The following is a 120,623-nucleotide window of genomic DNA, read 5'->3' on the forward strand; positions in this document are numbered from 1 at the left end:
TAAGGATATGTCATAATGTTTGACTTTCAACTTAGATAAAAATTTAGGCCATGGTTTTATACTTTATAATTTTGATATTATTACATTACAAATAAATTCTTCTCCAATGATTCTAACATCAACATTGAATTCTATATGATACAATTCTTGAAGAAATTGGACTTGGTATGAAACAAAGAGTCAATTTCTTATGCATTTTTATAATATTGACTTGTTATTTTCTTGTTTTTTCATTATAGAGAAATATTTATATAATTATTATGTGTTGAAATATAAAATATCATATGAGCTAGATTTTTAGTCCACAAGTCACTATGCCACCTCACTTAAAGGCCTGTTTAGAAAGAAAATAATAAAATAAATAAGGTAATCACCAAAAATTTTCATACAAACTCAAAATAGTAATTCTAAGTAAAATTTATAAGAAGAATTGGATCCCACCAAGTTCTAAACTTCTTATACATTTTCTAAGAAAAGAAAATAAGAATAATATAGAAGAAGTATGATTGTAATAAACTTCTTATATGATTTCTTGCCTTTCTATTTTATTTCATTTTTAAATAATTTAAATGTCAATACACAAATATATCTTTGGTTGCCTACTTTCTTCTCAAAAGAAAAAAATTAAAATTAAATTTAAAAATTGAAGAAATTAATTAAATTTTAATTCTTCAAAAAAAAATGTGAAAGAAAATATTTACTTATTTAGTGCTTTGTTTTTTTTTTTAAATAAATGATTATGACAGCTCACTTGAAGTTAATATATATGATTTTTTAAAAGAGAAATAAATAAAATCTCAACTATGAACTTATGACATCACTATGCTAAGATTTATATATATTTTAAAAGGAAACAAAATTATAATTAATAATTATGAAAAAAAAAACATTAAAAAAATATCTTAGTTTGTGTTCATGTTGAAAAGTTAATAATGTGCAAAATAATTTATTCTCTATTTCATGCAAAATAATTTTAAAAATTGGTATTAAATATTTAAAAATATCGATCTGTTTCAAACAAAATTTAATATTACTTAGCCCCTATTTTAAATATCAATCATATCTGCGATAGTTTATCGTTCATAATTTTTAAAAAGAAAATTTTTATTATATTGTTTCATCAAAATATTTTAGCTATTTAAGTTAATGATATTTTAAATAATAATATGTTTGGTGAGATGTCATTTAGGTTTTAATTGGGGCTGCTAAAGCTTTTCTATTTTTGCTTTAAGAAACTCTTTTTTTCAGCTTTATTTGTGATATTTTTTTATTAATTTTTAAAACAGTTTTCTAGTACAGAACTTTTCAGTTATAAAATTTTTTATACTAATAAGCTGCTTCATAAAACAGTAACAAATATGTTCAAACGAATCCTAAGGCTTTGCTCTGAATAGCTTATTGATTGTTTTTGAGGTAAAAAAATGGTTAGTGAAAAAAATAATGTATTTTGAAGATAAATTTTTAATTAAATTTTCAAGTTTTTAAACTTAAAAAATTATGATTCATAAAGGAGCTTTAAAAAGATAAAAATAGAAAATCTTAAGCTGCCTCAAATAAAGTCTTAGTCACCATTTTAAAAATACTTGTAAAAATAATTTTTTAAAGACAAAAAATTGAAATATTAATGAAAAAATATCTTTTAAATACACAATATTTTTATTATCACGAAAACAGTCAAAATATTTCTATAAACATTCCCTGATTGGTTAATATTCATATGTCAAATCCTTATTGACTCACTAATCATTCAAAATTTTACTACTCTATGAATAGGAGAATTGAACCAAATTTAAATTAAAATATTATCAAATTAATATTTATTTTTATTTATTTTTAAATGATAAAATCCAATTAACTCCAGCACTACACATAAAATACTATAATAATGAGATTATAAACCAAAAATCATATGAATTATTCCATTTTAAAAGTTTCCAAATTAAATAAATCCAATTTTGCATTCTCAGATTTCACTTAAGGGCTTATTTTTTGATGGTGACCTCATAGATAAGCACCCAAAAATAAATAAATAAATAAATAATGATAATCATGAGAGTCACATGAAAAGGAATGGCTTCAATGAATTCATCAGTACCATTCACTCTCAGTGGCCGGCCACCCACCCAAATATGTAATAAAGAATTCCCCAGTGGTCCCTTTTGGGGTGTGTAAATGAGTCGACCCGACTCAAGTCGAGTCGAGTCGAATCTAATCGTATCTACTTTGAGCTTGAATTTGAGCTTGAGCTTGATTTATTAATGCAATTTGAGCTCAAACTTAGAATTTGATTCTACAAGTTCAAGCTGCTCGAGAGAGCAGCTCGTTTACAATGAAAAAAGAGAAAATAATTATAATTAAAAAATTGTTATAATAAACTTATAAGAAAAAGAAAAATTAGAAGATAAATAATAATGAATCTAACTCAAATAAGAATGTGAGATATATTTTAAATATTTTTAATAGCTTTATACTTAAACTCTTGAATTCGAATGTATTTTAAGGTAGGTTTGGGACGGCTTTAATATTATTTTTATAAAAAATCTTTTTAATATAAAAATTTTTTAAACTAAAAATTTGTGCACTAGAAAGTAGTTTTAAAAACCAATAAAAAGGTGCCTCAAACAAAACATAAGTATATTTTGTAGTAATAATTTTTAAGCAAAACGGTTCGTGAGCTAATTAGTCGAGCCAATGTTGACTCAAATTTAACTCGTTAGCTCATCAAACAATTTATCAAGCCGAGCTCGAGCTGATTAATAAGTGGCATTAATAGGCTCAACTCACTCCCCTCTCTCTTTTGACTTTGTCTAAGATCTTTAAATTTTTCCAAAAAAAAAATTGTTAAAATATTTTCAATTCTGTGACACATTCAGTTATTAATTATTTATTATTATTATTATTATTATTATTTATTTTTTGTTCTTTAGCTTTGTATGTGTCTCGTTGTCAATCAGTCAATTTATTCATATAGTATAAATAACTATAATTCCCCAAAAAAAATAAAAAAAAAACTATAACGGAGCTCTGTAAAAAAAAATAAAAATAAATAAATAACTGACAGCGTTCACCATTTTTTAATCTTTGACGTGCAATATTTTAAATAAATATTTATGTATTGGAAATCAAAATCATCTTTACATAGAAATTATCAATTGAATAAAGTTTGATGGTAAAAACCATAATTAAATACTTAATAGTCATAATCTCATGAGAATGAGCTGTTAGAATTGGGTAAATTAGTTGTATATACCCTTCCCTTGTGCTTAATTTGTATTCATTTAGGTGCTGGTTTGATGTTAAGTATTTTAAAAATAATGTTTTTTGGTTTGAGATTTTTATTTTTATTTGTTAAACTTAATAAAAATTAGAATTAAGGGAAAAAAACTAACATAGGAGAGAGGAAATTATGACGGGAGATCGTCGGGAACTCGGGATAGATGTTGATGTGATTGGTGGTGTTTGAAGGTGAAGAGGACTTCGTGATGAGAGCTTGCTTGCTATGGCATGCATCGGTAGGCTTGAGAGCCTTTGAACGGAAGGAGAGGTCAAGTCAGGGAAAAGATATTACGTCCGGACAAAAAATCAGAAATCCGGACAAATACCGGCGATACTGACCGAGCGCCTAAATGACGCGGCGCTTTGTTATTGGTCTCTGGGCGTATTCGGTGTCCGGACACAATAATTACTCCGGTCAGGAACTCCTTGAATGATTTCAAAATATGAAAAAATAAGAAAGATAAATATCAAATTTCTCAAAAAAAAAAAATAGATTTTATTTTAGTCAATCAAACAAATGAAATTTCAAAGAAAAAATTTTTGTCATTATGGAACTCGAAGCCCTTAAATATATTTTAAGATTAATGTAAAATGAATTAATTGTATATTGCATTCAACTTAAAGTATATGTAAGGGGTTTAGAGCCCATAATCATGAACAAACTTTTAGTTTGAATTTCTCTATAGTTTTTATTATTATTATTATTGTGAATAAATTAATTAAGGCTTCGTTTGTGACGATTTTTTTACTGCTTCTTAAAACTACTTTCTAGTACAAAAATTTTAATTTTTGTACTAAAATGCAGCTTTAAGAAGTAGGAAGAAAATTATTATAAATGAAGCCTAAATCACAAACTTATACGCATCTCATATGTTGGCCTATAAGCTGAGGCATTTTGCTTAGTAAGCTAAGATCTCAACCAACATACTAAAGTGGACTAAATTCATATTATTAACAAAATCTTACATTTGAAATACAAATAGACCTAAAATTTCTTCAATCAAGCTCCTCTTAAGAATAAATAATGAAAGGAGAATAGTTATTATACTCACAGGGCTAATTCACATTATTAATTATTCTTATAATTAATATATAAGCATGCTATTTTATGTTTCAACACATAATAATTATATAAATATATTTCAATCGTAATGAGAAATCTATCAAAATTAATATGATAATAATAACAATAATAATAATGTACTAAAAATTAATATGATAACCCATAAATATAAAATTCCTTAGAAACAAGTCATGTAACTCACTTCAATATGACTTTAAAAAATCTAATATTACTTATAACAACAACAACAATAATAATAATAATATAAGACTAAAGCCATTATGAATATAACTCAATGTAATTAAAATAACTGCTGAAAAATTCAATTTATTTGAATTGAATAAACACTAAGTAAATAATTATCATTTAAACAAATATTTTGAATATATATATATTGGAATTTTAATTCAATTGCGTCTCTAATTTCCTTAAATCAAAAAGTTTTTTTCTTTTCTAATCGTGCATGGTGCCCTTAGGGCATCTCCAACCGAAAACTTCATTTTTCACGGCAAAGTAACGCAAAAACTCCAAAATGGCGCGGGATGCTCCAATCGAACGCCATTTTAGGTGTTTTTGAGAAGGTAACGATCGCTCTCCCTTTCGCGCGTTTTTCGGGTTGAGAGAAAAAATGGCGTGAGTGAACAGTGCGACGCAATATTGGCGTCGCACTGTTCACCTGCGATTAAATGGCGAAAATTTTGGAGTTCGGTTGGAGCGAGGGAACGACTCCATACAGTCGTTTAGCGTTCGGTTGGAGATGCCCTTAGCCATACTGATAGTGATATGCATATGCACGAGAATCAATATTATCTTTGCTTTATACTTTTTCATCAATATCTTCGCTTTATTATCAATCCACAAAGCGTATGTTATACAGAATGGGTGCTTTTTGCAGACTTTAATAAAAATTTATTAGAATACTTTTAAATAAATTATTTAATAATGTATTTATAAATTATTAAATTTATTTGATATTATTATATATATAAATTATTTAACATATGATATTAATTAAAAGTAAATTTAATACTTTTTAAATACTTTATGATATAATTTTATAATGGAATATCCTCAGCATTATACAAGTGTCTTCCAGTTCTTGGTTGTGAAAATCTAATTAAATGGGTCAGGTTGCACATCATAATCAAGCTTTCAAAACTTATACAAAATGACTGATTCCGATGAAATTTTCCACTATAGAATTAGCAAATATCTGTCAAAAAAAAATATTTCCGGTCAATTTTTGATGCGAAAATTTTTCGCCGGTAAAACATTGGGTTTAGAAAATATATCAATCTGGCGAAAAAAGTTTTAATTTCTAAAATCATGTTGCTAAATTTTAAAATAAAAATTTTTGCATGAACAACAAAGAAAATAAAATCCTACTTTTATTACTTTGTTGAAACTTTGCACTTCTTACAATAAAGAGGAATTTCCTACTCTTGCATTTAAAAAATCAGCTAGCATGAGTTCCACATTTAAATTGTCATCGGATTAACTTCTTACCGATAGAATTTTTGGCGAAAAATTTATGCTAGAATTTTCCAGCATAAATTTACCAATAAAATTGTCGAATTTTTGGCGAAAATTTTCCACAGTAAATTTCCAACTAATTACCATTTTTCCTTAGTGTCAGCCATTATTAAAAAGAATTGCTTTATGCACCATCTAATATAACGGCGCATTCGATCGCTATGTATTGATTGGTTTGACATCTTATATTTCTCACCCCTCATGAGACTATATGTGCCCGCGCAAGAGCTCACATCCCATGATTATCTTAAGCCTAAATTTAAAAACTAACCATATGGTACAACACACACTGAATAGTGCACTTAAATTCATAGATATTAATTTTGAAAGCCCATAATTAATATAATTTATTTATACCATATTTCTAAATTTATATCAATATAGTATAGTACGATTGGCTTCTTATAGTGTGATTGCTATGATCAATTTGTATTAATAAAACTTAAAATATATTATATTATATATATATATATATATATATATATATATATATATATATATATATATATATATATATATATATATATATATATATATTTTATTTAATTATATATGTTTGTAATATGAAAATATCACTCTAATTTTGACTCATATAGCCCTCAATCCAAATTTCTTCTAGTCGCCTTGAAACTATAAGTCTATAACTAAGTGAATTTTGAGCTTCTTTTTTTTTTTAATCCACAATTTCTTTTAACATATCCAAAAGTACATAATAAATGAAAAAAAAAAAAAAAAAAACATGACGCAACAACTACTCGCCATTTTAACATATCCAAAAGGAAATAAAGTACATAAAAAAAGAAAAAGAAAATATAAATGTAAGACACGAAGAGACCCACATTCATCAAAGGGCTTTGATTTGGTGTGTGAGAGAAAGTGTGATCAAGTTATTTATGATAGATGATTTTTTAATAGATTAATTCTATGGTTGCGAATAGAAGTTCATGCATACATATCCTTAATTACTTGAGCATAAGCATTATTAACCCTTTCTTTCTAAAACTCTTTGTAGCGCTTCTCTTGAGACTTTATCATAAGCTCTGTCTAATCAATAAATATCATATGTAGATCATCCTTATTCTCTCCATATATCGCCATCAAACCTCTCAAATAAATTTAAAGCTTCTATAGTATAGACCTTACTCTATATAAATCCAAATTTATTTTGGAGATATTAGTATCTGCATATTGTAACTTATGTCACAATAATTTTCTATAAGCTGTTTTAAAGTGTTACACATTAATTAAATTCCTCTATAATTTGCTCACTCTTGTGCATCATCTTTATTCTTAAATTAGGAAGCAACACCTCTTCTCTACTCATCTAGTATCTTTTAGTCTTTAAATAATGTTGAAAATTTTCGTAAGCAAAAAATTCATTTATCTTCTTAAACATTTCCAACCTTTATTAAGAATATTATCACGTCCAACAGTTTTTCCCAACTTCATTTTCTTTAAAGTTTCTCTACGCTTCCGTTTTATTAATATACTGACAAAAATAAAATTTTTATTTTCGTTTAGGATGTTAAGGATACTAAAGTCAAATTGTATGCTAACATCTTCATTGAAATGCTTATCAAATAACTCTTCCATATTTGTTGAATATCCTCTTCTAATAAAAGTAATTTTTTTTATTTCAGATTTTAATACACTCCACTTGATTAAATCCTTACTTCCACTATCAACTTTGATTGGCTAAGTTATACATTCATCTTCCGCTCTCATTAAGTATTTATATCTATTACATAATTATTAAAAGTTAAATTCTTTGCATCGCCTATTACTTTTCTTAGACTCTTAAAATAGTTATAGATCTCTATATATCTTTCATAATTTTTTGAGTTTTTACACCAAACTCATTTTTTAAATACACGTTTCTTTTTCTTCTTCTTCTTTCTAGAATATTTTTGATTCTACCACCAATTATTTTCTATTATTAGAAATTTTTTATATTATACTCTAAGCATATCATTTGCCAATAGTGCTTAATATTATTAGCTACTTATTTTCTCACAATAATATTAGCTTCCTCTTATACAATCAGAATATTAAGATTTTGAATCTACTCTAAAAATAATAATTGTGCTTTTTAAATGTCCCCCATCCTAATTCTAGATTTTTTTTTTCATATTTTGTCCATTCATTTTGAAGTTCAAAACTAATAAATGATGGTGGTCACTAAACTTTCACTCGAAAAATCCTTTTATACTTTTGTAATCTAAACGATCTATTTTTCTTTTAATAAAACAATTAATATGAGTTTTATTATATCCATTCTTATAAGTAATAGATATTTTCCTTTTTATTAAATAAGATGTTAGCAATTATAAAATAATAAGCTAAAGCTAGAAAAAAAATAATATGATCCTACACCCCTCATTAGTAGTTTCAAAACAGAACCATCATTAATGCTTTTAAAATTCTTTTCCTCTCTACTAATATGTTCATTTAAATCTTGTCAAATAAAAATTATTTCTTCATGAGGTAATCTTTTGTATGAATTTTTTTTTTAAATCATTCAAAATTTAATTTTGAAATATATTCAAGCATAAAGATTTATAATATTAATTATCTTAGCATCAATATTAATAAATCTTTAAAGTTATAACTATATCTTCAACTTCTATGAATTTCTACAACATCATCCTTCAAACACTAATCTAAAATCACAATACACCATTTCTTATATGACTCATATCATAAATATCATAGTTTAAATCAATAACTATCCATCTCCATCAGTGGGCGGAGCCAGGATTATTTATATGCGGGGGCACAATTTTTTAATTTGAAAATACTGTCAAGTTTTTTTATTTGAGCTTGAAATGTATATTAGAATTTCAATTTTTTTAATATTCTAACTTAGGTTTCATGTCTAATTTAAATAAAAAAAATAATTAAAAAATATGAGTAATAAAATATAAAAAAGCTGCATCTTATTAATATATTTTTTATAAATTAAGTATATTTTAAGCTACTGGATTTAAATTTAAATATTGTAATTCTTTCTCTAGTGTAATTTGTTTTACTTTAATTACTTTTTTTCTATAAAGAGAATTTGGAGATTTTAAATTAATTTAAAAAATATGAATTTTTTTATTTAAAAAAACTAGTAATGTGAAGAAAAATATTAAAATGAAAAAATATATAAATAAAGAGATAAATATAAATGAAAGAAAATTAAGATGGTCTAACAAAAATAAAAAATAAATAGCTAAGATAGATAGAGAGAGAGAGAGAGAGAGAGAGAGGAAGGAACAGGTTCAAGTACAAAAGTTGCCACTTTAATAGGAAAAAATGGTAAATGGGGAGAGAGAGAGAGGGGAGAGAGAGAGAGAGAGAGAGAGAGTGGAGAGAGGGAGAGCAAACAAAAAGTCATTTCAGCCACTAGGGGGAGGGGAAGGGGGGGCACATGCCCCGCCCCTAGTAGGGCTGCAAATGAACGAGCCGAGCAGAGTATGTGAGTGTTTCATGTTGTGTTCATTTAATACCAGCTTGTTCATGTTTGGTTCATGTTTGTTCGGGCTTAGCATTTGTGTTCATGTTTGGTTCATTTTAAATTAAGGAGTGTTCATGTTCGGTTCTGTTCAGTTTCATGTTTACGTGTCGTTAGGTTTTCGAGCTTGTTCGCGAACATATTAACTAATTTTTTTAACTATCAAACAAACACGTTCATAAACATATCTATGAACAAACACATTTATAATAAAAGCAAATTGTCTATGTAACATAAGGTAATATATATTTATTATTTATTAATTTTAGTCAAATATTAATTTTTATCATTCAGGCTTATTCCACGAGTTTCAAAATTGCGAACAACGAGATCGAGCTGTTGTTTATCGAGCTTAATGTCGAGCTTGTTCACCGAACCTTCAAATGCTGTTGTTCGCGGCATAAAATGAGGTGCCCGAACGCATTATAAGTGTTCAAATTTTGTTTATTTTAAGAAAATCGTAGTATTTTCAAAATTATTGTTTCAAGTTTGTTTGTTTAGTTTTAATTTAAACGATCGCAAACAAGCCCTTAATCGAACCGACAACGAGTAGCTCGATCGAACGTTTATTTGGTTTCGCTTGCAGCCCCCCTAGGCCCCCCCTTAAATCCGCCAATGATCTCCATAGCCTTCTCTCGAACTCATTTAGTTTCCTAAATGCAAAGTATATTTACCATTCTATAAATCATAAGATCTATTAATTATATTAATTTATATGTAAGAGAACTTATATTTCAATATCATATCCTAATTCTAGTTTTATGGAATAACTTATTTGCCCACTTCCATTCATAATATAGGAACCATTGTCTATTTAACACGGTACCCGGGTGCAAGTGCAACAGCCATTGCACACTTTTCACTGTATGCAAGCCATACAATACATCGATTTCAGGTAACGCCCAAGCATTAACACATTTTATTAAAAGATTCATATCATGTTTAGTCAAAAAGTTTAATAATGACAGTTGACTAACTAATGCAACCCTCCATCGTTGTAGTATAAAATTTCATAAATTTAAAACATTCACTATATCACAACTCCTTAGACATGTTTAAAAAAATGTTAAAAAAAGTTTTTTTTTTTTTTTTTTAGAAAATGTTTTTTCTATCAAATAAAGGGTAGAAGAGATTAAATTTTTTTTCCTTAGGTGCTAAGACAAATCTTGAGAACCCAATATTTCAGGATCCAAAGAATTGTACAATAGCTCAGTACTAGAAAAAGGCTATGGTGATGTTTTAAGAATACCAATTCTCCTATGTATGAGAACCGGGACGGCATACATATGCAAATTAGAATTCGTCAGCCATCCAGTACACAACACCGATACACAATAAAAAAGTAATGTGGCGCATCCTGATTCGTCTATAAACGTGTCTGATGTCCATACAGAATAATTTTTTCAATAGTTGGGATGGCATAATGCTACTACAATGGTTATGAACTTATGATTATACTATTTATATTTAAATCCAAGTCTCCAAGTGTTTAAGTTTCCATAACTCTTGTAGTTATTCAGTGCTTGCCAAATTATATTGTTGGAATTTGTTGTTGGATTCTATTGTGCTCGTACTAAATTAATTTTCTTATCTTTTTGTTGACAGGCCGGTTTGCCGGACAGACCGGTTCGTCAGTCAAATCAGAGGTTTGAACCGGTTTAGATTGGTTCCTTGTGAAATCGATTTTGAGAATGAATCAGACTGTTTGGCAGATCAATTCACGGTTCAACCTATTGAACTGACCTATCATATCCGATTTTTAAAATATTGATTATTATTGGATTCTTATTGCATTGTTTTCCTTTTTATTTTCATGTTAACTTGTTGTGCTCTTACTGTTGCTGCCTTGCTGGTGTTCAGCTTGTTTTTTGGACACTTGTTTTATTGTTCAATTGTTCCTATTGAGAGGAAGTAAATGTTGCTTGTTGGATAGTTGCTTTAATGGTTATTTAAGGTCAACTTTGGCTTTATTTGAGATCATTTCTTACTATTTTTTAAAATAATTTTTAGTTAAAAAAATTTTAGTTCAAAATAATTTTCTTACTGATTTTCAAAGTGTGTAATAATCATAAATTGGATTATTTCTCATTTTTTTAACAATTTATTAAATCTTTGGGTTCATTTGGGACAGCTTCTTACTGCTTTTTAATGTAGTTTTTGGATATAAATTTTTTTCCAACTAAATTTTTTTTTTACTAAAAAAGTTGTTTAGAAAGCATTGAAAAAGCTATGAATCTTTATTTCAGATAAATAATTCTGATTTTGTAAATATGGTTCATGTTTGGTTTGCATAAAGAGGTCTAGAGAAGCATGTCTACTGAGATTGGACAATTAAAGAATAGAGTTGTAGATTAAAGTGTTCAGATTTTATATAAATTAGGTTGTAGTTTGTAATATATTTATTATTTGGATTTTTGAATTGATTGTAATAAATTTATTTGTTGGGTTGTAAATCATCATTTGAAATTAGGGCTTCTTTGGGACAGTTTTCTTACTGGTTCTTAAAGTAAATTTTTAGTACTGATATATCGTCAAAAAATATCTTGATCGAGCATGAATCTTGAGGCAAAAGTCAAGTTGAAAACTTCAAAAATTAAATATGGGATCATCTGAACTCCGATTTTAGCAAACTTATAGTCAAACTGAGCGTCTCGGAAATATGAACCCAACAACACCAAATTCGACTCAATTCGAGCCCAAATGAGTCCAAATCAAGGACTCGAAGCGCTGTTGGAACGTTTGAACCATAATTTGAGTTACCAAACGGTTTCAAAACATCGAGTTCTTATAGTCGAATCGAGCGGCTCGATGAGAAAAATATAACGAGCCCAAGATTGCCAAATTTTGATATCATTAAAACCTTCAAATGTCAAATGAACGGTCCACAATCAAGGGATTCAATATCAGATGTCCGTCCATTCCACTTCACCTTTGCCCTTGATCCTCCTCCTATTTACGAGTCATGCAATCCTAAAAAAACTATAAATAGCCCATCATTTCTCTTGAGAGGAGGCAAGCAAGAAGGAGAAGAGAAGGGAAGGAGGATAGGAGGGAAGAAACTCCTTCTCGACCACCGCCACCGGAATTTTTCCCAAGTGAGGCCGGAATTTTGCCCGACTTCCATGAGACGCCAGAATTCTGCCCAAATGACGCCAAAATTCTGCCCGACTTCCAAATGAAGCCGGAATTCCGCTCGACCTTCCAAGTGATGTTGAAATTCTGCCCGACCTTCAAGTGACGCCGGAACTTCACCCGACCTCCAAGTGATGTTGGGGTTTCTCCTCGGCCGCTAACTGACGTCGGACTTCTACCCGACATCAGACCTCCACTCGTCGCCAGATTTCTACCCGACGCCAGACTTCTGTCCGTCGTCAGATTTTCGTCTATCCAATGTTGGATTTTTGTCCATTATTGGACTTCTACATGACACGGTCCTTCCGACCTCCGTCACCAGACAATGATTTTTATAACCTTCGACGCCCGCTGACTACGGTTCTTCTGACTTACGTTGCCCGTCGACTACAATCCTTCCAATCTCTGTCGCCCGCCGACTACGGGTCCTGCTGACTTACATCACCCACTGACTACAAATCCTTCTGACTTTTATCGCCCGCCGACTACGGTCCTGCCGACTTACGTCGCCCACCGACTACAGCCCTTTCAACCTATGTCGCCCGCCGACTAGGCCTTGTCGACTTACGTCGCCCACCGACTATAGTCCTTTCAACCTATGTCGCCCGCCGAGTTACATCGCCCACCAACTACGATCCTACCGACCTCCGTCGCCTACCGAATACGGTCCTTTCAACTTACGCCGCCCATAGACTACGGTCCTTCCGACCAAACGAACACGTCAAACAATGACTCTTTGTATTCTCACTATGTAGTGTACTATATAAGATGTAAATCAAGCTAAGGTCTTCTCCCAAAGAAGGGCATCATTTGTAATCAACTGCAAATACTAGTGGATTCATTCAAACTGGGCTAGGCCCCGTGGTTTTTTCCCCTTTTTAGGGGTTTTCCACATAAAAATATTGGTGTCTCATATAAATGATACACTCTCTCTTATTTGATTGCGTGCCGGATTTTCGTACAATGCTAAGATGTTAAACTTTATATTTCTCTACCGCCACGAATACTCATGGACGCAACCTGTACAAAGATTATAATTTTTATACTAAAAGCTACTTTAAGAAACAGTAAAAAATTCGTCCCAAAATAAAGCCTTGGTATTGTAACCAGAAATGTCTATTTTTTACTATTTCTTAAAGTAGCTTTTAGTATAAATTTACTTACTCGTGACATTGCTAACTGTAGCCTAAGTTTACTTACTCGTGAATGCAATAGCCTAGAATCAATAGTAGATTGACTCGATTACATTGCTAACACAATGTGCATTAATTATTCTGTGTGGATGTCGAACGCCGTCTGGAGACCAACCAGAATGTGTCATGTCACCCTTTCGCTCGGTACTGCTCGATATCGCAGATGTGACGCATTATGATTGGTCTAAGGATGACATTCTACATCTGATCTCCATACAATAATTTCTCATAAATTTGAGTTGACCAAATAGCCCAACTGACTCAATGGCGCTACTAATATAATAAACATGGGTAGACCAAACAGACCAAATGGATCAAAGCCCAAATTAGAGCTGAAATTTTTGTTCTAACATGAGTGTGTCATCCTCACATTTCACCAACTATAATGTTTTTTTTTTAATTAAAATAGCTAAAATTATATTTTAAATATATATACGTGAGTTAAACTATGGGTTTATTTGGGATAGCTTTTTTACTATTTTTTAAATTAATTTTTTAATATAAAAATTTTTGAAATAAATTTTTGATATTAAAAAACTGCTTTAGAAAGTAATAAGAAAGTTGTCTAAAATTAAGTCTAAAATTTATTCACATATATTTATTTCTATGATATTCACCAAAAGAAATTGTTGGACCATGCAAAATATATAAACTTTGTTTCATAAAATCAAAATCATCAATAAAAACTAGTATTTGCATTTGATGATCAGAAAAACTGCTTAATTATTGCCTTATTTTTTTTCTTTTTGATCATATCAATTGCTTGGCTTTTTCTTTTGGGGGTCCTAATCACACTACTCTATATAACTGTTCTTTCCTACATGAAGCTTACCATTCGTCCAGACGAGCAAAAGAAAAGCTAGAACAGACGGATGGCCGAGAAAGCTGAGGAGATCGCCGGCGGCGACGCAGAAAAGAAGGTAATGTTGGTGGGGTTCGACGATAGCGGGGCAAGAAAAATGATTATCCAGTCGACTCTCGACTGAATTATAAATTGATGCCTAAATGAGATGAGCTCGAGTTAGCTCGATGTATGAGTGGCTTGTTTCATTCATCAGATTAGAATCCAATGGTTGATAGTTCACTAAGATATTAAGCTAACATTTTAGATATATATATAAAATAATTATATTTATATATATAATACCAAAATTTTATATTTATTTATATAATATTTTAGTGCTTAAAGATGTATTTCATTTAAAAAAAATGAATATGATGATATTTTTTATGATATATAAAGATTTAGATTCTATTTTAATAAAAATCGATATTTAAGTGTTACATATATAAATTCATAATAATTTTATAATATGCATATAAACACCATATTAATATATTTAGGGGATGCTTAATCAAAAAATTTATTGATGGGAGTTTTATCTATCAAACCCACTAAAGTGATTTGTTGTTGCCCTATTCAGACAATATGATTTTTTTTTTAATACTTAAAATAAGATTTAAATATAATTTTTAAATTTTTTATTATTAGAAGAAGAAATCAAAACCAAAATACTAAGGCTTAGTTTGGAACTGTTTTTTACTTCTTTTTACGCTAATTTTTTTAGCATAAAATTTTGTTGAAAGCACTGGCTAAAAACTATCCCAAAAGAAGCGTGGAACAACTCTTATCTGCTTTCTAAAATAATTTTTAGTACAAAAATATTTTAAAAACATTGAAAAAATAATGATCAGAAGTTGTCGGCTTTGCTTGGGATGACTTTCTTGCCACTTTTTAATTAAAAAATCACTTAAAAATAGAGAAAAATGGTGATCTAAAACTATCTCGAAACGAAGCCTAAATCACGATTAGATTTCAACAAAACAAAGCGACTTTTAATTTTGATTTTTTCTTTTTCCTGAAATGAAAATTTTATATTTAAGAGGATTTTTTTTTTGTGTGCATGAATGCAGGAGCTGCTGCTGTTCTTCCCAAAGTAGAATCAGAATTAATGAGAATTTCCAATGAAGTGATTGACAAGGCTAAGGAGATCTGTGTTGCTAATTCGGTAAGTCTATGAATTTCTTAAGTTCATCATGTTTAGTATATTATGATGAATTGATAAATCTCTTTAAGCAGATCTGAATATGCTCAACTACATAGTTAATAATATGGTGCTTACTTTGCTAATATAATATAAGCAAGGAGTTGTTAATGAATAGTTAATGCATGGGAAAGGTGCTAAAATATATTTATATATGCTTTTGTTATCTATGTAATTAAGTGATTCTAATCAAGTGTTTCATAAAGCATTTTTGTGCAATAGGGTAGTCGGTTGATTTAGACATTCAGTTTATAGGCGGGCGATAATAGTAGTGGTCATTGGAGTGGCGGACGATGGCGGCAGTAGCAAACCTGGTAGTAGTTGTCAATAATTACAAGCGATGGACGGTAGCGATGGCTGGTAGAGGTGCAAGCAATGACAGGACGCGGCTGGTGACGGCAACTCACTAGCCAAGTTGATTTTCATTTTCAAAAAATGAAAAAAAAAAAAAAAAAAAAAAAAACATATGAAAAAACACCTAAAAGTTACTTTAAGGGGTTGTTTGGTAGCACCCAAGATTTGACTTAAGTAGGATTTCATAAATCTGCTAAATTCGGATTTTAGAAATCCTGAGGGGCCTAAATCCTGAAAACTGTTTGGTAACATTCATGATAAATCCTATTAAATCCCGTGTAACAGTTTGACTATAGAACGGATTTGATGAGCAGACCCTTCCTCTCCAGCTAACGGATTTCGTAAATCCGGCAAAAAGCAGGATTTCGGAAATCCATGATTTAGCGCGAAAAGGCAGAATTTTTCGTCTACGGCGGCTTTCATTTGCTGCGATATTTGGTTTTGCATTTTAGGCCATTTGGCTGGTTTTCTCTCAAATCCGTCTCAGATCCAGCCTAAATCCTGCAACCAAAAAGCCCCCAAGTGTTTCTGAAAGAAAGAAATATTTTTTTTTCTAAAATAAAACAATATTAGTTTAAAAACACAAACTAAACATGTTTTTAAAGACATAAAACTTTCCCAAAATGATTTATTAGCAATACATTTAATGACTCAATAAGCACTCAACAAAAATCAATAGAAAATGAGAATTGATAAAGTTAATTACAATTAATTGAGACAAAGATAATAATGATGATGATGTAGATTTGCAAAGGATTAGCCAATCTTACGCTATTTTGTAGTCATTGCTCATTCATGGGTTTCTAAATATTATGATTACTCAAATTAACGCTTCGTTTGGGATGACTATCTTATCTCTTTCAAAAACATTTTTTTTAAAAAAAATTGATTAAAAACAGTGAAAACTCAATAGTAAAAAACTGTCCAAAATGAAACCTGAAACTTTGAATCTAAGGGCGCAATAGGTTCTAAAATTTGGTTCATATGCATAAGATACTAGCAACAGATTATATGGATTGTTCTATAAATTATTCTTTGTTTGCAATCAGATTATTGTTTAGGGTTTAGATTTTAAGGTTTAGAATTTATTATTTAGGGTTTAGAATTTAGTAGTGATAATTTAATATAGTTAAGTTGGTACAGTGAAAATATGGAGAGAAGTTTGAAGTGAGAAATAGTTTTACTTAGCGTTCATTTGATTGCTTGAAATTAGAAAACATGATTTAAAAAATGATGAAAGTGCTAATTGTATTATTAGAATGAATGTAGTTAGAAATCAACATTAATTTTAAACCCTACAAAAGCCTTCAAATTCTCTAATTATTGATTCTTACTGCTTCTTAAAACAACTTTTTAATTTTTGTATTAAAAAACTGCTTTAAGAAGTATAAGAAAACTACCTCAAACGAAGGCTAAGACTTCGTTTGGGACGGATTTCTTACTGCTTCTTAAGGCGGCTTTCTAGTGCAAAAATTTTAACTTTTTAACTAGAAAGCCGTTTTAAGAAGCAGGAAGAAAGCCGTCCCAAACGAAGCCTAAGACTTTGTTTGGGACGGCTTTCTTACTGCTTCTAAAAGCTGCTTTTCAATACAAAATTAAAAATTTTGTACTAAAAAGTTGTTTTAAGAAGCAGCAAGAAAGTCATCCCAAACAAAGCTTAAGTGTGACAAAGGGAAGAGAGTGAATTCCTTCTTAGATGATCTGTTCTCCTTTTGGTAAAAATTGAATGATGAGACAGCTCTGTTTGATATTGATGCATATATATTTAGCATGTTTATGTGGAGATGTATATGCATACATGGAATGTATATGTATGTATGGTTGCCTGTTTATGTATGTAGATGGATAGAAAGATAAATAGGTAATTTAGATGGCACATGAAGACTTCTTTTTCGCTTTGAGCTCAGCAACAAAACATTCATAATACAGAATGCCTATGTCAGTGTTATTTGTGTTATTAAAGCCATTAATTTTCTTTCATTACTAACTCTGTCAATGTATTGATCATGAAAAGGTGATTGATGTTGCTTACGAGGTAGTGCAAGGGGATCCAAGGAATGTTCTCTGTGATGCTGTGGAAAGATATCATGCAGATGTGCTTGTTGTGGGAAGCCATGGCTATGGAGTTGTAAAAAGGTATAAAAGTTCTTATGCAAATATTTACTACAAAACAATAACAACAACAACATCAAATCTTTGTCCCATTACGTTGGGTCAGCTACATGAATTCTTTTTCGTCATTGTGTCATGTTAAAAACCAAATTCTCATTTAAATCTAATAGAAAAAGATCATTTCTATATTTTCTAACCAAGTCTTTTTATGTCTACCTCTACCTTTCTTAAAATAAGTCAAATTTAATACCTCAACTTTTCTAACCGGGTCATCGGAAGACCTCCGTTTAATGTGACCAAACCATCTAAGGCGACTCTCTCTAATCTTATCTTCCACTGTAGCTGCTCCAACCTTTTCATGTATATGCACATTTCGTATCCTGTATCTAAGGGTAAAGCCGCTCATCCACCTAAGCATCCTCATCTCTGCAACACTTAGCTTAGCATTACGCTTCTCTTTTGAAGACCAACATTCAGCACCATAAAGCATTGCAGGTCTCACCACCATCTTATAAAATTTTCCCTTAAGTTTGACGGGGACTTTTCTATCGCACAAGAAGCCCGATGCAAATCTTTACTACAAAACCATGAAGAAAAAACTTGGATTCTATCACTCATTTGATACATCAACGCAAAATTTTCAAGTATCAAAGAATTAATATGTTAACATCATGGAATGAGCCTTGAAGCTGACCTCATTTGACTTGACTAATTCATCTTGTATGGCAACTCTGGCATTTCTGTACAGGACTGTGCTAGGAAGTGTGAGCGACTACTGTGCTCACCATGCACACTGCACTGTGATGATAATGAAGAAACCCAAGCACAAGAACTGATCTTTTTCATAGTGATGATGAACTGAGTTCCTACAATTTTAACTGATTGTTCTACTTGAAGAATACTTGAAGAATATAGAAACTATCTTGTTTTCAAATAATGTAAATCTAGTTTCTCCAGTATCTTATGTTATATCAAAATAATATGAAATGCTTGGATTTATCCAAGCATTTCTGCATGGAATGTTTAGGGTATGTTTGTTACTTAAATTTTAGTTGTGTTTAAGTTGTTTTCATTGTGCTATGTGAAATAAAATCATCATAATGCTTCATAATTTAATTCTTATATGCTCATTAAGTAAAGATTATGTGCCAGTGATATGTAGGTACCAAAATGATAAAATTTTAAGCATACTTTTAGCAAAAATTATAGCTTTTCGAAAAAAAATAAAGTTGAAGAAAGAAAGAATCAAATGCTGATAGCAAACTTTTTTTTTTTTTTTCCGAAAAAAGAGTAGGTTATCATGTTGACAAAGTTAACTCCATCTGAAAGTAGTAATAGGATTGCTTTTGAGAAATCTGAATAAAGGGAAATAAGGGAGAAGAACCATCAACATCAAGTCAGCACCCATTATAAAAAACCTTTGAAACCCTTCCACTATTTAAAATTTGTAATAAAAAGTAAGATCTTTCGCCATTATCAAAAGCATGTTGTATATAGTCATGTGTGGGCTCCGAAACGCTCCCCGGATTCCTTCTTTTGGGGGAGTGTTAACGAATTAAGTTCCAGGATAAATTTTCAGAAGATAGATTGGACTTGAAATAAGACGCTGCCAAGAGATTTCATCCTCATTTTGCGAGGATTTTATGATCTGAGTTTTGGTTTCCTAATAGACGCAAGCCCCTATAGTTAATCACCCCTCTCGATAACGAGAGATAACTTTCGAGTAAGGCTAATCGTCAAACATATACGTAGAGAAACACTGTATCTGGTGTATAGTAGCAGCATGGGTTGATATTTGAAATTTTGAAATTTTACCATCTTGCACTTAAAACAGATGGTGGGGGAATGATGATGGACCCGATCAAAATCTCATGATTCTGTCATCCCGGGTCATCATGGTCCCTAGTCTACTTAGTCAGAGGAGGTAGTTGAACCAACCTGATCGGAGGATCCTTGTCAGCAGCCATAAATTGTTTCATCCAAGGGTACCTTGTATACATGGGGTGAATATTTATCTACGAAGATAAATTTGAATCCACCTTAGCTAACATAAGGTTTTGTGCCCTGTCGATTATATCCTATTGATTAATATCTCAAGGATTTAGTAATTAGTATCATTGGGGAGCATGCAGGATCTAGCCATGACCGTAATTAGTGACATCATTTAGCAGCAAACCACCCGATTCAAAGGGCCTTAGTCATAACCGATTACTTGCGGTGCCATTTGATGGCAAAACCACCGGTTAGAGGACATTTGCCACATCCTTGCTATCAGGAGACTATTTGAGAATGAATACTAGTGATATCCTCGATCAGATATTACTCTTTGTGAGCTGAAGTGATATTTAAATTTGTCCATTTCAACAAACTATCGCGGAGGGTAGATGATGCTTTAAGTATTTGATAGTTGAATTAGTTGAATTTTGATTTTAATTATAATGAATTTTAGAATTTTGAATCTTCATAGGTATTTGGGAAGCATTTTAAGTGTTTGAGGACCCCTCCAACTGAGATCTACGTTCAACACGGCCATCATCGAGGTATTTATGGGTTATTTCATTCATGGATTGAACTCTGTCGACTCTATCGATTTGCTGACATATGATCGAGTTCATAGTAGGCTTGTACTTTTATTGGTAAATTTCCATTTATTATAGGTCTTAATATGGATGTATTAAAACAAATATCTCAGTCGACGCCACGATCGTGTACTTGTTTGATAGTTTGAGCCGTGTTGCCTCCTATCTACTCAAATAGAAGGATCGGGCTCGAACTTGGGTTTATCATTTGACCCGCGCATGATAGTGGCCGCTTCTCTTTGTTTTGGAAACCCTGGTGTGCTGGAAAAGGATTAGTTGGGCTATACCCTGAGTAATATGCTAACATTAACTCTCATTTGGAAGTCTTTCTTTCTAAATTTATTGGAAATGGTAAGTTGGTGAACTTGGATGGCTTTCCAGCTCACGTCTAATGCTATAAAGGAGGTGAAAATCTTTGTTGATATTCAAATGATGGCATTTTTTGGCTTGGTCTCTCTAAACCAAGGCTCAAAAATTTCATCTGAGTTTTATTATAACTCTGAATCGGTTAATTGGAGGTATTTTATTTGGCCTAAGAAGTTTTCATTCACATTGATGAGCTTCAAGATATGGATAAAATCATAAAAAGCAACAGAATTTCTTCTTCCTCTTAGTTTGATGTATGGTTTACTATATTTGGCTTGAAAGGAATGCTATGAAATTTGGGAATAATGTTAACTATCAAACCACTTTGTCTTGAAATCTCACTAATGCTATCCAGCTCAAATCTGCTCTTTGGTTGGTTTATTAGCATGTGTAGAAGGCACTCTTTCTTAAGATCGATTTCTTTGCTGGGCTTGAATGATGGAATATCTCTTTTTGGAATTGGCTTTGGCCGCTGGACAATGATAAATGGGATCTCTCCCCACCTATCATTTTATAGCCTTTGGAAAGCCCTCCGGCAACCGAGTATTATTCTTGCAGCAACTTTTTTTTTTCTTTTTTTTTTTTTTTGACACGAGGAAACACTGTCCAAAAGCCAATTAAAATCTCGGTCTACCTTGACAAACCACGCCAATTTACCCAAGCCGACAATTAAGGCTGGCACTACCGTCGAGAGGATTCGAACCCGGCACCTGGGCTTTGCCCAGCAATTCTCCACCACATGGACTAAGCAGCGGTGGGTCTTGCAGCAACCTCCTATATCTCATGGATGGTCTCCAGAGACCATCCAAGCAAGGCTGTTTTTGGGATGCCTTTCTTAATTTGTCCAACTTCTATGTTGAAGTATCGTTTTTATACATTCTCAGTTCAGCCCTTTTTTTCTCTTTTGATGTTCATATGATAATATAATCATATTCTTGTAGTAATGAATGGTCTGCCCTTAATTTATCCACAAAGAAGTAACTTCTCCTGGAGGAACGCTCACTTTTGAGTAAAAATATTTTGTATTAATATAGTATGAGTAGAATCTTAGGTGGGCCTGATTATTCGTATAGACTGGCCTTTCCTGGATAGAATTAAAGTAGCAATTTCACGATGAACTAAAGCCAACCCATTATGGGATCTTAAAGATCTTAAAAGTTTCTAATAAATACTGCCGCAAAATTTAAACGAAACAAAATTTTAAAAATTCAAGAGAACCACATTTCTTACTTTGAGCTTTCACGATATGCTAAACTTTAAAAATGATAAAAAAAAAGTACTCTTCTGATTTAAATATTTTAAATTTATTTAAATCTTATAATAATTAGAAACCAAAGAAAATCAAATTAATTTTCGATTTCATTTAGGACTAGAGCACAATAATCAATATATATATAATGCATTGTACAAATTACTATCATCACTATAAAAAATAACTAAATAAACATATCAAAATTTTAAGAAAACTTCATCAAAAACAGGAACTCTATCAGTACTTCGAAGTTTCGTAGAAAATCTTCACATTATCGGCTAGTAATTTGCGTGCAAATGCTCTTGGTGTTAATAACCTCTGTCGCTAAATAAGGCGAAACAAACTCAACATATCCAGCCTTCTCGAAAACAAGAATTTGCAAATGCTGCTTTAACTTTATTTGTTATTAATTATAGCTAATATTTTGAATTAAGAACAGCACACAACACAGAAACCGCATAAGCACACAATTACGAGTTCAAAACACAAAAATGAGTGCGGCATATCCAAACAATCAACGTCAAAAGTCAAAACAAAATTTCCAAAAGCAACATCAAATAAATATAAAGACGGGACGTACAACAACACAGGAGAGGTGAAAGATAATCATTCAGCATTTGATCTCCTTTAGTCCATAAGCAAAGTATAAGAATGTTGGATCAGTGGCACCTTCCTTGTAGTAAGCGAAGACCAAACCTCCATCATCATGCATGCTTTCACCCACGAAGCTGCCAAACGAAAATCAATATTTTGCACACAAATTGTCTCAAGACAATTATAGCAGAAAGTTTTAAGCAAGAAACATAGGATGTATTCAAATAAGCGCGTGCTTACAATTGCAAGTCGCTGAGCTTTGAAAGCAAAAATTTAGTGGCAGACTCGATATGTTTCTTGAATAAGTTTTGCTTCTCCGCGTCCAATTTGGGTGTTAGGTTCTTGATATAGCGTTTCATAAAGGTGACAAACTGCTTCTTATCGAAAGCAGGTTGCTCCTATTGAAATAAAGTGGACAGTTAAAAAACAAATATTGCAATTTTAGCTTTGAAGTTGAAGGGAAAACAGCTTAAGGCCTAAGGTATCAACCAAGAAAAACAAACCTGAAGACGGAAGGTGTCAACAATATCGACCACCTTAATAGCTTGGTCATCTACACCCTCACCTTCATCAGCGCCATCAGCTGAAAAAACTTGGATTCTATCACTCATTTGATACATCAACGCAAAATTTTCAAGTATCAAAGAATTAATATGTTAACATCATGGAATGAGCCTTGAAGCTGACCTCATTTGACTTGACTAATTCATCTTGTATGGCAACTCTGGCATTTCTGTACAGGACTGTGCTAGGAAGTGTGAGCGACTACTGTGCTCACCATGCACACTGCACTGTGATGATAATGAAGAAACCCAAGCACAAGAACTGATCTTTTTCATAGTGATGATGAACTGAGTTCCTACAATTTTAACTGATTGTTCTACTTGAAGAATACTTGAAGAATATAGAAACTATCTTGTTTTCAAATAATGTAAATCTAGTTTCTCCAGTATCTTATGTTATATCAAAATAATATGAAATGCTTGGATTTATCCAAGCATTTCTGCATGGAATGTTTAGGGTATGTTTGTTACTTTAATTTTAGTTGTGTTTAAGTTGTTTTCATTGTGCTATGTGAAATAAAATCATCATAATGCTTCATAATTTAATTCTTATAGGCTCATTAAGTAAAGATTATGTGCCAGTGATATGTAGGTACCAAAATGATAAAATTTTAAGCATACTTTTAGCAAAAATTATAGCTTTTCGAAAAAAAATAAAGTTGAAGAAAGAAAGAATCAAATGCTGATAGCTTTTTGGCTTTTTACGAAAAAAGAGTAGGTTATCATGTTCACAAAGTTAACTCCATCTGAAAGCAGCAGTAGGATTGCTTTTGAGAAAACTGAATAAAGGGAAATAAGGGAGAAGAACCATCAACATCAAGTCAGCACCCATTATAAAAAACCTTTGAAACCCTTCCACTATTTAAAATTTGTATTAAAAAGTAAGATCTTTCGCCATTATCAAAAGCATGTTGTATCTAATCATCTATGGACTCCGAAAATTCGCTCGCCAGACTCCACTCTTTTGGGGGAGTTTTCACGAATTAAGTTCCGGGATAAATTTTCAGAAGATAGATTGGGCTTGAAATAAGACACTACCGAAAGATTTCATCCTCATTTTGCGAGGACTTTATGATGTGAGTTTTGGTTTCCTAAAAGACGCAAGCCCTTATAGTTAATCACCCCTCTCGATAACGAGAGAGAACTTTCGAGTAAGGCTAATTGTCAAATATATACGTAGAGAAACGCAGTATCTGGTGTATAATAGCAGCATGGGTTGATATTTGAAATTTCACCATCTTACACTTAAAGCGAATGGTGGGGGAATGGATGATGGACACGATCAAGATCCCATGATTCTGTCGTCCCAGGTCATCATGGTCCCTAGTCTACTTAGTCAGAGGAGGTAGTTGAAACAACCTGACCGGAGGATCCTGTCAGCAGCCATAAATTGTTTCATCCAAGGGTACCTTGTATACATGGGATGAATATTTATCTACGGGGATAAATTGGAATCCACCTTAGCTAACATAAGATTTTGTGCCCTGTCGATTATATCCTATTGATTAATATATCAAGGATTTAATATCATTGGGGAGCATGCAGGCTCTGGTCATGACCGTAATTAGTGACGTCATTTAGCAGCAAACCACCCGATTCAAAGGGCCCTGGTCGTAACCGTTTACCTGCAGTGCCATTTGACGGCAAAACTACCGGTTAGAAGACACTTTCCACATCCTAGCTATCATGAGACTGTTTGAGAATGAATCCTATTGATATCCTCGACCAAATATTACCTCTTTGTGAGCTGAAGTGATATTTAAATTTGTCCACTTCAACAAACTATCGCGAAGGGTAGATGACGCTTTAAGTATTTGATAGTTGAATTTCGATTTTAAATATTATGAATTTTAGAATTTTGAATCTTCATAGGTATTTGGGAAGCATTTTAAGTATTTGAAAATCCTTCCGACTGAGATCTACGTTCAACAAGGCCATCATCGGGTTCTTTATGGGTTATTTCATTCATAAATTGAACCATGTCGACTCAATCGATTTGCTGACAGAGGATCGGGTTCATAGTAGGCTTTGTGCTTTTATTGGTGAATTTTCATTGATTATAGGCCTTGAAGGCCTAATATGGATATATTAAAACAAATATCTCAGTCGACGCCACGATCGTGTACTTGTTTGATAGTTTGAGCCGTGTTGCTTCCTATCTACTCAAATAGAAGAATCGGGCTCGATCTTGGGTTTATCATTTGACCCGTGCATGATGGTGCCAGCATCTCTTTGTTTTGGAATCCTTGGTGTGCTGGAAAAGGATTAGTTGGGCTATACCCTGAGTAATATGCTACTATTAACTCTCATTTGGAAGTCTTTCTTTCTAAATTTATTGGAAATGGTAAGTTGGTGAACTTGAATGGCTTTCCAGCTCACGTCTAATGCTATAAAGGAGGTGAAAATCTTTGTTGATATGCAAATGATGGCATTTTTTGGTATAAGCACCATGCCATCAAATATTGACTAGCTAAGATTGATGGGCTTAAAACTTCAGCTACCCTTGCATTTCCAATATTATTGTTGATATCAAATGCTCTTTCTGGTCTAGTGGTGTTGAGAATATCAACCTTCTTTTCTTTGAATGTGATTATACTTCTGAAATTCTTATAAGCATCATTCCTTTCCTTTGGCTTTTCCATTTCTTTTTAAGCCTAACCTTTCTCAAGTTTATATTCACATTGATATGAGCTTCAAGATATGGATAAAAAGCAAAAGAATTTCTTCTTCCTCTTAGTTTGATGCATTGTTCAAAATATTTGGCTTGAAAGGAATGCTATGAAATTTGGGAATAATTTTAACTATCAACCCACTTTGTCTCGAATTATAACTATCCGGCTCAAATCCGCTCTTTAGTTGGTTTATTAGCTTGTGTAGCAGGCACTCTTTCTTAAGATCAATTTCTTCGTTGGGCTTGAACGATGGAATATCTCTTTTTAAAAATTCAAGAGAGTCACATTTCTTACTTGAGCTCTCACGATATGCTAAACTTTAAAAATGAAAAAAAAAAAAAAAAACTCATCTGATTTAAATATTTTAAATTTATTTAAATCTTATAATAATTAGAAACCAAAGAAAATCAAATTAATTTTCGATTTCATTTAGGACTAGAGCACAATAAACAATTAAATAATATATATATATATATATATAATGCATTGTACAAATTACTATCATCACTATAAAAAATAACTAAATAAACATATCAATATTTTAAGAAAACTTCATAAAAAACAGGAACTCTATCAGTGCTTCGAAGTTTCGTAGAAAATCTTCACATTATCGGCTAGTAATTTGCGTGCAAATGCTCTTGTTTGGTGTTAATAACCTCTGTCGCTAAATAAGGCAAAACAAACTCCACAGATCCACTTACATAACTACACAAGGATTGTAATTTGATGGTTCATTCAACATCCAATAGACCGAGACATTTACAGCTAATTCCTAATCCAGCCTTCTCAAAAACAAGAATTTGCAAATGCTGCTTTAACTTTATTTGTTATTAATTATAGCAAATATTTTGAATTAAGAACAGCACAAACAACACAAAACCGCAAAAGCACACAATTACGAGTTTAAAAGACAAAAATGAGTGCATCATATCCAAACAATCGACGTCAAAAGTCAAAACAAAATTTCCAAAAGCAACATCAAATAAATATAAAGACGGGACCTACAACAACACAGGAGAGGTGAAAGACAATCATTCAGCATTTGATCTCCTTTAGTCCATAAGCAAAGTATAAGAATGTTGGATCAGTAGCACCTTCCTTGTAGTAGGCGAAGACCAAACCTCCATCATCATGCATGCTTTCACCCACGAAGCTGCCAAACGAAAATCAATATTTTGCACACAAATTGTCTCAAGACAATTATAGCAGAAAGTTTTAAGCAAGAAACATAGGATGTATTCAAATATGCGCGTGCTTACAATTGCAAGTCGCTGAGCTTTGAAAGCAGAAATTTAGTGGCAGACTCGATATGTTTCTTGAATAAGTTTTGCTTCTCCGCGTCCAATTTGGGTGTTAGGTTCTTGATATAGCGTTTCATAAAGGTGACAAACTGCTTCTTATCGAAAGCAGGTTGCTCCTATTGAAATAAAGTGGACAGTTAAAAAACAAATATTGCAATTTTAGCTTTGAAGTTGAAGGGAAAACAGCTTAAGGCCTAAGGTATCAACCAAGAAAAACAAACCTGAAGACGGAAGGTGTCAACAATATCGACCACCTTAATAGCTTGGTCATCTACACCCTCACCTTCATCAGCGCCATCAGCTGAAGGGTTTGCGCCAATATCAACAGTTATAGCACCTTGGACTACCCACTGCTCGAAATTGTCCATAAACGATAGTATAGTGAGTGATTCTAGGCTTGGCCAGAAAATTCCACGTAATCAAAGGCAAGCAAACAAATATGTAATAGATTGACAGATTAACCAATAAATCTTTTTCACACCTTTCCTTGAACTTCCAACAGCATGCCATTTTCAATTTCTGTAGCTGGGAATGAGTCTGACAGGAGCTCATCACCTGCAGAGTTTGAAAAATAAATTTCAATTAAGAATTCGGGTGAGAAAGAACAAAACAAAACAATTTGAAAACCGTTAAAAAAAAACTTCTAAAAAGGAAGAAACCAAAGCAAAGAGAAAAATAATGAAATATTAGTAAACAGGTACATCCGACTACGGAACCTTCGAGGGACACTTGGACTAAATCACTGGCTTGACAAGGAAAATACCCTTACGTTCAGATGGGTTGGTGTTGTTGTTCTAACATTATATATCATTCTTTTGATCAACTAATTAAAACAAGTTGTCTTAATTCGCAATATGATTGGTGTAGAAAATCACATTATCACAATAGTTAACATTAAATTAAATTCAAATTTACTCAAAATCCAATTGTTGTCTAAATTGAGAGATCAGCCGCATAATTCTCCCAATAATTTTTTGGTACTCATTACATAAATTTTAAATCAATAACATCACAGTTATATTGCTTATTAAGCTCGATGAAGTTTTATTTTAGCTAAGGGTGTACTTTTTTTAGGGAATAGTAAGTACTAAATCAAAATTGTGATGTAAACAAGTATTAGGATGCAAGAGTCGACAAAAACTATCAAGATCTTTATCAACTAAACCGATTGTACGTTTAACTTCCATTTCTTCATCATATCAAGTCTACACACCCAAATTTTGTCAACATCAAAATTTTGATGCAAACATGTCAGATATACACTTCCTCTTTCAACTTCCAAACAACCTAAATCTACAGAAATTCACCTAATCTTCATTAGATATTACACCAAGCGATTTTTTGACTTAATCATTTCTTAATTTATCCTTCATTTTGTCACATATTTATCTTAATATCTTTTTTTCTGTTAAACATCGTCTTTATTTTTAAATATTGTCTTCAAAATGCTTCTTCACTCATTTGTCATCTAATTAGTCTAAAAATTTCATTAAAAATATTTGCTAACCAAATCCCCCATAATTCTTAAAATTAGCAACTATAAATCCCCAATAATTCTTAAAATCTTAACAAATATATCATATGAACTAGATGTCTTACACTTATTCGCCTTCTTCAAAGCTAACTCAATTTCAATTTTTAATTTTAATAATTAATATATACTATACCTCATTAGTATTCATTATGATTTCAATAAAATCCCATTATCAAAATGGTATAAAATATTTATAGGATATCTTAGATTTAAATAAAATCCTATTATCTTTGCTTCTAATGTACATTTCTTGATCAAAGCATAGATCTGTCTTGTGCATTTTATAAATCTCCTTTAATCATCTCCTTAATACCAAGTCTATTATAAAATGAATATATTTAGATTTATTATTATCACTATTCTTAGCCTCAAAAGTGATCATTTGCATGTAGCTCGTTCATTTAAAGCTAATTTGGTTGCACGTAAATAGAAAAGACGTGACTTCATTTTTCACTATGAAAATTAAAAATTTAAATAATAAATAACGGGGTATTTTAACAATATTTGTAGAACTTAAAAACCATATTAATTTATAACTACATTCAACCCATTCTTAAAATTCAGTAAGCTCATTGTTTTTAAATACATGTTTCCTAACTCTAAGAAACGAAGCCCTTAGAACAAATTAAATTTAGTTGATCATAGCTAAGTTAATCAAAATTATGGCCAACCGACATCTTTTGTCAAGTTGTTCTGTTGTACGGAGTTGTTGGGTAATAGGTACAATATTCAACAACAATTAAGGCACGGTTAAGGCATGGGTTCTCACACATCACATAACAACGCACAAGGCTGAAATTCAATTGGTGCACTTCACCTAAATACTTGGCATACTAGGGTGGCATAGGGCACAATGGCTTCAAAACTTATATTAATTATACCACAAAAGAAGGTACATAGTGCAATCAATGAGGACATCAAGAGAGTTACTAAAGAAACAAAGTACTAGCTTTGGCATACCAATAATATTTTCTCATTTTTTCCATCATTCATATTCTTAAGACAGCCTTGCCAAGCAATATTCAATAGACTACCATTAAATTCCTCTTCAAAGATGCATGGTCTCTTCATGCCACAATGCGAATGATTACCTTTAGAATTTTATTCACACCGCCAAGATCCAATCACCTTCACTTATATCTCAACTATTTGTTTGCATATGTAACTGGATTTAACTAATAAATATTTGCTCTCAAATAATAAGTTGATGCAACTGCAGTAATGGTACTCATTACTTATTGCTAATATAGCATTTGTTCCATTTTTAACACAACGCTCGACAAATTCAAAAATTGTGAGCAAATTCCTATTCGTGATGATCGCTTATCTTAATACATTGAGGAATCCTTTGAATTCTTCAGCTCCACTTTTGAATTCTTCGGGTCTCCTTGAAATAAGTTATTTGTTCTGTTTTTAACGCACCACTCAACACATTGAGGACTCGTGTGCAATTTGCTAGTTGTGATGTTCATGTATCTCAATACTCAAACTCTACTTTGGAACACTTCAATTCTCCACATTTGAATTCTTCAACTCTCCTTATAATGCATACGTAACTATACTTCCATTATCTGCTTTCAAGTAATAAGTTGATGCAATTGCAATACCAGCGCCCACTACTTGATGCTTAGAATGTGTTTGTTCTATTTTTAAAACTACACTAGATAAATTAAAAAAAAATTGTGCAATTTTCTAGTTGTGCTGCTTAGGTATCTCAATCCTCAAACTCCACTTTTAATTCTTCAATCCTCCTTGTATATCATTGCACCTTATTTTTCTGATAATGGACCCCATGATACCACCACATTCCAACACTTTCTTACTCTCCAAGTCGAACTAAACAATGTTCTACCAATCAAGACTCCAAGATGACAAAGGAAATTGATCCTAATCAACAATCTTGAGTAAAATGTTCCATAAGTTCATTTTTTATAGAAATCTTTCTTCCGAGTCAATGTGTTTTTGCCTATTTCTTTAAAAGTGAATGGAAAGCTATGGATGTTAATCAATGATCAAGCAAACTACTTAAAAACTCCTCCATGTGTACTTCTATTTGCCCAACCATTATTCACTAGCTCATTCCACACATTTACAAATCTAATGGGGCAACAACTTGGTCCAAGCCGAATAATGTATCATCAAAAGTAAGGTACAGCCAATTTTCAATCTGAGCCAAAATAGCAAACTACCACTACAAGTTCTACAATTCTAGATGAATCAGCAGACTTTTATAATTCAGATGATGAAAAGAAACCAAAGAATCAGATGAATATGAAGAACTACAAAAAGCATGTGTGCATACCAAATATTATCTTTAAAAGTTATTGACACAACAATTTCAAGTTTCAATATTTGCTCTAAGATACCTGCTCAGGCCTTAATAGGAAGAATGTTGCACTATAATATTCACTAAAACAAAGCAAGCAATACTGAAATCTTCCACTCAATAAAAAACTTTTAAGTGTAAACAAAATGCGGCCACCACTGTCACCAAAGATCCTCCCATAAAATACCAAATATGGAACAATCCATCTAGAGGTTTACACAGAGTCAAACATACATCTGAGGATCCAAGAAGGGAATACATCAGGATTATCTCACTACAAAATTGTACCAGAATGAAAAGCAGCTGTGCTCAATGATTAGAACGTATACAGCTTCACAGTAAGACACAAATAGAACGGAAAAGATGGGCTCATAAGATTGCCATATATGAGCAAAAAAGTGATTATGTCAACCTAGATTCAACATTTTCCACATGCCACCCACCCCACCCCCCAACCCCCCAAGAGAAAAAAAAATTACCCTACACTTCTCATAATAGTTTAGACTTTACACAGTTCGATCCAAAAAGATCATCAGCTAACCCTAGATTAAGAAAACTACAACCACAACGTACAAGGACAGTGAAACTTCACGGCTAGATTTTTCGAGAAAATAAAGTTGACGTAAACCCTTGTATCGAAGAGATCTAGAAATTGCAAAAAAAGACCACGGAATTACAAAACAAATCAATAACGCCTTCTCAAAAAGCATCTAATCCTTCGACGCTCTTGCATATATCATACAAGTAGATATTTATTCAATAAACATCATATTGATCACAACGATCCATGCAGGATTCATGAACCAAAAAGACAAATCTCAAACCCCAGCTGATTAAAGTCAAGAAAAAACAAGCAAAACCGAAGAACTAGAACAATAAGTTTACCCGAGAGGATATCCTGGTAGACCAACATGGTTCTTTCGATGAATTTCCACGCAAATCCTAAATTTCTGAACAGCCGATGAGAGCAAAAAAGCTCTAGGGTTTATTAGGAGGCGCTAGAGCGAGAGAAGGAGACGACAGCAGTAGACCGGCTATATATAGTAGTACTAGTGCTTGACACCTCGGAGGATATGTCGTGCTCTCTTAAGACCGTCTGATCTCATCATCACGCAGGCTAATTAAAGCTAACAAGCCTAATTGTGCTGCAAATTAGCGTGTAAGGAAAGCTGATTGGAGAAATTTTAGGTTGGAATCTTTTTAATTAATATTTAATAAAAAGAATATTAATATTATTTTTTTATTTTAAGATGAATAAATTTTATATTTATTATTAAAATTAATTATATTTTATTTCATTTATGACTGAACCAAATTAAATTTTAATTTGATTTTATAAGTAATTTAATGATTTAGCTTTCTAACTATTAGAATCAAACAAATTGACTTTATTAACATGTAAATCAAATTAATTAATTAAATGTATATATATAGATATGTTTGTGCGCACTCTAAGTCTCTCATATAATTGTGTGGATATGAGAATTTCATCAAGATTTAAGCTCAAAATGATATAAATCAAGTACCTATAATTATAATTAGAAACTTACTAATATTTTGAAGGGAAAGGTGTAGAATATCATGTGAGTTTTGCTACTTATAAACAAAACAAGCTCCCACAAGCCCAATATATCTCAATTTCAAGTTCAGTTAAGGCATTGAGATGTTACAAAAATATTAAATGGTTGTGTGCGACTTTTGTGTATTATTTGATGGATTTCTACAAAATTTTGCGAAAAAATTATAATGAGCTCTCAAAAAATATACAAATATATCATTTATCTACTCATTAAGGACTAGCATCTAATATTCATCATTCATTAACATTTGATGCACATTTTTCTATTCACGTGATCTTGTCTCATATAAGGGGGGCGATTAAACTGATTCCCTAACGTCATTCTACTTATGATGTATCTAATTATTTATCACATAATGGAAATAGAAGACCAGCGATTGATAGCCATTAACGTCTAGTGTTCATTTTTTGTATCACCCAATCTCTCACCTAATAAGGAAATTGATTAAGCTAATTAATGATGCACCAAAACAAAGAACAATGATAAGATCACAAACTAAGGCCCGATCATTCGAATTTAGGTCAATTATCGTGCAAAACTTTCTATGCAAGCCCACGAACATCCCGTACTACTTTAAAAAGTATAGGATACTGATTGGTAGGCATGAGCGGAAGGAAGGAGGGGCAAGTTGGCACGTCCCTCAAGCTTAGACAAACATATCCAAACTCTTCATAACAACTACATAGCTCTACACATCTCTCATAACCTTCAACGGTATCAATCCTAATAACCTAATGCACCATAAGCAAAGTTTCAATATAGATGGTTAATTTTTTATTGTGTGCAAGCAAATTAAAAGTTTCATAACTTCTCAACCATTTATCCAATTTTTTTTATAAAAATATCATCATTAGTTCTCTAACATCACAAACAATTGATCTAAAGTTTCTCATTATTTTTACCCAAGGAAAACTCAACTTTTTTGAGCTAGCTCATAAGTTTCGGATTCAAATATGTCAAAAAATCTAAATTTTGGCTTCACCACCACCACCCAAATAATCATTTTATCACCACCCCAAGAGGACACCAATCATGTTGTCGCCTTCACTATGAAAATCCCCTTGATACTATATCATTTTGATATCAGAGCCAAGGGCTCCAAGGAATTCAAAGTCAAGGAGCTTGAAGGCATATATCATTTGTGGATGAATTAAGAAAAAAAATTCTGACGAGAACTGGTTTTTTTCAATATTTGAAGAATTTGAGGTACCTTGCAAAAGAAGATTTATTTTTCTTCAAGAAAAATTAGTATTGCTAACGTAGCTTTTAATTTTCTTAATTGGTAGTTTATTAAAAAAATAACTTGGAAAATTGCATGTTAGTTAGCAATACTATATGAATTTACTTTTTTTATGAGTTAATACCACCACCTAAAAGACCTAACCTAACCTTTGTATGATCGTCCATAACCAAAAAATTTTATTAACATAGCTTAAATAGAAAAGAGTGTGTTCCACAAATGAAAGTCTTTCCTTGAATTAGAATTAAGACAAGATAGGCTAAAAATTATATTTTTGTGATTGTCGTTTTAAATTTAAAATGCCTTGAGTATTTATTAATATTTGAAATGATTGCTAGCTTTGTGAAAATCATTAAAAAAAAAAAAACTTTCTTTGCATGCATTAGAATATATTGTGCTGAACAAGGTGTTTGTAAGGGACCTTATCAAAAAGATCTTTAGCCTCGATTTTACCAAGATTGTGTGCATATATTCTATCTTCCCTCTCTCAACCAAAACATTTCCCTCTCACTCTCTCATTCATTGTTTTAAAAAATAAAATATATAGTTACCACGCATTACATATCAATATGCAGCCCAAAGCTGCCACTATAAATCAACTCAAAAAACGTTAAAATAATGTAACTCTCATCAAACAATAAAATAAAAATTAGATGTTACTGATGAAAAGTTTGATATGTTTCAAACTATTCAAGGCCAACTACAAAATTTAAGCATTAAGCTTCACAGTCCAATTGAGCTTGAACCTAATGATCACCAACTTTGAAGATTTTCAATGCAACAACATCAACCTAAATATAACTTTAGGATTCCTAATGATCCTTGCTCCAAGATAAAGATTAAAGCCCTTACTATTGATAGCATTGGTAGTCCCAAAAAAAATTTAGATTGTTTGACCCAAATGGAAGATTTTATTGATTGGTATAATATAAATGATTATCAATGCACAAATTTTGTTAAGATGAAACTTATAGGACATGCTAAAATCTATTGGACCAACATCTTAGCCAAAGAACTTAGGAATGGTAAAAGCCACTGGACATGGGTTGAGATGAAAGAAAATTTAAAGACCAAATATTGTCATATGTTTCATTACAATTATCTACAAAGCCAACTATTGACTCTAAAATAAGGAACTATGTATGTTATTGACTATATGAATTCCTAAGAATCCCTCCTAGTCAGGATATATTGCACTGACCTTGATTACTAACTTGCAAATAATTTTGTCATTGGACTTCGGCCAGCAATCAAGAATGAAGTTGAGTTACATAATCCTCGGACTTTAAAAGATGCCTTTCACTTTGCTCTGATGATTGGAAAAAAAGTGGTTATCTTTTTAAAATATAAAATTTTCTCATATTCAACTTGCACATATTGGTCTACTACAAAACTACTAGCCTCGATGCCTACTAACTCTTCATCCACTAGTACTCACCAATTTAAAACTCCACTTGAACCCAACCATAAGAGAACCAATGATATTGTTTGTTTTAAATTTGATAAAAAGGGCCATATATCAAATAAATGCACTGCAAAAATCCTTTTTTTAAATGAGACCAAGTCCCTTTAACATGAAACTTATGAAGAATTTTTGGATGATGACCCTCTTACATAAAATGACGGTGAATTAGATTATACACTTCTGGTTGTTATGAGATGCCTTTTAGTAGCTAAGCATAATTCACAAGACTTGTGTTGACGTAATATTTTTCAATGATAGTCATTTGTAATGAAAAGAGATGTAAAGTGGTTATAGATAGTGAGAGTGCAATATATGTTATCTCTACCAGTGCCCTTCTTTAGACAAACCTAAACCTTGAACTCATCCCGAGGAATTTCGTGTAAGTTGGTTAATCAGACATCGTTATTTGTTACATCTAGATGCTTAGTTCTAATTAATATGAGTTTTTATAATGATTGAATTTTGGTGTCATGTTCTACCCATGGATAAATACTATAAGTCACACATCTTTCTTGTTTGTTCTCTTATAATTTATGTACAGGATTCTGAGTTTTTCTCTTTTGATTTGAGATCACAAGATCAACTTTGCATGACAACAAAATTCATAGTTGTTGACATAGCATCTCATGGATGAATTGAGTCAACTACCTTCATAGTTAAATGAATTTAAGCTTACACCCTCGAATGACAGGCCCATAAAGTACCAACTAAGATGATTTCTTCATTTTTGTTGACTCCTTACCATTTACTAATCACCCTTTTTTGCCTATCATACTCCTTTTTGTAGTCTTTAGTGATTCAATGAATATTATCATATAGGATTTTTATATAGTAAACTAGCCATCTCACTCGGTAAGTAACGCTTTATCTTGTGGATATACTCATTTAAAATATAGACCATACTATTAGGATAGCTGTTTTTTGAATTATTTTCTTTCAATGATGTTAATAAAAAAAAATCATGACAATGCATATTTTGTTGTTGATCTCATTTTTGTATGAGGTCATTAAGGATCCATCCAGATCCCAGACCAATCCAGACCTCAAATCAATCCTGACACTAATTCAAACCTGATCTCAATTCAATCTAACCCTTAATCAAAATCCAGACTTCAGTCCAGTTCAGAATCCGTCCAGTTCAGAATCCAAACTTCAGCCTATATCATACCTTTGATCTAACATCAATCTTATCCAATCAATTATGAGCATTTAAATGATCATGAAGGATTTAGATAATTCAAATCCAATCAATCAAGCTCAAAATCCAGACCAAATCCAAAAAACCTGGTTGAACATTGGTTGGAGATGATATCTGTACAGGATGGTGGGCCGACGGGCTTTCCTTTAAATCATAGATCATGGATCATGGATATAACGATGGGAGTCATAAGGAGATTATATGCCGACGGGCGGCCGACGGGCAATAGAGTGACGACTCTTTTCATAGAACCAATGTATTGATATCTACAACAGCAATATGAATTCTACAACAGCAACATGACCATTGATTATACATTGTTCAGTATTATCGTATTGATTGCATGTTTAATGTATTGATTTACGGATTTTACGGATTTGATCGGGTTTACTGTATCGTACGATTTCACTGATTTCATCGATTGACTACTGAACATTGATACTACTGAGCATTGATATGGACATTGATAGATATAGATACTGTATTGATAGCATGAACATGGACATCGTACTACTGCCTACTGTTTCTGTACCGTATTGACTGTCGTATAGATTCATTGTTCCGTATTGCTTTTCTCGACTGATTTCATTGATTTGACCGTATTGATTTGATTGACGGATATTGATTGATTGAATTGAAATGATTGATTTGTCTGCCGCTGCATTGACTGGTTTTATTGACTATTGATTTTCGGATTGCATCGACTACTGATTTGATTTCCACTGCATAGACTCATTGACCATTGACTGATTCAGATTGATAGATTGACATGCATATTGATAGCATCGCCGTGCTTTGATTTCAGTTATAGGTATTAGGTGACCTGCTGGGCTTTGTAAAGCTCATTATATGTGGTTGATATTTTCAGGTCAGGGCTCGGGAGCAGGAGATAGGAATTGATCCAGATCTTCAGGTTTTTTGTCTTTTGATCGATAGATGATTCTTTTGTACTCAGGACAGGATAGATTTCTCTACTTGTATTGATAGTTTAGTTCCTGAGTATTGTATATGATGTTTTGAGATATGAATCGACTTGAATATTGATGTTTAAATTTTATAGATGTTTGATAGATTGCTTACTGAAGGTTTATAGATAACTCTGGTAAATTGTTGTGAAATTGATTGACATTCTTTCCAAGTTAGATCTTGGGGCATCACATTTTCGAATCAAATTAGACATACCATTCTTCGATGGTAAATTGCATATTGAGGGCTATCTTGATTGGGAACGGTCAGTTGAATCTTTTTTTGAGTACATGGATGTCGAACCAGAGCGACAGGTAAAATATGTTGCCTGCAGATTAAAGGGCGGCGCTAGCGAGTGGTGGCAACAAGTCGTTCAATCTCGGAGACGTGAAGGACGGGGAGCAGTCCGGAGCTGGGTTCATATGAAACAAATGCTCTATGGGCATTTCTTACCAACAAATTATGAACAAATATTGTATGTACAATATCAACATTGTTCGCAAGGCAATAAGACGGTCAACGAGTATACAGAGGAGTTTTATCGGTTAAGTGCTCGAAACAACCTTTAAGAATATGAAAATCAGCTGGTAGCAAGATACATTGGCAGTTTGAAGGAATCTATTCAGGAAAGGCTCGAACTCAATTCAATTTGGTCTTTATCCCAAGCTGTGAATTATGCTCTCAAGATCGAGCTACAATAAAAAAGACACACTCAAAATCGGCAAAGCCGACGAAGTTGGGAGTCTCCAGCTGAAGTTAACAGGTATTCAACACCACAGCCGGCCCATGTCAGTAAGAAAACACCAAGTTCAGTAACAGCCGGGCAACCTGCACCGCCGGGACATAAGCAGTTGGAGGCCAAGAACAATTTGAAAGGCAAAGCACCCTTGAAAGAAAATCCTTATGCAAAACCAGCTAACTTCAAATGTTTTCGCTGTTTCCAACCCGGCCACAAGTCTAATGAATGTCCAACTCGTGCTCAATTGCAGCTGTTAGATGGTGAAAATGAAGAAGAAGACTGAAATGAATCGGAGACGGCTGAAGTTGTAACATAAGATGTAGTGGGAGACGAGGGAGAACCGCTGTTATGTGTTCTTCAGCGCCTACTTTTGGCGCCCAGGCGACCCGCTAAAACTCAGATGAATGCTCTTTTCAAATCTAAATGCACTATCAAGGGTAAGGTTTGTGATGTATTGATCGATAGTTGATGCACGGAGAATGTTGTTTCTCGTATGGTCATGCAATCTCTACAATTAAAAACCACGAAGAGCCCGAACCCCTATAAAATAAGTTGGGTGAAGAAAGGAATATAAATGTCAGCAACGGACATGTGCAAAGTCTCTTTCTCCATTGGCAAGCACTATGTAAGTGAAGTCTTATGCGACGTAGTGGATATGGACGTGTGCCATCTGATCTTGGGGCGGCATTGGCAATATGATGTGGGGGAGATTTACGATGGCCGAGCTAATACATACTCATTTGAATGGAAAGGAAAGAGGTTACGCTTGCTGCCTCGAGTGCCCGATCTGGATGACAACAATGCTAGTTCTAAAGCAACACTTGTGGCGGTCTCGGGAAAATCTCTACTCCATGAATGGAAGGAATCATCCTGTATTTTGGCATTAGTGGTTAAAGAACAAAAAAACAATTCAGAGGTGCATTAATTGTTACAACTCGGGCTTCCGAGTTTATGATTTTGATGATAACAAATAATATTTATTAATCTCTTATTTCTCCTAGTATTTGCAGTGCATATGTCTTTCTATGTTGACTAATATTTCAGGTACATCATGCACCGTTCTTTGAAGATTCAAGGCTCAAGATTGCATAGAATTGGTCGTATTAAATGAGTCTGTAATTTTCATTTATTGAGTCAAGTCTTGTAATGATGTATGTTAGTTTGTTGATCATGCACACAAATAGAGGGAAAAAATGATTATAAATATTTTAACTTTTCTGTTCATCGTACTGTACGAATTTATTTCGTACTGTACGATCTGGTGTAACAGAAATAAATTAAAATATTTTATTTTTCCTGAAAAAATTATTTTTGAATATAACTAATCGTACTGTACGATCACCACATCGTACTGTACGATCTGTTATAATTAGAAACCTCACCATCCATTAAATTAGGCAAAGATTTGAATTTGAAAAGTTTGAAGTTTGAGAGAGGGAGAAGATCCTTGGAGGGGGTTTCAAGGGAGTGTGAAGGAGATCACACGGTTGCTCCGGCGAGCTTGCACCTCAGTACCATCGGATTCAAGGTTCGTCTTGAAGGAAGTTTTGGGAAGAAGAAGATCTCATTGGTGTCAAAGGACCCGGCTCCTCCGCCGCACCGGGGAAGGTGGAAGTGATTGTGTAAGGGCTTCTCCGCCTAGCTGTGGGAGCTAAAGGAGAATCACTAAAGGTTTAGTGTAATACTCGGAGGGTGCCTCCGGGGAGTGGACGTAGGTCATGGTTTGACCGAACCACTATAAAAATCTTGGTGTGTTCTTTCCTTTATTTTTCTGCACTTTAGTTTTGCATTTATTTTTATTGTGGTTAATTGCGTGGATGAATTTGATTATATATCTTTTTATTGTGAATAAAATTCGCTTCCGCATAAAGTCATAAAAAGATATTTCTTTTCATTAAAAGAAGTTTTTAATCATCGAATTCACCCCCCTCTTGTCGTTCAGTAATTTCAATTGGTATCAGAGCAATTACATTAATTTCCCGAGGAGGTCAGCTCGTTGCTGCAACAGTTTGCTGACATTGCACCACCGGAATTGCCCATTGGTCTTCCACCGTTGTGGGCAATTCAGCATCAGATTAAGTTTGTGCCGGGAGCAAACTTGCCGAATTTACCCCATTATAAGTTGAGCCTGAATGAGCACAAGGTGCTACAGCAAATTGTGGATGAAATGTTGGACAAAAAGTTGATCCAAACAAACCTTAGCCATTGCGCGGTGCCTGCCTTGCTTGTGCCAAAAAAAGATGATAGCTGTAGGATGTGTATGGACAGCCGGTCCATAAACAAGATCACAGTTAAATTCAGATTCCCTATGCCGAGAATGGAGGATATGTTAGAGAAACTATCAGGAGCCCAAATGTTCTCTAAGCTTGATCTACGAAGCGGATATCACCAAATCAGAGTGAGACCCGACGATGAATGGAAGATCGCCTTCAAGACACGTCAAGGCCTGTACGAATGGAGAGTAATGCCATTTGGATTGTGCAACGCACCATCAACTTTCATGTGTTTAATGAGCAAAGTGTTAAAATCGGTCTTAAATCGTTGTTGTGTAGGTATTTTGATGACATACTAGTATTCAGTTCCAACATGGAGGATCACATCAAACACTTGGCTGCCATTTTTTGATATCCTGAGACAAAATAAGTTGTATTTAAATTTACCCAAGTGTGAATTTGCTCTGTCACAGGTTGCATTTCTGGGCTTTCTTATTGGAGCAGACGAAATCAAGGTGGATCCGCGGAAGGTGGCTGCTATTGTAGATTGGTCCTCCTCAATCTCTATTCGATATACGCAGTTTCCATGGACTGGCGAACTTTTACCGGCGATTTATTAAGGGGTTCAGTGTTGTGATGGCACCAATCACAGACATCTTAAAGAAGTCTCGGTTCTTTTGGGTGGAAGAACAACAACGGAGCTTTGACAACATAAAAACAGAACTCTCCACCGCCCCTGTATTATCTTTACCCAATTTTGACAAGCCATTCTTGGTAGACACAAATGCTTCAATTGTTGGCATTGGCGCGGTTTTGTCACAAGACAACAAACCTGTGGAATTTTTCAGTGAAAAGCTGAGCCCGTTGAGACAAAAATGGACCGTATATGAACATGAATTGTATGTTGTGAATCGAGCCTTAAAACAATGGGAGCATTACTTGCTACATCTGTATTTTGTTTTGAGCAGTGATCATAAAGCCCTGCAGTATATTAATTCTCAAAAGAATATCAACCGTATGCATGCCCGTTGGATCATTTTTTTACAGAAATTTACTTTTGTTTTAAAACACAAAAGTGGGTCGCAAAATCGGGTGGCGGATGCATTGAGCCGGAGAATTGCAACTATAACTAAATTGCAAAACGAGTTTAATGGCTTGATTGGTTTACATGAATTATATACCTGTGATGATTTCTTTCAAAGTTTGTGGAATAAATGCACTAATCAGGAGCCTATAAGTGAGTATTCTATACAACAAAGTTTCCTTTTTAAAAATAACATGCTTTGCGTGCCACAATCATCATGGAGACAACGATTGATTCAAGAAGCTCATGCCGGGGGCCTATCGGCACACGCTGGTCGTGACAACACAATTGCCCAACTACAGAAACGTCTTTTTTGGTCCCATCTTAGAAGAGATGTCACGAAGTTTATTCAACGTTGTGCTGTATGTCAAGGATATAAGGGTGGTGGGCAGAACGCGGGATTGTATATATCTTCCTTTGCCGGTTCCCGAATCAGTCTGGGAAGACTTAAGTATCGATTTCATTTTGGGGTTGCCCAGGACAAAACGCGGTAATGATTCGATCATGGTAGTGGTAGATCGATTCTTCAAAATGGCGCATTTCATCGCCTGTAAAAAAACATTTGATGCTCTTAATGTAGCCAAGTTATTCTTCAAAGAAGTTGTGCGCCTCCATGGCATACCGTGAAGTCTCACATCCGATAGAGATGTGAAGTTCATAAGTCATTTTTGGCGAGAGTTGTGGAAGAAGCTGAACACAAAAATCCAACTGAGCTCCTCGTATCACCCTCAAACGGATGGGCAGTTGGAGGTCGTCAATCGAACTCTCGGCAACCTTCTTCGCTGTTTGGTTCAAGAGCACCCGACACATTGGGATGAAGTGTTGGCACACGCAGAATTTGCGTTCAATTCAATGACCAATCGGTCAACCGGTATGTGCCCTTTTAACATTGTTTACACTAAGATGCCAAACACCATACTTGATATTGCAGTATTGCCCAAGACCCAAAACAAGGCCGCCAATGCCTTAGCCGACCAATTCACACAGCTCTTAGCGGAAGTGCGGCTAAAGTTGCAAGATTAAAACAGCAAATACAAACTTTATGCAGATGCTCATCACAAGGAGAAGATTTTTCAACCAAGAGATTTGGTTTATGTGCGTATGCGGCGAGAAAGACTGCCACCGGGCAACTATTCCAAACTCACGAGAAAGAAGTGGGGTCCTTTCTCTGTTAGTAAAAAAATTAATAACAATGCTTATGTTGTCGATTTTGCCAGCGGAATTCACTACTTCGCACACCTTCAATGTTGCGACATCTACCCCTACAACCCTCCGGATGATAGTACAACCAGGTTCGAATCTGTCGACACAGATTCTTTTGAGAGCGGAGGCGAATGATGTGGTGCATACCTGTTTGGAGCTGCTAATACCTGCTTAGGAGCTGCCAGATGAGTCCACTTATTACTTGAAATATTAGCTCTTATTATTATTAGTTATTTCAATTACAGCTTAGTTAGTTAGTGGGATTGAGCTCCACTTCCCCTTATTACTTTAATTAGTTGTTCTGCTACCTAGTACCTTTTTCAGACCTTGTCCGTTTGGAGTATGGCTGGGATGATTTAATTCCCTTGGCCGATGCTTTTACAGTTAGAAAAGAAATACATAGAGCTTTACCACTGTTCCATTGCTGCTTGCAAACCCTCTTTTGTTCCTCTATTTTTAGTTATTGTAGGTGTTCTGGAGACTTGGGGAGAGCTCCGACAGCATTCTGGTATCAGAGCAAGGATGGCAGAAGGGAGCAACCGGGTGGCCGCCGGTGAAGAACGCAGCCTGAATGGCCTGTGGGCCGAACATAATAATCTCGTCAGGAGAACAGAAGAAATTTCGGCGGATATGCACCATCTCTTTGGAGAATTACGCCGGGAGTTAAAGTTAATCAATGCTCATCTCGACAGGAACCAAGCCGCTCGTACAGCCGGACCGGTGAATTTGCCGGTGACGAGACGTGGGTTCGTAGCAGGTCGAGATTGTCAACGTGATACGCGGGTTTTGGAGTCGACGGACTCCGAAGAGGAGATAAACCTTGGGCGATCAGTGGAGCAGTCGGATTCGGAAGGCCAGATCATTCCGTATCGAAGACGCCGTCAAACCGGCAGAGACAGGACTCACAGCGATTTTCGAATCAAACTTGACATACCCTTTTTCGATGGTAGATTGCACATCGAGGATTATCTTGATTGGGAAAGATCGGTTGAATCGTTTTTCGAGTATATGGAAGTTGAGCCGGATCGATAGGTGAAGTATGTCGCCTGCAGATTAAGGGGCGGCTTTAGTATATATATATTTCAAAAAAATTTTGTATTAAAGTTTTACTTTAAAAAGCAATAAAAAAGTTGTCTCAAACGAAGCCCGTGATAGCTTTTGTTAACTATTTTTCTCTTGCTTTTTAAAAATTTTTGGAACTAAAATATAATTTTATAAAACATAAAAAAATTATTCCAAACGAAGCCTAAATAAGACAAATATTGTTTTGCAGTTCACACTCTCCATAATTGCTACTATAAGTAAGACATAAAAAAATATTCATAGATCATATATGCAAATACTACTTAAATTACTTAAATAATGGAGGAGTTAAGTTCTATTGCTATTTTACTTTTAAATATACAAAAATATATGAGAAGCGAGTTTTGTTTTCATCTTCCAGACCCAAATTAATTCGATTGACATTCAAACATTCTTCGAACAAATATCGATTAAGGTTGAGATTATATGAGATAAAAATTTGATCGTAGAATATTTGTAAATGTATTTTTATAATTTTTGAAAAAAAAAAGACATAAAACGATAGAAAATACAAAAAAAGAAATATTTTATGATTTATGTAATAAATAGAATTAGAACAAAATACATAAGAAATTAGTAATAAAATTGTCTCCAATGCCCTATTTAAAATTATTATGTATAAAAAAAAATCAAATCAACATATATTATTATAATGAAAGATATTATTTATTTACCATTTATGTCTTTCTCTCAGATATTATATTGCCATGCTGCCCTCTTGCTGATTCAAGCGAGATTGCTCCATAACCCTAACTTGTAGTCCTCAACTCTCTGGACAGCTTCGGCCCGTTAGACCGGACTAGATTCTGTGCACCGCCGGTCAAAACTAATGGGCTCTCAATTTCCCTCCCGCCCTCTGCATTATCTTACTGTTATTCTCCGCATATAACGTCTATGCGGGCTTTATCATCTACCTTACAAATAATTTTGAACGGTAGATTTGTTATCCGCATATAGTCGCTCGATCCACCCATATGTTACGTCCTCTCCGACGCACTCGCCTTTCCTTTTTCTTGTGACCACGCAATAAATTTGGGAGATTGAAGGTAGATAAGAGGGAGCGGGGAGAGATTTTTGGGAGAGAAACCGAAGGCGAAGCGTAGTAGCAGAGATTTCCTCGGCTCGATTCTAGGGTTCGAGTTTAAGGAGAGGGCATGCGAACGCGCCGCGCTTAAGAGGGAACTCGGAACATTTGTTGGAAATTTCTGGTTCTGTTCACGGCGCAGTGAATCTATGGGTTCAGGGGAGTCAGATGTGGCGGAAGGAGACGGAGGCGGTGGTGGGGATAAAGAGGTGGCTACAGCTTGCTCGATCTGCCTTGAGGTGGTCATGACCGGCGGAGGGAGGTCCACGGTCAAGTTGCAGTGCGCTCACGAGTTTCATCTCGGTCGGTGAAAGCAATTGCATCCTGTCATTTTATTTTGTTCTGTATTTACTTCCTTAGTTTATGCATTTATGCCGCTTTTCCTGATTTGTGAAGTTTACTTTTGCTTCGAGGCTGTAGCTGGAGTTTGATGATCCATTGGGTGGGGTAGCACATGGGAAGTTCGTTGGATGATGGTATAAGAGCTTGTTCTGTCTGCTTTTTTTTTTTTCTTTTGGGTTGAAGTTTGAGCGATTTAAAGTGAGATAGGTGTTGGAAGTTCTGCAGGATTGAATGGGGAAAGGAGTTTTTATTTTGGAGTTGAAATGTGTAGTGTTGGATCGGTGATGGTGCCGGAGTGAGACAAATTTCTGTATTGTAATTTTTTTTTTCGGGGAAAATATTTTTGTTTGTAGACTCAAAGTTTGCTGTTGTTTGAATTGCTGTTTGTTAGTATATAACATATTTGGAGAAATTATTCTGTACTGAGTCTGGACGGGAGAACCGTCCCGACTTGTGATTTTACACACTATGTGTACATTGATTTGATATACACTGTCTATAGATATATACACAGTGTGTACACTCAGAGTCCAAACTGTTCTTCAGGAACTAAGCTTATGCGGTTTGGGGGTATAATATGTGTGGTGTTATTCTGTACTTGTTGGGGAGGTGTTGGTATCCCAGGGACGAAATCCTCCAAAGAAAACTTGGAGGGATGGATGCTATGAAGTGTAGGGAGACACTCTAAAGGAAAAAAATGGAGGGATGGATGTAATGACTTATGAGCGCACGTAGTAGTAGTGTGGGAAGTCAGCACAAAGGTTACTCGTCATTTTGCATTAAGTTCTTCTTGTTTTCGTTGAGTGGAATAGTACGGGAAACAGTTATGTTTTCATCCTTCGAGTAGAATAGGTTGGTTGGGGTTAAATTTCCTTACATAGTATATATTCTTCTCCAAGGTATCATGGGAGTTTAGTGGGAAATTCACTGCTTAATTAAATTTAGTGGTGCATGTCTTAGGCGTTTAGCAGGACTACTTTGTATTTTGGTAAGTGCACAATAAAATTGAACAATTTTATGGTTTGGTTGCTGAAACATACTGGCCAATGAGTCAAATTATTTCCTCAGAAAGGGACCTAAGTGGATATTATAAACATATTACAATATATCTTTGTTTTGGCTTTCTTGATAATACCATCTAGTAGCCACTCCTTTGGGAGAGTTGCTAATTTCCTTTTTATATTAGTCTATGATAACTTAGTAGTCTTCCGCGAATGATTAAATTATTTTTTTAATTGACTCCATTGGTGATTGTTACATAATTGGAACTCACGGCTTCTTCTTTTGATCTTTAAGCATTTACTAAGTGAGTTCTTCGTAATGAGCTTGGCTAGCTCTAGATCCCAACCAATTGTGCCGAAATTCTTAGTAACACGCCCCATGCTTTCCAAGGAATTGTTGGATTAATGCAAAAAACAAAAGCACAATTCAATATAATATGATAAAAAGTAGAAATTATCCATTTAATCGGTGAATATATCATCATAAGTGTCTCAATTGAGATGCCTTTCTTGTAGGCTTTTGAATATTTAAGAATAATGATGGGTTTTTTTCTCATTTCCTCCTCTTCTTAGAAAATATGATATGAAATCTCATCTATTTGAGCTTCAATTGAAGATAAACTAACATTTGACCTAGAAAGTTGTTTAAATTTTGTGACAACAATAGTCTAGTCTGTTGGAGTGGGAAGAGGGACTAGCTTAGCCGGAGGATATGAAATATTGCACTTATAAGCATATGTGGTATGATATGCTCCTTAGGGTTAAGCACAACACGGAGAGGGTCCGAAGGCTCTAATTTTATAGATTCAACAAGCTTTTGTTCCTAATTTTGTGTGCATGTATGAATTGATGAGGTTGGATAAACAACCTTGAGGAGTGATGATAAATTTTGGTTATTTGTATTCTCCTCATTAATTTAAATATTTTTATTAATAGCATATGATTTTCTGAATTTTGAATGAGCTTTAAAACAACTTGAGTATTTGATGTAGTCAAGAGTTCCCATTTTATATATACTTTATTTTCTACTTGTGTTTCTAGCTTTCTTTCTCCATTGACTTTTTAGTTTTTTCTATTGACCCTTTGTTTTTCCTGTCGGCCCCTCGGTTTCCCATCTATCTCTCAGTTTTTTTTAATGTCCACTCATTTTCTCTGCTGTCTTCTCGTACACCTGCTGATGTTTGGTCTTCCCTAAGTGTTGCGGGCTTTCCCTATGCTGGCTATTTTTCCCATATTGTTGTTCTACTGTTGGCTGCTCGTTTTCCCTGCTGTGGTTGCTCGGTTTTCTCTTTGCTGATTCTTATGCAGTAGGCTTTAAATGTGGGCCTTTTTTGTGGATTTTAGTGGCTATTTTGGGGGCACATTTTGTGGATTTTAGTGTCTATTTGGGGGCACATTTATGTGATATATTAAATGTTATTCCCTCTTATTTCTCCTATAAATTGGGGCTAATTTTCTTTGTGAGACAGAGATATGTGATGAATATTTGGAAAGTGAAACCTGCTGGTTTGTCATAGCTTGCGAGCTATTCTTTTCTACCTTCCTTATTATATTTCGTCTCGAACTTCTATCTCTTCTTCTCTCCTCGGTTTCCATTCCACCCGTATCTTTCTTCCCTAAAGCTATTATAATTTTTAAGTTGTATTGTGTTCTGTTTTATTATAAGTTGTAAGTTGTGTTGTGTCTTGTTCTATTATAAGTAGTAAGTGGTGTTAGTACTGTTTTATTGTTGTGTTTGTTTGTGTTATTTAATATTTATGTGAATGGAAAAGGAAGTGTGCTTTTATTTTCATTTCTAGAGCCATGTTTGTTTTTAGGTTGCATCAGTATTTGAGCCTAAAATTTTTTCAAGGGGTGTAATTCAAAGGAATGCTTCCAAATTCATGCTGCAGTCAATATCCACAGAGGGGAACCCCCCAATCCCATTCTCCCTCTCTAGAGGCATCCAATTCAACCTTCAGTTATCTCTTAAATTTTTTAGTCCTGTATGTTTGTTATTTGGGTGCATCAAAACATTCCTGAAGAATTTTGTTGGTGGGAAGCCCATTATTTCTTTTTAAGAACAAATGATAGTCTTCTTTTATTAGAGATCTGCCATGTTTTACTTTCTATTGCCAGATGTCATGTTCACTTTCTTATTATGCTTGATTTATTTTTGAAAGATCTAGCTTATGGTAAAGGTCTTCTTATCTCATGTTATCTATATCATCCTGGATTAGTAGTCATCCATATCTCATGATAGTTGGTCATCTTGTTAGAATTCCTCAATTTCTTTGTTTCATTGCAGTAATATTTCTAATTGCTTGTGATAGTTGCCAGTATTGTCTCCATCCTTAAAAATGTTCTGATTGCATTTTTGCAAAGAGAATGATAAAAATATTGATAAACTTTATTAGTAAGTATAATATTTGTTTTTATTGTCATTACATCCAACTGCTCGTGCAAATGTTTATTGATGATTTTAGCTATTTTTGCTTATATTTTGACTCTGTTTCCAATTTAAGATATTAGTCATTAGAAACTTCAAAGTTGTTTGTTTACTTTAATTTTGTATTTCATTTTTGCTGTATGGAGATTCCAGGCTCCTCTTAATAGAGCATTGGATATGATGGCATATGTCAGGAGCACACCTGCGTTATCTATCTTTCTTAATAATTATTTATTTATTTTTGTTTCAAAGATAAATATTGAGTTTTGATACTTTTGACTTGCTCAAGGAGTAAAACAAGATGCTGTTTTTTGTTTTTTTTGTCTTTTTTTTTCCCACAATTTATTTTTTATTATTTCTAGGTAAACTTTGTTCCTTTTGAATAAGTTTTGGTTTAGTTTTCTTCTATTAAATGTTAGTTCCTTTCTAAATTATGTATCACTTTTTATTAAACTTAATAATTACTAATAATTTGTTATTGACACATTCCCTTTTTAAATTCTTTAGATTGCATAGGTTCAGCCTTCAATTCTAAAGGAATGATGCAATGCCCAAATTGTCGCAATGTTGAGAAAGGCAACTGGCTTTATGGAAATGGCTATTGCTTTTTGCCATCATTTAACATGGATGAATGGACTCATGATGATGAACTTTATGATCTTAATTTTTTGGAAATGGTACATTTCAAATACATCACTTTCTCATAGTTTAATTCATTGATTAAATTCTTGAATGGCTTGCAAAACCTCCATAAAATTATAGCTGACGTTGCTTTTTTACTTTTTTCTTCTGCATGAAACTTTATTTCTGTATGCTCTATATTTGATATGAAACTTTTAGAATCCTTAGTTACATTATGGCATCAACTTGTAATCATTTACAGTTTTTGTCATTTATCATTTTGTCCATGTGGTTGTACATAAGGTATTTGTTGATTGCATCTTTTGATTTTTATTTTAATCTAAATTATTTCTTTGGGGAGATTTATGGACTTTTAATAAATTGATTGGTGAGAATGATTTATGTTTTCATATTTAGGCAGATAAGAACATTGTATAGTGGATCAACTACATGTATAAACAGACATACGCTTATTGATTGGCTGTTATTAGTAATGGCTGTGCCACACAAGGCATATTATAGAGGATGCCTAGGAGGTAACCTATGCTGTACAAGTTTGGATTGATGGATATGAAGCGAAGCTGATGAAATGACTGTGAAAGTCCAAACATGAATGCTTAGAAGGATTTGCAGTGAAGCATGGATGCATTTGTTATTAGTTTTAGTCAATTATTATCATTTTATGCCAACTGAAGCCTTTATTAGGTTCTTACCTTATGATTTTAAGGAGAGATGCTCAATGAAGGTTTATATTTTATAAACTATCTCTGTGGTATGCGTGGTCTCAAGATTTTCTACTCTTTTAAAATATTATTTATGGCATATATAAATCATAGTGCAGTTTCAGTTAATGGCCTAAATGCATATTAATGAAAGTATTTGATGCATATTAAGGTAAATAAGCCTCTTCTTATGATGATTGTTATGGTCATCATTACCATTACTGACCTTGTTTGGACTATTTGAAGTTAATTAAGCTTCTATGCAGATGGCTGAAAAAAAGCTGATTTGTTCCTTTTATGTGCTTGTTTTTTCATCGTAGTGCTTGCTAGTCAAATTCTTGATCGATCACTTTGTGTAATCAACTTTGATATTATTTTCTAATTTTTCTTTATTAGTTTAAGTATTTTCTTTCCGTTAGGGTGAATATTTGTTGCAGGTCGCTGCACTAAAATGTTTTTTATCCTTCCAACAAAGGTCATTATCATTATCAATAGCCTTATTCCAACTATTTGCAGGCATCATTAATAATTTTCCTTTTATTTTAGTTTGGCGCTGTTTGAGTTGTAAACTATATTATTTACAAATCATTAGAATAGTTTTTTTTCCATATAATCTTAGGTTTACTCATTTTTCTTCTTAATCCTCTAATACTAATTTTATCAACTTATATAACTTTCATTTTACATATTTAAGTTACCCAAATCTATTTTCATCTAGTTTATTTTCAATAGATGTCTTTTTTATGTTTTGAAAGGCGTTTAAGGCATGCCTCATCATGAGTTGCCTAATAAGCGTCCCCAGGCTTATCATTCTCTTACCTTACACCTTTTTCATGGGAGGTGCATGAGGCGAATGCCTCAAATTATCATTTAATTTTAAAAAATACACTTTAAGTTATATACAAGGTGAAGTAAGTTTTTAGGTTTAGATTTTTATACTGGTTTGGAGATAGAGGGTTTTATGTTTTTTTTAATTTTATTTTAACTTTTTAATGTTTTCCCTTTTTGTTTTAATTAGCTTGCTTTAGTTTCTTTTAAGCTTTATATATATATTTTTATTTGTTATTGATTTATGGCATATTTATAAGTTATTTTAAAATTTTGAGTTTTTTTTTTAGTTCAAGACTTATGCCTAAATCTACTTTGAGTGTTCGGTCTCAACCTGATTGACCAAACATTTTAGTTCCTTATTACACTTTTTAGACTTTGGTCACTCAAATATTTTCTCTAATATAATTATTTTTTAATGCATTGTTCTATTTTTTTGCCGCACATCATTCACTTTTTTGTTACATTCATCTTAAATGTTAATTACCTTTTAATAGCCTATTATTCAGATCCTTATGCCATCAATGATTTAAATTCAATATTATAAAATTTATCTTTAGGCCTCAAAGATATATTTTTTTTATCATATAAAACTCTCGAGACATTTCTCCATTATAACAATCCGGTTTAACTCTCGCATTTATATCCATATATATTTCATCATTCTTATCTAGAGGAGATTCATGATAATGAATCCTATCACAATTAGGCATTACTTTATCCTTAATAATATTGAATGATTGTTGACTTCATGCCACTAAAATTGTATATCATATATCCAATATTTGTTCTACCAAACTCTTGGTCATCTATGGCCTAAGTATTTCCTCCACAATTTCAATTTATCTCTTATTTAAATGAATGTCTTTCTAAGTGGAACTATATCTGTGGAATAAAAATAAAAAATACTAAGGAATCTCATTTTGATTATCCCTTATAAAGCTTCTTTATACCAACACAAAAAGAAATGGGGTTATTGTGGATCTTTAATGAAAATTTATCACTCTAGGGCTATTTTTAATGATGATTAGTGCTCCATTTTACATATCTATAATCATATCTTGTGCACACATATTTCTGGCTTAAAGCACACCAAATCAATTTTTATAGTACACAATCATATGCCATCTCAATATTTCTTGTTCTCTTTACATCTCCATTATTATTATTTCTTAACACAAATCACTTTTGTGGTTCATTTTTTGGCATGATACCAAATCGGTTCTCTGATATTGTTGTAATTTTTTCAAGCCCAAGTTCCATTGGTCTTACGCTTATCTTTCTTTGTAATGCTCATAAGTTTGATTTATCTGTAAGAAGCTTAATCTTGAATGTTGTATTTATTTCAAAATATTGGTATCAAAATTATTCTTCTCCAATCATTTGATATATCCTTCGTCTTCAAAATTTTATTGAAAATAAATATCCTTCCACAACTCTTTGAAACTAAGTATCACATGTTGACTTAAAGCTTTATATCTTTTTCATAGTTAAAACTTCACTTTCATTGAGCATAGGCAAAATATAAAATCTGTCTCCGTTTAATTATGTAGCTTTACCTAAGCAGCAGAGTTGTTGGTATGTACATTGTGATTTGGTTTTCTGGAGTTGATCAGAGCATTGTTGTTATTCTTATCTCGGTGGTTACAGATGCCATTCAAAACTACTGAAATAGCCAAATATAGGAATTCTGAAATGGATGGTAAACTATAGATGTGTTTGCTATGGGGTTTATGACGATTAACAGTTCATGCCAACTGAAAACTATATCTGTGGATTGCTGCATTATTTTGCATAATAGACTAGCTACATGGTGTAGCTGGCCACCTTTTTTGTCTGCTCAAAAATAGTTTTTTGGGCACTTTTTAAGTTATGAGGTAGTTTCAGTTTATTACTTAATGCACATAACAAACTATTTTATGTTGAAAACATATTGAAGGAGAGAACAGAACACTTGAAGGTGTTTCACAGTGATGTGCAATTGTTTTTGAAAGGGAATGGGGGCTTAATTATAGAGTGGAGAGAGGGTGAGGATTGTGGAGGGTTGGGTAGGTGGGGTGGGAGAGAGCAAACCAATAATATTTTATAAGGTTGAATCACATAAGATGGCTCACTTATCAAGAAAAGATGTACCACTTTATGCAATGAGGAACTCTGCTTCACTTCGAGGAAGCATTCTCGACAAAAAATCCCAACATAGCTAGGATATATTATCTTGAAATTAGTTCCAAATGACTTAAACGGGCCATTTTTACGAATACCCTGAGGACTCCTAGAGTTTTGGAGATATGTTTCAAGAATTGTCTGAAGTTTTCAAAGGATTTGTCAGAACAAGAAGCTTTTGTGGATGTTGTTCTCTCTCTCTCTATGAAGTGATGATTCCTTTTGTCTTCTCTATATTAGGATGACTTTTCCTCTTCTTGAGATGAATTTCACTACCTCAGAACTATAATATAAAACCATCATGAATTATTTGTCATCAATGATTACATAGTTAGTTATGTAAATGATTATGTTCTTATTTTCTTTTATGTTATTTGTGACCAGTTAATTCATCATTAAGCATTAATATTATATTATAATAAATGTTAAGGTTATTATATCTTTTTAGATTACGATCATTTATTTTAAAGAAAGACAAGTCATGTACTATTTTGCCTTTGATTATTGCATTAAAAACTATGGATAATTAGCAACATTTTCTTTTTTTGGTTTGTAGCCAACTCACGCACACTACCCCTTCACTTATTTTTTATCCTCTTGAAAGCTACAAATGCTTCGGCTATTTCAATGCTTATGTTAGTTATGTCGTGTGATTCTCTATTAATTAGTTGTAGGAGTCATTGAGCCAACTAGGTCATTGTGAGTGTTCATGAGCTCGTGATGTTATTTTTTTATACTTTTGGAGTTTTGGGAAATTTAGGGTAAGATTGTTAATATTATAAGTGCTTATGCTCCTTAGGTAGGTTTGGATATAAGTTCTAAATTAAATTTTTGGAATGACTTAGAAGAATTAATACAAAAGATATCTCTTGAAGAAAGAGTTTTTATTGGAGGAGATTTAAATGGACATGTGGGTAGAGTGGTAGATGACTTTAAAAGCATTCATGGTGGCCATGGATTTGGAACGACGAATGAAGGTGGCAAGACCATATTAGATTTTTGTTTAGCTTATGATTTTTCAATTGCTAATACCTTATTTAAGAAAAGGAATGAGCATCTCATCACTTATAAAAATGAATATAGTACAACCCAGATTGACTATTTTCTTATTAGAAAATTAAATCATTTAGAGTGCAAAGATTGTAAAGTTATTCCGAGTGAAAGTTTATGTACCCAACATCGATTATTAGTTTTGGACTTTAAAATAAAAGGCATAAAATAAAAAATAAAGTAAAACGTTTTTCTAGGATTAGATGAGGGCATTTAAAGAATATTAACAAAAATATTTTTTAGAGTAAGATTTTAGATCTTAAGATTTTTTCTGTGCATGAGAATGCTAATGTTATGTGGGAAAAAGCGGCTAGTGATATTAATAATATTGCAAAAGATGTGCTTGGAGTATCAAAGTGAAAAGCTCATAATATTAAAAATAGTTGGTGGTGGAATCCAATTGTGCAAGAAAAGATTAAAAATAAGAAGATTTGTTATATAAATTGATTTAATTTTAAAAAATCTAATAATTGGGAATTATATAAAGTGACTCGTAAGGATTCTAAGAAAGCAATATGCGATGCAAAGACTTTAGCTTTTAGCGATTTATATAATAGATTAAATACTAAGGAGGGAGAAAGATATATGTATAAGTTAGCCAAACAAAGAGATAGGAGTAGTAAGAATTTAGTTCAAGTGAACTGTATTAAGGATAAAGATCAAAAAATACTTTTCTTAGAAGATGATATTCAACAAAGGTGGATGAGATATTTTGCTAAACTTTTTAATGAAGATTGTGAAAATAAGATTGACTATAGTGACCTTAGCACCCTAAATGAAAATAAAGATTTATGTTTTATCGGCGTATTAGTAAAACTGAAGTTAGAGAGGCTTTAAATAAAATGAAGGGTGGAAAAGCTGTTGGACCTGATGATATTCCAATAGAGGTGTGGAAATGCTTAGGAGATGAAGGGATTTCTTGGCTTACTAAACTTTTTAATACTATTTTGAAGACTAAAAAGATGCCAGATGAGTGGAGAATGAGTGTATTAATTCCTATTTTTAAGAATAAAGGCGATGCACAGGATTGCACGAATTATAGAGGTATTAAGTTAATGTGTCATACTTTAAAATTATGGGAGCGAGTTATAGAGCATAGGTTGCGGCGTGATACTAATGTTTCTCAAAATCAATTTGGATTCATGCCGGGTAGGTCGACTATGGAAGCCATACATTTATTAAGAGGTTTGATGGAGAAATATAGAGAAAATAAGAAGGATCTACATATGATATTTATTGATTTAGAAAAAGCATATGATAAAGTTCCAAGAGAAGTGCTATGGAGAGTTCTTGAAAAGAAAGGAGTCAATAATGCTTATATTCAAATCATTAAAGATATGTATGCAGGAGCTATTACTTGTGTTCAAACACAAGGTGGATTGACCAAGTATTTCCCTATTTCGGTTGGGTTACATCAAGGATCAGCCTTAAGCCCATATCTATTTGCTTTAGTCATGGATGTTCTCACTAGACATTTGCAAGATGATGTACCTTGGTGTATGCTTTTTGCTGATGATATTCTTCTTGTTGATAAGACTAGAGAGGGAGTTGAAGGTAAACTTGAATTATGGAGGTCAACCTTAGAGTCTAAAGGTTTTCGCTTGAGTGGATCTAAAACGGAATATATGGAGTGTAATTTTAGTAGTAATAGTCCTAGTGAGGGGATTGTGACTTTGAGCGATCAAGTCATTAATAAGAGTACACGTTTTAGATATCTTGGATCTATTGTTCAGAGTGATGGTGAAATAGATGGGGATATTATCAGTAGAATTCAAGTTGGATGGTTGAAGTGGCGAAATGCATCGGGCTTGTTATGTGATAGAAATGTACCCCTCAAACTTAAGGGAAAATTCTATAAGATGGTAGTGAGGCCTGCAATGCTTTATGGTGCCGAATGTTGGTCATTAAAGAGAAGCATAATACTAAGTTAAGTGTGGCAGAGATGAGGATGCTTAGGTGGATGAGTGGCTTTACCCTTAGAGATAGGATACGAAATGAGCATATACGTGAAAAGGTTGGAGTAGCTCCAGTAGAAGATAAGATTAGAGAGAGTCGCCTTAGATGGTTTGGTCACATAAAAAGGCGGCCTTCCGATGACCCGGTTAGGAGAGTAGAGGTATTAGATTTGACTTGTGTTAAGAAAGGTAGGGGTAGACCTAAAAAGACTTGGTTAGAAAATATTAGGAATGACCTTTCTTTATTAGATTTAAACGAGAATTTGACTTTTAATAGGACACAATGGAGAAAAAGGATTCATGTAGCCGACCCCACGTAGTGGGATAAAGGCTTGATGTTGTTGTTGTTGTTGGAGTTTTGGGAAATGATTATTTAGCAATATAGAGCTTCGAACCTAGATTATGGTTAGATTTCAAAGAAGTTTTCTTGTTTATTTGATAAGGCTGAGTGAGGTTTATGTCAATTCTGGTGGATGATTGATGCTCCTCATGTGTGCCAGCCTCCATGGTCAATTATATTCTGGCTCAATACTCGAGAACACTGTTGTTTGGCGATTGAAGGATGGATTTATATTTATGACAATGGATGGTCATTAATAAAGATTCCACTATTTTGTCATCTCAGTTTAACTTGTTGAACCTAATAACAATTGGAAGTAATAATTAAGAATAATTGGTTTCCTTTTATCAAATATTACGAGCAGGCCAGGGTGGTAGTATGACATAAGCTATATCCCTTTTAAGTGAATCCAAAAGTTAGTCTTAGATGGAAAAATGTGCACGGACTAGTATGATTAATCATGTTTTAGAGGTTTAAGGATGTATCCATGAAGGTACAACACACTGTATTCGGCTAATTCATACCAAAGTTGGCTTAGAGGAACATCACATTTTTGAATGTGTGGAAGGTATCAATATGTGACTATCTCTTGGTTGGTGGCATTATCATAGAGTTTGAATGTTCGAATTGAGGTTAGGCTCTCTTTGGAGGAATGTGCTCTAAGCATATAAGACCAGAGTTATGCTATGGGACACCTCATTGTGAGGCTCAATTCTCTGGGGTTCTATCCATAAAGGAAACCTTGAGTAGGGAGCTCTAAACTAAATTTGCTTACTTCAAAGCGTATTACACATAAAGTAATGCGATCTCCACCTTGGTGAGTTTAGGATTCACCTAGAAGGATGAATTTCTATATTAAGATGGCCATTGCTTATTGCTCTACATTTAAAGTGGCCTGAAGAAGTGGGACTTATTGGATTATGATCCAATTTTATAATATAGATGGGACTTTTTGGGTTTTGATCCAACCTGCGTATTTATGTGGTACTTTTGGGGTAATGACCAAGCTTAAGTTGTATTTGGGACTTTTGGAGTTATGGTCCAACCCAAGAATGCATTTAGGACTAATGGGTTTATGGCATAGCCCTGGATATATGTATAACCTATGGGGTTACAGCTTGGCTTGAGATTGTTTGCCAGATTATGGGGCTCTGGCTTAAGATGCATATAGGATTTATGGGGTATGATATGACCTGAAGTTATATGTGAGACTTATGATGTTATGGCCCATCCCAAGCATATATGTGGAATTTTTGTGGTACTGACTGTACCCAAGGATGTATTTGGGACTTACGTGGTTATGACGTAGCTTAAATATGTATGAATGATGATGTATAGGGTATTAAGTAAGGTGGCGTCTTGAGTTAAAGCAAATTGACTCACTTCAAAGCATTTTCTTGAGCATGAGTAAGATGGCATCCACTTTGATGAGTGTAGAATTTAGCTAGGCAGCTGAGTTTCAATATGAAGAAGGGTTGTCTTACTTTTATGGATATAGAGTGGCCCAATAAGTGGCCAACTCGATGACAGAGATGGACTTATGAGGTTATGCTCCAATCGGAGAATGCATGTGGCTTATGGGGTTATGGGCTAGCATGAGAATTTGTTTGGCACGTGTGGGATTATGATCCATCTTGATAATATATTTGGGACTTGTGAAGTTATAGCCAGCTCAAGGATGTACATATATGATATAACTTACAGGGTTTGGCCAACTTGAGGATGTATGCATATGGAGTAATGAGCTGTGATTTGAGGAAGTTTGCATGATTTTATGGGGTTATGGCTTGAACTAGAGATGTATGTGGGACTTGGGGTTATGACCCAACCCAAGCATGTATGTGGGATTGATGGGGTAAGGATTATGGGGACTTGTGAGATGATGGCCCAACCTAGGGATGTATGTGCTACTTATGGTGTTATGACCCAACTCAGAGAATGAGGAAGTGTATATTAATTGCAGTCATTTTGATTTTTTTAATATTTTTGTTAATTGAAGGTGAAGGCTACATCTTTTAATGGTAAAGGGCCCGATATGGGTCTTGTGGCATCACCTTAGGTTGCTCAGGTATGAATCTTCATTATGAATGGCCTTGAAGGCTTTGAGGATTGGGGCTTATTGCTCCACTATCAGAGATGCCAATGTATACCATTTGTTAGGAGGGCAGAGCATGGGGGGTTGAAGTTCTGTCCAATATACTAGAAAATCTATAGTCTATACTCACAACCTAAAAGCTTAAGCTAATAAGGGTAATAACTAGTATATTAAGAATTCAACTCTATACATCTGAGGTGGCATTTTTTTTTTAATATTGCGTATCTTACACGTGTGATGCGGAAGTTGTTGGTGTGCTGTAAGTGCTTGTACTTTTTATTGTCATGTTACCATTTATAGTAAAGAAAAATTCATGCAGCTTGTGACGCTTTCAATTGTGTTGATCTCTTTTTATGGAAAACATTATTTATTTCCTGCATTGTCGTGCATTCATCATTTTGTGAAAAAAATTGACATACAATGAGAACTTTGCTTATTAATTGTACTTATTCTTCTTTCCCCTCCCTTTGCAGCCTTATAGAGTTCGCTGGTGTCCAGTTAGTAGAGTAGGAAGGGTTACATCATCATTCGAGTAAGCTAAATGCTCCTACATTTCATCTTTTTGATGTTTTCATTTTCCTTCTATTGCTTGAAAAAATCATTAGGGATGTCTACTAATGCATGTCATGTGCAATGGTTTCTTTATTAAGAGCTTATGAGGACGGGAAATGAATGTTTTCTGTGACAGTTGCTGTTGGTACTCGCTTTGGATATTAGTAATTGCTTCCTTCAATTTTCTTTTTCATTGTATGACATTTTAGTTTTGTTTCTTCTTATACCCACTTATAAAGGTGATATTTATGACTGTTTTAGTCCCCATTTCCGTGGATTGAACATTTGAACAATGTAAATAATCCATAAATGCAAATCATACCCTGTGCTGGTAGCCGATTTATTTTCTGCCTGTTGTAAAGCATGCTTTAAAATCACCAGTACTATTTTTTATGCGTTTGTTTCTTTTTCCGCCTGAGTTGTGATTGAGAAGTATCTGTGGTGGTACTATCACTTGCATCTTATGCAAGATATGATAGAGGGAAGTGGTGTTCGCTCTTCATTTTCCTTAGTTGCTGTGACTTAACATTGGTCTGACCTTTGTACTTTTCAATGGCCTATTGTAATTTGTGTATTATGCACTGGAGATTTTTAACTTATTGCTTTAGATAAAATAAGTAAATAAATACACAAAAACATTTCTTCATAGCAAGTAGCACCAAAAAAAAAAAAGAGGAGGATAGTGTTTGCCACCTGTCAAGCCCTACTCCAACTGTCTAGAAATCCTTTGCTATGGGATTTTTAACTAATTGATTTTTTTTCTTCTGAAGCCTAAACTTATTTGAAACATGTTTCATAAAATAAGTAAAAAAATGCTAACAAACTGCATCACATGTAAGAGAAAATGAAAAAGGAATTGATGAGGGTTTGGTACCTGTCAAACCCACTCGACTGCATGGAAAACCTTTTCCAGCAGTTCCCATGCCTGAAAATTGCATTTAATGTTCCGTGGGTACCGAGGTCCAACATAAGCTACCACACATAAATTTTGGAGGTAAACATTTTGAGTGCAAGAGTAAGCAAGAGGTAAAAAGAAGTAAGGCGTGCGTTTATATAGGTTACACAACTGTAGAATGCACAACGAAAAATGAATCCACAAAATTGTAGCCAATGGTGTTATTTAAAGAGAAGTTTCCATTGACCAAAGTATGTTCATGGGAATCTCACTTGGATTTTTATGTAGCTTGGGTTTGTGAAAATTTCGTGCTGAAGGTAAATGGTTAAAATATTAAAACTATTTACTTCATATGGAGGCAAAGGGACCATAAAATGTAGGTGATTGCTGTGTTCTAATGGCTTGATGTTGAGTTATTTGATATCTATCAAAGTTTGACGAGTTGAGTGTTCTTATTTGAGGAAACTAAAACTTGTGCTTGAATAATTTAAATTTGTTGGCTCGTTGACCTATGTTTTTGTTCCATGCGGGAAAAGTTGTTTGGAAATGATCTTGATTTTTTTAAACTCACCTAGCATCAAAGAGAAGTATGTTCCGTGTTTGAGTTCTAGTAAAGATTGAAAAATTATTTTTAGTACAAGCTTTCAATGTACAAAACTGCAGTTGTAAGGTCCTAAGTCCTGTATGAGAAAAGTGGAGGGTTGTATTATGTAGTCGATAACTAGCATAAAATTTGTCGAATAATCATGACATGAATATTTTAATATATTGTGTTAATGCTATGGTGTTCTCTGGAAGCGACGCGCTATGGCCTGAATACAGCGACAAGTGTGCAAGAGTCGCTGCACCGGCATGCGGGTGCAATGTTAAATCGATAAGGGTTCCCACATCATGGACGTATGTAAGCAAATAAGCTAGTTCATGAATTTAAAATTAGGATATGAACTTAAAATATAGGTACCCTTACAAGCAAATTAATGGAATTAATAGATATTATGATTCATAGAAAAATAAATATTCTATGCATTCAGGAAACTATATGGGTTGGAGAGGAGACTAAGTATATTGATAGTCTAGGATTAAAATATGGTATTCTAGTAAGAGTTGTACTAGAAATGTTATAGGTGTGATTATGGCTAATAGTGTAAGGATAATATTGTAAAAAGTAATAGAATTGAAGATAGAATTATAGCTTTAAAGACTGGTGTTGATGCTAAGATTATTAATATTATAAGTGCTTATGCTCCTTAATAGTTTTGGATATAAGTTCAAAATTAAAATTTTGAAATGAATTAATAAAAATAATATAAAAGATACCTCTTGAAGAAAACACTTTTATTGGAGGAGATTTAAATGGACATGTTGGTAGAGAGATAGATGATTTAAAAGTATTTATGGTGGCTATGAGTTTTAAGCGACTAATTTAGGTGGTAATATCATATTTGATTTTTCTTTAGCTTATGATTTTTTAATTGTTAATACCTTATTTAAGAAAAGAGATGAGCATCTCATCACTTATAAGAATGGATATAATAAAACTTGGATTGATTATTATTTTTTTTAAATAGATCGTTTAGATTGCAAAGATTGTAAAGTTATTCCAAGTGAAAGTTTATGTACCAAACATCGTTTATTTGTTTTAGACTTTAAAATGAAGGGGAAGAAAATGAAAAATAAAGTAAAACGTTGTTCGAGGCATTTAAATAATATTAACAAAAAATATTTTTGATAGTAAGATACTATATCATAATATTTTGTCTGTGTATGAAGAAGCTAATGTTATTTGGGAAAAAGTAACTAGTGATATTAATAATATTATAAAAGATGTATTTGGAGTATCAAATGAAAAAGCTGCGAATAGTAAAAATAGTTAGTGGTAGAATTAAAATGTGCAAGAAAAGATAAAAAAATAAGAATATTTGTTTTAAAAATTAGTTTATATGTAAAAATTCTGACATGGAAAAATATAGAGAGGCCAGTAAAGAGTCTAAGTAAGTAATATGCGATGCTAAAGCTTTTAATGATTTATATAATATATTAAATGCTAAGGATGACGAAAGATATATGTATAAGTTAGCCAAACATAGAGATAATAGTAGTAAGGATTTATTTCAACTGAAGTGTGTTAAGGATGAATAAAAAAGTGTTTTTATTAGAAGAGGATATTCGACAAAGATGGATGAGATTTTTTTATAAACTCTTCAATGAAAATTATGAGAATGCGATTGACTTTAGTGACCTTACCACTCTAATTGAAAATAAATATTTTTATTTTTATTTTTATCGGCGTATTAGTAAAATTTAAGTTAGAGAGGTTTTAAAGAAAATGAAGTGTGGAAAAGCTGTTGGACCTGATGATATTCCAATAGAGGTGTGAAAATACTTTAAAAATGAAGGAATTTCTTGGCTTACTAAACTTGTTAATATTATTTTGAAGACTAAAAAGATGTCAAAGGAGTGGACAATGAGTGTGTTGATTCCTATTTTTAAGAAAAGGTGATGCACTAGATTGTGCCAATTATAGAGGAATTAAGTTAATGTGTCATACGTTAAAATTATGTGAGAGAGTTATGGAGCATAGGTTGTGGCGTGATACTAATGTTTCTCAAAATCAATTTGGATTCATGCCTTGTAGGTCAATTATGGAAGCTATACATTTATTGAGAGGTTTGATTGAGAAGTATAGATAGAATAAGGAGGATCTACATATGATATTTATTGATTTAGAGAAAACATATGATAAAGTTCCAAGAGATGTGCTGCAGAGTTCTAGAAAATAAAGAGGTTAATAATGCTTATATTCAAGTCATTAAGGGCATGTTTGCAGGAGCTATTACTTATGTTTAGACACAAGGTTCTTTGACCTAGTTTTTCCTATTTCTATTGGATTACATCAAGGATCAGCCTTAAGCCCATATCTTTTTTGCTTTAGTCATGGATGTTCTCACTAGACATTTGCAAGAGGTTGTACCATGGTGTATGCTTTTTGTTGATTATATTCTTCGTCTTGATAAGACTAGAGAGGGAGTTGAAGACATTTTAATTATGGAGGTCAACCTTAGAGTCTAAAGGCTTTCATTTGAGTAGATCTAAAACTGAATATATGGAGTGTAATTTTAGTAATAGTAGTTCTTGTGGGGGGATTGTGACTTTGGAATTTGGATAAGAGTACACCTTTTAGATATCTTGGATCTATTGTTCAGAATGATGGTGAAATAGATGGGGATATTATTAGTAGAATTCAAGTTGGATGGTTGAAGTTAATCGCATCAAGGCTTGTTGATATAGAAAAGCCCCCCCCCCCCCTTACAACTAAACTTATGAGAAAATTCTATAAGATGGTGGTTAGCCTGCAATGCGTTATGGTGCAGAATGTTGGCCATTCAAAGAGAAGCATAATATTAAGTTAAGTGTTGTAGAGATGAGGATGCTCAGGTGGATGAGTGGCTTTACTCTTAGAGACAAGATACGAAATGAGCATATATGTTAATAGGTTGGAGTAGCTCCAGTGGAAGGTAAGATTTGAGAAAGTTGCGTTAGATGGTTTGGTCACATAAAACAACGGCCTTTCAATGATGTATTAAATTTGACTTATGTTAAGAAAGGTAGACCTAGAAAGACTTGGTTAAAAAATATTAGAAATAACATTTCTTTATTATATTTAAATGAGAATTTAACTTTTAACATGGTACAATGGAGAAAAAAAGATTCATGTAGCAGACCCCACGTAGTGGGATAAAGACTTGATGTTGTTGTACAAGTTTTCAATGTACATGATTAAAATATTGGAAAGAAATTTGTAAATAAGCAAGGATGACACAAAATTATGGTTAAAATCATTTAAATGACTTTGGAAATTTTCCTTAAATTTGGTAGAATATTTGACAATGTTACAGCCTATGATTTATGGCAGATAGATCTTGAAGCTTTAACATAATTATAATTAATCTTGTAATCAGTTGAGATAAACAAACCATTAAGATAATTCTATCAAGTGCATTTTTTGAACCTTTAAATAGTTAGCAAGAATAAGGGTTGTAATTTTGTTCCTTGTTAGTAAGATTATAAATTATTGTATGTTTTGAAAGGTTAACAATAGAAATATGGTTGGGATAGAAGCGGATAAAATGTTGAAAGATAAAATATTATTTAGGTGAATAAGATTAGTTATAAGGTAATTCTTATCAAGCTAATAATATTTGAGTACATTTTAAATTTGATCAATGCTTATACTCATCATGATGAATTAGAAGATAGTTTAAGAAGTTAATGCTTAATGATTGATAATTATTAGGGAGCACTTGAATAGTATTCAGGTTCCAATTAAATGGCTGTATTTTACTACTAGTAGTCTATGATCTTAAAATATCAAGTACATGCTTAAAAAATGAGAAAACACTTGATTTCTTTAAAAAAAATGGAGCCATTAAATCACATATAGACTTCGTTTTTACTTGAAATTTTTTTGACAAAGATTATAACATGATTCTTGAAAAAATGCTGACCACCCAAGATTAAGTAGTATTGTTGATCCCTAAAGCAAATAAAAAAGATATGTATCAAATAAAAAAAAGTGTGCACATACCTGTTCAAACTTCAAATCTCCCAAAATTCAGTAGGAATCCCGCCGAGGCACTACGCATTCAAAACCTTTCACGTCGTTTCCGAGAAATCCCGCATAAATCCTGCAACTGTAGTCTCGACTCTACTCCTGTTTGTGTTAATATAAGGGTTGCACTTACCTCGTTGGTTCTTCTTCCACGCACACGAGAGCATCTCGAACGCCAAACTTCCGTCGCTACTTACTTCTCTCTCGCAAGGAGCTTCCACGACTGATCTCCCCTTTTTATCTCTGCCCTAGCCACAAGGTTCAAAGCTTCGATCAAGCCCTAGCCAAACTTCTTTCTCATCTCTACCAACCGCAAGCATCCGCCAAAGTTCCTTTCTCCCTTCACGAAAGCTGATCGAAGCCTCTTGCCATCATAGCTGACGCCTCCTCTCCTCCAGATCTCCTTGTCCAGTTCGCAAAACACACCAGCCTGACCCGATCTCCCTCTCCCTATTCTCATATACCCGTTCGAATCCTCTCCCTATTCTCTTATACCCGATCGACTCCTCTCCCTATTCTCTTTTACCCGATCGACTCCTTCCCTCATTTGCCTCTATCTCAAAACCGAGCCCCTCTCTGTAAGCATAAACTCCTCTCCCTCGCTACTTTATCTATAAAATCCCTCTCATTCAACCCAACCCATAAGCCCACTGTCCTACAACCCCCTTAAAATCCACAAAAACCCCTCAAATCCACTATAAATCAAATCCAAATAGTAGGTATTTTTCTATGTTTATTATTCTTGTCCCCATTATTTTTAATATTAGTTTTTAATATTGATCAGCATAGTCAATTTTCTCTCACTAATGCCATTAGATGTTTGTTAGTATTTGTGGTATATATATATATTTGTGTGTGTGCAAGGAAAACAAAAAATGAGAATAATTAAAAAAAGGGAAAAAAAGGAGAAGGAGAATAATAAAAAAAGAGGAGACGAAGAGGAGTTCAAAAAGAAAAAAAAGCGAGGAGGAAAAATTAAAAAAAAAAAAAGAAAAAAGAAGAAAAATGCAAAAGAAAGGAAAGAGGGATTTTTATGATTTGTGCATTTTTTTAATATGTATTTTGTGCATTTTTGCCACTTTGTCGTCGTTGTCAGCACGGAAGGTATAACGCTCTCTAAACTTTGAAAACTTGTCCTCGACACTTGTAGCACGACAAACAATGACCCATGCACACTTTTCTTAGCACGGTGGGAGGAAGTTCATCGAGGTGTTCACGGTGAGGCGGGTAGTCCCCCCAAAGTCCTATTTTTGGTGTTTGCGGTGCGCAAGGGACCCCCTATGCACGCTTTTTTTTAGCTTTGTAGGAGGAAATTATGTGTGGCGTTTACAACTAAACGGGCGATCCTTATGCACGCTTTTCTTAGCACGATAGGAGAAAAATATAAGTACCCGTACACGGGAAAAAATTGTGCTTTCAAATAGGTATTTTAGAAGACCCATGCACACCTTTCTTGGCGTGGTGGGAATGAAGACTAAGGCCGCGGTGTCGCACAACACTGACCGTGCATGTCTTTCTTGACGTGGTGGGCAAGATAAGACTACTGTAGTTTCTCCTAAAAGGGGACCCTTGGAGGTTGCCAAAAAATTTGTCTGAAAATGACAAGGACTTGGACAAAACTTATGACTTTATTTGGACCTCAGAGAACAAAACTTAAAGCACTAAATCATACTCAAATCAATGCATAAAATAATTCCATAAGTCATCAAATAATGAACAAACGAATGCTAAAAGAACTTTGTGGAAAATATTGAAATGAATCTTAACACAAAAGAAGGGGACTTTTGGAGGAAGATATCCGAACATAATCAACATGCAAACAAGGATTAAGTGGAATATGCAACATGTTTATGATTAACATGAAAGTTAAAAAGCAATCGCAAATGGAATGAAAATATTAATGACTAATGGTGTCATATTCAACATACATGTTACAATCCATCTTGCAAGTATAATCTCATTTCTAAATAACTAGAGATTGTGAAGGATATGCCTTGATCACAAAGCCATGACATGAACTCTTTGTAGCATGATAATTGACTCGTAGCATTGGATTTAACTAATCACCAAGCAATGATCAACGTGAGTATGTATAATTTGATCATAAGGATAGACAAACATTGCAAACCACACGAAGACAACAATGATGGATTATGATATATGTATCTATCATTCAAACAAGCACATTGCCATCCTACAAGCAAAGGTGGAGGATAGGCTGCAGAATTAAGCTCCTACGAGCTACTACAAAATCTCATCATGTGTTTAACACTGTCCACAAGTAAATACAGAATATGCGCAACAAAGGTAGCGATACCCTGTGAATGACAAATGAATGCATTCAAATAAGAAAATTGAAGCTGATGATAGTCTTCATAGCAACCATGTGGAAAGATGCAGTAATCCCTACTATATTTCACTTGATAATACCATGAAGGAGAAAGGTCTTACGAGATCTAAGTAGGGTCTAGATAAACACAAAAGGATTGTCGAGGAATATAGTTTAGCCCATAGTCAACATCAAGATTCAAATGAGTACACTAACTTGTATGCAAGTGGCAATGGGAGATATGTTACCGATGTGAGGAATCTCTTGATTGTACAGGAGTTTTGTGTGAGGGTTTACTGACAGTACAAGAGACTCATACCATAACCAACATGTCTGTTACAACCAGAAGGATTTGACATGCAGTGGACATAACAATCTGATACACCTAGATGCATTCAAGTGAATGTCAACGCACAATACATTACGCCTATTGGGGTTAATGATCAATATATGACAAATATGATGTTAAAGGTTGATATAGAATTTGGTGGCCTAACTCACAATCACAAATGGAAAATACACTTGTTATTCCAATCAACTTAAGGCCCGCAACAATTATTTTAGGAATGAATATCTCGCATGATTTTACCGGAGGGCCCGATGTGTCTTGAATTGTCGTAGTTAGTTCAAGGTGGTGGCCACTGATTCCGAAGTACATGGAATCAATAAAGATAGTCATCTAATGTTGAAATGATTGATTATTTATGTAAGCCAACAACATAAAATAATGATCAGGGCATAATAAGGGAATTGCCTATTGATTTCTATACAAGTTTTGGGAAGAGAAAGCCGGATCAAATCATTATTTTTAAAGATGGAGTGAGTCTTAGTTCAACTGGGTTTTGAACATTGGGTTGGATTAGATTATTGAGGCTTGCAAGCTTCTTGATGAATAATGTTCATACATCTAACATACCACCCAAGAGCAAATACAGAGGGATTACGATAAATATGAGTCTCTACTAATCGTCGCAGAAGGCCCGTTAAGTGTTCAAAATGTTCTCGCACATGCACTGTAATATGTATGCACATAGAACACAAAGGGCAAGTGAAATGAGAAAACCCCTATGGCCCTAGCAAGCGTGTTGTCGGGACACACATGACATTTAGGGATGTTGCGCTAGTCAATAAATGAACTACAGTTCGAGCCCGATCTTTCTATATGGATAGAAAGAAGTCGACACATCTCGAATTATCAAGCAGGTATATGGTCAAGGTGTCGACCATAATATCTGTTTTATACATTCATATAAGGCCTTCAAGGTCTATTACAAAAGAAATTCATCAATAAAAATATAAAGCCTATGGACTTGATCCTATGTTGACCCCGTATATAGAGTCGATAAGGTCCAATCAATAAAATACAATTGCCTATTAACACTCAGATGATGATCGTATTGAATAGAAAATCTCAACCGGAGAGGTTAATTCTAAATATTCAAAATGCCTTGTAGAGGCCCATAAAAATTCAAAATTCTAAAAGTTTTCAAAGCTCAAAATTCAAAACTCCAAAAACTACCAAAACTCAAAATATTTAAAATTGAAAAAACCATCCCATTACTTAAAACGAAAATCCATCCACCCTCCGTAATAGTTTGCCAATGTGGATAAATTGAAAAAAACTTTAGCTTAGGAGTTAATGTATGGTCGAAAATATCATTAGGATTCATTTTCAAACTCTCCTGCCAGCGGGGATGTGGCATGTCCTCTAATCCGCGGTTTTGCTGCCAAATGGCACCGCAGGTAAACAGTTATGATCAGGGCCCTCTGAACCGCGTGGTTCACGGCCAAATAGCGTCACTAAATTATGGTTATGGCCAGACGTATGCTCCCCAATAACATCAAAATCCTTGAGATATAAATCCATAGGATATAATCGAGAGAGCAAAATGCCCTCTGTTAGATAAGATGGATTCAAATCTGTCCCCTTATACAAATATCAAACTCAAGTCTACATGGTATCTTTGGATGAAGCAACACATGGTTTCTTATAAGAATTTTTTTCTTAGGTTAGGTCTAGTACCTCCTATGACTGAGTAGATCAGGGATCACAATCGTCCGGGACGACGGAACCATGAGATCTTGATTGAGTCCATCATCCATTCCCCCACCATTCACTTTAAGTGCAAGCTGGTGAAATTTTCAATTTTAAATATTAACCCTTCAAATATCCAAGTATGCTGCTACTATATGCCAGATAACACGTAATTTACGTATTTGATTGACGACTAGCCTTAATCGAAAGTTCTCTGATGTAGAACGAAAAATGGGTTTTTCTAATCGTCTTGAAGAGCAAATCGTCCCAAAAATCTGAAACAATTCCTTACTGGAAATCTGAAATATTTCAGATTTTTCTCACAAAATCTGATAGGAATTCCAGCATTTTCCCCACAAAATCTAAGAAGAAATTCGATTTCTTTCTTGAAAGTGAAATAGAGTTTGGGAGAGAGGATGGGTTTCAATACTCCAGTGAGGTGTTGATTGGGAAGAGAGAAAGTGGGGAGAGAAGTAACCCAAGAGGGGCAATTCAACTCAAAACTCTTGACTTGGGGAGCTTTCTCGGGCAAGAAGGAATTTCTTACAAAAATCTGAGGTGAACCTCCAGATTTTAGTAGAATAGGATGTAGAGAAAATTTGGGGAGGAGTCAAGCCTTATTGGAGATGGGAAGGCTGATAGTAACTGCCGAGCTACAGCTTCTGCACTAGAAATTTTGTCTGGAACAGTTATGAGAGAGGAGGAAGGCTGTGGGGGCAAGAGAGGCAGTGGGGAATTAATTCCAGGAAAAAAAAAGGAAAAAAAAAAAAAACATTAACTGAGCCGGAATTAAGGAGGTGGAATTGTTTCCTAATTCCAAGTCAGGTTTTGGGAGAGGATTTAAAATTTGGCCCGGTAGAAAATTCGGCTAGGTTGAAATTAGGTGGAATTGGAATTTTTTTCCTTAAGGGATGGGGATTAGGAAACAATTAAGGAATGTAAGCCAAGGGGGATGGGGGCCGGCTGTATCCATAGGGAAAGAGGGTTTTAATGCATTTAATTGGGATTACTCAATTTGGGGGTGGAGTTTATGAAAGAAATAATTAAACCCTATTAGAATTTGAAATTCAAATAAATTTCATTTAGTAACTTTCCAAAATAGAATGATAAATTAAGAAAGAATTCAAAATTCAAATTAGTGGAATTTGAAAATTTGAAAACCGCCCAAAATTAAATCACCCAAATTAAGTTTGAATTACATCATGAATGAGATTCAATACTTTCCTAAAATAGCTTTCTAATTTAGGAAACTATTTGAAATTCAAAATTTCCCATAGGAATCTCACTCTCGTTTTCTCCCAAGAACACAAGTGTGGAACACAAAATTTTCATATCCATTAACCATCTTATTACAATAGCTTAAGGTCCTATATATAGGTCATAACATGAGAAAATAAAAAATTACAAAAATGCCCCTTGGGCCATAACACTCAAATAAACTAACCTAGGGATAAAATATGAAATAACATAAAATAATAGCTAAAATTCATAAAATAAATTTTAAATAACACTTTAAATTAGAGCCGTCGATTTACGACGCCTCCTGTGATAGATGTGCCAGATCTTCGTGCCGATGTCCGCATCATTCTCTCTCGTGATTGAGAGGGGTAATTAATTATAGGGGCTTGCGCCTTTAGGAAAACATAACTTAGATCATAAAGTCCTCACAAAATGAGGGTGAAATCTCTGGGTAATGTCTTATCTGCAAGCCCAATTTGCCTTCCCAAAATTTACCCCGAAACTTAATCCGTTAAAACTCCCCCGAAAAGCAACGAGGAGGCTGGGGCCGAATTTTCAGAGCCCACAAGTATTTATTAATTTATACCTTAGGAATACGATGAATATAAACAAAAGAAATAATTAACCTTGGATTGGATGGTTCAATTTAATAGGCAATAAATTGTTAATCTTTCAATATATAGGTGAAGCAAATTTAAATTCTTTAGTTGGATAAAATCTAATTTAGGATAAGATGATTTAATGGCAAAGTGAGGAGGCATAAAAGATTAGTAAAGAAGATTCTTCTGAAGATTAGCAAAAGATGAATAATATTGTGACAATACAAATTATGAGGAATGGACACGACACGATATGATGATACACGACACGAAATATGTATCATTTGCTAAGCCATATACACGATGCATTTACATGGGCACAATAAAATGGACACGGCACGAAATGATGATACGATACAACAAAAGCACAAGACACACAAATTATTATAAACATAAGATATTGATACAAGTTGGACGTGTCACAATAAAATGGACACGACACGATATGATGATACGATACAACAAAAGCACGAGACACATAAATTATTATAAACATAAGATATTGATACAAGTTGGACGTGTCATTATAATTTTTATATTGTAAAAATAGTACATAGAAATTAAATAAATAGAATAGTAAGAATAAAGATGAATTGATAAGTCATTTAACTATAAAATTAACTTTGAAAAGTTGAATGATCCATACATAGTCTAGCTTATGATTCTAAAAAAGTAAGTATGAACTATCTAGTATAACATCGAGATCAAAGATATAATTGTTAATCATTCACTAAAAGGAATAATAACTTTAGCTTCTTCATCATGTATTTGTTTTTAACCATTTGAAATAGTTTATATATACAATCCTAAAAACTTGATCTTGTTAATATACCCACACATGTATTTTCTAATTATGCATTTATATTTGTACAATATTTTTCAAAGCCTTCATAATGCAAAGAAACATTAGAAACAATACTATAAATAAAAAAATATGTTGAATCTTGAAATAAAAATAAAAATTTAAAGAATTCTACATTGGGGATTGTGTGTTAATAAAAATCCATCTTGAGAGATTCTTCCACTCAATTTAGAAAATTACAAGCCTAGGCATGTGGACCATTTGAGATTATTAGAAAATTTGTCATGAATGCATATGTCATAAAATTGCCAAAAGATATGTTCATTAAGACATTAACCCAGTTTTTAATGTGGAAGATCTTATATCATATAAAGGAGTTGGTCATCCTTCAAATGCACATGAAACTTCTTTTGCAGAAACTCCATATCATTTTTTGAAAGAGCCAAACTGACGCTTACTTTTTGACGTGGATCACAATATCATATATGAGGAGGATCATCTTGACGGTCATAGGTTCCTAGTGAGGTGGAGAGACATGTTTCATAAGAGAGGATTTGGAGAAGCTAGCACTTGACCTGACGGCTAACTATTAGACTTCACTCTTCAGAGAAGAGTTCTTTGGGATCCAATGAAAAAAATGACGATGAGGGTTGGATTATGGTGGCCTTAGATCACTAATGTGATCAATTAGTGGATGAGATGAAACTCTTCTAATATGATTAGAAAAGTTAACACCAATTTTTATGGAGTTAATTTGAAAGTTGATGAAATTTGGAGGTAAGTCACAAGCTTTGTAATTTATCTAGAAAATGCAAATCCAAATTTTTACCAATTGATTCTCTCTCTACATATATCAAAATCCAACAAACTTAGGCTTGATTTGTAAGGAATATTATCTTATTTAATTCTGGAAGGTTTGATGAAGATATGATAGTTTAAGTGGTCCAAATGTGTTCTGTAAGGGATATAGGTTAGTTCTATTTTAGAACATACTAATATTACGGAATTTGTTATGGTCTCTTGTGGAATGAATATAATTCAATAATTATAATTGAAAATGGTCAAATAAACTTCCTAGATGTAATCTAAAAATTTTAGATTTTTTTGTAAATTTCTATTTTTTTTTTAAAATTTATGTGACTGAAAACACATACAGGACCGAAACAATAAGCATGCTTGAAAACTAGGACCTATTCTTTTCTCCAAAAATTTGACTAAAGCAACCAAATTAAATTTAGGGTTATTTAATTATAAGATGTGGACTAATTATCTAGAGAGTTTGGTTGAATTTTATTGTTGCTTCACCAACTTGTACTTATAATCGCTGTTCTCTGGCCTTTTTAAAGAAGTTTTGTTTTGTTGAATTTAATTTTTTTGGGTGAGGATGATTCAAAACACTGTCGTTGCCAAGTCTCAAGTCCTGGATAAGAAAAGTGAAGGGTTGCATTAGGTAATCGACAGCTAGTGTAAAACTTGTCGAATAATAATGACATGAATCATTTAAGAAATTGTGTTAATGCTAAGACGTCTCCTGGAAGCGACGCGTTGTATGATCTGAATACAGTGATAAGTGTGCAAGGGCCACTGCATCGGTGCCCGGGTGTAGTGTTAAATAGGCAAGGGTTCCCACATCAAAGACGGATGTGGGCAAAGAAGCTAGTCCATGAAACTAAAATTAGGATAGGAACTTGAAATATAGGTTCCCTTACAGGAATATTATTGAAATTAATATATATTATGATTCATAGGAAGTTAAATATTCTGTGCATTCAGGAAACTAAATGGGTTGGAGAGAAAGCTAAGGAGATTGATAGTTTATGATTTAAACTTTGGTATTTGGGTAGGAGTCGTACTAGAAATTGTATAAGTGTTATTATAGATAAAAGTTTGAAGGATAATGTTATAAAAATTAATAGGATTGGAGATAGAATTATAGCTTTAAAGATTGTTGTTGATGCTAAGATTATTAATATTATGAATGATTATGCTCCTCAAGTAGGTTTGGATATTGTTCAAAATTAAAATTTTGGAATGACTTGGAAAAACTAATACAAAATATAGGAATTTTATTGGAGGAGATTTAAATGGACATGTTGGTAGAGATGTAGATGATTTTAAAAGCATTCATGGTGGCCATAGGCTTGGAATGACAAATGAATGTGACAAGACCATATTAGATTTTTGTTTAGCTTCTGATTTTTTAATTGCTAGTACTTTATTTAAGAAAAAAATGAGCATCTTTTCACTCATAAAAATGAATATAGTACAACTCAAATTGACTATTTTCTTATATAAAAATTAGATCGTTTAGATTGCAAATATTATAAAGTTATTCGAGTGAAAATTTATGTACACAATATCGATTATTAGTTTTGGACTTTTAGATAAAGGGGCAGAAAATAAAAAAATAAAGTAAAACGATATTCTAGGATTGGATGGGGGCATTTAAAGAATATTCAAAAAAATATTTTTGAGAATAAGATTTTGTTTGAGCATGCGGATGCTAATATTATGTTGGAAAAAGTGGTTAGTGATATTAAGAATATTGCAAAAGATGTGCTTGAAGTATCAAAGGGAAAAACTCGTAATTGTAAAAATAGTTGGTGGTGGAATCCAAATGTGCAAAAAATTAAAAATAAGAAGATTTGTTATAAAAATTGGTTTAATTGTAAAAACTCTAATAATTGGGAAAGATATAAAGAAACTCGTAAGGAATCTAAGAAAGCAATATGCGATGGAAAGACCTTAGCTTTTAGTGATTTATATAATATATTAGATTTTAAGGAGAGAGAAATATATATGTAGTAAGAACTTAGTTTCAGTGAAGTGTATTAAAGATGAAGATCAAAAAATACTTATTTTATAAGATGATATTCAACAAAGGTGGATGAGATATTTTGCTAAACTTTTTAATGAAGATTGTGAAATAAGATTGACTGTAGTGACCTTAACACCCTAAATGAGAATGAAGATTCTGTTTTTATTGGCGTATTAGTGAAACCGAAGTTAGAGAGGTTTTAAAGAAAATGAAGGGTGGAAAAGCTGTTGGACATGATGATATTCCAATAGTGGTGTGGAAATGCTTAGGAGATGAAGGAATTTTAAGGCTTACTAAAATTTTTAATACTGTTTTGAAAACTAAAAAGATGCTAGATGAGTGGAGAATGAGTGTGTTAATTCCTATTTTTAAGAATAAAGGTGATGCACAAGATTGTGCTAATTATAGAGGAATTAAATTAATGGGGCATACTTTAAAACATGGGAGCGAGTTATGGAGCATAGGTTATGGTGTGATATAAATGTTTCTCAAAATCAATTTGGATTCATGCCGGGTAGGTCGACTATGGAAGCCATACATTTATTAAGAGGTTTGATGGAGAAATATAGAGAAAATAAAGAGGATCTACATATGATATTTATTGATTTAGAAAAAGCATATGATAAAGTTCCAAGAGAAGTGCTATGAAGAGTTCTTGAAAAGAAAAAAGGAGTTAATAACGTATATATTCAAATCAGTATATGCAGGAGCTATTACTTGTGTTCAAACACAAGGTGGTTTGACCAAGTATTTCCCTATTTCGGTTGGGTTACATCAAGGATTACCCCTAAGCCCATATCTTTTTTGCTTTAGTCATGGATGTTCTCACTAGACATTTGCAAGAGGATGTACCTAGGTGTATACTTTTTGCTGATGATATTCTTCCCGTTGATAAGACTACAGAGGGAGTTGAAGGTGAACATGAATTATGGAGGTCAACCTTAGAGTCTAAAGATTTTCGCTTGAGTAGGTCTAAAACAGAATACATGGAGTGTAATTTTAGTAGTAATAGACCTAGTGAGGTGATTGTGACTTTGGGCTTTCAAGTCATTAATAAGAGTACACGTTTTATATATCTTGGATCTATTGTTCAGAGTGATGGTGAAATAGATGGGGATATTATCAGCAGAATTCAAGTTGGATGGTTGAAGTGGAGGAATGCATCGGGCTTGCTGTGTGATAGAAAAGTACCCCTCAAACTTAAGAGAAAATTCTATAAGATGGTGGTTAGGCCTGCAATGCTTTATGGTGCCGAATGTTGGCCATTAAAAGAGAAGCATAATACTAAGTTAAGTGTGGCAGAGATGCGGATGCTCATGTGTATGAGTGGCTTTACCCTTAGAGATAGGATACGAAATGAGCATATACGTGAAAAGGTTGGAGTAGCCTCCAGTAGAAGATAAAATTAGAGAGAGTCGCCTTAGATGGTTTGGTCACATAAAACGCCGGCCTTCCTATGATCCAGTTTGGAAAGTAGAGTTTTTAGATTTGACTTATGTTAAGAAAGGTAAATGCAGAGCTAAAAAGACTTGGTTAGAAAATATTAGAAATGATCGTTCTTTATTAGATTTAAACGAGAATTTGACTTTTAATAGGACACAATGAAGAAAAAAGGATTCATGTAGCCGACCCCACGTAGTGGTATAAAGGCTTGATGTTGTTGTTGTTTTTGGGTGTGGATGATTCAAACTTAGCTTCGACAAACCATGTATTGTCAAATTGCTTTGAGAAAATGAAATGAATCCAAGTGTTTGTTGACAGTTTGGTTATCCTACATTTATATAGATCCAGTTTATAGCTATGATTTAAGATATTTTCTTTCCCTCTCCCTCCCTTATAAATAGAAGGGATATTAAAATCTTCAGGTTGGTTCAGGAGACCAGAATTCAGGCAAAGTATGTATCTTTAAAAAAGAGTTTAACAAAATAATATATTTGTTCCATTTCCATTTGAAGATTTTCCATTTTGATTGTGTTTTTCACGTATTTAAAGGTGTGCTAACATCATTAAATACTAGTTGGTACACTATTCTTAGTATGAAGTTTAGAAGTTTGATACCTCTAAGCTTTTTATATCCTTTCATTTTACTTATTTTTCTCTACTTCTCTTTGATACCTTTTCATTCTTAAACTCCATTGGATGTTGTAATTGTTCCTTAATTTGTTTGTAGCAAGCAACTAACAGTGAGAATTTTTCAGGAATGGTGAGTCGTTTCCATCAGTACCTTGTAAGTCTACGAACCCAGAGTAATTTGGCACCCACCCTCACCCTTCTTGGTAGAATGCTGAGAAAATTTGAACTAATTTTCTGCAAACATAAACTTGCTTTGCAGTTCAGAATCTTGTAGGACATCATGTTATTACCGAGTTACCCTCTATTTCAGTGTTTGCTCACCCGTGTCCCCATTTATCTGGTTTCCACCAAGTTCAACCGACATCTGTTCCTACTTTCCATGCTTCCTCCGACGGCATTACTGACACTAGTTCATATTATCATCAATGGAGCCAAGTTTCAGACTCCACTGAGGCTGCTCCTCTTAGCTTGCCTATGAGTGATGCCCGTTACCATGGTCCCTGGGACCGATATCAATCAGCATACTCCCATCCGAGAGATATTGCTACAGCTTCCATCCAGGCTCCAGTTTCTCATGTAGCACCACGCAGTACAAGGCTAGAGGATGGTGGTCTACATAGAGCTGGTTCTCTTTTCTATTCCGTTATTGGAAGGCATGGGTATGTTGTAGTTATAATTTATTCGCAATTTGTGTTCTTTTCATGTTGATTTGTCTTTCTTCCAACAAGTCTTATAAACTTCTTAGAAATTAAAAAGATTTAGATGACTATTTTTTTATATAGTCATTGCATACCGTGTGTATTCTTTTCTCTTCAGGCTGCAACTTCTGAAACTGCTAATTTTGTAGAAAAGAAGTGAGATTTACGTATGGCATTTTACTCCATTATGAAACTAAACTTCGGTGGCTAACTATAAACTTTGGTCAAAAAGGAGTTTAACAAACAAATTTCCTTGGTGCCTTTTTTTAATACTTTGATAATGGTTTTTTAAGAAGACTTGAGCTATTATTGGAATTATAATGTAATAACAGCATTCTGTCAAGGATGCTCATTCCTCCATCATCTCATAACGGCACAAGGCTATCACACCCTCACACGGACATCTAGAATACTCTTCCTCATAATTATATATAGGGGTGTCAATATTTGACACGACACGAAAACCCTACCCGAAAATTTCGGGTTTGACCCAACCCGTTTCCAAATCGGGTCGGGTTCAGGTTCCCAGATTCGACCCGTTTGAAAAACGGGTTGGGTTCGGGTTGACTCGATGGGTTGCCGGGTCAACCCGGAAACCCGTTTAAAATGTCTGCCCGGTTGCCCGCGTACCTGCCCTAGCCTGCCCGCGGAGTTGCCCGCCCCCTGCACGCAAAGTTGACCGCACCTGCCAGCACGCTATCGCGCTCCCGAGGCTGCCCGCGCGCCTGCTGCACCTGCCTGCGCGCTCGCCGCTGCTCCCGCGCGCGTCTGTACCATCACGAGCCAGCGCAGCCTCGCCAGCCCGCGCAGCCTCGCTGCTGCCCGCGCGCCTTCCTATGTCGGGTCCGGGTTCGGATTTCCAACCCTTTTTCCTACCCAGGTCGGGTTAAGGTCGACCCGTTTGAACCCGGGTCAGTTCCGGGTTTGACCCGAACCCGACGCGTGACTCGAAATTGGCACCCCTACTTATATATACTCTCTATATCAGACAATTGTAATTATGATTATGTATTGAAAACAATACCAAAATCTGCTATTGATACTTCTACATGGTATCAGAGGAAGACTAAAACCCTCTCCTCCCTTCCTATGGCGCAATCTTTTTGCTCCCAAATTGGCAATCAACCATCAACAGGCTTTACACAAAGTTGCACCATCCCTACCTCTTTGAAATTTGTCATCTCCAATATTTGAACAATCGTTCCCATCTAGCTCTCTAGTGAGAATTACTCTGTATGGAAATATCAGGTTTTAAAACTGCTAAGGGCAAATGTCTTTGCAGCTTTCCTTCTTCCTACATCCAGTCTGCCTACCCGTTTTATACAGATGACCGAAGCTACCGTTACCACAAACCCTCAATACATCGAATGGATCCTTATTGATCAGAACTTGGTCGCTACTATCTGCTCCATTGTATCTCCGTCTATCCTTCCCTACATTATTCACCTTGACTCTTACTTCACCATCTAGACTACCATTGAGCGTCGTTGCAAGCAATTAATAGATCTAGTGTTATCCATCTCAAAAATGAGCTTCATAACATTACCATGAAGAACCTCTTCATGACACAATACCTAACCGAAGTAAAAACTATAGTTGACAACATTGATGTCGTAGGTGCCACCGTAGACACTGAGTATATCATCATGTATACGCTCAATGGGCTTCCTCCCTCCTACCAAGCATTCAAGACATCCATTCGCACCATGCTTCATCCGATCAGCCTAGACGACCTCTATTTGTTGCTTCTCAGCGAAGAAATCAACCTTCACGCCGAGTCCCTCAAACTGCTTTTAGTCACTGACTCAACCATGGCTCTTTACTCCTCTCGAGGCAGGGGACGTCGAGGATGAGGAAGGTTTTCTCAATCGCCTTCTCGTTTGTCTCTAGTTAACCTTCCCACTTGTTATAGATATGCAATAAGAAAGTACACCCAGCCTCTGCGTGTTGTCATCTCCGCAACTTAAGCTACACTCCCACAACATTTCTCACTCAGCCTCACACTGTCTCCAAAGCCATGATGGCCACCAATGAACCCCTTAATCCCGATTGGTACCTAGATTCTGGTACCTCTTCTCACTTGGCAAACACCATGGACAACCTTAACCAACCTCTACCATACACTGGCCCGGACAACATCACCATTGGTGACGGTTGCTCCATTATGATTGCCCACTCCGGCTCTAGTATATTATCCACCCACAAACAGTAAGCTGCGGTTATCTCAACTTCTCCACATTCCTCAACTCTTTCATAATCTCTTATTAATCTCCACTCTAACCAAAGATAATGTCATTTCTATTTCTTTTGATACAAATGGCTTCATCATTAAGGACTTGAAGACGCATCAAGTTCTTCACAAGGGACCAAGCTCTACCAGTTACACCGCTCTCTGCAATAACCCATATGCCATCTCTCTGGCACAAATGCGTCGGCCACCCCTACCATCAAGTTCTCAAGACTATCTCCAACAACCACAAGCAACTCCATATTCCCATTTCTAAGTTTTCTTGTTATGATTGTAAGGCTCTAATGGCAACAAGCTTTCTTTTTCAAATTCTACATCTATTTCATCTCATCCACGAGCTTTAATTCTCTTCAATGTACTGGGGCCTTCCCCGGTTATCCAGATCAAGGTTTCAAATATTATGTTTTATTCATTTATGACTTCTCTTGGTTTATATGGATGTTCCCTATGTCCAACAAATTTGAAGTTCCCTCCATTTTTATAACGTTTAAGAATCGCATTGAAAACAAATTACCATATAAAATAAAATGTCTACATTCCGATGGTAGCAAAGAATACATATATTCCCAGATGAACTCATTTTTTGAGTAACCATGGCATACTACATTAAATATCATGTGCCTACACCTCATAACAAAACAGTCTAGCCGAGAGAAAGCATCTCCACCTCATTGAAACCACTCGTTCCCTGTTGCATTCCACCTCCCTTATTAATCTAGCCAGAAGCAGTCCTCACGGCATCCTTTCTCATTAATGGGATGCCATCCAGGACCACAAACTCCAAATCTCCTCTTCGATGCCATCCAGGACCACAAACTCCAAATCTCCTCTTCGATTTCTATACCACACAGGCAATTGCTCGATTTTAAAAGCTTTTGGTTGTTCCTGTTTTTCCTGGATGCCACCAAATCAGCACCACAAGCTTGCTCCCAAATCAGTGCCCTGCATCTTCATTGGTTAATCATCCGCCTCAAATGGCTATAAAGGCCTCGTTCCTCATACATATCACATTTATGTTTCTCGTCATGTAACATTTGATGAGAATAGCTTTTCATTTCACACTTCATCTCCAACTCAACAACAACAACAACCACCCAAACAGCCTTCCTCAACTCCATGCCTCCTACATCCCAAGCTACTCTTCAAACTTTCCCCACATTACCCATTACACCCCATACACCAATCTCCACCTTACCCCATTCAGACAACATCTCCCTACAAGTTCCATCACTGACTATCTCGGCTGCTCATCAATCTCTTACTTTAACCCAAAGGGTGTGAGGACACGCTTCAACCTAATCATGTGTGCCTCCTTCGCAAAGCTATATATGGCCTAAAACAAGCATCGCGCCAATGGTTTAAGCTGTTTTCTAGCCACCTCAAAACACTTGGGTTTGAACATGGCAAAGCTTATTCATCTCTTCTCACATTCCACAAAAATGACACTCAACTATACCTCCTTATCCACGTTGATGATATTCTACTTACCGGTGACAATCCCACTATGATATCTCACATTCTTTAACAGCCCAATCAGCAGTTTGCTTTGAAGCATCTCAGGACAATCACAAATTTCTTGGGCATTCAAATTACCCAATCCATTGACTCCTTCATGTCTCAGTCCTCATACGCATGCTCTATCCTACAAAGCATTGGCCTTCTCTTGTGCAAACCCCTCTCCAACCCAACACGCACCAAAATCTTATCCCAAACCCACCCTCTGCTATATGATCCTCACTCTTACAGGAAAATTATTGGCTCCTTACAGTACCTGATGATTACCGGACTGATACTGCTTATATTGTAAATTTGCTTTGCCAGTACATGCATAATCCCTCATCTGATCATGTCTACATGCTAAAAAAATTGCTGCGGTTCATTAAAGGGGCTTCACAATATGGACTCCTATCTCTAATGGACCACTTATTCTTCAGTCATTCTCGGACGCTGACTGGGCCAGCGACAAGCAAATTCGTCGCTCCACATCCGGGTACTGCTCATTTCTTGGCAATACTCTTCTCTCTTGGAGTGTCAAAAAGCAACACACAGTAGCTCGTTCTTCAACTGAGGTGGATTACAAGACATTAATTGCATCCACTGCGAACATCATCTAGCTTCGCAAGCTACTCAAAGACTTTTAGATTCATCTTCCACAACCAACTGAACTCTGGTGTGTCAACACGTCAGCTATAGCTCTTGCCAACAACCTAGTGTTTCACACCAGAACCAAACATGTCGAGATAGATCAACACTTCATCCGGGATCACATTCACTCTCAAATGATTTGTATTACTCCGGTCAATACACAGGATCAGCTCGTCGACATTCTCATAAAGCCGCCCTCAACTCCTAGATTTCAACAACTGTGAAACAAGTCCACTATCCAACCAGGATCGTTAGCTTGGATAAATTATTCTATGTGGACACCGGATGGCCCGGAGACCAACCAAAACGAGCCATGTCACCTGGTACACAACGGTACCAAACACCAGTACCGAGCAAAAAAGTGACGTGGCACGTTTTGGTTGGTCTTCAAATGTTGTTTGGTGTTTGCACAGAATAATTTTTCGTTAGCTTGAGGTGGAATAACAACAGCACTTTGCCAAGGACGGTTATTCCTCCATCTCATAATAGCACAAGCCTATCACACACTCACACATGGACATCTAGAATACTCTTCCTCATACTTATATACACTCTCTCTATCAGACAATAGTAATTACAATGATGAATTGAAAACTATACCAAAATCTGCTATTGATACTTCTACAGAATGTTGCAACTATAAAGTTTTTATTTAACAATATAAGAATTAACTATGGTTGGGAAAGATCAAGTTAACTATAGCTAGCAGAAATTGTAGCCTCTATAGGCAGTATACAAGGGTGTCGTACATTTAATGTGTTTTAAAACATGTAATCGAAGCTCCCCTCCAGGCAAAAGCATACAGTATTGCGTTAGAAAATTTGAATCACATTGCACGCAATTGGTCTGTTTTTTATTAGTATAGGCCTTCAGTTTAAAACAAACCACAAAGTAGGCTAATTACCAGAAGCCGTTATGCCAAACCAGATCTCAATCAGACCCATTTTCCAGCCATGTGGACTTTTTTTAATATAATTTAAATCGTTTTATTAGTTGTTTTCTTATATCGGGTTAGCTTTAAACTGAAATTTTGTTGGGATGGATGGGATTGCATGTACATGGATTGAATGAATGAAATTATTTTTGTGCATGGTCGGTCCAAATAATGCGCATGAAGTTTTCCTTTTCCCTCTCTCCATCAGCTTTACTTTCAAGACTTAAACTTCAGAGAAGGCAATATAGGCCTTGCCCAAGGAGGACCGGTTCAGGTCTATCATAGGCGGGCCAAGGGTCGGGTGGAACCAGGGAAAGAGAGAGAGAAGAGGGTGGAGGCTGGTGTGTGGGGCCCACACACTAATTAGTAATAATGGGTTGGAGGAAAAAATTTGAAATTAAGGACTGTTTAGGGAATTAGTAATTATCCTTTCTTCTTGCTAGGGTTAGGATTATCTTGAATTTGGAGGCTGAATTTGAGATCCGGGTTTTGCTTTTTGGGCTCTAGGCTTTGGCTAGAGATTTGAAGAGTTAAATCTTCCTTTCGAATTGAAGATTCATTCTATTGGGTTGTTTCTTTTCAATTCTACCATTGAATTTCAAGTGTTTTCTTCCTGATTTTCTCACTCAGTTTCGAGAAAAACTGCTGTTTCCTAACAGTCAACCACCTTAAGGCTTGCCTTAACTGGTGTTTTTCATACCTGTCACAGCTCCCAAACTGCACCTGGTCTTCCACATCTTAGCACCAGCACCCGAGCTCCTTCGCAAACACCGGAACTCCATCGACAAGCAAACATATCCGCCGATCCATGGCGATCAGGAAACTCTACAGATCTACCCTTCGCCGGCCGATCACATTGGCCTCCCTCAAATCAATTCGGCTTGTACATGTACCCTCTCCCAGTTTCATTTAACAGCAGCGTAGGAGATATGCTGAACACTGGAGCCCAGTTCCGAAGATCAGGAGTTCAATTCATGCCATTTACATCTACATCACATACAACAGGTTCAATGGAATCTGGCAACTGGACCCATTTTCGACGCAGAAATTCTTCTTCTGAAAGGCAAATAGCTCAGGCAAGAACTGAGAACCCACCACCTTATGCTCCAAATCGAGCGAGGCCTTATATTTGAAAGCCTGATTTGCAAGTGACCCTTTTAGCAGCTAATTTTTTTGCTTGTTTTGTAAATTTAAATCACATTTGTATGTGAAGAGGGGCTAGCTGAAACTTAAAATAATCATTTCTTGGTGATCCAAAAAAAAATTTTCCATGTTTTTTTATTTTTTGCAATGAAAATTGATCCTGAGCCCTTGCGTTTTTTTTTTTTTTTTTGTAAATTTTAATGGCATTTGGTGTTAGAGAAGAGCTTGTTCAGCTTTCTGGGTTGAAATTGCAAGTAGTTTTACAATGGCATCTAATATGATCTTATTGGCAATGGTGATGCTGTTAGTAATTTTGCAAGTTTGTTTACTTTTTAATCTCAATTAGCGTCATTTGATTATGAAAAATTATCCAATCATTAGTAAATATAATAATATAAAAGTGGTATTTAGCTGTTAATGATAGTTATTTTAAGGAATTAATAATTTTAGGAGGGGATAAAAATGTAAAAACTGTATTTTATATAAGAAAGTTAGCTACTAAAATTCAAAAATAGATTTAATTGATGCAAGAATAATTAAAAAAAAAAATCGTTAATAGTAAAATTTTAGGATAATTTTCTCTGCGATTTATTCAAAATTATATTATTTAATATTTAAAATTTATGCTAGTTTTATTCTTTTAATGAAATGTAGCAGTTGCTATCATTGTCATCTATTTTTAAAAGGTTGTTTGCTTGATTAATAAATATTAGAAATGTTTTTTTTTTTATTTTTATTAAAAAAATTATTTTAATAAGTAATAATAAAATTATCATAAATGAAATTTTACTTAATATAAATCAGGACAGCTTAATTGAATAGATTAAGATTTTATTTGAGACAATTTTTTTGCTGTTTTTTAAGATAATTTTTTAGTATAAAATTTTTATGAATTAAAAAATTTTGTATTAAAAAATTGTTTTAGAATGTAGTAAAAATGCTATCCCAAATAAAGCCTAAAAATTAATGTAAATTAAGATCTATGAGATTCAGTTCATTTAACAGTTTTTGTAAACATTCCACAAAATAAATTCAAATGAATTCCTTATCTAGCTACACAGCATTGCTTTTCCAACAAACTCAGCCACTTTGTTTAGGTCATTCTGCTTCTAATTTAACCATGGAATTTGCTGAAACAAATATGTTTTGGTTGATGTGAGTCGTAGATTAGGCCCTTTTTTTAAGACATAATGACCGTTTGATCGAATTCATGTGTGTCAGTCAATCTTTCCAAACTTGTGCCCAAAAGTATCGAACTAGTAGCACCAGGACTAGACTCAAGCTTAGGGCAAATTATTGGGTTCGAACACCTTACGTGTTCAGAGCCCAATGAAAATATGCCACATCACCTACCACTTGGTACTGAGCTCGGTACTGAACAGTACCGAGCATGGTACTGATCGGTACTCAGTATTTCACAATATCGAACTCAGTATTGCTCAATACTATGAATACCGAACGTAAGTTGTGTCAGGTGTCCGAACCCAATAATCTCTCCAAGCAAAGAGTCGACTATGCAACTCAAGACGATAACAAAAAAGCTAGCATCCTTCTTACTACCAACCTGTTCTGAACAAATAACCGCCTATCGGCCCCAGTAGATCATGGCGAGGAGAAATTATTCTGTGCGGACACCGGTATACAACAAGTATCAGCTGCGGTACATAGTAAAAGTTTGATGTGACGCGCTCTGATTCACTTCCAAATAATGTTCAGTGTCCACACGAAATAATTTTTCAGCAAGGAGGCTATCTGCAAACATCCAGCTAGCGAGACACAACCAACATGTCCCACCAACCATTTGGTGGTTGGGCACGCCACCCACCCAGCTCAACAGTGACAAGAGCACACCTACATGATGCCATTCATTGGTTTTTGATTATATGTGGAGCAGTGGAGAGAGGCAATGGGAAGTTCTTAGGCTTCCATCTTCGCAGTCCTACTTTTCTCCTCTCAGAAGGGCATTTTGTGCACCGTATGATCTGCCACGGATAGTAGTGAGTTGGTGAGAATCCTCACTAACTCGAGAAATTATTTTGTGCTGACACCGGACGGAAGAGAATCATCCGAATTTGTTGTCCTTTTATTACATTTTTGTTGCGCTTTTGAAAAAGATAATAAAAGATCAGCAAATATTCAATTATGAATGTGCTTTTATTGTCCTTTTGCTGTGCTTTTACAAATACTCAAATAAAAACGCATGAAATATTCAAGAACCGTCCGGCATGAATATCCGCTGTTCTTTTACTGTTCTTTTTTATGAGTGAGTGCAACACAAGGTTTTTCTATTTTTGTACAAAACTTCTGTTATATCATATCTTTCTCAATCTTTTTATGTTGATTTGTCTACTTGTCTTAATGATACTTCTACCACTGACAATACAAGCCCAACAACAACAACAACAACAATATTAAGCCATTATTCCACTACATGGGGTTGGCTACATTAATCTTTTTTCTCCATTGTGTTCCGTTAAAAGTCAAATTCTCGTTTAAATTTTTTAAAAAAAAATTATAATTTTGTATTGTCAGTGGTAGTAGTAACATCTATCTTTTTTAACATAGGCAAACATCTAATCTCCTAATCAGATCATCGGACGGTTGACGTTTTATACGTCCAAACCATCTATGCCAACTCTCTCTAATCTTATCTGCCACTAGAGCTACTCCAACCTTTTCACTTATAGGCTCATTAGATAAAGGCCTAACATCAAAATTTATTTTCAACTACAATATTTTTAATAGATACTAGTTAGATAAAAGGCTTATTATGGTTGTATGTTTTTAATATATAGATACTACCGCTACCCCCATCGCTTTCTAAAATAATCAAATTTCAATCCATCTTTCCTATTTGTACTGACTTATACTTCTACAATAATTTTGTTTTAAACCGAATGCACTACGTAAATGAGCCATTAACTGCTTACTAGAGAAAAAAAGGGTCAAAATGAGAAATTATTTGTGTAGAGACCATACATGAAGAACTGTCCGGACATATGAGTATACACACTGGGTACATATTTGTACATAGTGCGTACCAAATTTATATACACACTGTGTACCAAACTGTGTACACTCACGGTCCAGACGGTTCTTTCCGTCCGAATTATGCACAGAATAATTTCTATTCTCCAAAATTACAAGTAAAACTGAACACCTACCCATATCAACAGAACTGCTGAAAACAAGAGTACTCTTAACTATACCTAAATTAAAACCTGAAATGAAACTTGAAACCTTCGTCCATGATTTAATTCAATAACATTATATATCATTTATTCCAACCACTGACAACCATTTTTTAATTTTTTTAACAACTAAATAACCCATCTTGCTTCAATGCAGGAGCTTTTAATTTCTTAACTCTCAAGTTTCTTTTCCCAACTGCTTCATTCAATGCAAACCTGTTAAACTTTATCAGATTACTCGCTTGTTTCTGTTCATGAATAGATAGGGTGAGCCACAACCAGGTTAACTTGGAATCATGTAACATAATTTTGCAATCTTCAAACCTTTTGAAATCCTAAAAAATAAATTTCATCACATGACAACCACTTAGTCAAATCATAAGCTTTTAAATAATATACAGGATGTGATAAATTTGTTCCTGCGAATTAACTCTCTTACTATCGACTCCCACTTGAAATAAGTGCTTATAGCCTTCTAAGTTCATACGTTTAGTTGTATAATTCATCAATAATCTACAAGATACAATAATAGCTACCAAACTATCAATCTCCAATTTCCAACAAAAAGATAGAACCACTAAGGTCCGGAATATCGTCTCAGTGCAACTTAGGCACAAGCATTACGGTCAATCTATTGCAAAATAAGTATCTAAAAGTAGTTGGTCTTGTGTTTCAAGACTAAGGCTTCATTTGGGATGGCTTTCTTATTGATTCTTAAAGCAATTTGTTTTCGTACAAAAAAACTACTTTAGAAAGCAATAAGAAAGCTATACCAAACGAAGCCTAAGTTTTATTGAAGTTGGTTTAACTGATGTTTTCCCTTGTGCTGGAACTCATTCAATTCCTTTGTTTATTTAAACTATAGGGATTTTCATTTTTATAATTTTATAAGCAGTTCAATTAATTTCATATTATTTCATTATTATTTTTATCAGCAAAAGTAAAATTTTAACCCAGTTTGCTATGCTGCGTTATTTTATCGTTACTATATGCACCTAAAAAAAAGAACACTGAAAACTGACTTCCAAGCACTCACAATAAAAAGACTTCTAAAACTCATGAATATGAGATCCAAAAATAGGAATTCAATTTCATCCATCTATCAAACAATTACATTAAATAACATCCCAAATTTGCTTATAATATTTTTTAAGCATATATCAAGGTCGTAGGGTTGCAGAGTTCTTTAATGAATATGTAAAGTGCAAATCAAACCACTTTCCAAATTCTCTTCTATGAATGTCCATCCACTTGCACATGTTTGGTTTGAACATGCTATACAAGATTGTGAACAATGTTGATGAGAAATTTATTCTTACATTATATTTTTATAAGCTCTTCTCAGATGATTTCCAAATCTTCTAAGATAATGTTAACTCACAAAAGCTCACAAATACCTTGAGCAATTGTTCTGAAGTCAGATTTGGCACTAGACATTGAAACAACATATTTATTGCTCTTCCATGTTATAAGGTTTCATCTCATAAGTTTACAATATCCTGAAGTGGATCTTAGATCCATCAGTGACCCCTAATAGTCAACATAAATATAACCTTCAATTTATAGGGTATCATGCTCTTCTGTAGAGAATTCCTTTCCAAGGATTTGATTTAAGGTGCTTGAGAATTCTACAAGTAACTTAAACATGAGATTGATGAGGGCATCAGGCCATGAAAAGTCTACTCGAGGCGGGGCCAACGATCTACAGCCACGATCGCGTCGATTTATTTTTGAGTTATTTTATGTATTTTGATTTATTTATGTAATTTTTCATTTATTCCCTCACCTGAAGGATTAGTTATTTGCAAGCCCTAGGGACAATGTTGTCTTTTGTATTCTCCTTCATATATTGGACTTTAAGTCCCTCCTCTTCTTGGGAGAGGACTAATGATGATAATGAAAGAAAATTCCTGCATATTGTTCTCTTGATGTGAGAGTTTTGAGAGCTTTGGAGAAATCCCTAGGAGAGGGAAAACATATCACACACAAACCTGAAACCTCGGAAGCGTCCAGGTTTTTGGTTCTCTCTTCTCTTAGTTCTTCGTTTCTCACTCATCCCCTTTCTTGTCGCCGGCCTAAGCCCTCCCACCCATAAGCCGCCGGCTCTTCCCCTCCTCCCTCCCCTCTTGGCCAACTCCCCATCCTTGCCTCCCTCCACCGCCGGACTAGTCCTTCCCCAAAGTCGTCGGCCAAGCCCACCCGTCCCCTTCTTTCCCTAGAGCCACCCTCCTCCACCACCTCAAGCCACTAGACCCTCCACCCAAGACCAATCCGCGGGCCGCCACTTTCCCCTTCCCCTTAGATCCCCATTTAAAACTCCCATTAATACTTTCCATAATTGGTCCCTTGTAATTTTGGAAAGAATTTGAATTCAAATTCAAAATAATTTGTATTTCAAAAGCCTTCTAATTAAGTCTACTTCCTTTAGGAAAGAACTCCTATCACACCAAATCTGAGATTAAATCTCAGATTTAATTCTCAATTGCAATTAATGTCATGGTCCACATTCATTGGACACAATCTCCCCACCCTCTCTCTCCCAAGGCCGGCCCTTTCCCCCCTCTTTCTCTGATGTGAAACATCATAATTAAAGTATACCTTAGGAATATCTTATCTAGCTTGTTACAAGTTGTTGCCTATTTTCTAGAATCTTCTAGGTGTCTCTAGGTTCTTACTTGCTTATTATATATAGATTGTAAAAGAGGAATGAGGGCATGATGAATATTATATGAATTGAAGCTTAGTGCTTGGTTTTCTCTCTTGTTCTTGAAAAATCATTCAAGTATCCTCTTCTTCCAACGATCCAACGACGATCCCCCACATTATTCTCTCACCACATTAAATCACCTCCCACTAATTACTCCAATCAACCTCTCAATTAGGAATAAGTTTTCCTTCCCTCCCAATACCTTAAATTCAAATTACAAACCTGGGCTCATTCCTAATTAAATCTGAAATTTATTCTCAGGTTTAATAAAACTTGTAGCAGCCCTAGCCGCCGCTTTCAGAAGCCTTTTCCACAAGACTTCTTCACTTGGGAATTTTCATAACTGCTGTCCAACGATTACAGCAAGTCAACCTTGTTGCCCTGCATCTCCGAGAGGTCTTCCTTGCTGTCCAGAATTCCCTAACTCAGCGAAACTGCTGTCCAGATTGGTTCCCACCTGCTGTCAACCCCAATTCAAGTGCTGTCCAGAGACTCCAGCTGTCCAACTGCTGGGAGAAGTCCCCACTCGCTGCCCGAAGTTTTCGGGACATAGAAGTGTGCTGTCCAAGGGTTCCTGCAGCCACCAAATGCTGTCCAAGCTTGTGGGAAGGTTTAATCTTGGCAAAGGTGAACTTTTTCCTTCTCTCTTACCTTCCTCATTGATCCTTACTTGTGGTTTTGATTGATTCATGTAAAATCTTGCAACGCTCCGCTAAAGCTTAGTGTTTAGGAGACTTGTGTGAGATATCTTTCATAACACTGCTCTTATTGTTAGATTAGGAATTTCTTGTTGAAACTTATCTTGGATGCAACGTCAAGAGTAATTGATTGTTTTGTGGTTTTTTTTACTTTTTGCAAGTGACTTGGTCTAAGTTTGTGTTTACCGCTCTTTGTGTTTTATTTCATTGTTTAAATCACCATAAATATTTAATTAACTTGCTCTTAGTCATTAAGCATGCAAAATCCTTATCTAAGTCGTAATCTCATATATGTCCTGCATAGAGATTCTTTGAGTTATGCATAAATTGACTTATTATATTTGTTATAAAGGTGATGTAAGGACGAGTATGATATAAACAAATTAGTTTTCAATGAATCTTTCTCATTGTGCTGTGTCCACTTCTATTCCTTCTTCATCATTGTCCATTTTCAAACCTGATTCAGTTGGCTTTTCGCAAAACTTACAATCAATTATTTTTGTTTGTCTTAGTACATCCGTGATATATTTTTGTTGAGAGAAAAACTTCTTATTATGATTGAGCAACTTCTATACTTAGGAAGATAGAAAGTATTTGAGTTTTCTTAACTCTTTGATATCAAATTCTATAGTAAGATTTTTTTTTTCAAATCAACTCATTTTATTTATTTTCATCACATGTAATAATCAATATATACAATAATAATTTAAAAATTTTCATTGGTGGATCATCTTGTGAACAATATAAGACCTCCTTGAGTTTGTTTGTATCCTACTTAATCATGATTTTTATGAATCTATCAAGCTATGCTTTTGGAGATTGTTTAAATTCATGCATGCTCGTTTTTAATCTGCACACCTTGTTTCATATGAAAGAGCTGTTGAATTCTGATGGATTATTCATATAGACTTCTTCTTCAACATCTTCTTGAATTCTAATGAAGTTTTCTCTAGCATTACTTTCACTATTTATGATTATTAACTCCTTAGGGAAAGAAATTGGACATAATAAAGATAATTAAGAATGAAAAAGAGAAAGAACAAAGCTTGGAAAAGAGGAACCTAGCATTGCTCTCATGCCATGCAAAAAGAGAAGTGACTTGAAAGCTTGATTTTGTCTATTCCTTCAATGAATATTTATACACAAAACTATATAAAAAAATAATTGGAAAAAACTGAATTTAATAATTTTAAAAAGAAATCCAACAACTATCTACCCCATTTAGGGCTTGTTTGATAGCACCAATCATCATAATGTAAGCAATCCAATGCCGTCTTCTTTCCTTTATTGCACATATCCATGTGAGAGATTTTTCCTTGTTTGGACAAGGCATCCATGGCCTCTTCATTCTTTCCTAGGATTACACACTAGCCCCATCCACCGATCCCACAAGGCCCTTCAGCCTTTCAACATGTGTCATCGACATCAATACTCAAAACAAAACAAAACAAAAACAAAAACCTAGCCTAAGGTAATATTCCAACATCTTAACTTTTGTATATTATGGTCAAATTAACATGCCAGCTGAACAATCAAGACTCTTTCTTATAATTAATCTTTGCTTGTCACATTTGAGCAAACTAAAATCTCAATTGTTATGCAAAATTCGTTATGCAGATGGGACAATCCATCAAAACAAACCTTCCTACTTTTATATGTTGCAACTCAAGTCAAACATCCAAGCTCACAATCATTTAAAATTTGCATGTTGGTTTTACTATCAAATATGACAAATTCACTATGCTCAATAAAGAAGATGATCATACCACTTACATGAAAAATTCTCTGACCCGACAATTATGGAAATGCAATTAAATGACTTCACACGATCAGAACAATGCAGCATGTCCAGTTGTATTCTGTGAAACAAGGAAAAAGAAAATATTTAGTAATCTTCCAACTGGTATACATACAAAAGTGACACAAAGAGGAACTTACAAATCCTGAGCAATGACTACATTGCCTGCACTGTGGTATGGAAGTAGTATGTTCATATCATATAAATAGCCCATGGGCCATGGGTATCATGCATATGGTACAATCTTTTAGCTTGCAAGCAACACAAAAATTATTCAACATCATGACCACCAGAGACTTAGCTTCGTTTGTAACGGCTTTTTTACTACTTCTTACAACAGCTTTCTAGTAAATGAAGCCTTAACATATCACAGGAAGAACTCTGGATTGGCTTGTGTTACTAACATATAGTAAATGAACACAGGTTATTAAAACATTGAACACAAACAAACAGTAAAATTATTATGTCTAGCATAAAATATTCATGTTAGGAAAATTAATATATATATATATATATATATATATATATATAGAAAGCAGTGACCTTAAAGTGTTTTGCTTATTACAATGTATAAAATATCAGAAAATGACACAAAATAATCAATAATAGTTCATATTCTAATTAAAAATTCATACCAACTGAATTCCAACACCAAAGAAGACAATATAACCCCAGTCTTTACAAATGCATCAGCTTCTCAATCCACTTTCCTAAAACATGACCATTCTCAAACACAAAAGCTTGAAATTTAGGCTTCCATTGATGCAAATTCAAATTCCTCAAGCAAAATGCTGAATACAAATTCAAAGTTTCTTTGCTATTACAAAATAGCACGCATGTTGCCTCAACTCCAAATCCAAAGTTACTGCCTGCTCCACAGAAGACTTGAATCGTTGAAAACTCCCTGAAAATGAAATTACTTCCTACTTATCTTGGCACGAGCACGCCCTGGTCATTTCCTAATGTACAGGCAATCGCTGTAAATACGGCTAGCAATAGCTTTATTCCCTTCTCCCAGCTGAATTCCCACGGCAAGGAAGCCAAATTATAGCATAAAACATAGAGAGGTTTGAATTTTCATCAAGTCTGCATCATAAACTTTTTTTCTTTTTCAGGAAATTTATGGTGAATCAAGGATAATAAGCAGAAAGCGAGACATCAAAGAACTTCATTGCTTATTAAAATATACAAAAAACAGGGAAAGAACAACAAACAAAATCCCATTAATAGTTCATAACCATTCATACCAGCTGAATTCCAAATCCAAAGAAGACAACAGACACCAATTACTTACAAATACATTGGCTTCTCAACCCAAGCACCTGAAACATGACCATTCTCACACACAAAAGCTCGAACAACCGGCTCCCCTTGATGAAAATCCAAACCCCTCCTCAAACAAAATGCAGAATGCAAATCCCAAGTCTCTTTTCCATCACAAAAAGCACATTTTGCCTCAATCTTACTCTTCTTAGCATCCCTCACCGCCTTCCACACCGAAGTATCCTTAAAATCCTTAAACACACCCCTGAACAACAAGTACTTCCGCCTAGTCTCGGCATGAACACACCCCGGCCACTGGCTAACATAAAGGCAATCACCCCGAAACCGACTTGCCAGCAACTTGCTCCCCTCCTCCCTGCTAAATCCCCGTTGCGCCGAGGCGAAATGAGGTTCCCAAATGGGGCGGCGGCTACACTTGGGATTAGGGTATTCATCTAGGAGAACCCCGGCGTGGTGGAGGCCAGGGCAGCAGATAGAGAGCTTTCGGAGGGCAGCCCAGCCGCCGGGGACGTGGCGGACGATGGAGAGATCAGCGGCAAGGTTGGGGATGAAGTGGCAGCACCACGAGCGGCAGCAGATGGAGCGGATGAGGTTCGAGAAGCGGGAAGAGACGCAAGAGAGGCGGGACCAGTCACGGGGGTCGGAGATTAAGCGGGTAAGGATGTCGAGTACTGTGTCATCAGGTAAAAGCGAGAAGTTGTCGGTGGTATTGGCGGTGTTGGTGGTAGGAGTAGTCACCATTGTTGGTGGAGATAAGAGGATGATGGGATGGAACTAGGGTTCGAATGACTGGAGGTTGTTGGAAATGCAGTGGATCAGGAAATGGAGGATTGCGCTGTGGAAGAAAAAAAAAAAGAGATTTTGGTTTGGGGATTTGGAGGTGCCTTGAATCGGAATTAGGGAATTGGAAAGCTAAAACTGGGTGGATTTGCTTGAGAAGAAAGGCTGTAATTGGAGAACCAGCGAAAGGTGCAACCTTGACTGGTTTTCCCTGTGATCAGGATCAGATTCAAAGCTTTCCGTCTCTCTCTCTCTCTCTCTCTCTCTCTGATGACAGGGCAGCGTCCGCAGACTGCGGCTGACTGGCAAAAAATATAGTTTTTTTTTGGGATTTTTTTTTTGTTTTTGTAAAGCAAAAAATATAGTTACTCGCAAATAATAGAATGTAAAATAAAAAAAATTTTGAAGTCAGAAAAATAAATAATCTGATACAAATCTAATTATGATAAATTTAAATTTAAAGTCATTAAATTTATTAAAAATGAATATAATATAAATTTAAATATATTAAATATATGTTACAATTATCCTAATTTATATTTTTTAAACTTAGAGAATTAATTCGATCTCGCATTTTGCTCCATTATTATTTTATTATGGCAAATGAATAATCATTAAATGAACGCATTAATGCTTAACAATAGTTGCAACTCATCGACGGAACAAAGGTAAGTTTTAAGAATGCCAGCTTGATCATTAAAAACAATTTGGATTTAATTATTAATATTTAACTAAGTTTTTTAAAAATATTTTTTCAATAATCAAAGAGATAAATGTAGTGAATTTTAGTTCTTTATTTGGTTCAATTATTAAAAAAGCGAGTTTGCTCAGCTTATTCATATTTACAAAAAAAAATTATTAAAAAAACTATGAGAGAATGGAGAGAGAGGGGAGAGGTTTAGAATACTAAAAAAATTATGAGTCTCTAAACGGGTAGAGTATCCACTGTATCAATCAAAAGTTTAGCATAAGGTCCCAAATTGTTCGTCATCATCTCTAATTTATGAGTTATGTGGTTACATTAAAGATCAGTATACGAGTAAAAGTAAAAAAATACAACACTACATATTATCCTAAACTTGTATTACCTCCTGATTGGCAAAAGGAGGGTGAGGTCAAAATGCTTTGACGAATTGCTTTGGAGGGAGTCCAATAGTATTGAGTGGATAAGGGTGACTCTGTTTGGGCGAGTGCAAATGTGAGATGGGATCGGGAGTTGGCGAGTGGGTTATGTGGCCATCAACTTATATGGGAGCTCTAGGACCACTTGAGTAGAGAGAGAAGAGTGAAATGCTCTGAAGGGAGAGCTCTAGCTTAGATGATTGCGGCGAGTAGACCTAAGGGTCCTATAAACAAGCGCCTTAATGTAGCTAAGTTTGGTGAAAATCTTTGGAGAGAGAGAGAGAGAGAGAGAGAGAGAGAGAGAGAGAGAGAGATGGTCCAGGCATGTGGCAAGTGCCAAGCTGCCAATTCTAGAGAGTAATCCTCAATTTGCTTAGTACGAGGTGAGCTTCAGGGATGGTCTAGACGAGTGATATATGCTGATTGATTCAGGATACTTCTTTCATGAGCCCCAAGCAAATTCCCTAAGTGGACCCTTAGGAGAGCGAGTTCTTCTGTCATGACCCACCAATTAGATACTTATAAAAGCATACACGAGTATATATTATTTACGACTCAAAATTAGTAAAATACATTATTCCTCTTGCAAGCTCTGGTTTTATGAACCAATTTTATATTTTATTTCATAAAAGTCCTCGTGTAACTTTGATTTACATAATAAAATATACTTTGAAAACTTATTTTTCTCATGCATCTAAAGAATTATAAAGTAGTATGTAGTGGAAGTATAAAATAATTTCCATTTTACATAACATTACAAAAACATCAATACAATTATATTAAACAAAGCCCAAACCTTCCATCTTAGCTAACACCTATCATAGACCTATTCCATGGATGAACCTTCCATATATATTTTCCTTCCAACAAAAGTCAAAAAGATCACATTCTTTAATAGGCGCCAATCTCAAATCAAAGCTCATCAACCATTTACAATATATAATATTCCTTTGCCACCTCACTCCCATTCAACAAAACCTTACAAAAACAGGAAACTTCAAGCTCCGAAGTCTTCGTTGCTTCTTCCTCCCCCTTCTCCTAGTTAACTTCAAGCTCTCTCTCTCTAATGGTTTGGCGAGGCAATGATGGTGTGGAGACTGTGCTGCTGGCAGTAGTAGCAGGCATGGTGGTGATAAGCCCCTTGCTCTTGGTGGATGGTGGGGAGACTGCAAGGGAGTTCATGGAGGGGTTCTTTGGGCCAATCGGTCTTCTTTTCCTTCCAGTTAGTCTGCTTATCTTCATCCAGTTCTTGTCGTCAAATCCAGGAGTCCAATTCTCCAGATTCTTATCAGGTTCACCCGATGTGCTCTCTCAATTCGCTGGGCCGTCGACTGGAATTGTGATTGTTCTCCTTATTGTTCTTCTTCTCCTTTACTATCGTGTCTTTGGTGGTGGTGATTCAGAAGATTAGGCCTCTAACTGTGTTGATATTGTTAGCTCTTGGCATTTAAGCTACAGCTGCTTTAAGAATCAATAAGGAAGCTATCCCAAAGACTTCATTTGGGATGACTTTTTTATTGCTTCTTAAAATAGTTTTTTTAACTGTAAAATTAAAGAAGAAATAAAAAACCCGTTCCAACCGGAGCCTTAGACTTTGTTTGGGACGACTTTCTTACTGCTTCTAAAAACAGCTTTCTTGCACAAATATAAAAAATTTTGTACTAGAAAGCTGCTTTAAAAAGCAGTAAGAAAGCCGTCCCAAATGAAACCTTAGTCTTTTCTTCCTATTATTTTTTGTTTTTTCATTGGTTCTTTTGATGGGGTCGGCTTTTTCAATAGTTTTTTCTTCAAATTATTGTTATACTTTCATTTGGCTACTATTTTTTTCTTATTTTCTAGAAATTTTGATAGCATAAGTGGGGCCCGCCCGCCTGCCAACCGGCCCGCCTATAATCTAATCTCTTCATTCTCCCAAGAGAGTAATGATAAAAATCAGGTAATCTTATAGCTTGTGCTAGTGATTTCTTTTTACTGTAAGGGTAAATTTTGTAATTTCTTCTGATTATTTTTCAGTCTGAATGGTATATTTTAGCTTCTGTGGATGCAAAATTGTTGAAATCAATGGCTGATTTACATGAAAATTACATCAGTACCCTTTGAAAAAAATTATAATTAATAATAGACCTCAAAGATACTAAGCATTATCTCTATAGGAAGCAGACCAATTCCTCACATTTAAGAAAATTATCCTAATCATTAATGTAAACTTATGGCACTTCTCACTCTAAAAAAAAAATCCTCATTATCTATTTAAATTACAATATTGCCACTTGAATTAGAATATACATATCACATGAGGGAATCATTAGATATTTTTCAGATAAAATGTTCATACTTTGTTAAGCATATCTTGAAATAATTATGTTTACGTAGGGGTGATTCATACTTTCTTTAACATATCTTGAAATAGGCGGTGCCATTATTTTAAAGGTATGGATGTAAATTTTTAATATGGGGATGTCTATTTTTTATATGCCAAATTAAGGAAAAAAAATTTATTAAATGAAATCAATAAGAAGAAGATTCAGACTTCGTATGAGACGGCTTTCTTACTGCTTCTTAAAACAACTTTTTACTACAAAAATTAAAATTGTTATACTAAAAAGCCGATTTAAGAAGTAGAAAGAAAGTCGTCCTAAGGCTTCATTTGGGATGGCTTTCTTACTGCTTCTTAAAGCTGTATTCTAGTACAAGAAAAATCTACTTTAAGAAGCAGTAAGAAAACGGGAACAACTATGATTTTGTTTGGGACGACTTTCTTACTGCTTCTTAAAGCAGCTTTTTAATACAAAAATTTACTATTTATACTAGAAAGCTGCTTTAAGAAGCAGTAAAAAAGCCGTCACAAATGAAGCTTATATATATTGTAAATTAATGTCAAAATAATCTATGTATATATAGACCGCACCACTATAGATTTTATTTTTATCTAAGGCAAATTTGACTCAAATATCAATGCACTCGAATAAAAATTTTAGAAATTGATTTTGTGATCATTTGAATTTGTTTAGTGAAGTTATAGCTTCAATAGTATTGTTTGATGAGAGGAAACTAACGATGTCAAGAATGCCTGAATTTAGTAAACACTATAAAATATAATTAAAATTTATTGAGGTTAATTTTCGCTCTTTTTTTGTCTATTTATAGTCAAAATGAATGCTTGAGGTGAATATAGCCATTGTTTAAGTTCGACACTGAGATGTTAAGAAAATATTAAGTAATAAAGAGGAATTGTTTCACATTGTTTAATGAGTATTTTGATTTATGGGATAAATGATTAAAATAAACATAAAAAGCATATTGATACGTCATCACGAAATTGGCTTGATCGGGCACGAATCTCGAGGCAAAAGCTAGTTTAAAACTTCAAAAATTAATTTTGGGAGCACCCGAATTCCGATTTCAACAAACTTATAGTCAAATTGAACGTCTCGGAAATACGAACCCAACGACACCAAGATCAACCCAATCCGAGCCCAAACGAGTCCGGATCAAGGGTTCAAAGCGCAGTTGGAAGGTTCAAACCGCAATTTGAGTTACCAAACGGTCTCCGATTTTGACGATCTTCTACTCAAATCGAACGGCTCGGCGAGACGAATTCAACAAGTCTAAGATCATCTAATTCCGACATCATTAAGGCCTTAAAATGACCAACGAACGGTGCATGATCAAAGGATTCGATATCGGCCATCCATTCAAACCACTCCCAATTTGCCCTTGATCTCACGCCTATTTACGGGATATGCCACTCCATAAAAATTATAAATAGAGCCCTCATTCTACACCATGGGGACTCAAGGGAAGAGTGAGAAGAAGGAGAGGAGAAAGGGGAAAAGGAGATTCCTCACCTCCTCGACCACCGCCGGAGCTCTTCATGCAGCCTGAAGACGCCGGAACTCTGCCGGATTTTCAGGAAAAGCAGGAATTCTGCACAACTTCCACGTGATGCTGAAATCATTCCCAATTAACAACAGAGTTCCCTGTTAACGCCAAAACTCCGCCCAAGTGAAGCCGGAGTTCCCATCCGCCACCAACAGATGTCGGACTTCTACCCGACGTCTAACCTTCACTCTCCGCCAAGTTTTTACCCGACGTCGGACTTCTACCGGTTATCGGACTCTTCTAGACGTCTATGCTAAGATGCATTTATTTCCATTGCTGTACTTCTACCTGACGCTATCCTACTGATCTTCGTCATCAGACTACAGTCCTTTCGACCTTCGTCGCCAGCTGACAACGGTCCTCCTGACCTACGTCGCCCGCCGACTGCAGTCCTTCTAACAAAGCAAATACGTCAATAGTAGCTCTTTGTATTTACATCATGTAATGTACTCCATAAGATGTACATCAAGCTATGGCATTCTCCCAATGAAGGGCCTCATTTGTAATCGACTGCAAATACTAGTGGATTCATTCAAACTGGGCTAGGCCCCGTGGTTTTCCCCCTTTTACAGGGGTTTTCCACGTAAAAATCTTGGTGTCTCATAAATGCTAGACCCTCTCTCATTATCTGATTGCGTGCCGGATTTTCGTACAACGCTAAGACGATCAACTTTATATTTCTCTACCGCCGCGAATACTCCTAGACGCAACACATATAAATAAGCATTTCTTTTACACATTGGGATGAATTTTGATGGAAAGCATTTTCAAATTAGGGTTGTCAAAATGGGTTTCTAGTTTGGCTTCAGGTCCAACATGAAATTGACACGCCTTCGATTGACCCTACTTTAACTCGACCTAATTAGACAAATGGGTCTAAAGTTTATACCCAAACCTGACCAGCCCCTATCCGAGATTGACCTGACATGACATGTTAACCCTAAGGCAGCAAGGCAGAAAAGCAGTGAGCACGCTGGTGATGGGGCGAGCGTCGGTGGGCGAGGAGGCAAGTGAGTGCGGGCGAGCTTGTGAGCGAGGGGTCTAGTGCATGTGGGAAAACACGGGTGCAAGTGCAAGCATAGGTACATGCACGTGCATAAGAAAACTTACTTTGGATGTTGAAATTGAATCGCTTGTTATCCCCATCTGGATTTCCTTCTCTAACCTCCTGCCTCATTTGTTTGCCCCGCGTATTCTTCATTAATTATGTCTGATTTTTGGCAAACCCTTGAAAACGGACAATGCGACCTCTACCGGTTCACGTCCGTCTGTTGCTCGCGTTTTAGTTGAACTGGATGTGTCCAAATAGTACCCAAACCAAATTTGGATCGGCCCGAATAGCACTGGTTATGTTCAATATGTGGGTTATAAATATTTTTCCATACTATTGTACGCATTGTCTTGCTTTGAGTCATTCTAAGGCAGGGTGTAAGCTTCTTCATCTTAATCTTGAATCTACTGCCTTGCATCATCCTTCTGTTTCGGTGGAGGCGGCTGGCCGTGTGGTTAGTCATCTATTTCTATGGATCGAGGGTTTGGAGGGAGCGACCCCTATTGCCTCGGCTGAAGGAATTGAGCCTGCTGGGATTGAATTGTCTGTGCATACTAATATTCATGCTTTTGTTTCTATTGAACTTGTTTCTCCTGTTCCGTTTGAGAATGCTATGGTGTGTGAGGAGGTTAGTCTAGTTAATTTAGTCCAGTTGGACTCTGTTGAGGGTTTGGACGGAGTGGCCCCTGTTTCCCAGCTCCCTCGGTTGTGTATGAGTGAGCCTGGTGCTGTGAAATATGTCTTTAATTCGAAACCTTCTGTATCATATGGGAGTAGGTCTGTCCCGAGCGATTTTGTGCGCTCTTTCTCTCATGTTTCTCCTACTTGTGCCATGGATTTGTCTCCGTTGGCTAGTGATAGTCATGTTAATGCTTCGTCCTCTATTAATCTGGCTTCAAATGTGCAGGCTTTTGATTCTGATGTTAACCCTGTGACTCCTACTATTATGGTTCATGGCCCTCTTATTGAAGTTCCCGTTAAGTTTATTTCATCTAAGGATTTATTTTCTCAGGTGGGTGCTAACTCGGATGAGAGTGTGAGAATGCAATTAGATTTGATTCATTGTTCGTCTGATTCATGTTCTGAGGATAGCGGAGATGAAGTTCCTGAGGTTAATTTGGCTGGGCAGAAAGACAAGTCTGTTGTGTTTGTTTCTTCTCGTGGGAGGGGTATGTGTGGTAGGAAATGAATTAGGATTTTGGTGTTGGTGCTTTGGACCTTTTGTCGTTTTTCTCCTCCTTGTTATGGTTGTGACTTCTTTGGTTGGAATGCTCTCTATTTTCTTTTTATTTATTTCATTTGGTTGTTGCCAGTTTGCTGGAGCTACGTTTAAGAATTACCGAGGCGAATGCTTGTTTATAGGCAATGATGTGGCTATGGCTCATTTCCCGGAATCCGTGGCTTCACTCCATACTGGATGGCCCGTGCCTCGCTTCGGGAGAGTTGGTAGCATATGCCAAATTACTGAGCCCGACGGGTTGTTAACCCTTTCATCCTCTGTAACTTTTTTTGTATTTTTTTTTTAGCTGGTTATACTCTTTTTTTTCAGTTGAAATAAATTTTGTTTGTTTATATACATATATTATAAAATGGGAATTTTGCAATATCGGCAATGTTTTTATGTTAAATAAAAACAAAACAAATCCTGCTTTGCTTTTGCAAGTCCACGCTGACGCAAATCCCACCGGAAACGTGAGCCATTACGACCCTCAACCGGCAACTCCACCAGAAAAACCCACGGCATTTGATCAAATCGGCTACCTGAGAAAAACATGCAACAGCTATACTAACAACTTATAATATCACACGTGCTCAACCATCAAATAGTCACACGTGTCTCCGCATTCATGGACAGAAGTGACCAAGTCGAAATTGGCTCCATCTTTCTATTGAAATTATTGATGGAGGTTGTATTTGCAGCATAAGAGGTCTTATTTGATTAATGAATAACAAAATTAATTATATTTTATGTGCTTTTAAAGGAACTGAATAAAACATGATGAATTAAGTCTATTATTCATAAATTATTCTATAATTTTATTCAAACTCTGATTATATTAAAATATTAATAATTTTAATAAAACTAAAAAAAATAACATTTAAGTATATTTTATAAGTGATAGATCAAATTAATGACATGTCCAAATTTTTAATTGATTATTCTAATTTAATTAAAAAATTATAATTTTTACAAAATGATATCCTTCAAAATTCACAACAATAATAACAACTATGGTCTTAAAAATCGGATCAGACTAGCCGGTCCAACTGGTTGAACTGTTAACTAGTCAGCCGGTTGGTTCGGTGTCTCCACATGCATCGACAGAAGTGACCAAGTCGAAATTGGCTCCATCTTTCTATTGAAATTATTGATGGAGGTTGTATTTCTAGCATAAGAGGTCTTATTTGATTAATGAATAACAAAATTAATTATATTTTATGTGCTTTTAAAGGAACTGAATAAAACATGATGAATTAAGTCTATTATTCATAAATTATTCTATAATTTTATTCAAACTCTGATTATATTAAAATATTAATAATTTTAATAAAACTAAAAAAAATAACATTTAAGTATATTTTATAAGTGATAGATCAAATTAATGACATGTCCAAATTTTTAATTGATTATTCTAATTTAATTAAAAATTATAATTTTTACAAAATGATATCCTTCAAAATTCACAACAATAATAACAACTATGGTCTTAAAAATCGGATCAGACTAGCCGGTCCAACTGGTTGAACTGTTAACTAGTCAGCCGGTTGGTTCGGTCAACCCTTACAACAGGGTAAAAGCCGCCCAACCGATCGGTCTGATTGGCGAACTGTAGAACCGGCGCTGGTTCTTAAGAACCAGGTAGTTCGAAAAATGACTAGTTTGAGCCGTTGATTTTGATTCAACGGCCAAGTAAACTCAATGAAACTAACCTAATGAGTAAATAGTGTTCAATCCACCCCAGCTATAATTCATTCACTAATCCGCTTGCTCACGTCCCATTCTTCAATCGCTAGCCGTGTTGTCGCTGTCATTGCCGTTGGTGATTCACGAACTCAACGATGACGAGCTCACCTTCCCAATGCATAGCATTCTTATCTGGCGTCATCGTCGCTTCTTCTCCTTCTATTAAATGTAAGATGTAAAATTTTTTTAACCCTAAAATTTTAGACTTAATAAAAGCTTAGATGTGATGCTTGGAATGATTTTTTGTTGGATTTGTTGGTTTTTTCTCCCCCCATTTGACAGTTTCAAATATTGGATTGGTTGCAACCTATGAGAGAAATCCTCTCTTTATTCTCCTTACTTAATGATTTACGTTAATAGAAAGGGTTCTTGCCAAAGATTTTCAATGTGGGCATGTGATCAAATTTACGAGATATTTGATTTTCTTTTTTAAAATTATTGGAATGATTGAACTAAAAGGAGAAACATTGTTAACTTCATATTTGTATCATGAATGCATTTTTTTAATCATTTAGTATAAAATGTCAAAATTTTGCTATAATTATCGGTGTGTCAAATGAAATGTATAAATATGTTTCGCTTATTTACTTCATATTATGTGTATAATTATAATGATTATCTTATATTTATTTTATTTTCAGAGCTTCGCGTATTGGAGAGAAATTATAAAATCTCAAGAGAAATTCTATTTTTTTTTTCAAATTATAACTACAAAGAGGTCACTTATTCAAAACAGAAATGTTTTTAATTTTAAATTTATTTAATTTATTTAATATATGTTTTTTATGCTTCGTGTTATGATTTTGATAAAATTTTTATTATATATTTACGAATAATTATGTCAATATTATAATATTTAAATATAATTAATATTTATTACGTCATTTGGTTCGACTCCAATCGAACCCCTAACCTCTTATTTTTCTGGCTCATTGTCCGATCCGATTTTCACAACCTTGACAACAACAAGTTTTTATCCAACTATACGGGGTTAACAACATGAATCTTTTTTCTCAGTTGTATTCTATTAAGAGCTAAATTCTCATTTAAATCTAATAAACAAATGTCATTTCTAATAATTTCTAACTAAGGCCTTTTTCGAAAGGTTATTTCTATTTTCTTAATATTGATTCGGATCAAATATATCTACTATTCTAATCGGGTTATTAGAAGTCGATGTTTTGTATGATCAAATTTCACTTAATTAAAAAAAATACATATTATTATTATTAATAAAATAAAAAATATTATACATATAAATTTATTTTTATATTTATATATTAGGGTTTGTCTTCTCATTTAAATGAGTTAGAAAAAGAAAGTGATATTCGTCCACAAAGAAATAAAAAGAACTATTTTTAGGCATAATGAGACAAAAAAAAAACACAAATCGGGAGATATGTAAGACGTAATAACAAATAACTGAAAAAAAATATTTTGTATCATCTGAAAAATTCTTAATTATTACAAGTTTTTTGTAATATAATATAAGATAATTAAATTTTAAGACCAATCATTTGAAAAAAAAAAATTTCCAAATGATTTGTTTTCACCGTAGTTGAAGGGTTCGTCCATCGGCTGCATCGCCTTTATAAGTTGAATCCCATGCGACCCGTTTCTTTCAATCTCCTCTCTCGGTACCTTTCTCTGTATCTCTCTCTTCTGTGTCTTCTCTATCCCGATATATTAGCAATGGGGATGGTGCGAGCACGATGGAATCGCTAAGGAAATGGTTGTTGAGAACAAGCTGCGAACTGTTGGGTAAGCTTCAGAAGAAAAAATTTCCGTTGATGCTTGTCTCATTCGATTCTGATTGTTTTTTTTTGTTGTTTGTGGATAAAAAGGATGCATTTTGGCTAAGCGGTATTCGGGGAGTTCGATCGCCTACATTTGGTTCGGCCGAACATGAAAATCAGCGTCAAGATCATTCATGCTAGGTTTGTTGCAATTCGACTGTTTTTTTTTTTTTTTGTTGAAGTTTGGTCGTCTGAATTGGTTTAATTTTTCCGATCAATTTAATAACGAGTAATTCATTTATGATGTGAATGGCGGATTTTGTGGATAGATTTATAATGGGTTTGTTTCGATCCTGCTTGAAAATGGAAGGAAGCTTAGGAAGAATAAACTGCAACGGCGTAGATAAAATGATATGAATTATGCGTTTTTTCATGCCATTTTATTGGTTGAAGGATGATGAGAGTAGGCTCTATTGAAGAGAAGGTAATTGATCTTACTTTAGCTGTTTGGATAAATATAATAAAGGTTAAATGAACCATATGATATGCCAAGAAAATTATAGTAGAAGATTCAACTGCAGTAATTAGTATACCAAGAAAATTTGTCCCTTTTTCCGGCGGATTTTGAAAGTTTTTTTGGTGGATTTCGGTAAAATGAGCATCGGAAAAATTATTCCGCCGAAAAATTTTCCACCCTAAAATATTTGTTTGGAATACTTTAAGAAAAAAAATCACAAGCTGGCTGCACGCCAAGCCAGCCTACTCCGCGTTGTTGCCTACAAGCCCGCTTACCGGCCAGCTTGCCTGCGCTGCCCACCCACGAATGCCTGCCCGCCTGCCTCACCGCGTTGCCACGCTAGCCAACCCGATGGGAATCCTGGATTTTGAACCAACAATTGGAATTTAATAATAAAATTAAAAATTAATAAAGAAATTATTTTATTTATTTAATAATAATTTAATAATAAAAACATTAAAGTTAATAATTAATAAATTTTATTATTTTAATTAATAATTAAGATAAGTTATTAAATTAATAATTCATTAAACTAAGTTATTAAATTAATAACTAATTAAAATGAGCTATAAATTTATTATTAATTAAATTATGAAAATAAATTTTTTTTCAGAAATTATTAAAATCCGCCGGAAATACCGCAAGAAACAAATCCGCTAGAAAATCTGCATAAAAATTAGTCAAAAATATTTCATTGTAATCCTCCCTCTGAAATTAGTCCATCAAAAATCCGTCGGTAATAGGCGATTTCATTTTAGTGATTTGGAAACATAGAGGATAGATCAAGACAACATTGATAAAAATTCTGCAAAAAGATTTTGCCGAACAATGGAGTGTGGATTCATTAGCCGACTCCAAATAATCTGGACAAGGCTAATGATGATGACCATTATGTCATTTTCGTATTTTTAAATGGAAACCTGGACATTGATACCTGTAGCACATTTTATCTTTTTGGTGTATTTTTGGTTTGTTGTGCATGTACGGTCATTGCTTTCTCCATGTTGTTATCATAATTTTTTTAAAAATTATTCTTGTAAATGTCGTGTTAATGGAAATTCATGTTTGTTTGTGAAGCTTGAATGTTAGGGGGGATAATTTGTTGGGCAAAAAGTCCTTACCTTCTTTGCTAAAATCATTCAAATGCTGTAAGAGGATTATAGTGGTGAATATTGGACAATAAATGAGTAAAGATTGAGTAGGAGTCGCACAAAGTAGATTCTAGTTTGCAATAAGATTGATGGAGAGGGGTGGAGAGAGATGGTGCTCATTATGTAACACCTAACTTATATTTTTCCTCCTGCAAATGATGTAATAATTAGGTTTTCTCCTTTTCCTTTCTCCTGTATTTCATGTTATGAGGGTGCATTTTTCATAGAAAAGCACCAAGAACCATATAATTATGAACCAAGTTAGTTTTTATGTAAATGTTTCCAAAATGAAAAGCAAGTAAAACGGAGGAAAATGAGAGGTTTTGGAGGCAAGAGAGCACAAACAAGCCTTTTGGCTTGTAACAGCTCAAACTCTTAACTATTGAGATATTGTCTGCTTTGGCCTAAGAGACTTATGATTTTGTCATGTTGGTGTAACTTCCCAGTAGGTCACCGATATCAGAATTGTTCTGGGATGATCATGCTTAACTGCGGAGTTTCTTAAATGAAATTCCAAACATTACACCAAAAAGATACCTCGATGTTTAAGAGTTTAACTTTTTTTTTATTTAAGTCGTTTCACATGGCTGGTTTCAATACTGCAAAATTCCAACCTTAGAGTAGCTGGAATATATCTTTTTTTTAGATCTAAAGTGCATTCCCAATCACTGCATGCCTAAAGAAGAAGTTATCTCTAATTCTGATAATTTCAGTAAATCTTTTCAGACTGCTAACCATGGTGATCTACCAAAATTATGTGGTTTTAACATCTTAACGGCCATTTTTGAGATAGTTATTGATGCTGTTGCAGAAGCCATTAGAGAAGTTCGATCAGATGAAGCTAAGCAGCAGTTCTTAACGGCCATATTTATTGTAGAAAACTATCAATTTTCTCAACTGTGTGAACTCTCTATTAATAGGATCTGATTTGCCCTCTTTCCATTCCTTCTGATCATTTTCTTTCTTTTCTGCTGTTTGTCTTGATTTTAGTTGGATTTGATATCTTTATTCCTTAGATTCTAGTTAAGCTTGAGCTTGTGAATTTCAAGTATGGAGTTTAGGCTTTATCTGTTGATATTTGAGACTGTTATTGTTTGACTCAATAGTTTGATTCTCTTATTGTTCAATGGGATGGTTTACATAACTGAGAACTCAACTTGATTTTTGAAGAACTTAACTCTAAGATTAAAATTTATAAAATATGTCAAATTCTATCATTTGTTGGACAAAACTAGAAATCATCTGTGAACTTTAAACTAAAAAATATATTTTTAAATTTAATTGTTTTTTTTTTCGCCACAAGCAATACAAATAAAACAATCTAAATCCTGTTTTGTATTTTCTATCAATCAAATGACCCTTGTTTGAATCCTTGCTATCAAAATGGAAGAAATTTCCTCTTTTAAGTCGCTCATGCTTTTACTTACTGAAGTTAAAACTTGCAGGTTGCAAGCTCAGGCAGTCACTTTGGCTGCTCTAGCCGGAGCCGCAGCGGTCGAGTATTATGACCGTCGAATGAATCCAGAATCAAAAGATGACAGATATTCAAATCAATATCTGGCTCATGCCCACAAAGATTGAACAAATTAGGCACCTGCTTGCTTCACTTGCTCGCCTCTCAGTACTGCTTCCAGTATAAAACTAGTTTTTACAGGAAAACTGAACGGATGAGTTTAGGATTACAGAATTAATCTTTTTTGGTTTATTTGAGAGTTCTTTGTGACTGATTTATATTGATGGATTTAGACATTGGTAACTGCACTTGAATGTATGTTATGTTGAATGTTTGATAATAAATATTTCATTGTTGATGTTCTGTTCTCATGTTTTTGCTGTAAGTTGCTGACTTGCTAGTCTATGTGCCTTTGCGTATTCTATAACCAGAGTTCTACAAGAGCTTGAAAAAAAAAGTGGAGGGCACTTATCTTGATTGCCCTGTTTCAATCATGGAGGTTTTATTTACACTTATTCAAGTTAGTTATAATGGAATTACATGCAGTTATTCAGTTGAAATAAACCAACAAAACAATACAACTCAATTAGAGTTTTGTTATTAACAAATTAAGGTTTCGTTTGGGGCGGCGTTTATTAATACTTTCTAAAACAATTTTTTAGTACAAAAAATTCTAGTTCAAGAATATATCATAAAACCTCTGCCGCCTTTCGAGTCATAATTCAACGTATTTCAAAGATACCATAACTATCATATATATATTGTTTAGTTATCTATGAGATAATTGCAGCTGAAAATGGGATGTAAAGTGAAAAAAAAAACAAGTTGATTTGAGAGTGTATCAAAGACTAAAAAAATTGTTATTTTGTAAAATAAGTTGGGGGATATTTGGTTTCATGAAGAGTGAGTACAAAGTATTCTAAGTGCGATGGTTTTAAGAATGTTGGGGTTTTGTTGATGAAAAAGAAATGCATAATAGAATTTTGATGGATTTTAAATTCATTTTGTAGTTCATCTTTTTATGCATTTAAAACTTGTCCTATTTTTGGCCTAATTTGAAATATACCACAAGCTGACTCTACTACCATCTCCGCTTGCCACCTACTTGCCATCGCCACTTCTTGCAACAGCTGGTCACCCCCACCAGCTATTGCCCGTTGCCAGTCCTGACTAGCTGTAAAACCTCTCAGATTTTCATTTTTTTTTAGTGCTGTTAGTCCGTACAAACCTGAATTCGTCTGGACGAGATTTGTCCAAAGGGCAAATCGTCCCGAGACGAATATGATTCATCCAGGATGATCATGTTTGATAAGTATCGAATTTGAGATATTTTGAATCATTTGGAAGACAGAGAAAAAGCTGGAGAGAGAAAGAGAAGGAAAGAGAAGAGGAATGCTTGGTTTTGAAGCTAGTGGTGCGCTTTTCGTCCGACGTCGCTGTTGAAAGATTTGTTCGCCTCGCAGTAAGGACTCCGAATCCTATTTCTGATTTCGAAGATTTCAAGTTTTAGTATTTTTCTGCTCGATTTTGTGTTTTCGTTACCGAAAAATGTGCATATCTTTGTATTGACGAAACTTTTACCGCGTAACTTTTGGTATGTTTTTAATATGATGTTTTTGTACGATTTGAGTATTTTCTGTAAAGTTTTCACCAGGTATTTTGACTTCTGATGTGTTTTTATCGAATAGCAAATTATCTTGATGTTGAAAAATATTGCTTCAGTACAAGTAAATCTTTGAAATGATGTTTTATCCGATTTATGGTGATTTGGTGATTTTTTGAAACTGTGTATTTTGACTATGTTTGGGATTTTTGTCGACTGTACGATATTTTAAGGATTCTCTTCTTTTGAGTTTAATTGTGTTTGTTGATTACAATGTATTACTACGAATGTGGATATATGATTGAAATTATTGTTATATTATTAAAAGACAAGTAAAGACTGGTTTAACTGTTGGTTGGAGATTGATTTGACATGTACATGATGGTGGGCTGACGGACTTTCCTTTAAAAAGGGTTTGGTGTTATCCTCTATTGATCATTGATATAACGATTGTGAGTCATAAGGAGATTATGCTGACGGGCCGCCGACGGGCAAAGAGTGACGACTCTACTGAGCCAACGGATTACTAAAATCGATACTAACCTTGAAAAATGCCTTTATAGCCAGTGATTGTACTTGTTAAGTAAGACTACTGTACTGGAATGCATGTGTAAGTATTGTTCTTATGATTTCTTTATGGATTTAATGATTTATCGATATTGATGGATTTATTGATTTGATTGATTTATTGCTATTAAATGGATTTACTAACGGATTTACAAGTTTACTGTTACTACACGATTTCATTGATATTACATATTATACATGTCACTGAATACAGATACCGACATGGATATTGATATTGCATTGATTCATTGATACTACCAATACCGATACTACTGATTCACCAATACTGATTCATTGTACTGATCTTATAGCACGTGATACACCGATTACTGACTAATACATGTGATACATGTGATACACTGATACGTATGATACACCGAAACAAGATACATGTACACGTGATATAAAATATGATTTTATTACATATATTGATTTCAATTGTATTTGTATTTGATGATTTTATTGATTGAATTTGATTGGTATTGCCGATACGAAGATTTCTTTGATGAATTGACTGATGTTATAGATACGATGATTACTGTAGAGATTTGACGTATGTACTGATTTATTGAGCATTGTGGATTTTTTTACTGTTTACCGATTCTCCTACTGATGATTTTGGATTCTATTGATTATGCATTGATTACTGATTTTTGTATCTGCATAGATTCAATGATCATGTGCAAGTGACTGTTATTGATTTGACTGATTGGCATGCATATTGCTTCCATACCGTGTTTTGATTTCAGTTGTAGGTTTTTTGTGACCTGCTGGGCTTTTTGAAGCTCATTATATGTGGTTAACAATTTCAGGTCTGAGCAAGAGAGCAGAAAGTGATGGTTGATCAAGATTGTCGATGAATCCTTTCACTATAGATGTCTGGAACGTCACTCTAGCATCATTATTGGACTTTACATGTAAAACCCGAAAACGTCGTTTTAGGCTTCGCACGCTTTTCAAAGCGTCGCGACGAGTTTTAAGTGAAATTTCAACGTTGTCGGATTTTGACGGGAATAATTTTATAAAATTGAGCGTAAAATTCCGATCAATTTGGTATATAGAACTTATATTTAATTTTGAGTATTTTGAAGATTATGAATTTTGGAAAGTTAGAAATGTCAATTCTACCCTTAAGGTTTGTTCAAGCAAAGTTTACTTAAGTGAGGGCATAGAAGTCTTTTGGCATATTCCCTTTCTCCCTAAATGACCTAACCGATCCCTCTTTCCCCCATTCGCACGGTTTGAGCGGAAGAAACCGTGAGGGAGTGCGCGGGTAGGAGCGGCGACGGCTCCGGCGGCGGTTTCCGGCGGCCAACCTTGGGGAAAATTGTAGGGGAGGCTAAGGGAAGGCTAAGGTATGCATTAGAACAATGATTTTCCCTCTCATTCTCAAGATTTTTGGAAGAGAAGATTTCTAGGGTTTTGAGAAAACTTGGTTTTTCTTTGAGAAAATTTAGAGAATGATTAAAGGATGTTTCTAAAACCTATTGTGCATCTTCTTTCTTAAAAAATATGAGTTTTGAAAATTAGGGCTTTACTTAAAAGTGATTTTCTTTGTAATTGTCTTCACAAATGTTATTTCTAATGGCTTGAGAAAGCTTTTACGTAAAGACATTGTGAGATTTAAGTTAAATGTTGGGTTCATGAATGTTAGGGTTTCTCACTTTGATGAAATGTTTTATAGCAATGACTAGGAGAGTTTAAGGGAAGCCTTTTTATATAAAAATTATGATTTTTCTTTGAGTGAAATTGAATGGAAAAATTAGGGAAGTTTAGGTTCTTTTCCAAACCTAGTTTCTATAGGTTGCATGTTTCCTAATTGGGTTCCTAAGGGCTTCAAGAGGCCTCTAATGTCAAATTGGAGAGAAAAAATATTTTTCAATTTTAATTTATATAAATCCGAAAATAAATGAATATTATTGATTAAATAAATAAAGGGGAGGTTTTAGCATGCTTAAGGAAAGATTTGGGCAAAAGATGTAAGTCAAAATTTTGGGCATTTTTTCTTTAATCCGAAAATTTTAGATTAAATATTTATTTACAAAATAAATGAATGTATAAGAGGGTATAGATGATGTGTAGGGATTTTAGATGTTAAGGATTGAGGCTAATAATCGTTTATCACGTTGCTTTAGGTCTTGAACAGTAGAAGGAGACAAGACTGTTGTAGGGAGAGCAAAGAAGGTGTAAGGTAAGTGATTCTATTTGCTAAAACAACGTATTTCTTTATTGGTAACAAAGGTTTATTAATGTTAATGGAATGGTTTCCATTTCATACAAGAATACTTAAAGTGCATTTCATGGCAATTCGGTTCCTTAATTCATCTGGTCTAAGGTATTAATATTGATATTTCATGGCAAGTGTTACTTGATGTTAGCAATTGGTACTATAGAATGAAAAGTCCCATAGGTCATAACCTACATATGTATTTCTTTGCATTATACGCAAGTAACATCGTTGTGGTTGTTATGACGAGTATCAAGAGGTTATATACCGCCTTGAGGCAAGATGGAATTATATGAAAATGCTATGACCAATGAAAGAAGGAAAAAAAAAAAGAAGAAGAAAATGTACCATGATCAGTACCGTTCGATACTTCCGGACGATGTTATAATATGACATTAACAGTAAAAATCATGGCATCACAATATCATAATTTATAGGCAAGTAAATGGCATATCATAGTTACAAATTAACATTTAGAGACACTTAACTAACTACATGTTAGAATATTATTCAAAAAATATGTTCTTATCATAGACATACAAAAGTTTAGCTATAGTTATTCACTTGCGAGCGTAGCTCACTTCCCAGTTTTGAGAAATATTTCAGGAGAACCTAGTAGAAGAGATGGCTGAAAACCCAAGGTTTCACTTACAGCGTCGTACTCCGGGTGAAGGTTCCTTATTTTTATTGATCTTGTAGTTGTAGTTTTTGTTTATGTGATTTTTTTTGGATGGCATACAGAGTAAGTGTCAAAACTTTTGATATAGCCATCTTGTACATTATGTTAGACATATGTGGTGTTATGGAATTGTGTTATTAGAGGCGCTTTTTATCATGTGAAGATTTCTTTGAATAGTATTATTTTACTTGAAGAATAATGAATTACTTATTACATGTCCGATCTCATTCCTGCCTCGTATCTACGAGCTAACCGGGCCGGGTCGCGACATTACATTTCATTCATTTTACTTCAAATCTTAAAAAAAATCACATGAATTAATTTTACTCTCAACCAAATGACTCTAAACATTTAAAATGTATTACATTTCTTTTACGCTACTTTTCATTTTATTATGCATTCCTTTTTTCAGCAGAACAAGCAATCCTTTAGGTATTCCCGTTATAAAATCATAAATACCTCCCATAACATGCTTGAAATTCATAATCGTTGCAAACCTACTAGTTGTTGGCTATCATATTTTATCTCTTGACAAAAGATGACACCTATGAGCAAATTATCAAACATAGTTTTCAATAGAATTGAACCATTACTTGTGCCATCATAAGCCTGGGACCACCACATCCATCGATGGAACTGCAATGTAGTTTAGTCATTATAATAACGCTAATGTAGGTGCTAAGTCTGTCTTCAACCAAACGCAAAATCGAACGTATTTTTGTGTTTTGAATAGTGCGACATCATGATTGGCGTCACACTGCTCACAGCGGGGAGAAAATATAGAATGCGTTTAAGTTTGGCGTTTAGGTAGAGATTTGCGGAAACTACAAACAAGTGATACGAGGAACGACGCTCGGTTCAGTTGGAGATGCCCTAATACGACCCTATTTCAAAAAAGATCAATATTTATTTGGTTCCTCTTTTAAAAATCAATGATGACAATCCTCGAAGTAGTTGGTCTTTGGCTTTGCTATAAGCAACTCCATATCATTTATAAAAGTAGTTTACACCCCTTTAGACCTACATAACTTATCTTTAATCAAAATAGTTATAAATGGAGAAACAATAGTTCAATAATATTGAGCAAATTTTTTATAATAACCCCAAGAAGCATCTCAATTATCTCAATGAATTTGGGGTATTACCAAGACTGACTTGCTTTAGATATTATTGGACTAACCTTCATTCTTTGAGTTGAAATAAGTAAGATTACAAAAGTCTATTGTTCTCCTCAATAAAAAAATGATGAGAATACAAAGTTTGAAATACTAGCTTAATTTGTTCTCATGCTTATGGTAAAGATTGCTGGAGAAATATTTGAGGGTTGATATATCATCACAAAATTATCTTGATCGGACACGAATCTCGAGACAAAATCAAGTTGGAAACTTTCAAAATTAAATTTGGGACCATATGAACTCCTATTTTAGCAAATTTACAGTCGCACTGAACGTCTTAGAAATACAAACCCAACTACACCAAATTCAACTCAATATGAGCCCAAATGGATCTAATTCAAAGACACGAAGCACATTTGGAATGTTTAAACCATACATTGGATGACGAAATGATTTCCAAACGTGACGTGCTTATAGTCGAATCGAACAGCTTGATGAGGCAAATCTAACGAGCCTAAGATCCGTGAATTTTGATATCATTAAGTAATTCAAATGTCCATGATCAAGGGAATCAACATCGACCATCCATTCAAATAACTCCCAACTTACCATTGATATTTCTTCTATTTATTGGTCATGTCACTCTCAAAAAAGTATAAATAAACCCCTCATTTCTCATGGAAGAAAGAGAATGAAGATAGTTCTCTTGTCACCAAACTTCCACCCGGCCACTTAATGTCGATGGACTTCCGCACAACCATCGACTAACGCTGAACTTCCAACCGTCCACCACATTTATGTGCCGGATATCCGTATAATATTAAGACTAACAATTCTAACTCTATCGCCACATATATTTTAGCCCGCAACAAGGGTGATAATGGTGGTTAAGAGATGATAGTTGGGCGATGAAGGTCACATAATGACAAATGGATAGAGTGATCGATGATAGAGATCGAACTACGCCAATCAATCAACGATAACGATGATCAGACTACAAAATTTAGGAGATGACAGATGAGTAAAGGTGATTCAAGCAACAATTATCAAGCAATATGGGTTATAATATCGATCCTCAGGCAAAGCTCTCTAAAATTTCAAATCCATGCTTAAATCCAATATCCCCATCATGTAGAATATCAATCTTATCTAGAGCTTCCAATTTTATTTAAATTCTTCACTTTCTAGTTAAGGAGTTTTATATATATTGAAATCCTGCAAACAATATCTTAATGATTGAGAGTTTAATTTCTTATATTAAATTTGTCTGCAGAGTTGGACCAATTTTATTTGAAAATTGTAGTCAAATTAATTCAGTTGTGTTGCGCTATTGCGATATTGGAACTCATTGAGTTACCCTAGAACTAAACTAGCATAAAATCATATGTTTTTTTAAATTTAGGGTTTATTTGAGTCACTTTTTCATTATTTTATTCTGTAGACTATGCGGCATCCAACGGAGCTGAGAAGGGCAACGTACAGATCTAGCGGTCAATGCCAACACCCCCGACCGTTAAATACCAATCGAGCTGAAACCGCTCGGACCTTCGAAACCCTAACTCAGCGCACAACGTTTCAGCGTTTCGGCAAGAGAAGCGCGAGAGAAAGAGGAGAAAGGATGAGCCGAACAGGAAGCAGCGCCGGGGCTAAGGGCGGGAAGAAGAAAGGTTCGACCTTTGTTATCGATTGTGCGAAGCCAGTGGAGGACAAGATCATGGACATCGCCTCACTCGAGAAGTTCCTCCTCGAGCGGATCAAGGTCGCCTCCCTTGGCGGCAAAGCTGGTACCTTGGGCGATGTTGTAAACGTTACGCGTGAGAAGAGCAAGATCACCGTTACTTCCGAAGGACCCTTTTCCAAGAGGTATGCCAGCCTCACTGTGCTTTATTTTATTGGTGATGGGTTTCGTTAGGGGTGTCAAGAAATCAGTTTTATGTTCACGAAATGAACCTTTTTGTTTTGCTTCTAACTGAAAAGAACTTGGTATCTTTATTTAATATGCGATGAATTATTTTGGTAAATGAATATACAATTCATTTTGCTCTTTCATGTTATTTTTTCCTGTCATACATTTTATATTGAAAATTCATGGAATATAGTTTAAAAATTATGAAAAATATATATATTTTAAGTTTCATGAAATTTGAAGGATGTTTTAGGAGGATAATCTCAATTTTTTCCATGCTAATTAAGCCTTTTAAGTTTTAATTGCTTTCATCTACTTTGCATCCAGAGGTAAATCAAACTCAATCAAATACATTAAAAAATAAATGAAATACTCTGTATGCTTGAAATTGGCTCATCCATGACTATTCATAATCTTTATTTAAAACTCGTCTTGTGGTTACATAGATGAGAAATGTATGCCAAATTATCATAGTTTGGCAATTATTGAATAATTTGTAAAATGCTTATCAAATAGTTAGATGACACCATTGAAGATTTGTTTTAATCAAAATCATTAATGTCATATCACATATGATTGAAAACATAAGTTCATGATTTTTTACTGTATAGCTACTTGAATAGAATGAAGATAAATTGTTAAACACCCAGACATCTTTTGTTCAATGGTTGAAATTTTATTAGGAACTTTAAAGTTAAGCATACTTTTATGAGGGCACTCATGGGATTTGAGAAGTTATACCAAATAGACAATCGTAAATCCATTTGGCTAAAATAGATAATATATTGATGTTTGAGAGTTTGAAAATTTAAAATGGTGGGTGCCAACTTGGTAAGCTACATTGATGTAACAAAATTTTGAGATTAGCAAGCCAAATAGAACAATTACTCAATAGTTGATAGTTTAAATTGTTATAAAGGATATTTCAAAGAATCTAAACTAGTTAGAAGATGAGAATTAAGTACCGAATAAGATAATGTGTTACACCATGTAAGTCACCTCTTAAAATTGTTGCTTGGACAAAGTGTTGTATGGTGGGAGCCACCTCTTGGTGGTTGATTTTGAGCTATGTTCATGGATATTGATGAGGTCAGAGGACATAAATCATTGAAGTGTGGGATATAGTGAAACTTCTCAAGTAGAATGATTCAAGGCGTATTTTGGTATAATGATTGAAATTTCATGAGGGACTCTAAAGTTAAGTGCCCTTGAAAGGAAACATTACTCTGGGATATTATACCAACATACCAACATATGAAATTGTGAGGCCAACAAACTAAAGCAAAAAATGTCATCATGATTAAAAGCTTGGGTTGTTACATCAACATCTCTGATTAGGTTGGGTTGGTTTCATTCAAAATTGCTTTCTGAATTGACTTTGTTTGATTTTCACTATTATTGAAATCAAAACTAATCCAAGTTTCCCTAGAGCCATGCCAAAAAATAACCATATATTTCAATTAGGTTTTGTCTTGATTCTTGGGTTCAATCACATTATGGTTTTGATATAGTGTAGTTTGGTTTGCGTCATTTAAAGAAGAAGAATACTTCAACCTTTATTTATGGTATCATCTAAGATAGTTAAATTTCATAATTTAATCTCTTCATACTAACATATAAATTAAATATTTAATTAAAAATATAATGTGCTACATAATTATTAATGTTTATGTTCTAAGTAATTTGGAAATAAGATGACTTACAAATTTCACCTCAAACATTGCATAACTTGCATAAATCTAATAAAATTATAAATTTGGCTATATGAGTCTTGTATTATTGAATTTATTAAAAATACTAGTTTTATAAGCTTGTAGACTTTAGTTTGGATCAATTCTTGGTTGCCAAGTAGCGGAAGCAAGAATAGATCGAATATACTAGTTTAACATATGATGGGAATTGGATAGGAACAATGACTTTTGAGAAGCACTCCAAACTAATTGGTTTGATTCGGGTTGAATAAACTGTCTATGTATTTTTCTCTCACCCCTATTCCCATCTCAATCTTGCTACTTGTTGAGCAACGTTAGCCATATAACATCCAATGTCTATTATGTGTCAATTGCAATCGATCAACATAACATAAACAGATCTTGAGGTAACAATTCCACAATCCTTGGCCTTAAATAACAATTGAGCTCAAACCCATATGGACCGTCAAAACCCTAACCCCGACTCTGCACATGACTCTTAAAAATTTCAAGAGAAAGAGCGAGGGAAAGAGAATAAAGGTTGAGTTGAATGAGTATCAGCTTTGGGCTATGGGAAGGAAGAAGAAAGGCTTGAAAATTTTCATGGATTGTTCAAAGACAATGGAGGGCATGATTATTGGTTTCATCTCAATGGAGAAGTTCCCCGTAGGTCAAAATTGCCTACATTTGGAAGCAAAGATGGTACCTGGGTGTTGTTAGTATTACACATGTTAAGAACAAGGTCAAGATTACATTTGAAGGACTTTTTTTTTCTCCTAGCGCAATCTAAAAGCAAGATTGTAACTATTTATGAAGGGCCTTTTCAATTAGTATATCTCAGTTTACTTTGCTTTTTGTGATATGTTTTGTTAGGGGTGTCCAAGAAAGGTTGATGCTCTAAAAAAGTGAGCTTATTTGATTTTTTAATGAAAAGAGCTATAGGTATATTTACAGATTAAATGCAAAATGAAGATATGCAGATATAATTGATTTTTGTTCTACATTTTGTTATTTTACTCCTGCATTTTATCATTAAAATCATGAATATATTTTATAATCATGAAAATTTACATTTTAAGTGTCATGAATCTTAGAAGGACTTCTTGCCAGAAAAAAAAAATCGTCAGGATATCCTGATATAAATTGAATCAGGATGAGTGTAAAAATTATTTAATTTGCTTTGAGATTAGCTTCATATATATGAAGAAGTTATATTGTAATAATTTCAAAGTAAATTCAATATGTTCAGACCTATCATGATTCAATTTGTTTTATTTTTACTATCATGGTCACAATATTTTTCATGCCATGAGAGAAATTGAGTATTTTTCATGCATATGATCATATAAATTGTTCACATGATGTTCATGTTGACCTGATAATAAACAAACTAAATGTGAACAGCTCGGTGGCAAACTTGAGCTTTTTTGCATTTGGCCTAATAATTAACAAAACAAGCTGAATAAAGCTGCAGTTTATTCATGTTCTGTTCTTCTACACACTAAATGTCATGATTGGATTCCACTGTGCTCCCTGAAAATACTGGTTTCTGCGACAGGGGGAGCTTCTTTGGGTTTAATTTTGTTTTATTTTTTAATCCATATATGTATGGCTAAGGCAGGTCATTGTAAGTAGTGTAATTTGTTGTTTGAGAAATGCATACAAAAGTGACCATATAAAACATGAAAAATCTCAATTTTAGACATCGCACGTCTTTCGATGCACCACAACAAAATTTAAATTAATTTTTCAAAGTTATCAGAATTTGATGAAAATAGTTTTATGAAATTCTATGCAAAATTTCGAACAAATCGGTATATAGAATCTATATTGAATTTTGTTTAATTTGGAAGTTAAAATTCATAGAAGTTTCATAATGCATAAAACACCTTTAATAAATAATTAAACAAGTGTATGTAATGTGAGGACAAATTGGTCAATTTCATAATCCTTTAGCAATTGAACCTTTAAGGGACCGAATAGAATTCGGTCCCTCATTTGTTTCGTGCTATCGAAAGGAGGAGACAGAGGCGGAAGGGAGAAGGGCGGTTGAGGGATTCTAGGGCACGGTTCCAGCGGCGATTTCCGACGGCCGAATTTGGGGGAAATCGAAGGTGTAAAGGGAATAATGTATGCTTTAGATTTCAAATTCCTCCTTTCTCTAAAAAATTTTCTAAAAATAAAAATTTAGGGAAAGCAAGTTAACCACAAAAAAATGAAGCTTCCCATAAATTTTATTTAGTTGGAGAAATTAGGGTTTTTATATTATTGGATTTTAAGAAAGTTTCTTAAAGGATAATGTTCTAAATGATCATAAATGAATTTCTAATAATAAAAATTAGAATTTTTCATGAAAACTTTATTTTCATAATTTTTATAATAAAATAATCCGAAAATATATTAACCTAATTATTAATTAGGTGAAAAGGGAATTACAACTTGCTTATACGATGAAATTAATGAAAGTATAATTTTCAAAAATATGATTTTTAAATAAAATTGAAAATAGAAATTAAATTAAATTATTTTAGGTTAGCGTAAAGGGATTATTTGGATAAAATATGGATTTATACCAAAATATGAATTT

At 34.3% G+C, this 120,623-nt stretch overlaps 7 protein-coding genes and 1 long non-coding RNA gene across 11 annotated transcripts in view; 5 read left to right on the forward strand and 3 right to left on the reverse strand.

The window, feature by feature from the left end:
• Positions 1 to 15,544: 15,544 nt before the first annotated feature.
• On the forward strand, positions 15,545 to 19,315 carry LOC110102759 (universal stress protein A-like protein). The gene is made up of 3 exons (XM_020831223.2): positions 15,545 to 15,702; positions 18,107 to 18,228; positions 18,953 to 19,315. Exons 1-3 carry the CDS (start codon positions 15,598 to 15,600, stop codon positions 19,038 to 19,040), a joined length of 315 nt encoding a protein of 104 aa, XP_020686882.1. The 5' UTR covers positions 15,545 to 15,597; the 3' UTR covers positions 19,041 to 19,315.
• A 3,461-nt stretch (positions 19,316 to 22,776) lies between these two features.
• LOC114578360 (translationally-controlled tumor protein homolog) lies at positions 22,777 to 23,615 on the reverse strand. The gene is made up of 3 exons (XM_028695342.1): positions 23,499 to 23,615; positions 23,236 to 23,393; positions 22,777 to 23,129 (listed from the first exon to the last, which is right to left on the reverse strand). Exons 1-3 carry the CDS (start codon positions 23,613 to 23,615, stop codon positions 23,012 to 23,014), a joined length of 393 nt encoding a protein of 130 aa, XP_028551175.1. The 3' UTR covers positions 22,777 to 23,011.
• A 3,493-nt stretch (positions 23,616 to 27,108) lies between these two features.
• On the reverse strand, positions 27,109 to 32,431 carry LOC110102758 (translationally-controlled tumor protein homolog). Its single transcript, XM_020831221.2, has 5 exons — positions 32,277 to 32,431; positions 28,013 to 28,086; positions 27,753 to 27,881; positions 27,490 to 27,647; positions 27,109 to 27,383 (listed from the first exon to the last, which is right to left on the reverse strand). Exons 1-5 carry the CDS (start codon positions 32,302 to 32,304, stop codon positions 27,266 to 27,268), a joined length of 507 nt encoding a protein of 168 aa, XP_020686880.1. The 5' UTR covers positions 32,305 to 32,431; the 3' UTR covers positions 27,109 to 27,265.
• A 12,757-nt stretch (positions 32,432 to 45,188) lies between these two features.
• LOC110102768 (E3 ubiquitin-protein ligase RFI2-like) lies at positions 45,189 to 84,091 on the forward strand. Of its 3 annotated transcripts, none has more exons than XM_020831240.2 (6): positions 45,189 to 45,549; positions 49,525 to 49,694; positions 59,265 to 59,323; positions 76,868 to 76,896; positions 77,002 to 77,401; positions 83,477 to 84,091. In XM_020831240.2, exons 1-6 carry the CDS (start codon positions 45,396 to 45,398, stop codon positions 83,898 to 83,900), a joined length of 1,236 nt encoding a protein of 411 aa, XP_020686899.1. In that variant the 5' UTR covers positions 45,189 to 45,395; the 3' UTR covers positions 83,901 to 84,091. The 3 variants fall into 3 exon arrangements, with proteins under 3 accessions (XP_020686899.1, XP_020686901.1, XP_020686902.1); XM_020831242.2 differs by having other exon boundaries at positions 77,053 to 77,401; XM_020831243.2 differs by having other exon boundaries at positions 76,868 to 76,872; positions 77,053 to 77,401.
• A 1,757-nt stretch (positions 84,092 to 85,848) lies between these two features.
• LOC110102780 (phytochrome A-associated F-box protein) lies at positions 85,849 to 94,656 on the reverse strand. 2 transcript variants are annotated; one of them, XM_028695107.1, is made up of 3 exons: positions 93,599 to 94,656; positions 92,280 to 92,365; positions 85,849 to 85,892 (listed from the first exon to the last, which is right to left on the reverse strand). In XM_028695107.1, exons 1-3 carry the CDS (start codon positions 94,327 to 94,329, stop codon positions 85,864 to 85,866), a joined length of 846 nt encoding a protein of 281 aa, XP_028550940.1. In that variant the 5' UTR covers positions 94,330 to 94,656; the 3' UTR covers positions 85,849 to 85,863. The 2 variants fall into 2 exon arrangements, with proteins under 2 accessions (XP_028550940.1, XP_020686916.1); XM_020831257.2 differs by lacking the exon at positions 85,849 to 85,892 and adding an exon at positions 91,602 to 91,909.
• Positions 94,657 to 96,556: 1,900 nt separating this feature from the next.
• LOC110102778 lies at positions 96,557 to 96,901 on the forward strand. Its single transcript, XM_020831256.1, has one exon. It carries the CDS (start codon positions 96,557 to 96,559, stop codon positions 96,899 to 96,901), a length of 345 nt encoding a protein of 114 aa, XP_020686915.1.
• An 8,357-nt stretch (positions 96,902 to 105,258) lies between these two features.
• On the forward strand, positions 105,259 to 108,603 carry LOC114579683. Its single transcript, XR_003700769.1, has 2 exons — positions 105,259 to 105,325; positions 108,238 to 108,603. It is a non-coding gene; the product is annotated as an uncharacterized LOC114579683 (long non-coding RNA).
• A 7,439-nt stretch (positions 108,604 to 116,042) lies between these two features.
• LOC110102770 (60S ribosomal protein L22-3) overlaps positions 116,043 to 120,623 on the forward strand; it is a 10,350-nt gene continuing 5,769 nt past the window's right edge. Inside the window, exon 1 of the mRNA XM_020831245.2 lies at positions 116,043 to 116,302. Within this exon, the coding sequence (XP_020686904.1) occupies positions 116,058 to 116,302 (245 nt within the window). The 5' untranslated portion in view covers positions 116,043 to 116,057. The remainder of the gene's footprint in view (positions 116,303 to 120,623) is intronic.

Source organism: Dendrobium catenatum, unplaced genomic scaffold (assembly GCF_001605985.2).
Source record: "Dendrobium catenatum unplaced genomic scaffold, ASM160598v2 fragScaff_scaffold_621, whole genome shotgun sequence".
In the NCBI taxonomy this organism is placed as follows: Eukaryota; Viridiplantae; Streptophyta; class Magnoliopsida; order Asparagales; family Orchidaceae; genus Dendrobium; species Dendrobium catenatum.

What these genes read in the sequence shown, in the direction of transcription:
- LOC110102759 (XM_020831223.2), top strand. Translation starts at nt 15,598, where the DNA reads ATGAATGCAGGAGCTGCTGCTGTTCTTCCCAAAGTAGAATCAGAATTA. An exon ending in AGATCTGTGTTGCTAATTCG is followed by an intron (nt 15,703 to 18,106) that starts GTAAGTCTATGA and finishes GATCATGAAAAG; the next exon opens with GTGATTGATGTTGCTTACGA. An exon ending in GGCTATGGAGTTGTAAAAAG is followed by an intron (nt 18,229 to 18,952) that starts GTATAAAAGTTC and finishes ATTTCTGTACAG; the next exon opens with GACTGTGCTAGGAAGTGTGA.
- LOC114578360 (XM_028695342.1), bottom strand. Translation starts at nt 23,615, where the DNA reads ATGTATCAAATGAGTGATAGAATCCAAGTTTTTTCAGCTGATGGCGCT. An exon ending in TTGACACCTTCCGTCTTCAG is followed by an intron (nt 23,394 to 23,498) that starts GTTTGTTTTTCT and finishes TTATTTCAATAG; the next exon opens with GAGCAACCTGCTTTCGATAA. An exon ending in AAGCTCAGCGACTTGCAATT is followed by an intron (nt 23,130 to 23,235) that starts GTAAGCACGCGC and finishes TTCGTTTGGCAG; the next exon opens with CTTCGTGGGTGAAAGCATGC.
- LOC110102758 (XM_020831221.2), bottom strand. Translation starts at nt 32,304, where the DNA reads ATGTTGGTCTACCAGGATATCCTCTCGG. An exon ending in CTACCAGGATATCCTCTCGG is followed by an intron (nt 28,087 to 32,276) that starts GTAAACTTATTG and finishes CAAACTCTGCAG; the next exon opens with GTGATGAGCTCCTGTCAGAC. An exon ending in AAGCTCAGCGACTTGCAATT is followed by an intron (nt 27,384 to 27,489) that starts GTAAGCACGCGC and finishes TTCGTTTGGCAG; the next exon opens with CTTCGTGGGTGAAAGCATGC.
- LOC110102768 (XM_020831240.2), top strand. Translation starts at nt 45,396, where the DNA reads ATGGGTTCAGGGGAGTCAGATGTGGCGGAAGGAGACGGAGGCGGTGGT. An exon ending in CGCTCACGAGTTTCATCTCG is followed by an intron (nt 45,550 to 49,524) that starts GTCGGTGAAAGC and finishes TAAATTCTTTAG; the next exon opens with ATTGCATAGGTTCAGCCTTC. An exon ending in TCCGTTATTGGAAGGCATGG is followed by an intron (nt 77,402 to 83,476) that starts GTATGTTGTAGT and finishes TACCTGTCACAG; the next exon opens with CTCCCAAACTGCACCTGGTC.
- LOC110102780 (XM_028695107.1), bottom strand. Translation starts at nt 94,329, where the DNA reads ATGGTGACTACTCCTACCACCAACACCGCCAATACCACCGACAACTTC. An exon ending in GTTGAGAAGCCAATGTATTT is followed by an intron (nt 92,366 to 93,598) that starts GTAAGTAATTGG and finishes CTTGTTTCACAG; the next exon opens with AATACAACTGGACATGCTGC. An exon ending in CGGGTCAGAGAATTTTTCAT is followed by an intron (nt 85,893 to 92,279) that starts GTAAGTGGTATG and finishes TATCCGTGGCAG; the next exon opens with ATCATACGGTGCACAAAATG.
- LOC110102778 (XM_020831256.1), top strand. Translation starts at nt 96,557, where the DNA reads ATGGTTTGGCGAGGCAATGATGGTGTGGAGACTGTGCTGCTGGCAGTA.